Source organism: Scyliorhinus canicula, chromosome 2, assembly GCF_902713615.1.
Source record: "Scyliorhinus canicula chromosome 2, sScyCan1.1, whole genome shotgun sequence".
Classification (NCBI taxonomy): domain Eukaryota; kingdom Metazoa; phylum Chordata; class Chondrichthyes; order Carcharhiniformes; family Scyliorhinidae; genus Scyliorhinus; species Scyliorhinus canicula.
Genome location: NC_052147.1, coordinates 152,209,491 through 152,339,219, shown reverse-complemented (window position 1 = coordinate 152,339,219; position 129,729 = coordinate 152,209,491). Strand labels below are relative to the sequence as shown.

Genomic DNA, 129,729 nt, shown 5'->3' with positions numbered 1-129,729 from the left:
CCTCCAAGGGCGCCGAAGTTCAGCTTGCCCGGGGTGCCAGCAACCCTAGGGCCGGCGCTGGACTAGGGTCCCCATTGGCACTCGTTTCCTTTGGTGGCCCGGCCTTGATGGGCCAGGCTAAACCTCGGGCGGGCCGGCTGGCGTGGTGCCGCCCTGTACTGCCCCTTCCCACCATATGCACCAGGGACAGTTTGGGGGGGTATCCGAGGTGCTGCGGTATTCGCGGACCTCCCCTACAGGGGTCACCGGCATGGGCCCCAGCACCTCCTCCTCCCTCGGAGTACCCGATGGCCCCTGAGCTTCTCCATGGGAAGGGGGTGTGAGCGGAGCCATCACCCGAGACTCCCCCGACACCTGCTGCTGCCAGTCCTGGAGGCTCGTTCTGGGATCGGCCAGCGTCTGCACGTTAGCGGCCCTGGAGCTCAGGGAGTTGGCCATCCCTGTCTGGGTCTGTGCGACGCCGGCCAGCACCTGGGCAATGGTGCCGATGACCTCAGCGATGGGTTGCTGGGGCTGGCCCATGGCCTGCTGGGACTGGGCCATGGCCTGCTGGGACTGGCCCATGGCCTGCTGGGACTGGGCCATGGCCTGCTGGGACTGCGCCATGGCCTACTGGGACTGGGCCATGGCCTGCTGGGACAGGACCATGGCCTGCTGGGACTAGGCCATGGCCTGCTGGGACTGGGCCATGGCCTGCTGGGACTGGATCATGGCCTGCTGGGACTGGGCCATGACCTGCTGAGACTGGGCCATGGCCTGCTGGGACTGCGCCATGGCCTGCTGGGACTGAGCCATGGCCTGCTGGGACTGGGCATGGCCTGCTGGGACTGCGCCATGGCCTGCTGGGACTGGGCCATGGCCTGCTGGGACTGGGCCATGGCCTGCTGGGACTGGGCCATGGCCTGCTGGGACTGGGCCATGGCCTGCTGGGACTGGGCATGGCCTGCTGGGACTGGGCATGGCCTGCTGGGACTGGGCCATGGCCTGCTGGGACTGGGCCATGGCCTGCTGGGACTGGGCCATGGCCTGCTGGGACTGCGCCATGGCCTGCTGGGACTGGGCCATGGCCTGCTGGGACTGGGCCATGGCCTGCTGAGACTGGGCCACAATGAGGAGTGTCGTTGCAATCTGTAGCTGGCACTGGCTCATGGCTGCTTGTACTTGGGCAGCCCTGTCCTGGGCCACGGAAACCGTATGAACAGAAAGCCCCAGGCCCTGCATAACCTGACCCATGCCCGACACCATCACCCCCATTGCCTCGACCGCAGATGCTACCTGTGCGCTTTTGGCCGGGTTTTGCACGCATGACTGGCACCATTCCCTGCTCCTGCTCGCGGATGCACTCCTCCACCTGCATCTGCAGGTGCTGCAAACCGGCCGTCATCCCCTTCTCTCATCCCTGGGTCCCTGACTGCATCGGGCCTATGGGTGGGTGTGGAATTCCCAGGACCCAGGACCCATCTGGGTGGCAGCTGGTTGCTGAGGCCGGGCTGCCCTCTGACCGACGGCTGCTCCTTCCTCTACCTGCTGTGCCCAAGTAAATAGCATTGTGGCTTCACAGCGCCAGGGTCCCAGGTTCGATTCCCCGCTGGGTCACTGTGCGGAGTCTGCACATTCTCCCTGTATCTGCGTGAGTTTCCTCCGGGTGCTCCGGTTTCCTCCCACAGTCCAAAGATGTGCAGGTTAGGTGGATTGGCCATGCTAAATTGCCCTTCGTGTCCAAACAAAAGGTTAGGAGGTGTTATTGGGTTACGGGGATAGGGTAGAAGTGAGAGCTTAAGTGGGTCGGTGCAGACTCGATGGGCTGAATGGCCTCCTTCTGCACTGTATGTTCTATGTTCTATGAGTGTCCCAGGAGCGTCTCCACTAAATTGCCCAACCGAGTTGATAGTCTCTGCGATAGTGGAGGGTGAAGGAGAGAGCTGTGATGGTAAGCGTAAGTCTGTGTCGTCATCAGAGGCAAAGTCCGGGGTCTCCTGTGTCGTCTCAGGTGGCGTTCCTCATCCCTGTGTGTCCGTCCCCTCTGTGTCCGTCCCCTGTGCGTCCGTCCCCTGTGCGTCCGTCCTCTGTGCGTCCGTCCTCTGTGCGTCCGTCGTCTGTCTGTCCGCCCTCTGTCTGTCCGCCCTCTGTCTGTCCGCCCTCTGTCTGTCCGCCCTCTGTCTGTCCGCCCTCTGTCTGTCCGCCCTCTGTCTGTCCGCCCTCTGTCTGTCCGCCCTCTGTCTGTCCGTACCTGTGTGTCCGTCCTCTGTGTGTCCGTCCCGTGTGTCCGTCCCGTGTGTCCGTCCCCTGTGTGTCCGTCCCCTGTGTGTCCGTCCCCTGTGTGTCCGACCTCTGTGTGTCCGACCTCTGTGTGCCCGTCCTCTGTGTGTCAGTCCCCTGTGTGTCCGTCCCCTGTGTGTCCGTCCCCTGTGTGTCCGTCCCCTGTGTGTCCGTCCCCTGTGTGTCCGCCCTCTGGGTCCTGGGTCTCCGGGTCCTGGGTCTCCGTGTCCTGGGTCTCCGTGTCCTGGGTCTCCGTGTCCTGGCTCTCCGTGTCCTGGCTCTCCGTGTCCTGTCTCTCCGTGTCCTGGCTCTCCGTGTCCTGGCTCTCCGTGTCCTGGGTCTCCGTGTCCTGGGTCTCCGTGTCCTGGGTCTCCGTGTCCTGGGTCTCCGTGTCCTGGGTCTCCGTGTCCTGGGTCTCCGTGTCCTGGGTCTCCGTGTCCTGGGTCTCCGTGTCCTGGGTCTCCGTGTCCTGGGTCTCCGTGTCCTGAGTCTCCGTGTCCTGGGTCTCCGTGTCCTGGGTCTCCGTGTCCTGGGTCTCCGTGTCCTGGGTCTCCGGGTCCTGGGTCTCTGGGTCCTGGGTCTCTGGGTCTCTGGGTCTCCGTGTCCTGGGTCTCTGTGTCCTGGTGAGCTGGTGTCAGCGGCAGGTCGCCCCTGTACTTCTAACCTTATCTGGCTTGGACCTATATCCTCTGACTTGATTACTTGCTAAAATGTTTTTTACTTCAAAACTGTGTAAAATATAGTATAAAGGCACCACCTCATGTGTTTCTTCACCTGGAAAGCAGTTGTCTCATATTGAATTGGAAACAGCAGGATTTCACGCCTAAACATCTGTCACCCAATTCAAACCTAAGATCCTGGCAATTCGTTTTAAATGCTCAATAAAATAATTCACTTCTGATAAAATGCGAAATCCCTTCATGTAACTAAAATTGAAATCACTCGAATGTCATTTAACTTGAAAAGCAGGCATCAGCTTTACAGCATGAATTGCCACCAGCTATTTGCTTAACGCCATGAAGGCTATTTGCTTTTCAAAACCACCTTTAGCTGCTGCTGCTGCTGTTAACCCTTCGTGGGACTTACCCGTTACTCTTAAAATCTCACGTTTTTCAGACTTCCATGGTTCAAATGACATATTTTCCCATTTTAATTTGCAGTACGCATTCGGAAACTGTATCGCTGAAATGTCTCATTCTTTTTAGGAGAACAATGTTTATCAAAGTGCCTCACCACTTCATTATATTTCTTGCGATCCTCATTATCGAACGCACACGAGTTATACAGTTCAATCGCTTATGGACCTGCCACAGTTAGCAGCCAAGCGATTTGCCTTTCAACAGGCATCGTCCGATAGGCCGAGGGCTAGAAACATAGAATTTAGAATTAGAATTAGAACAGTACAGCACAGAACAGGCCCTTCGGCCCTCAATGTTGTGCCGAGCAATGATCACCCTACTCAAGCCCACCTATCCACCCTATACCAGTAACCCAATAACCCCCATTAACATTATTTTTTAGGACACTAAGGGCAATTTAGCCTGGTCAATCCACCTAACCCGCACATCTTTGGACTGTGGGAGGAAACCGGAGCACCCGGAGGTAAACCCATGCACACACGGGGAGGACGTGCAGACTCTGCACAGACAGTGCCCCAGCCGGGAATCGAACCTGGGACCCTGGAGCTGTGAAGCATTGATGCTAACCACCATGCTACCGTGCTGCCCAGTTTGAGAGTTTGAACCATTGCTTGAACAGCTGTCAGTTTTCATCTTCATTACCAGACATCTGAAGCTGGGCGGGGGGCCCTCAGTTTCTCCATCTCGAGCTTCAGCATCTTCCAGTGCGTTGAGTCACCTCAGGCTGCAGTCCACCAGATCGGGCTTCCAGCTAAATGGCTACCATTGTCATTGCCATCGCTATCTTTAAATCTTTACCACTCATGGTACCATGTTGTATTTGGTCTTCTCCCTTGCAAAGGAATCCACCAAACACCTTGACTTGTCCAAACCAGAATCTTCATTGAGTCTTGCATGGTAAGATTGTAATCTGTTTCAGAGCACGTTATCATGGAGTCTCCTTATACTCCTCTGGAACTACACCTTGCACCGGCCATTCACCTGTATGTCTAACCACCATCTCCAACAACCATCTTGTGATGGCTGGATGTGCCTGCCCTTATATGGGAGTTGCTGGTCACATGACCACAGTCTCGGGACTGTATGGTGTGTCTGCACCACCACCTGCTGGTTGGAGGTCGCACACCATCCATCTATGATATCACCCACAGGTACATCACCACAATTCCCAGCCTCTTTAATCATAAGTAACCCTTCTCTGTCTGTCATTTTTGATCCCACAAGGTCATTGCTGAGGAGCAGGTCAATCCCATCCATGGGAAAACTGGGGACAAATCCCATGGTCACCATTCCTGAGGAAAGGTTACATTCCAGCTTCAGAATCCTTGAAGCCCTCTTAAACTCCCCCAGCACTTATCAACTGGGATGTGGTAGCACCGTCAGAACTATAGCCTGATCTGCTGTGGTCTCTGACTGACTCCCACTTTCTGAACAGGGTTTACTTGGCCCAAGGAATGGATTTTCCCATAAACTCCAGCATCAGCTACCTTTCGGCACAGGCCTCCCGGTCTGGCCGTTCTCCTCAGGACCATCCTTTCAGGCCCGAGGAGGGCCCCTGCAGTTCCACACGTCCTTTCTCTCCCCGTGGGTGCTCGGTTTCCTATCACTCCTCCACTTTCTATCCCTTTCAGGGGAGCGATGGCACAGTGGTTAGCACTGCTGCCTCACAGCATCAGGGACCGGGGTTCAATTCCAGCCTCGGGAGTCTGTGTGGAGTTTCCTCCCACAGTCCAAAGATGTGCAGGTTAGGTGGATTGGCCAGGCTAAATTGCCCCTTGGTTTCCAAAAGGTTAGGTGGGGTTACTGAGTTACGGGGATAGGGTAAAGGCCTGGGCTTAAGTTGGGTGCTCTTTGGGTGCAGACCTGATGGGCCGAATGGCCTCCTTCTGCACTGTAAATTCTATGATTCTATGATTCAGGTGGTTGGGGAAGAGGAGGGAAGGGTTTCCTTTGGGATGAATGGATCAGCTCATAATCATCAGCCAGGATTGCTGCCTGCCCCGTTACTCTCTGTGCTTTATTATTGGGAAAGGTTAACGCCTTGAGGAGAATGATTTCATAAGGGGTTTCATGGATTGCCTTTGCTTTAAGTTCCCTTACCCCACTAAGTTCCCTTACCCCACTAAGGTCCCTTACCCCACTAAGTTCCCTAAGTTCCCTTACCCCACTAAGGTCCCTTACCCCACTAAGTTCCCTTACCCCACTGGTTGAAAAAGCGCTGCTCAAGCCTTTCAAATCTGATGTCTGCTCAGGACATTTCCTGAGGGGATAGAATTTCTGACTGTCCATCTCTGGCCTACACTGGTCTGCACTCCAAAGAGCCCTTTCCTCCTCTCCGTTCCCTCTGGCACCCCATGATTCTCAGGTTCTGCCGACTCGGCCTGTTCCCCTGGCCGTCGACTTTTGGCCGGATTCTCCGAGACATCGCGCCGAAGTCACAAACGCGATCGGCCGGAGAATCGGCTCCGACGCCAAAATCGGGTTTGATGCTGGTTTCGTGCTGAATCCGGATTCTCCGGACTCCTGAACCTGAAGAAATGGTGGCGCCCACCGCGCGGCCTGCAGAATCGCAATATCCACCCCGACGACCAATTCTCTGGGGCCCCAGCGATTCTGCGGCCCGGATGTGCCGATTTCCTGATGGCGTGGCTCTAACCACCGATACGAAATCGTGATCCCAGCGTGTTGGCTGAGGCAGCCTCAAGAGAAGTTCGGAGTTGGCGTGGGAGGGGGCTTTGCCGTAACGGACACACCGGCTGTGCTTTCTGTGGGGGGGGTCTGCCAGGGTCGGGGGAAGGGACGGGAAGGGGGTGCGTCAGTGGAGCCGTCGGGAAGCCCCCGATATGACAATGTGATGCCAACGCACCGAGCGCCATTACGACAGCCATTTTGTTGGCCACCCACCCCTAGGCGTTGGGTGCACAAAGGGTTAACGGCCGTGTGGGTGGGTGCTGCCCCCCTCCCCGGCCACCCCACTCAACTGGGGACACCCATCGGGGGACCACACAGGGCCACACCGACGGAAGCCCCCAACAAGGGCAGAGCCATGAAACAGTGGCCCGAGCAGCAGGGATGGCCACCAGGAGCGGGGGCACCTATGGGGCGGGGGTGAGAGGCATGTGTGGCTGGGTCGCACGGTACCAACCGGGGCCACCATGTAGCCCATGGTACCTGGTTGTGCACGGGTATGTGCACCATGATAACATGTTCTCCCCTCACCCCCTGCAGAGTATCATGTTTGGTCACCACCCAGCGATATTGGTCACCATAGCGAGGCCGCTGCCCTGCAGCCCTGTGGCAGCGTCAGCGAAGGCGGTCACCATGGCGAGGCCGCTGCCCTGCAGCAATGTGGCAGCATCAGCGAAGGCGGTCACCATGGCGAGGCCGCTGCCCTGCAGCCCTGTGGCAGCATCAGCGAAGGCGGTCACCATGGCGAGGCCGCTGCCCTGCAGCAATGTGGCAGCGTCAGCGAAGGCGGTCGCCATGGCGAGGCCGCTGCCCTGCAGCCCTGTGGCAGCATCAGCGAAGGCGGTCACCATGGCGAGGCCGCTGCCCTGCAGCAATGTGGCAGCGTCAGCGAAGGCGGTCACCATGGCGAGGCCGCTGCCCTGCAGCAATGTGGCAGCGTCAGCGAAGGCGGTCACCATGGCGAGGCCGCTGCCCTGCAGCAATGTGGCAGCGTCAGCGAAGGCGGTCACCATGGCGAGGCCGCTGCCCTGCAGCAATGTGGCAGCGTCAGCGAAGGCGGTCACCATGGCGAGGCCGCTGCCCTGCAGCAATGTGGCAGCGTCAGCGAAGGCGGTCACCATGGCGAGGCCGCTGCCCTGCAGCCCTGTGGCAGCATCAGCGAAGGCGGTCACCATGGCGAGGCCGCTGCCCTGCAGCCCTGTGGCAGCATCAGCGAAGGCGGTCGCCATGGCGAGGCCGCTGCCCTGCAGCCCTGTGGCAGCGTCAGCGAAGGCGGTCACCATGGCGAGGCCGCTGCCCTGCAGCAATGTGGCAGCATCAGCGAAGGCGGTCACCATGGCGAGGCCGCTGCCCTGCAGCCCTGTGGCAGCGTCAGCGAAGGCGGTCGCCATGGCGAGGCCGCTGCCCTGCAGCCCTGTGGCAGCATCAGCGAAGGCGGCACAGAGAGGAGGCAGAGGCTGCAGTAGAGGAGCCGGCTGCAGAGGGGCAGGTGGCAGCCGCTCAGGTTGGAGGGCCACCCGCCCGAAAGGCCGAGGGGGAGGAGGAGGAATGGGACGTTGAAGAGGAGGAGGAGGAGGAACAAGACAGGAAGGAGGAGGAGGAGGTGGTGCTAAGGAGGGGCCGGATGAGGCCCTGCGTGGACCGGCGCCGCATGTCCTTTGAGGAACCCCCTGACCGGGCATTCAGGGGGAGACTGTGGATGAGCCGGGACACTGTCAGACACATCTGCCACATGATGGCACAGCTGGCACCGCAGGGGAGTGGGGGAGGACACCCACACCCGGTGGCCGTCAAGGTGACGGTCGGCCTGAACTTTTATACCACGGGGTCTTTCCAGTCGCCAAGTGGGGACCTGTCCGGCATCTCACCGGCATCGGCGCACAGGTACATCCCCTCACCTCCTACACCACCTGACACCCTCACCTCCCTCACCACCTGACCCCCTCACCTCCCTCACCACCTGACACCCTCACCTCCTACACCACCTGACACCCTCACCTCCCTCACCACCTGACCCCCTCACCTCCCTCACCACCTGACACCCTGACCTCCCACACCACCTGACCCCCTCACCTCCTACACCACCTGACACCCTCACCTCCCACACCACCTGACCCCCTCACCTCCCTCACCACCTGACCCCCTCACCTCCTACACCACCTGACACCCTGACCTCCCACACCACCTGACCCCCTCACCTCCTACACCACCTGACCCCCTCACCTCCCTCACCACCTGACCCCCTCACCTCCCACACCACCTGACACCTTCCCCTCCTACACCCACCTGACACCCTCCCCTCCCACACCACCTGACCCCCTCACCTCCCACACCACCTGACACCCTCACCTCCCACACCACCTGACACCTTCCCCTCCCTCACCACCTGACCCCCTCACCTCCCTCACCACCTGACACCCTCTCCTCCCTCACCACCTGACCCCCTCACCTCCCACACCACCTAACACCCTCCCCTCCCACACCACCTAACACCCTCCCCTCCCACACCACCTGACCCCATCCCCTCCCATTCCACCTGACACCCTCACCTCCCACACCACCGAGCCACCGGCATGCACAGCCCCTCCATTATATATCCCTGCGGCACAATGAGCTGGGGGCACTTGGTTGGCAGTGACAGTGGGTCTGGTCCATGGGATAGAGGATGATGACAACCCGCTCTGCGATGAGCTCTGTGTTCCACATCGTTAGACAATGTCTGCCTCATGCCCACAGTAACACCTCCTACCAGGTGAGCACTGCATGCAGGCTGGACAGTCCATCACACGGTCCTGTCGAATAGCTGGGGACGGAGTGATGGGGACGGTTGGGGGAGGGGGGCTGAACGCTCCACCCACTGGGCCTCACTCCTCCACCATCCCCCCCTCCCCCCTCACCCCCAGTGACCATCACTGATCGCCCCACCCCCACACCAATCAGACAGAGCACAGAGGCAGGTGTGAACGGTGATAACAGGTGTTTAATGTGAAGAGGTATATACAGTCTGTGCCCTCGCCCATCTAACTAAACTGTGCCCAGCACTGTGCCAACTTAACTTGTGCCTCACTTTTTGGCCTTTTGGGCCCTAACACTATGTCCAGGTGGTTCCCCAGACAGTACAGCAGGATTGGAGGCGGATTGCTGAGCATCCTGCCCTGTGACTAGGGTCCCCATTGGCGCTTGTCTCCTGGGCCAGCCAGGTCTGGCTGGGCCCGGCTTCTCCTCGGATGTCCCGGATGGCGTGGTGCGCCCTGTTCTGCCCGCTGCCCACCAGATTCTCCAGGGACAGGGGGGAAATGGATGTTCCAGGAACCCCGGGACCTGTCTGGGCAGCAGCTGGTTGCTGGGGCCGAGCTGCCCTCCGACCAACCGGACCCTCGGCTGCTCCTACCTCCACCTGCTGTCCTGGACTGACTGTGTGGTGCCCACCAGTGATTGTCCCAGAAGCATCCTCGTTAATTTGCCCAACCGAGGTGATGGTTTCTGAGATAGTGGAGGGTGTAGGAGATAGCAGTGTCCCAACATCAATGTCCTCATCTGACCCGAAGTCCGGGGTCTCCCGGGTCATGGTCCCCAGTGTGTCCGTCCCCTGTCTGTCCGTCCCCCTATGTGTCCGTCCCCTGTGTGTCCGTCCCCTGTGTGTCCGTCCCGTGTGTCTGTCCCCTGTGTGTCCGTCCCCTGTGTGTCCGTCCTGTGTATCTGTCCCCTGTGTGTCCGTCCCCCTGTGTGTCCGTCCCCTGTGTGTCAGTCCCTCTGTGTGTCCGTCCCCTGTGTGTCCGTCCCGTGTGTTCGTCCCCTGTGTGTCAGTCCCTCTGTGTGTCCGTCCCCTGTGTGTCTGTCCCCTGTGTGTCCGTCCCCTGTGTGTCCATTCCCTGTGTGTCAGTCCCTCTGTGTGTCCGTCCCCTGTGTGTCCGTCCCCTGTGTGTTCGTCCCCTGTGTGTCTGTCCCGTTTGTCTGTCCCCTGTGTGTCTGTGCCCTGTGTGTCTGTCCCCTGTGTGTCCGTCCCCTGTGTGTCCGTCCCCTGTGTGTCCATCCCCTGTGTGTTCGTCCCGTGTGTCCGTCCCCTGTGTGTTCGTCCCGTGTGTCTGTCCCGTGTGTCCGTCCCCTGTGTGTCCGTCCCCTGTGTGTCCGTCCCCTGTGTGTCCGTCCCCCTGTGTGTCCGTCCCCTGTGTGTCCGTCCCCTGTGTCCGTCCCCTGTGTGTCCGTCCCCTGTGTGTCCGTCCCCCTGTGTGTCCGTCCCCTGTGTGTCCGTCCCCTGTGTGTTCGTTCCCTGTGTGTCTGTCCCGTGTGTCCGTCCCCTGTGTGTCCATCCCCTGTGTGTCCGTCCCCTGTGTGTCCGTCCCCTGTGTGTCCATCCCCTGTGTGTCTGTCCCCTGTGTGTCCGTCCCCTGTGTGTCTGTCCCCGTGTGTCTGTCCCCTGTGTGTCCGCCCTCTGTGTGTCCGTCCCCTGTGTGTCCGTCCCCTGTGTGTCTATCCCCTGTGTGTCTGTCCCCTGTGTGTCTGTCCCCTGTGTGTCCGCCCTCTGTGTGTCCGTCCCCTGTGTGTCCGTCCCCTGTGTGTCTGTCCCCCTGTGTGTCTGTCCCCTGTGTGTCTATCCCCTGTGTGTCTGTCCCCCTGTGTGTCTGTCCCCCTGTGTGTCCATCCCCTGTGTGTCCGTCCCCTGTGTGTCTGTCCCCCTGTGTGTCCATCCCCTGTGTGTCCGTCCCCTGTGTGTCTGTCCCCCTGTGTGTCAGTCCCCTGTGTGTCCATCCCCTGTGTGTCCGTCCCCTGTGTGTCCGTCCCCTGTGTGTCCATCCCCTGTGTGTCTGTCCCCCTGTGTGTCCGTCCCCTGTGTGTCCGTCCCCTGCGTCGCTGTGTCCTGGTTCGTCTCGGGCAGAGGGCTGGTGTTTCGGCTGCCCTCCCTGTCAGTGCTAGGGGTCCTGGGGGTACCGGCCGTGGCCCTGGCACTGGCTGGGGGCAGGGTGCGGGGGTCCCAGGATGAGCCAGGCCCATCGCCGACTGGTCTGTAAGACACAAGGCAGCCTGTATTGTTAGACAGGAGGACGGGGGTGAGGAATGAGGGCTGTCGGTGTGTGGGGTGAGGGGTATGGAGTGTGCGGTGAGGGGGTGATGGGTGGAGGGGTCAGGGGTGAGGGGTCAGGGGGTGTAGGGTGAGGGGTGTGCACGCATGTATCATCAGGAGCAGAAACAAGGCAGGGGGTCTCACTTGGTGGCGCGCCTTTGACGTCCGTGTCGGCGACTTCCCTCTCCTCCTGGGGGAGAATAATTAGCTCCAGCCGCGGCGTCACGTCAATAACAGAACCGGCGAATTGGCGGCCGGTCTGTCTCCTGTTAGATGATGCACCCATGCTAGCCCCTTGTGGGCTGTTGTGGGCTGTTGTATGGCTCCAGCTGGGGTCCCGATGACTCCGTTGTGAAACTCCACGGTTTTCATGACGGCGTCAACACTTAGTCTCATTTTGGGAGAATCCAGCCCTTTGTCTTTCAGCCACTCCTGGGTTCTGACCAGGCTCGCTGCCTCGAACGCTGTGATCCAGTCCTCTTGGTCCGTGGCGGCCTTCTCGAGATCCCTTGTTGTCTTCTGCTGGGCCTCCAGCCTCCGCTCCATATTGCCCATCGCACCCTCTTGGGGGCCATCGCCGCTTCCACTGCCCTTCCGAAAGCTGCCAGAAGGTCTCTTCTCATCTCCTCCCTGTGTCTCTGGATCTCAGAGCTAATGAAGCCCGTCTTGACCATCAGTGCCTGGGTCTGTGCTGGGAGCTCTGCGGGGTCTGCCTCCCCAGTTCCGTGTCTCCACGTGTGCCCGTCAGCTCTGAGGCTGAGGCTTCCCTCCCCTCGTCTCTGCTGGCTTTTCAGCTCAGTGGCTGACTTTTTCCCATATTGCTTGGCAGTGTGTTCGATGGGGGGTTAGGCTGTGGGTTTGGAGGTACTTTTGGTGCCTATTTGCTGGGGTTAAAAGGCCGTAGTCGAAGATCTTACACGAGAGCCACCTTTCCTGCGACCTCTCAGGTCAGGGCCGCCACCGGAAGTCCAAAAGAGCCCTTTTCACTTCCTCATCACTGGTGGGACTTTCCTCAGTCAACAGGGAGTAAACCTTGTGATCTTTCCCTGTCAGCTTACTTTGCAACAGCAGGGACCAGTGGAGAGTTGGTCACTCTGACTGTTTGGAAGAGAGAAAGAAGGTGTCCACCTCCTGCCTCATCAAACATTGGGGTTAAATGGGAAAACGGGAAAATGTTCCAGCCCTTGCATCTCAGCGAGGGGTGTCTTTAACTGTTGGCAGTTTAACCAACAATTAAAAATCATCCAGTTGGGTAATGAAGAGTTTGTTTGCTTTCTGATTGGCCACAGACCTGTTGACAGAACCAATGGTGGGAATGTGAGGGCGGAGCAGTTGAAGGAAGGATGTCATGTGACACAACCTCCAGGAAAATGTCCGACCAGAGTTGGCAACCTGAGTGTACGCCCTCCCCCCACAGCTGCTTCGGGGCAAAAATTATTTTGAATGTGAGGTTGTTCAGTTGTAATAATTGGATCTGGAATTACTGAACACAGATATTTCTGTGGGGAGAGGGGAAGAGGGGATGTGTGTTTGACTCAAGTTGTGATTCTATTCTCAGAAGGGGAAGCCGTTCACCCTCGCAGTGGATATTGGATGTGGCTCAGGTCAGAGCACCAGGGGATTGGCTTCTTACTTTGACAAAGTGGTCGGAATTGATGTGAGTGAAGCTCAGATTGAAGAAGCCAAGAAGGTGGATTGGCCTGATAACATCTCTTACAGGTAACCATAGCGATCTCAGGGCTTTGCAGCAACTACAAAAACTAAAGGGACAGCCTTGTTGAGAATGATCCAATTTAGTTCAGGAAGATTGATCACATTCAGACTGATCCAGACCAATAAAGTTGATGCTCATAGGAATTCTCGATGGGATTTAATAAAACTACCTGAGTGACAACAGGAAATGTGGATCTGGGATGCAGATACAAGGAGGTTTCAGTAGGAATGTTGAAAAAGGATTTGGATGTGATTATGGGTCATTGACTGAAGATATCCAGTCAAAGTGATGCCATTATCAACAATCACGCCCTGTGCTTTATATTGAGGTGATCTGATTATAAGTTCAATGTTAATCCTGTAGAATTTAGTGGTCTGGCCACAATTTGAATATGAACACTGATGCTCAGGAAACACTGGGTCCATCTATCTGTTGTGCACAACAATGATGCCTTTTCCATCGCAATATATACACCCCTTCCCCTGGTGATCCCCTGGGAGAGGTGAGAATCCAGATCAATCCAGGGCAGTCAACATGGAAATTGAGAAATTTCTCTCTGGCCCACGTAGACAATGAAAACAACTTTAGTAGATCACTCTGAACTTGATTAATGTTACCCGGCATCTCCATCCAGACTGATCCAGGACTAGCTCCTGCCTGAAGGATTTCAGTGAATCAATGTACTCCCACTAAGATGACAGTCTGTTCCTGGGGTTCATTGTTCTCTAGGGGGTGAACCACCTCCTGATATCACACTGAGATATCTGTCTTTATGAACATTAAATTGTGATTCTCCCGCTGTCCCTGCTCCTCCCCAATCTATTCAATTTGAACACGCTTCCCCCTCACACACAATCTATTCACGTCATCATTTTATAAACCTTCAGTCGATTCACCGCAAGCTCTGAACATCTCTAAAGTATAGAATCCTTTCTCCTGCTGTTTCCAACCCCAATCCTGGGGAACGAAGATGCTTCAAGCTGAGAACGATCCTTGTGACCTCTACACCCTCACACCCTCTCTATTCAGAAAGCATTCTGATCTGTTCTAGCGAGATCCAAACTGATTGGCCTGCTCACAATCCATTTGCCACACTTTCTGTTCTTTCATTCATGGGATATGGGTGTCACTGGCCAGGCCAGTGTTTATAGCCCATCCCTAATTACCCTTGATAAGGTGATGGTGAGCCGCCTTATTGAACCACTGCTGTCCATGTGGTGTAGGTACGCCCACAGTGCGGTTAGGAATTTTAGGATTCCACCTACCACTGCTTCTCAAAGGGCAGCTGCTGGAGCGAAGAAAGATTCTGGGAAGTAGAATTCTGATTCCGAAACAGATTATTGGTTAAACCAAACCCGTGTGGTCAGTGTAATGTCCTTGTCGGATGGCCTGATTTATATTACAAGAACACTTGTAGCTCAAGCTATTAATGATTTATTAACATGATCTGTGGGTAAACTATATACAAAACAACAGATGAATAACTGTTATTTCTTTCCACCTGGAACAAAACTTGCCAAATGCTGGGTTGATGCACGATCAATTGAACAAAGACTAGAGTTGGATACAACTGAGGCTTTATTGCTTGAAGATGTGTGGCCTCCCACAGCAGCTGGCGAAATGGCTGCTGCATGGAAGGGCACACTTATTTATACTCCGCCTACTGGGCGGAGCCAGCAGGCAGGGACTACCAGCGAACCTGTAGTACAGGTCCTACCGTACATCACCTACTAAAGGTGTAACAGTGGTTTACCACATTCACCCCCTGTTAAAATTAAGTCCGGCGGGGGTGGTGGGGGACTATATACAGCAATCAATTTATATTTACAATATTCGAGAGCAAAAAAAATGTCTTTTGAAGTCCAGTGGACCGGTTAGAGGTTTAACCGGTCCGGGGCCTTGATGTTCCGCTGGGAGCGACGCAGTGGTGGTGGCGATATCGATGCTGGCCTGATGTTCGGTGACTCCGGAGCGTGCCAAAATCCTCTTCATCCTCGGTGGGCAGGGGGAAGACAGATGGTCCCTGGGGGGTTGCTGCTGGGAGCTCCGGGGGAGGGGAGGGTGGCACCGGGCCGGAGGGGTGTGGGTGTGTGGAACCTGCTGGTGCCAGGTCCCTGAGAGAGACAGTATCCTGGCAGCCGTCGGGGTACGCCATGTATGCATACTCGGGGTTTGCATGGAGCAATTGCACCCTCTCCACCAACGGATCCGCCTGGCGGAGTCGGATGTGCCTACGGAGCAGGACGGGCCCTGGAGCTGCGAGCCAAGTCGTGAGCGACACCCTGGATGTGGACTTCCTGGGGAAGTCAAAAAGACATTCATGGGGTGTGTTGTTAGTGGCGGTGCACAGTAGTGACCGAATGGAGTGTAGTGTATCAGGGAGGACCTCCTGCCAGTGAGAGGCTGGGAGGTTCCTGCACCGTAGGGCCAGTTAGACGGCCCTCCATACCGTCCCGTTCTCCCTCTCTACCTGTCCGTTTCCCCGGGGGTTATAGCTTGTCGTCCTGCTGAAGGTGATACCCCTGCTGAGCAGGAACTGGCGTAGATCATCGCTCATGAATGAGGATCCCCTGTCACTGTGGATGTAGGCGGGGAAGCCGAACAGAGCGAAGATAGTGTTTAGGGCTTTGATGACGGTGGCAGACGTCATATCCGGGCATGGGATGGCGAAGGGGAATCTGGAGTATTCATTGACCACACTGAGAAAATACGTGTTACGGTCGGTGGAGGGGAGGGGCCCTTTGAAATCCACACTGAGGCGTTCAAAGGGGCAGGAGGCCTTCAACAGGCGCGCGCGGTCCGGCCGGTAGAAGTGCGGCTTGCACTCTACACAGACCTGGCAGTTCCTGGTGATTGTCCGGACTTCCTCGTCGGAGTAGGGCAGGTTGCGGGCCTTGATAAAATGGTACAACCGTGTGACTCCCGGGTGACAAAGGCTGTCGTGAAGGGTCCGGAGTCGGTCTACTTGTGCGCTCGCACATGTACCTTGGGATAGGGCGTCTGGGGGCTCGTTGAGCTTACCAGGGCGATACAAAATCTCGTAATTGTAGGTGGAGAACTCAATCCTCCACCTCAAGATCTTCTTGATCTTGCCCCGCTGTGTGTTATTAAACATGAAGGCTACCGACCGTTGATCAGTGAGGAGAGTGAATCTCCTGCCGGCAGGTAATGCCTCCAATGCCGCACAGCTTCAACAATAGCTTGGGCCTCTTTTTCGACGGATGAGTGCCGGGTTTCTGAGGCATGAAGGGTGTGGGAGAAGAATGCCACGTGTCTGCCTGCCTGATTGAAGGTGGCGGCTAGGGCGACGTCTGATGCGTTGCTCTCTACTTGAAAGGGCATTGTCTCGTCTACTGCGTGCATCCTGGCCTTGGTGATATCGGCTCTGATACGGGCGAAGGCCTGTTGTGCCTCGGCTGTCAGGGGAAATGGGTGGACTGTATGAGTGGGCGGGCCTTGTCCGCATAGTTTGGGACCCACTGGGCGTAGTATGAAAAGAACCCCAGGCAGCGTTTGAGGGCCTTGGGGCAGTGGGGAAGGGGGAGCTCCATGAGGGGCCGCATGTGGTCGGGGTCGGGCACCAGAACTCCGTTCTGGACCACATATTCGAGGATGGCTAAGCGGGTCGTGCGAAACACGCACTTCCCCTTGTTGTAGGTGAGGTTTAGGAGAGTGGCGGTGTGAAGAAATTTGGCACGGTTGGCGTCATGGTCCTGCTGGTCATGGCCGCAGATGGTAACATCGTCTAGGTACGGGAAGGTGGCCCACAAACCGTACCAGTCGACCATTCGGTCCATCTACCTTTGGAAGACCGAGACCCCGTTAGTGACGCCGAAAGGAACCGTGAGGAAGTGATAGAGGCGACCCCGTCCGCCTGGAAGGCAGTGTATGGACGGTCCGATTTACGAATGGGGAGTTGGTGGTAGACGGATTTGAGGTCTACCATTGAGAAGACCCGGTACTGTGCAATCTGATTGATCATATCAGATGTGCATGGGAGGGTGTACACGTCGAGCTGCGTGTACCGATTGATGGTCTGGCTGTAGTCCACGACCATTCTGTTTTTCTCCCCAGTTTTAACGACCACCACTTGGGCTCTCCAGGAGCTGTTGCTGGCCTCGATGATGCCTTCCCGAAGCAGCCGCTGGACCTCGGACCTGATGAAGGTCCTGTCCTGGGTGCTGTACCGTCTGCTCCTGGTAGCGTTGGGTTTGCAATCCGGGTTTAGATTTGCGAAGAGGGAAGGTGGATCGACCTTTAATGCCGCGAGGCCGCACACAGTGAGGGGTGGTAGGGCCCGGCCGAATTTTAGGGTTGGGCTCTGGAGGTTACATTGGAAGTCCAGGCCTAGTAGTAGGGCAGCGCAGAGGTTAGGGAGGACGTAGAGGCGGAAGCCGCTGAATCCTACGCCCTGCACTGTGAGAGTGACCGTGCAGAACCTCCGGATCGCGACGGAATGAGATCCGGAGGCCAGGAAGATTCTTTGCTTGGCGGGGTGTACTGTGCAGCGCCTTACCGTATCCGGGTGGATGAAGCTTTCGGTGCTCTCAGAGTCCAGCAGGCAAGAGGTCACGTGGCCGTTGATTTTCACGCCGGTCGATGCGGTGGCCAGATTGTGCAGACGAGACTGGTCGATTGTCACTGAGGCGAGTCGTGGTCGGTTGTCGCTGACATCGGATGATGGGGAGCCTGGGGGGGCCCAGGTCCTGAAATGCTGTCGGTGTCCATGTGGCGTGGGGAAGACAAGATGGCGGCGCCTGAAGATCTTGACGGGGACACAATAGCGGCGCCCATGGACCGCACGTTGCAGCAGTTGTAACAAGATGGCGGCGCCCATGGGCCACATGTGGTCTGAGGGGGGGAAGATGGCGGCGCCCACTGGCCACGTGTGGTCTGGGGAGGTGAAGATGGCGGCGACCACTGGCCGCGCGTGGTCCGGGGGGCTGAAGATGGCAGCGCCCATTGTGCGCACACTAGGGGGGTGGGGGTGACATCGGCGACCGCACGGGCCTGGCACACCTCGGCGAAGTGCCCCTTTTTACCGAAAGCTTTACCGAGGGCAGCGCGGGCCGGGCAGCGTTGGCGAGGGTGTTTCTGCTGGCCGCAAAAATAGCATCGGGGGCCACCGGGGTACGATGGCTGGTGCACAGCGCAGGCATATTGGCTGGGTAAGGCCCCCGCTGGGGCGGCCGTCTGTGGGGTCTAAGATATGTAGGAGGGGTGGGCTGCGCGGCTGGGGGTGTAGGCCTGAACGTTGCGCGAGGCGACCGTCACAGAGAGCGCTAGCTTCTTTGTCTCAGCTAGATCGTGCGTGGCCCCCTCTAACAGTCTTTGGCGTATGAGGCCCGCCAGAAGTCTTCGATGGACTCACCAGGGAGTTGAGAGCGAGTGGCGAGTGCGTGCCTGGCGAAGAGCGTGTTCGTCTTCTGCGTGTAATTTTCTTTGAGAAGCATCAAGGCTCCACGTAGTTCGGTGTGTCCTGGATCAGCGGAAAAACGTTGGAGCTCAACCTTGAGTACAGGATCTGTATCTTCTGAGCCTCCGAGATAGCACTGGGCGCCGACTTAATATGCACCTCGAAACAAGCTAGCCAGTGATTAAAGTCCTTTTGGAGACTTACGGTTGCGGCATAGCTCCGCATAGCCGCATGTTCGGCAGCTCCCGCTTTAATAGGACTTGTGGGCTCTTTTAAGTGCCCCAAACGGCGCTGATTCGACGATTCCCGGTGGATGAAGGGGTCTGGAACAAAACCCCCCGGGATTTATGGTGCGGACCCGGAGTGGGGAGAGGAGAAAAACGGCAGAGCAGCTCCCCTGGAAAAGCGGGGGAAGGTGACAAAATGGCGGCCGGTGGAGCCCCTGAGGAGTGGAGGCAGTGGGCTGAGGAGCAGCAGGCGGCCCTTCTGCGCTATTTTACGGAGCTGAAAGGGGAGTTGTTGGAATCCCTGAAGGTGACGACTAGTAAGCTGCTGGAGACCCAGACAACCCAGGGTGCAGCGATACTTGAGTTGCAGCAGCAGGCCTCTGAGCGCGAGGAGGAGGTTTCGGCCCTCGTGGGGAAGGTGGAGATACATGAGGCGCTTCATAAAAAGTGGCAAAATCGGTTTGAGGAGATGGAGCTTCGGAGCTGCGGATCCTGGGCCTCGAGGAGGGGCTGGAGGGGTCGGACCTGCCGGCCTATGTGGCCGTGATGCTGAACTCGCTGGTGGGGGCAGGATCCTTCCATCTGCCCCTGGAGCTGGAGGGGGCCCACAGAGTACTGGCCAGGCGGCCTAAGGCGAATGAACCCCCGCGGGCGGTGCTGGTGCGGTTCCATCGATTCAGTGACCGGGAGTGTGTTCTCCGATGGGCCAAGAAGGTGAGGAGCAGTAAGTGGGAGAATTCGGTAGTGCGTATCTATCAGGACTGGAGTGCAGAGGTGGCCAAGCGGAGAGCCGGGTTTAACCGGACGAAGGCGGTGATCCATGGAAAGCAGGTGAAGTTCGGCATGTTGCCACCTGCGCGCCTGTGGGTCACCTACAAGGACCGGCATTACTACTTTGAGTCCCCGGAGGAAGCGTGGGCCTTTGTGCAGGCTGAAAAGTTGGACTCGAACTAGAGATTGGGGGCTGTGGGAGTTTTTCTATTTCTGTATCGCTGTTTATGCTGTTGATGATTATTCTGTTTGTTTCTGTTTTTTCTCTCGCTTTCGGAGGATGTGGGTTATGGTTTTGTGTTTTAAGGGGCGTATTGGGGTCTGTGGTTGATCTGTGTCTTTGTTTGTATGGAGTTGGTGGTTGGGTTGGGACTGCGGTTTGGGAGCTGCGTTGGTGGGGTGGGGCAGTGTGAAAGCACGGGATTTTCTCTGGTTTCCCGCGCTGCGGAACGAGGGGGGTGGAGCTGGTGGCGAGGGGCGTGGTTATCAGATCCGTTTTCCCGCGCTGAAGCGGTGCCCAGGAGCTGATGCGGGGGGGGAGGGGGGACCTCATATCGGGAGGGGTCGGAGTTAGGGCGGGAGCTGCCGGGGTCAGCAGAAGTCAGCTGGCTCACGGGAGTACTGTGGAGGGAGCGTCGCGGCTAGGAGGGGTCCTAGCCTGGGGGGAGGGGGGGATACCGGGTTGCTGCTGGATTGGACAGGGAGGAGTTGGTGCGGGTCGGAGGGGTCGGGGTGAGGTTCTATCGCCGTGGGAAACGGGCCGAATGGGTGCTGGCCAGGGGCGAGCAGTCGATGGGTTATGGCTAGTCGACGGGGGAGGGGGGCGGGGTGGCCCCTGATCCGGCTGATTACGTGGAACGTGAGGGGGTTGAATGGGCCGGTTTAGCGGGCCCGGGTGTTTTCGCATCTGAAGGGGCTGAAGGCGGACGTGGCCATGCTCCAGGAGACCCACCTGAAGGTGGCGGACCAGGTCCGTCTGAGGAAGGGGTGGGTAGGGCAGGTTTTCTATTCAGGGCTTGACTCGAAGAACCGGGGGGTGGCGATCCTGGTGGGGAAGAGGGTGGCGGTTGAGGCGACTGAGGTTGTGGCTGATAGTGGCGGCAGATATGTGATGGTGAGCGGTAAGCTGCAGGGGGAGAGTGTGGTGTTGGTTAATGTGTACGCCCCAAATTGGGATGATGCTGGTTTCATGAGGCGTATGTTGGGCCGCATTCCTGGCCTGGAGGTGGGGGGCTTGATCATGGGGGGGACTTCAATACGCTGCTGGATCCTCTACTGGGTCGTTCTAGTTCAAGGACAGGCAGGAGGCCGGCGGCGGCCAAGGTGTTGAGGGGGTTTATGGACCAGATGGGAGGAGTGGATCCCTGGATGTTCGGGAGGCCGAGGGCTCGGGAGTACTCTTTTTTCTGCCATGTGCAGAGGGTTTATTCCCGCATTGATTTCTTTGTTTTGAGTAGGGGACTGGCCCCGAGGGTGTAGGAGGCCGAGTATTCGGCAATTGCGATTTCGGACCATGCTCCGCATTGGGTGGATCTGGAGATGGGGTAGGTGCGGGACCAGCACTCACTTTGGCGTCTGGACGTGGGGTTGTTGGCTGATGAGGAGGTGTGTAGGAGGGTTCGGGGATGTATCGAGAGGTACCTCGAGGTCAATGATACTGGGGAGGTCCAGGTGGGGATGGTGTGGGAGGCTGTGAAGGCAGTGATTAGGGGGGAGCTGATCTCCATCCGAGCCCATAGGGAGAGGGGGGAGAGGAGGGAGAGGGAGAGACTGGTGGAGGAGCTGTTGAGTGTGGATAGGAGGTATGCGGAGGCCCCGGAGGAGGGATTGCTGGGGGAGCGGCGTAGCTTGCAGGCCACGTTTGATTTATTGACCACCAGAAAGGCGGAGACACAGTGGAGGAAGGCGCAGGGAGCGGTCTATGAGTATGGAGAGAAGGCGAGCAGGATGCTGGTGCACCAGCTGCGTAAGCGGGACACGGCTAGGGAGATTGGTGGAGTGAAGGATAGGGGTGGGAATGTGGTGCGGCAGGGGGCAGAGGTCAATGGGGTCTTTAGGGACTTTTACAGGGAACTGTACCGGTCGGAGCTGCCATTGGTGGGAGGGGGAATGGAGAGTTTTTTGGACAGGCTGCGATTTCCAAGGCTGCAGGAGGAGCAGGTGGAGGGACTGGGGGCGCCGATCGAGTTGGAGGAGCTGGTCAGTGGGATTGGCCACATGCAGTCGGGGAAGGCGCCAGGACCGGATGGGTTCCCGGTTGAATTTTATAAGAAATACGCAGACCTGCTGTTGGTTAGGACCTTCAACGAGGCATGGGAGGGGGGTGTTCTGCCCCCAACGATGTCACGGGCACTAATTTCCCTGATCCTGAAGCGCGATAAGGACCCCTTGCAGCGTGGATCATATAGGCCAATTTCACTGCTGAATGTGGACGGCAAGTTGCTGGCGAAGATCTTGGCCACTAGAATAGAGGACTGTGTGCCGGAGGTGATACATGAAGATCAGACTGGTTTTGTGAAGGGGAGGCAGCTGAACACTAACGTGCGAAGGCTGCTAAATGTGATAATGATGCCGGTGGCAGAAGGAGAGGCGGAGATTGTGGTGGCATTGGATGCGGAGAAGGCCTTTGATAGGGATGAGTGGGGGTACTTGTGGAAGGTGTTGGGGAGGTTCGGGTTTGGGGTGGGGTTTATTAAATGGGTGAGGTTGCTGTACGAGGCCCCGATGGCGAGTGTGGCGACAAATGGGAGGAGGTCCGAGTACTTTAGGCTCCACCGTGGGACGAGGCAGGGGTGCCCCCTGTCCCCCTTGCTTTTTGCGTTGGCAATTGAGCCTCTTGCCATGGCTTTCAGGGAGTCGGGGAGGTGGAGAGGTTTGGTGCGAGGTGGGGAGGAGCACTGAGTGTCGCTGTATGCGGACGACTTGCTGCTGTATGTAGCAGACCCGGTGGGGGGAATGTCGGAGGTGATGGAGATTCTTGCTGAGTTCGGGAGTTTCTCGGGATATAAATTGAACCTGGGCAAGAGTGAGCTGTTTGTCGTACACCCGGGAGATCAGGAGGAGGGGATTGGTAGGCTCCCGCTAAAGAGGGCAGTGAGGAGTTTTAGGTACCTGGGGGTTCAGGTGGCTAGGAGCTGGGGGACTCTGCACAAGCTCAATTTTACTAGGTTGGTGGAGCAGATGGAGGAGGAATTTAAAAGGTGGGACATGCTGCCGTTGTCCGTTAAAATGACGGTGCTCTCGAGATTCTTGTTTTTGTTTCAGTGCTGTGTTGTTCCTCGTGACTTAATAAAGCTCGTAGTCTCAAATGTGGAGAAGATGCTTTATTGTGAATTCGTTCTGTCTTCAGAGCTGTTACCTACGGCTACCTCAAGTGCTCCTAGCTGGCGTGTGTGTGTCCTGCTCCAAGTTCTGCCCTCTGTGAAGTGTGTCCTCACTTCCTGTCCCGGTCTATTTATATGGCTCTCCCGTGCTCCCTCTAGTGTTTGCTCAGTTGTATTGCATCTAGTTAACTTGTGATCACCACATCCCCCTTTTTCTCTTTACATATTTTCTGTACATCGTTAAAGAAAATTGTACATCCTGTCCCGGTGTATTTATAGCTCTCCCTCTAGTGTTTGCTCAATTGTATTGTATATAGTCAATCTACGATCACCACATCCCCCTTTTTCTCTTTACATATTTTCTGTACATCGTTAAAGAAAATTATACAAAACAGTTACTTACGATATGCATATCTATACAAGTGATGGTGCTATTGCATATTTTTCTTTACAAAGCCAATGTATTTATGAGTCCAATCTTAATAAAACATTTATGAGTCCAAACTTGATGAATTTGTTCAGTTTTTTTTTCTTTTTGTTGTTGATGACGTGGTGATATTGATATTGCAGCTCCGTTGTGAATGTTGTTGGTGTTCCTTGTTATTTTAAGTACCCAGTGCGTCATCCCGAGGTGTTTGCATGGTCACATCACTGATGTTGACTGGCATGGACTTTTTTCTGTGCTTGTGGTATTGATTTATTATCTCATCCGCCTTGGATGCTGGCGTGCTTGCTTGTTCTGGAGCAGATGTGAGTTTGTGCGATTCGTTGTCATCCCATGACATGTTTGTAGTCTTGTCATCGTTTTGCCATGCGCTGTGGCATTGTCCGTCATGTGCCGAGTAGTACCATTGTGTACAAGTCGTTGTTTCATTGCTGTTGTTTCTGTCGTTCCTGTCTTTGTTGTGTTCGTTGCCGTACTTGTTGCTGTTTTTGTCGTTTCTGTCTTTGGTGTTGTCGCCGTCGTTGTTCTTGACTTTGTTGTTTTCGTTGCCGTTCTTGTTGCTGTTCTTGTCGTTTCTGTCTTTGGTGTTGTCGCTATCTTTGTTCCTAACTTTGTTGTTTTCGTTGCCGTTCTTGTTGTTTCTGTCTCTGTCGTTGTCGCTATCTTTGTGCCTGACTTTGTTGTTTGTCTTGTCGCGCTTCATGTTGCTTTTGTTCTTGCTGTTGTTGTTCTCGTTTCTGCTGTGCTTCTTGCTATTGTTGTTGGTCTTGTCACGCTTCATGTTGCTTTTGTTCTTGCTGTTGTTCTCATTTCTGCTGTGCTTCTTTTGACTTTTGTTTTCCTTGTTATACTCTATGAGTGTCCCGTGTGGATAATTTGAGTCATTGAGCATTTCGTCTCGAGAGTGGTGCGAATGATCTGATGTTGCATCGGTGCTGGTGACATCAATCATTTGTGGAGGATTTGATTCCTCATCTTTGCTTTCTTGGTGTTCCTCTTCTGGAGTCAAATTCTTCTCGATTTCATTTGACGCGGTGTCTCTGGATTCTTGGCGCTCCTCTTCTGGAGTCAAAAACTTCATGATGACAATTGACGTGGTGTCTGTGGACTCTTGGCGCTCCTCTTCTGGAGTCAAAATCTGCATGATTTCAGTTGACGTGGTGTCTCTGGACTCTTGGTGCTCCGCTTCTGGAGTTAAAATCTTCATGATTTCTGTTGATGTTGTCTCACTGGACTCCAGGTGCTCCTCTTCTGGAGTCAAAATCTGCATGGTTTCTTTTGGCGTGGTCTCTCTGGACTCCAGGTGCTCCTCTTCTGGAGTCAAAATCTGCATGGTTTCTGTTGGCGTGGTCTCTCTGGACTCCAGGTGCTCCTCTTCTGGAGTCAAAATCCGCATGTTTTCTTTCGGCGTTGTCTCTCTGGACTGTTGGGTGGCCCGACTCTGTGCTTCTGTACAGACAAGCTGAGAACTGTCAGTCTCGCTGTGATCCTGTACGTCGAGTGTGATCACCTTGTCACTGTTTTCGCATGCAGTAGGTAGAGGTACATTGTCTTCTTCTTGTTCATGTGAGCTTGTTAGACTTTCATAGTCTGCTTGTGGTTGCTCAGATACGGCGGGTTGACCTTCATGGTCTTGTTCATGCATGGTGTCAGTGGTTAGATGTACGTTGTCTTCTTCTTGTTCATGTGAGCTTGGTAGACTTTCATAGTCTGCTTGCGGTTGCTCAGATACAGCGGGTTTACCTTCATGGTCTTGTTCATGCATGGTGTTCGCCAGGGAGTGTTTGCTTGCATCCCTGTTGGAGTCTTTCATCACTCGCACTGTGGAGCCTGTCATCGCTCGCTCTGTGGAGTCTTTCTGTGCTCCCTGTGTGGCGTCGTCTTCGTCTTGGGTATTGCTGTCATCCAATGTATCGACGAGCTGCCATGGCATCATGGTGTTGGATTCATCTACCACGAGTAGATTCGTGTTGAGCTTTGCAACGGTGTCGCTGATGCTGTGATCAGCATATCCAAATAACTCAGCCATCTCTGAGTAGTATTCTTTGAAACCCAAATCATCTTAGTTGGCTTCTTCTACCACGAGTTGATTCGTGTTGAACTTTGCGACCGTGTCGCTGATGCTGTGATAAGCATATCCGACTGACTCAGCTATGTCTGAGTAGTATTCTTCGAAAACCAAATCATCTTGATTGGATTCTTCTACCACGAGTTGATTCGTGTTGAACTTTGCGACCGTGTCGCTGATGCTGTGATAAGCATATCCGACTGACTCAGCCATGTCTGAGTAGTATTCTTTGAAAACCAAATCATCTTGGTTGGATTCATCTACCACGAGTTGGTTCGTGTTGTACTTTGCGACCGTGTCGCTGATGCTGTGATAAGCATATCCGACTGACTCAGCCATGTCTGAGAGGTAATCTTCGAAAAACAAATCATCTTTTGTTGTTTCGGAATTCTTTTTGTTCTCTTCACTTTGGGTGGTGCAGACTGCTTTTTTCAGGGTGTTGTGCAAGTTGTTTTTAACTGTTGGTTTAAGTTCAGGCGTTTTTCTGTGTTCTGAGGCAAGAAAATTTGCTTTTACCACTTTAAGTGTCTTTTTTTCAATTTTCGGGCATTTCCCTTTTAAGTGGGCGTGGTCGGGATGCTCAGACGTCATGACGTCACGCGCAGGAATGCATTGCGCATGCGCAAATCGGCCTTCCTCCTTCACTGTGCGGTTTTGTTTCCATTGCGCATGCGCGGCTTGCGCATGCGCATTACGATCCGCGCCCAAAACCTTTTTAGACTGCGCATGCGCGGCGTGCGCATGCGCATTACGATCGGCAACGCGACCTTTTTTTAACTGCGCATGCGCGGCTTTCGGTTCCGGCGCATGCGCAGACGCAATTTGTAGTTTTTTTGCTTGCCCGAGACTGCAAAATGTGCTCCGACGCCATTTTTCCGCGGATTTCAGCGTTTTTTTTTTCTAAAAGTTGTAAGTTACCTTTTCTTTCCGATCTGGACTGGATTTCAGCGTTTTGGCTTTGTGAAAAATTCATGTTATTTCTTCTTTTTGATCTGTACTTTTCATTCGCGATTTCTTGTTCTTTTCGTGATTTTTAAAGTTTTGCATCACTCAGCCTCTCTGCAGTTTGGCCTCTGAGCATGCCTTGCTGTGCAAATTCCTTACAGTACTCTTCAAATTTGTTTAGTATCGTTTGTAAGCTGTTTCTGTCTTCACCTTTTGAGTATTTAAATCCATTATAAACTTTCGTAGCTTCATGTCCTTCGATGAGAATTGCTATTTTAATTTCGTCTGAGGCTGCTTCTGCATCATATGCTATGATACCGTAACCGAACCATTGTTTAAACGTTTCCCAGACACTTTTTACATTTCCAGTCGTGTCCAGCTGAAGTGGGAATCCAAGGCACGTCCTCCCATCAGCGATGTCTTCCCAAGTCGAATGTCCAGTAGGAGATTTCCATGCCATTTTGTTCTTTCTGTGTCTGCCACTGAGTTGTCCTGTAGTAAGCGTCTGAAGCCACTCCTTGGTACCATGTGTTGTTCCTCGTGACTTAATAAAGCTCGTAGTCTCAAATGTGGAGAAGATGCTTTATTGTGAATTTGTTCTGTCTTCAGAGCTGTTACCTACGGCTACCTCAAGTGCTCCTAGCTGGCGTGTGTGTGTCCTGCTCCAAGTTCTGCCCTCTGTGAAGTGTGTCCTCACTTCCTGTCCCGGTCTATTTATATGGCTCTCCCGTGCTCCCTCTAGTGTTTGCTCAGTTGTATTGCATCTAGTTAACTTGTGATCACAAGTGCCTCCCCATTTTCATTCCGAGGGCCTTTTTCAGGAGGGTGAACAGCAGCATTATGGGATTTGTTTGAGCGCACGGGACTCCGAGGGTAAGGAGGGTCTTTTTGGAGCGGGGCAGGGATAGAGGGGGCTGGCGCTGCCCAACCTCTCTGGGTACTATTGGGAGGCTAACGTCTCGATGGTACGTAAGTGGGTAATGGATGGGGAGGGGGCAGCATGGAAACGGATGGAGGTGGCGTCCTGTGGAGGCACGAGCCTGAAGGCACTGGTAACGGCGCCGTTGCCGCTCCCTCCGAGGTACACTACGAGCCCGGTGGTGGCGGCTACCCTCAAAATGTGGGGGCAGTGGAGGCGACACAGGGGGGAAGTGGGGGGCTCGGTGGAGGCCCCGCTGCGGGGGAACCACCGGTTTGTCCCAGGGAACATGGGTGGCGGGTTCCTGGGGTGGCACAGGGCGGGCATTAGGAAGTTGGGAGAACTGTTCATTGACGGGAGGTTTGCGAGCCTTGGTGAATTGGAGGAGAAGTTTGAGCTCCCCCCGGGGAATATGTTCAGGTACCTTCAGGTCAAGGCATTTGCTAGGCGGCAGGTGGAGGGGTTCCCTTCGCTGGGGGTAAGGGATAGGGTACATTCGGGGGTGTGGGTCGGGGATGGGAAGGTGTCTGACATCTACCAGGTGTTGCAAGAGGTGGAGGAGGCGTCGGTAGAGGAGCTGAAGGCTAAGTGGGAGGTGGAGGTGGGGGAGCAGATTGAGGAGGGGACATGGGCAGACGCCCTGGAGAGGGTGAACTCCTCTTCATGTGCGAGGCTTAGCCTCATCCAGTTTAAGGTGCTGCACCGGGCCCACATGTCCGGGTCTAGGATGAGTAGGTTCTTTGGGGGCGAAGACAGGTGTGTCAGGTGTTCGGGGAGTCCAGCGAACCATGCCCATATGTTCTGGGCATGCCCGGCACTAGAGGAGTTCTGGAAGGGGGTGGCGAGGACGGTGTCGAGGGTGGTAGGATCCAGGGTCAAGCCAGGCTGGGGACTCGCGATATTTGGGGTTGGGGTGGAGCCGGGAGTGCAGGAGGTGAAAGAGGCCGATGTTTTGGCCTTTGCGTCCCTAGTAGCCCGGCAGAGGATCTTGCTACAGTGGAAAGATGGATGCGAGACCTCCGAGCGTGGAGACCTGGATCAATGACATGGCGGGATTCATTAAACTGGAGAGGGTCAAGTTCGCCCTGAGGGGGTCGGTATAAGGGTTCTTTAGGAGGTGGCAGCCTTTCCTCGACTTTCTGGCTCAACGATAAGGAACTAGGTCAGCAGCAGCAGCAACCCGGGGGGGGGGGGGGGGGGGGGGTTTAGGGGGATAGTGTTTAAGTTAATTTGCTTATTGTTAATTTATTTTGTTGTCTATTGGGCTTGGGGGCGGGGGGGGGGGGGGGGGGGGGTTTGTTATATGCGTTGGTACGGGTGCCGGGGGGTGTTTATTATTGTTATTGCTATTATTGTTCTGTTGATATTTGTTTTTTTTTAATTCCAATAAAAATTATTTGCAAAAAAAAAGTCCTTTTTGGTGTCGCTTGATTGCGGATCCAGCTGCAGGTGATCTGGCTTGATACAGAAGTCCAGTTTTAGAAAATCTTAGAGCAATAAATTGATGCATGATCAATTGAACAAAGGCTAGAGTTGGATCCAACTGAGGCTTTATTGCTCGAAGATGTGTGGCCTCCCACAGCAGCTGGCGAAATGGCTGCTGCATGGAAGGACACACATATTTATACTCCGCCTACTGGGCGGAGCCAGCAGGCAGCGACTACCGGCGAACTTGTAGTACAGGTCCTACCATACCTCACCTAATAAAGGTGTGACAGTGGTTTACCACATTGGACATAGCCTTAATTTGTGCCTTTGACCACACCTTTTGCACAGAAATACTTTGTCTTGATCTTTAACCTCTTTGTTGGTGTGCGAGGAGTTGCGGGAACTATCCCGCCTTTTTTGGAAGTTTCCCGCCTTTTTGGAACAAGGGCAGCAACCGGAATACTTTCCTCCAGGAACTCGCCGCCATTACTGAGAAACATTTTAGAATGCTGTGCTGCTAGATCGTGAGTCTGACAAATCCGGACTGTTTGTTCCAAAGATATCTCCGATTCCCTTAGCAACCGTTCCCTCAGCTTATTTTCATTCACACCAAACACAATCTGGTCCCGAATCATGGAAAATTCTGCAGAAACATTACAGATTTAGCTTTTAACTTTAAATCAGTGATGAAATTATCTCCTGTAAACGTGATCTGAACACAAGGCGTTCATCAATTTCATTCTTTCTGGGGGTGCAATGTGCTTCAAATCTTCAAATTACTTTGTTAAAATTTTTACTATCTTCATCGTTAGCAAATTTAAACAAATTAAACACAGCAATTGCTTCAGGCCCTCCCGCTGTTTGGAACATTGGTACCTTACAGAAATCTGAATGATCTGAAGATCTGATTGATCTTCTAAATTTACTGCAGTATGAAACAGATTAAATTGTTGTTTAAACACATGGCAGTTGCCAGTAACTGGGATATAGAGCAGTTGAACACGGAGCTAAAGAAGTGGTGCAGGAGGGAGGGCTTCAGTTTTGTGGATCATGGATTAGGGTTAGGGTTAGGGAAGCTGGGGCCTGCACAACAAGGACGGGTTACACCTGAACTGGAGGGACACCGATATCTTGGCTGGGAGGTTTGCTAGTATGGTTCAGGTGTGTTTAAACTAATGTGGCGGGGGGTGGGATTCAGAACAGTAGGTGTAGAGATCGGGGATGAGCATGGTACCAGGTGGGTCAGAGGAAGGGCAGACTGGGGGAGGTCGAACTCAGTGGGCCTAGAGGTTTGGAGTGTATCTGCTTCAATACATGGAGTATAATCCATGGAGGAATCACCTGAGGCCTGTTTAGGGAATCACCTGAGGCCTGTTTAGGAATCACCTGAGGCCTGTTTAGGGAATCACCTGAGGCCTGTTTAGGGGCACATTGTATTCTTCTCTTTGAAGTTAAGGTATTTTTTGAGTCATCAGTTAGCTGAGGTCTGTATAAAAGACAGACAGACAGCGCACAAAGTAAGCGAGCACTTTCCAGGAGACTCATCCGGAGTGAGACTCATACAGAGTGGGAGATTGAAACTTGGTAATTTGGTGCAGTGAGGTAAATCAGCAAAGGTAAGTGGAAAATCTAATTCTGCTGTTTTTCAGTTAAAAGTGCAGTGTGGAGCTTAGTGTCTGATTGGTTGAAGCTGCCCCCACCCTAATTGCTGAGAGGCAGTTATCTGGCAATCACCTGAGGCCTGTTTAGGGGCACATTGTGGGCGAAATTCTCCCCCCCCCCACGACGGGTGGGAGAATAGCGGGAGGGCCTTCCCGACTTTTTTGACGCCCTCCCGCTATTCCCCCCCCCCCCCCCGCCGAAATCCCGACAAGAATCGCTGCCGCCGTTTTTTTACGGCCGGCAGCGATTCACAGCTGTTAGAAGGGCCGAAGTCCCAGCCCTTTACGACCTTTTTACGAACGGCAAACACACCTGGTCCTGCCGTTCGTAAAAACGTCGTGACAAACTCGCAAAAAATAACCATGGCACCGATTGGCACGGCAGTACCACGGCCGTGCCAAGGGTGCCATGGGCCCGCGATCGGTGGGCACCGATCGCGGGCAGCGGGCCCGATGCCCGCGCACTATTTGTCCTTCCGCCGCCCCGCAGTATCAATACGCGGGGCAGCTGAGGGGCAACCCGGCCCGCGCATGCGCGGGTTTCGCGCAAAAACGCGATGACGTCACCCGCGCATGCGCGGGTGGAGTCTTCCAAACTGCGCATGCGCGGCTGACGTCATATGACGCGTCAGCCGGCGCTAACTCCGGCAAGCGGGCTTAACGAAAATCGTTAAGCCCGACTTGTCGGAGCCTCCGACGTCGGGCTGCTAGCCCCGACGGGGGACCAGAATCGGTCCCCCGTCGGGAAGGGGCGCGCTGCCGTAAAACCCGCCCGGGTTTTACAGCAGTTTTACGATTTCTCCCGTTTTGGGAGAATTTCGCCCTGTATTCTTCTCTTTGAAGTTAAGGTATTTTTTGAGTCATCAGTTAGCTGAGGTCTGTATAAAAGACAGACAGACAGCGCACAAAGTAAGCTAGCACTTTCCAGGAGACTCATCCGGAGTGAGACTCATACAGAGTGGGAGATTGAAACTTGGTAATTTGGTGCAGTGAGGTAAATCAGCAAAGGTAAGTGGAAAATCTAATTCTGCTGTTTTTCAGTTAAAAGTGCAGTGTGGAGCTTAGTGTCTGATTGGTTGAAGCTGCCCCCACCCTAATTGCTGAGAGGCAGTTATCTGGCAATCACCTGAGGCCTGTTTAGGGGCACATTGTATTCTTCTCTTTGAAGTTAAGGTATTTTTTGAGTCATCAGTTAGCTGAGGTCTGTATAAAAGACAGACAGACAGCGCACAAAGTAAGCGAGCACTTTCCAGGAGACTCATCCGGAGTGAGACTCCTACAGAGTGGGAGATTGAAACTTGGTAATTTGGTGCAGTGAGGTAAATCAGCAAAGGTAAGTGGAAAATCTAATTCTGCTGTTTTTCAGTTAAAAGTGCAGTGTGGAGCTTAGTGTCTGATTGGTTGAAGCTGCCCCCACCCTAATTGCTGAGAGGCAGTTATCTGGCAATCACCTGAGGCCTGTTTAGGGGCACATTGTATTCTTCTCTTTGAAGTTAAGGTATTTTTTGAGTCATCAGTTAGCTGAGGTCTGTATAAAAGACAGACAGACAGCGCACAAAGTAAGCGAGCACTTTCCAGGAGACTCATCCGGAGTGAGACTCCTACAGAGTGGGAGATTGAAACTTGGTAATTTGGTGCAGTGAGGTAAATCAGCAAAGGTAAGTGGAAAATCTAATTCTGCTGTTTTTCAGTTAAAAGTGCAGTGTGGAGCTTAGTGTCTGATTGGTTGAAGCTGCCCCCACCCTAATTGCTGAGAGGCAGTTATCTGGCAATCACCTGAGGCCTGTTTAGGGGCACATTGTATTCTTCTCTTTGAAGTTAAGGTATTTTTTGAGTCATCAGTTAGCTGAGGTCTGTATAAAAGACAGACAGACAGCACACAAAGTAAGCGAGCACTTTCCAGGAGACTCATCCGGAGTGAGACTCATACAGAGTGGGAGATTGAAACTTGGTAATTTGGTGCAGTGAGGTAAATCAGCAAAGGTAAGTGGAAAATCTAATTCTGCTGTTTTTCAGTTAAAAGTGCAGTGTGGAGCTTAGTGTCTGACTGGTTGAAGCTGCTCCCACCCTAATTGCTGAGAGGCAGTTATCTGGCATCACCTGAGGCCTGTTTAGGGGCACATTGTATTCTTCTCTTTGAAGTTAAGGTATTTTTTGAGTCATCAGTTAGCTGAGGTCTGTATAAAAGACAGACAGACAGCGCACAAAGTAAGCGAGCACTTTCCAGGAGACTCATCCGGAGTGAGACTCATACAGAGTGGGAGATTGAAACTTGGTAATTTGGTGCAGTGAGGTAAATCAGCAAAGGTAAGTGGAAAATCTAATTCTGCTGTTTTTCAGTTAAAAGTGCAGTGTGGAGCTTAGTGTCTGACTGGTTGAAGCTGCCCCCACCCTAATTGCTGAGAGGCAGTTATCTGGCAATCACCTGAGGCCTGTTTAGGGGCACATTGTATTCTTCTCTTTGAAGTTAAGGTATTTTTTGAGTCATCAGTTAGCTGAGGTCTGTATAAAAGACAGACAGACAGCACACAAAGTAACCGATCACTTTCCAGGAGACTCATCCGGAGTGGGACTCATACAGAGTGGGAGATTGAAACTTGGTAATTTGGTGCAGTGAGGTAATTCGGTGCAGAGTGTGAGGAGGTGCTCTTTAACCCTGGTAAGTGACTGGTAAGTAGTCTCTCTTTTTCTTTTCATTGTCTAATTTATTTATTTTTATTTTGAAATTCTAGTTGTTTAAGTTTACCAAGGGTTTAAGACATGGCAGGAGATCCCAGACCCGTGTCATGCTCCTCGTGTGCGATGTGGGAGTTCAAGGACACGTCTACTGTCCCTGGCTCCTTCACGTGCAAGAAGTGTGTTCAGTTGCAGCCCTTGTTAGACCGCTTGACGGCTCTGGAGCTGCGGTTGGACTCACTTTGGAGCATCCACGATGCTGAGGAGGTCGTGGATAGCACATTTAGCGAGTTGGTCACACCGCAGGTGAAGGTTACTGAGGGAGATAGAAAATGGGTGACCAAAAGAAAGAGCAAGAGTAGGAAGGCAGTGCAGGTGTCCCCTGCGGTCATCTCCCTGCAAAACAGATATACCGCTTTGGATACTGTTGAGGGAGATGGCTCACCAGGGGAAGGCAGCAGCAGCCAGGTTCATGGCACCGTGGCTGGCTCTGCTGCACAGCAGGGCAGGAAGAAAAATGGCAGGGCTATAGTGATAGGGGACTCGATCGTAAGGGGAATAGACAGGCGGTTCTGTGGACGCAATCGAGACTCCAGGATGGTATGTTGCCTCCCTGGTGCAAGGGTCAAGGATGTCTCGGAGCGGCTGCAGGACATTCTGGGGGGGGAGGGTGAACAGCCAGCTGTCGTGGTGCACATAGGCACCAATGATATAGGTAAAAAACGGGATGAGGTCCTACAAGCGGAATTCAGGGAGTTAGGAGTTAAACTAAAAAGTAGGACCTCAAAGGTAGTAATCTCAGGATTGCTACCAGTGCCACGAGCTAGTCAGAGTAGGAATGTCAGGATAGATAGGATGAATGCGTGGCTCGAGAGATGGTGCAAGAGGGAGGGATTCAAATTCCTGGGGCATTGGGACCGGTTCTGGGGGAGGTGGGACCAGTACAAACCGGACGGTCTGCACTTGGGCAGGACTGGAACCGATGTCCTAGGGGGGGTGTTTTCTAGAGCTGTTGGGGAGGGTTTAAACTAATGTGGCAGGGGGATGGGAACCAATGCTGGAAGTTGGAAGGTAGTAAAACAGGGACAGAAACAAAAGGAAGTAAGGGGAAAAGTGCAAGGCAGAGAAGACATAGTCAGAAATCCATAAGGGCGACAGTACAAGGTACAGTGACTGAGGGGAGCACAGTGAATAGGCCCAGTAATAACAAAAGGAATAAAACTGGAGATGTTAAGATTCAAAACAGAGGTTAAAAAAACCAACATAAATGTACTTTACCTGAATGCTCGTAGTATTCGGAATAAAGTAAATGAGTTGGTGGCACAAATCATCATAAATGACTATGTTTTAGTGGCCATTACTGAAACATGGTTAAAGGATGGTCACGACTGGGAGTTAAATATCCGAGGGTATCAAACTATTCGGAAGGACAGAGTGGATGGTAAGGGAGGTGGTGTTGCTCTGTTATTTAAGGATGACATCCGGGCAATAGTAAGGGATGACATCGGTGCTATGGAGGATAAGGTTGAATCCATTTGGGTGGAAATCAGGAATAGTAAGGCGAAAAAGTCACTGATAGGAGTAGTCTATCGGCCACCAAATAGTAACGATATGGTGGGGCAGGCAATAAACAAAGAAATAACTGATGCATGTAGAAATGGTACAGCAGTTATCATGGGGGATTTTAATCTACATGTCGATTGGTTTAACCAGGTCGGTCAAGGCAACCTTGAGGAGGAGTTTATAGAATGTATCCGCGATAGTTTCCTAGAACAGTATGTAATGGAACCTACGAGGGAACAAGCAGTCCTAGATCTTGTCCTGTGTAATGAGACAGGATTGATTCATGATCTCATAGTTAGGGATCCTCTCGGAAGGAGCGATCACAATATGGTGGAATTTAAAATACAGATGGAGGGTGAGAAAGTAAAATCAAATACTAGTGTTTTGTGTTTAAACAAAGGAGATTACAAGGGGATGAGAGAAGAACTAGCTAAGGTAGACTGGGAGCTAAGACTTTATGGTGGAACAGTTGAGGAACAGTGGAGAACCTTCCAAGCGATTTTTCACAGTGCTCAGCAAAGGTTTATACCAACAAAAAGGAAGGACGGAAGAAAGAGGGAAAATCAACCGTGGATATCTAAGGAAATAAGGGAGAGTATCAAATTGAAGGAAAAAGCATATAAAGTGGCAAAGATTGCTGGGAGATTAGAGGACTGGGAAATCTTTAGGGGGCAACAGAAAGCTACTAAAAAAGCTATAAAGAAGAGTAAGATAGAGTATGAGAGTAAACTTGCTCAGAATATAAAAACAGACAGTAAAAGTTTTTACAAATATATAAGACAAAAAAGAGTGGCTAAGGTAAATATTGGTCCTTTAGAGGATGAGAAGGGAGTTTTAATAATGGGAAATGAGGAAATGGCTGAGGAACTGAACAGGTTTTTTGGGTCGGTCTTCACAGTGGAAGACACAAATAACATGCCAGCGACTGATAGAAATGAGGCTATGACAGGTGAGGACTTTGAGAGGATTGTTATCACTAAGGAGGTAGTGATGGGCAAGCTAATGGAGCTAAAGGTAGACAAGTCTCCTGGCCCTGATGGAATGCATCCCAGAGTGCTAAAAGAGATGGCTAGGGAAATTGCAGATGCACTAGTGATAATTTACCGAAATTCACTAGACTCTGGGGTGGTCCCGGTGGATTGGAAATTAGCAAACGTGACGCCACTGTTTAAAAAAGGAGGTAGGCAGAAAGCAGGAAATTATAGGCCAGTGAGCTTAACTTCGGTAATAGGGAAGATGCTGGAATCTATCATCAAGGAAGAAATTGCGAGGCATCTGGATAGAAATTGTCCCATTGGGCAGACGCAGCATGGGTTCGTTAAAGGCAGGTCATGCCTAACTAATTTAGTGGAATTTTTTGAGGACATTACCAGTGCAGTAGATAACGGGGAGCCGATGGATGTGGTATATCTGGATTTCCAGAAAGCCTTTGACAAGGTGCCACACAAAAGGTTGCTGCATAAGATAAAGATGCATGGCATTAAGGGTAAAGTAGTAGCATGGATAGAGGATTGGTTAATTAATAGAAAGCAAAGAGTTGGGATAAATGGGTGTTTCTCTGGTTGGCAATCAGTAGCTAGTGGTGTCCCTCAGGGATCCGTGTTGGGCCCACAATTGTTCACAATTTACATAGATGATTTGGAGTTGGGGACCAAGGGCAATGTGTCCAAGTTTGCAGATGACACTAAGATGAGTGGTAAAGCGAAAAGTGCAGAGGATACTGGAAGTCTGCAGAGGGATTTGGATAGGTTAAGTGAATGGGCTCGGGTCTGGCAGATGGAATACAATGTTGACAAATGTGAGGTTATCCATTTTGGTAGGAATAACAGCAAACGGGATTATTATTTAAACGATAAAATATTAAAGCATGCCGCTGTTCAGAGAGACTTGGGTGTGCTAGTGCATGAGTCACAGAAGGTTGGTTTACAAGTGCAACAGGTGATTAAGAAGGCAAATGGAATTTTGTCCTTCATTGCTAGAGGGATGGAGTTTAAGACTAGGGAGGTTATGTTGCAATTGTATACGGTGTTAGTGCGGCCACACCTGGAGTATTGTGTTCAGTTTTGGTCTCCTTACTTGAGAAAGGACGTACTGGCGCTGGAGGGTGTGCAGAGGAGATTCACTAGGTTAATCCCAGAGCTGAAGGGATTGGATTATGAGGAGAGGTTGAGTAGACTGGGACTGTACTCGTTGGAATTTAGAAGGATGAGGGGGGATCTTATAGAAACATTTAAAATTATGAAGGGAATAGATAGGATAGATGCGGGCAGGTTGTTTCCACTGGCGGGTGACAGCAGAACTAGGGGACATAGCCTCAAAATAAGGGGAAGTAGATTTAGGACTGAGTTTAGGAGGAACTTCTTCACCCAAAGGGTTGTGAATCTATGGAATTCCTTGCCCAGTGAAGCAGTTGAGGCTCCTTCATGGTTTTTAAGGTAAAGATAGATAGTTTTTTGAAGAATAAAGGGATTAAGGGTTATGGTGTTCGGGCCGGAAAGTGGAGCTGAGTCCACAAAAGATCAGCCATGATCTAATTGAGTGGCGGAGCAGGCTCGAGGGGCCAGATGGCCTACTCCTGCTCCTAGTTCTTATGTTCTTATAACAGGTAAGATAGATGAGTTTGCAACACTGGTTAGAGAACATATTACAACTGTTCAGAAGGAGGACACCTTGGAAGAATCAAGTAATGAGTCACTGTGGGTAGAACTCAGAAACAGAAAGGGGCAGTCACTATGATGTGGGTGTACGATAGGCCTCCCAACAGCCCACAGGAAGTTGAAGAACAGATATGGAAGCAGATTCCGGATAGATATAGATGTTGTAGTGGCAGGCTTTAATTTTCCTCATATTGACTGGAAATCCCTAGGGGCTTGGGGTCTGGGTGGTGAGGAATTTGTTAAGTGTGTCCAGGAAGGTGTTTTGGAAAAACGTGTGGATAATCCGACTGGAGAGGGGTCTATACTGGACTTAGTACGAGGGAATGAGCCCAGCCAGGTCATCAAAGTTGCTGTGGGGGAACATGTGGCGAACAGTGACCGCAATTCCGTTAGCTTTCGGATACTCACGGGAAAGGACCTCTAACAAAGTTTCTGTGTCCTCGTTGGCCACAAGTGAGATCCCAGAGGATTGAAGGATAGCCAATGTGGTCCCGTTATTTAAAAAGGGTTGCAAGGATATCTCCGGTAAATACAGGCCAGTGAGCTTGACGTTAGTGACAGTGAAATTGTTGGAAAATATTCTCAGAGATAGGGGGCGGGATTCCCACTACGAGTGGCTAAGTGCCGACGCCGGAGTAAAAACGTGAGTGTTTTACTCCAGCATCGGCGCCCGTTCCGGGACCCCATTCTGCGGCACACAGGGGCCTAGGACAGCGCTGGAGCAGCCAACTGCGCATGCGCACTTGGGCCGGCACTAACTAGCGCATGCGCAGTGGCCTTCTTCCCCGCAGCAGCCCCGACGCCAAATGGCGCAGGGCTACCGAAGCCGGCACGGAGGAATGGAGGCTGGGGGGCAGAGAGGCCGGCCTACCGATTGGTGGGCCCCAATCGTGGGCCCCAATCGTGGGCCAAGCCACTACGGAGGCCCCCCCCCCCCCCGTCTCAACCAGTGCTTCACTCCGGCGTCGGAGGCCGCTCCTCGCCCCCTATTCCCCCCCCCCCCCCCCCCCCCCCCCCGGGGGGGGCTAGGAGTGGCGGCGCGTGAACCCCGAGCGCCCGGCCTTGACGCTTGCGTCAAAGTGACACGCCGTGAATGACGCGGCCGGCGGCGCCTAAGTGATGTCAGCCACACATGCGCAGGATGGCCGGCGCCAACCCGCACGTGCGCCGTTGCCGTCTTCCCCTCCGCTGCCCCGCAAGACATGGCGGCTTGATCTTGCTGGGTGGCGGAGGGAAAAGAGTGCGTCCTTTAGAGATGCCGGCCCGACGATCGGTGGGCACCGATCGCGGGCCAGACATCTCATGAGCACGCCCGTGGTGCTCGATCCTCCCTCCGCCCCCCCCCACAGGCCCCACACACAGCGGTCGCGCCATGTTCACGCCGCCAGCGACCAGGTGTGGTTGACGCCGGTGTGAACCAGTCGGGTTCGTCAGGCCGGGCTCGGTCCATCCGGCCGGAGAATCGGCAGTCGCCGTGGGAAACGGGGGGGGGAGAATCGCGGGGGTGCCATGGCGGGGTGTCGTGATTCGCCCGGCCCTCCCGCGATTCTCCCACCCGCCGTGAATCGCGCCCATTTTGTACGAGGGAGGTCACGTCTCACTAATTTAACTGAGCATTTTGATGAGGTGACAAAAATGATTGATGAGGGAAGGGCTGTGGATATTGTCTCCATAGACTTTAGTAAAACATTTGATAAGGTCCCTCATGGCAGGCTGGTACAAAACATTAAATCACAAGGGGTCAGGGGTGAGCTAGCTGGATGGATTCAGAACTGCCTTGGCCATAGAAGACAGAGGGTAGCAGTGGAGGTCTGTAACTAGTGGTGTTCCGCAGGGATCAGTACTATTGACCTCTGCTCTTTGTAATATATACAAAGACTTGGAAGAAAACATAGTGGGTCTGATTAGTGAGTCTCATTTGCAGATGATACGAAAATTGCAGGAGTTGCGGATTGTGATGAAGATTGTCAGAGAATACAGCAGAATATAGATAGGTTGCTAAATTGGGCAGAGAAATGGCAGATGGAATTTAACCTGGACAAATGCGAGGTGATGCATTTTGGTAGATCCAATTCAGGTAGGAGCTATAAAATAAATGGCAGAACCATCAGTAGCATAGAGACACAGAGAGATCTGGGTGTGCAGGTCCACAGATCCATAAAAGTGGCAGCACAGGTGGAAATGGTGGTAAAGAGAGCATATGGCATGCTTGCCTTCATCGGACAGGGTATAGAGTATAAAAGCTCAAAAATTATGTTACAGTTATATAGAACATTGGTTAGGCCATATTTGGAATATGTCATAATATACACCAGGATATCATGGTGCAGACACATACTGATGGACATGAAAATGAAATGAAATGAAAATCGCTTATTGTCACAAGTAGGCTTCAAATGAAGTTACTGTCGCCACATTCCGGCGCCTGTTCGGGGAGGCTGTTACATACACTGAGACCAATCAACAAGCACAAACACCGCAGCCAATCACCAGTTAGAACACACACACTATACAGACATAGGGCATCACGGTTCCCACTCATTCTGATGCTGCCTCTCAGAAGCACAAGAGCTCATCAAGTTTAGTACAGACTCACACCACGTGCTGAGAGATTCAACTGGTTCGGACAGGCACAGGTCTCTAGTTAAACTAGCATTGTTTCAACCCCCAGTTATAGTATGTCTTTTATTTTATAAGCAGTTAATAAAATAGAGTTGAACCTTCTTCAGTGTAGGTGGCATATGTTAGCTTCGCAAGTCTACATTGTCCAACACTTCAGAATACTGTGTCCAATTCTGGTCACCACACTACCAGAAGGACGCGGAGGCTATGGAGCAAGTACAGAAAAGATTTATCAGGATGCTGCCTGGCATGGAGGGTATTAGCTGTGAGGGGAGATTGAATAAACTGGGATTGTTCTCCCTAGAGAGACGGAGGCTGAGGGACGACCTGATAGAAGTTTATAAAATTATGAGGTGTATAGATAGGGTGAACAGTTGGAGGCTTTTTCCCAGAGTGGAATTGAAAATTACAAGGGGGCACAAGTTCAAGGTGAGGGGGGAATGGTTCAGTGGAGATGTGCGGGGGAAGCTTTTTACAAAGAGTGGTGGTGGCTTGGAATGCACTGCCAAGTGAGGTGTTTGAGCCAGATACGTTAGCAACCTTTGAGACTTATCTAGATAGGGACATGAACTGAAGGGGTATAGAAGGTTACAGGCGGTTGGTCTGGACAGGACACGTGATCAGCCTCCCAACAATGGTGCATCTCCGGGTCAGCTTGCGGAACAGGGTGGCACGGCAAGGCATGTGCCATTGCCAAGTCGGCAGGGGCCCTCCGGCCCCAGGCCCTCCAGAGGACGCCTGCCAGGGGCATCAAATTCGAGGGGATGAGGTCAACAACAGGCTGCCCCCACCTCCTGTGAACCCCCTGGGGTAACACCATGACGTAACGATAGAGCCTGGAGGGGAAGGGGCGGCACCATCGGTAACTAGGGACAGTTTGGTTCACGATTGTACACCATTGAACACACTGTACACCCGGCACATGTGAAGCCTCAATGCCGCTCTGCGGGCTAGCCTGTAAAATCCCTCCCCCTCCCATTGCCCACTGGCCCCCGGGCTCCCTGCTACGAGACATGTCCCCCCCTCCCCCCAGGCAAGGCTTTCCACATACAGGTGAGGGGTGTGATCGCCCCCTCAGCAGACAGACAGTCAGACATAGATTGGGGAGCACCAGAGCTCAGCTCACAGTGGGTTATCATCACCCTCCTGCCTTGTATATTGACCCACTGACTGTGCTGACACAGGGCCATCACACTGGAGTGATGTAACGCAGACACTGGGAGGGTGGAACAGGGCGATTGGGGGGGAGGGGTGGCGGTGGGGGTGGGTAATGGGTGTCTGGCTGGAGGAATTGCCGGGGTGGGTGGGAAGGGGCGGTAGTGTGAGGCAGACTGATTTTTGGGGGGCATGGGCGGAGCACAGCTGTGGGTGATGGTGGGTGGGAAGGGGAGTGGGGAGAGATAACGGACAAAGCCACATCTTATGAGAAGTGGGAGAGGATGAGGGTCTCCCTGGTCCTCCGGGCATGACGGACCCCCGTTGCCACCGTCCGCCCTCCACCTTCCGGTTTGTCCGACGGGTCCTCCCCGGGCTCATCCTCCAGCCCCTCCCGGTCCAGTGCCTACTCATCTTCCACCTCCAACATGGCTGCATGTTCCTCCTCCTCCAGCATGTCGCCCCACTGCTGTGCCAGGTTGTGGAGGGTACAGCAGCCCACCATAAAGTGGGCAACCCTCAGGGGGGTGCACTCCAGCACATCACCAGAGTGTCGAGGTATCCGATGGACTGCTCAGTGACAGCCTAGATGGCTGCATTGACCTCGGTGTACCGGGTCCTCGCCTCGGCCTCCGGCCTCTGGATATTATCATAAATGTAAGAACTGCAAATGTGAATGAAATGTTTAGATTAACCACTAGGGGATCTAGAGTTACAGGTATAAAAGGCATTGATGCTAAGCCTTGTGAGGGACAGCAGTAACGGAGTTAGCGACAGTACAGACTGACGGAACAATAGTGTGAGTAAGAGCAGATCATAGTTTATTATAGTGTAGAGATTAGTTGTCAGTGAGTGTAGTTTATCCACTGTGTATTATTTAGGAGTACGTGTTAAATCCAAATTAGTAGTGTTAATAAATTTATAGCTTTGTTCAAGTTAAAGCTATTTTATGGTCTTTATGAGCACTACTCCAATCATCCTGAAATAAATAACACAAAGAACACCACAGCCTCCATACTGGCATCATTAGCCAGGTCCTCAGCGGGTACCCCCTCTCCCCCAAGGGCTATCCGGTCAACCTGGGGTTTCCTGAGAAGATGCTGATGATCTCCGACTGCCCCAGGATGTAGCTGTTGTGCAAACTCCCTGGGAAGCATGCACACACATACATGATCGTCAGGTGGTGGTCGCATGTATGTTGAAAGTTCAGAGAATGGAACCCCTTCCTGTTAATGAAGGGCACTCCCGGAATTCCCGGTGAGCGCAAGGTGATAGACGAGCCATCTATTATCCCCTGGATTTGGGGCATCCTGGCAATGGCGGAGAATCCTGCTGCCCAGGCATCTTGCTGGGCTTGGTCCGGGTCAAGGTTCATATAGTCAGCTGCCTGGACAAACATGGCTGCAGTGACTTCACGGATCCACTTGTGGGCTGTCGGCTGGGAAATGCCACACAAGTCCCTGCTCGAATGATCCTGAGGCGTAAAGGTTCAGGGCTGCGGTGACCTTGACGGCCACCGGGTACCTCCACGTGTTGCCAACTACGCAAGGACATGGCACAGATGCTGCACTGTTCCCTTGTTCAGGTGGAGCCTCCTGTAGCACACGCTGTCCGTCATCTGTTCAAAGGACTCGCGACACCTGTACACCTTGGGCTGTCACCGGCCAACCCCTCTGGGTCCCTCCCTGGCCTGATGGGCTGCCGGATCCTCAGGGTATGGACGCAATCTCGAGCTTCTGTCGCCCCTGCTGCCACCTGGCCTGCCAACGCCACCATGAGGGCAGTTTTTGCAGGGTCCAAGGTATCATCCATAATGTAATATCTGTCAGGAATTGAAGAGGATGTGAGACTGACGATGGCTTCCACCCCGGTACATTCGATCTGAAGCATCCCCACCCTCCCGTCCCCTGCCATCCCTCAGGATGCCATCCAACATGCCGTGCACAAACACCCAGCTGCAGACCTGGGCACCAGACCACAGACACCCACTGAGAATGAGATTTGGACCAGGTGCTGGTTCCCTCCCCGGTCCACATACATACCCTCTAGTCGTGGGAATGTCCGCAGTGCTGAAGCCCAGCCCCTGTATGTGTGAATTTTGGCTGCTGCCTCTGTGGTATTGACATGTCCAGAGTTCAGGCACAGTGTCCAGACCCTCACAGCCTGATTGGGATGCCAGGCAGTAACAGTGGGCTGCGACATAGCACGCTTACCCACGGGAATCCACTTGGGAATATTTTGTTTATTAAACAGTCAGCAGCATGCCAAAGGATAAAAAAAGGAGAAAACCAAATCACTTACATCCATTAGTCGGCATTCACCATCGGTATAAACACAAAGCTCCAACTGTGCAGTTGTACAAAGAAACCCAAATGCACAGTAGACAGTAAACAGTCAGCGGTACTAAATTCCTCAATAGTCTGCTAGAACATACCTGCAGCAAATTGCTCGTGTTCTCCCCCTACGCAGTTGCCAGCAGAACCTCAGAGGTATCGTTCCAGTGCCTCCATCAAGGTGCTCAGTCAAGTCCGCCTCCAGCGCCAGCAGCAGGTCAGGCCATATTTTCCAGAACCGCACTCCAGGCCACAGAGGCAGAAGAGGTTGCAGCAAACAAGCATACGGCATCCAGGGGGTGGCAGCTACCTGGGTGTGAAGGCACACCCGCGCCTGGCCACCCTCCATAAGCAGGAGACTCAGAGCCTCAGCAATGACCCAGCGACCCAGTGACCCAGTGAATCAGCAACCCAGCGACCCAGTGACCCAGCGACACTGCGACCCAGTGACCCAGCGACACAGCGACCCAGCGACCCAGCGACCCAGTGATCCAGTGACCCAGTGACCCAGCGACCCGGCGACCCGGCGACCCAGTGACCCAGTGAATCAGTGACCCAGCGACCCGGCGACCCAGTGACCCAGTGACCCAGCGACCCAGCGACCCAGTGACCCAGTGACCCACTGACCCAGCGACCCACTGACCCGGCGACCCGGCGACCCAGTGACCCAGTGACCCAGTGACCCAGCGACCCGGCGACCCAGCGACCCAGTGACCCAGTGACCCAGTGACCCAGCGACCCAGTGACCCAGTGACACAGTCCCAGTGACCCAGCGACCCAGCGACCCAGTGACCCAGTGACCCAGCGACCCAGGGACCCAGCGTCCCAGCGACCCAGTGACCCAGCGACCCAGTGACCCAGCGACCCTGCGACCCAGCGACCCAGGGTTCCAGTGACCTAGTGACCCAGTGACCGAGCGACCCAGTGACACAGTCCCAGTGACCCAGCGGCCCAGTGACCCAGCGACCCAGTGACCGAGCGACCCAGTGACGCAGTGACCCAGAGACCCTGCGACCCAGCGACCCAGTGACCCAGCGTCCCAGTGACCCAGTGACCCAGCGACCCAGCGACACAGTGACGCAGTGACCCAGAGACCCTGCGACCCAGCGACCCAGTGACCCAGCGTCCCAGTGACCCTGCGACCCAGCGACCCAGCGACCCAGCGACACTGCGACCCAGCGACACTGTGACCCAGCGACCCAGCGACCCAGCGACCCAGCGACCCAGCGACCCAGTGACACTGCTACCCAGCGACCCAGCGACCCAGCGACCCAGCGACCCAGTGACACTGCTACCCAGCGACCCAGCGACACTGTGACCCAGCGACCCAGCGACCCAGCGACCCAGCGACACTGTGACCCAGCGACCCAGCGACCCAGCGACCCAGCGTCCCAGTGACCCAGCGACACAGCGACCCAGCGACCCAGCGACCCAGCGACACTGCGACCCAGCGACACTGTGACCCAGCGACCCAGCGACCCAGCGACACAGCGACCCAGCGACCCAGTGACACTGCGACCCAGCGACCCAGCGACCAGCGACCCAGCGACCCAGTGACCCTGCGACCCATCGACCCAGTGACCCTGCGACCCAGCGACCCTGCGACCCAGCGACCCAGCGTCCCAGCGACCCAGCGACCCAGCGACCCTGCGACCCAGTGACCCATCGACCCAGTGACCCAGCGACCCAGCGACACTGTGACCCATCGACCCAGTGACACAGCGATCCAGTGACACAGCGACCCAGCGACACTGTGACCCAGCGACACTGTGACCCAGTGACCCAGTGACCCAGCGACACTGCGACCCAGCGACACTGGGACCCAGTGACCCAGTGACCCAGCGATCCAGTGACCCAGCGACACAGCGACCCAGTGACCCAGCGACCCAGTGACCCTGCGACCCAGCGACCCAGCGACCAGCGACCCAGTGACCCTGCGACCCTGCGACCCAGTGACCCTGCGACCCAGCGTCCCAGCGACCCAGCGACCGAGTGACCCAGCGACCCAGCGACCCTGCGACCCAGTGACCCATCGACCCAGTGACCCAGCGACCCAGCGACCCAGTGACCCAGCGACCCAGTGACCCAGAAACCCAGCGTCCCAGCGACATTGCGACCCAGTGACCCAGCGACCCAGCGACCCAGCGTCCCAGCGACCCAGTGACCCAACGACCCTGCGACCCAGCGACCCAGCGACCCTGCGACCCAGTGACCCAGCGACCCAGCGTCCCAGCGACATTGCGACCCAGTGACCCAGCGACATTGCGACACAGAGACCCAGCGACCCAGTGACCCAGCGACCCAGCGACCCTGCGACCCTGCGACCCAGCGACCCAGCGACCCAGCGACACTGCGACCCAGCGACAGAGACCCAGCGACCCAGCGTCCCTGCGACCCAGCGACCCAGCGACCCAGCGACCCAGCGACAGAGACCCAGCGACCCAGCGTCCCTGCGACCCAGCGACCCAGCCACCCAGCGACCCAGCGACCCAGCCACCCAGTGACCCAGCGACCCAGCGACCCAGTGACACTGCGACCCAGTGACCCAGCGACCCAGTGACCCAGCCACCCAGTGACCCAGCGACCCAGTGACCCAGCCACCCAGTGACCCAGCGACCCAGCGACCCAGTGACACTGCGACCCAGTGACCCAGCGACCCAGTGACCCAGCGACCCAGTGACCCAGCGACCCAGTGACCCAGCCACCCAGTGACCCAGCCACCCAGCGACCCAGCGACCCAGCGTCCCAGCGACACTGCGACCCAGTGACCCAGCGACCCAGCGACCCAGCGACCCACCGACCCAGTGACCCAGCGACCCAGCGACCCTGTGACCCAGCGACCCAGCGACCCAGTGACCCAGCGACCCAGCGACCCAGTGACCCAGCGACCCAGCGACCCAGCGACCCAGCGACCCAGTGACCCAGCGACCCAGCGACCCAGTGACCCAGTGACCCAGTGACCCAGTGACCCAGTGACCCAGCGACCCAGCGACCCAGCGACCCAGCGACCCAGTGACCCAGCGACCCAGCGACCCAGCGACGCAGCGACCCAGCGTCCCAGCGTCCCAGCGACCCAGCGACCCAGCGACCCAGCGACCCAGCGACCCAGCGACCCAGCGTCCCAGCGACCCAGCGACCCAGCGACCCAGCGACCCAGCGACCCAGCGACCCAGTGACCCTGCGACCCTGCGACCCAGTGACCCTGCGACCCAGCGACCCAGCGTCCCAGCGACACTGCGACCCAGCGACCCAGCGACCCAGCGACCCTGCGACCCAGCGACCCTGCGACATTGCGACACAGAGACCCAGCGACCCAGTGACCCAGCGACCCAGCGACCCAGCGACCCAGCGACCCAGTGACCCAGCGACATTGCGACACAGAGACCCAGCGACCCAGTGACCCTGCGACCCAGCGACCCAGCGTCCCAGCGACCCAGCGACACTGCGACCCAGGGACCCAGCGACCCAGCGACACTGCGACCCAGTGACCCAGCGACACTGCGACCCAGTGACCCAGCGACCCAGCGACACTGCGACCCAGCGACCCTGCGACCCTGCGACCCAGCGACCCAGCGACCCAGCGACCCAGTGACCCAGCGACACTGCGACCCTGCGACCCAGTGACCCAGCGACACTGCGACCCAGCGACCCACTGACCCAGCGACCCTGCGACCCAGCGACCCAGCGACCCAGCGACCCAGCGACCCAGCGACCCAGCGACCCAGCGACCCAGCGTCCCAGCGACCCAGCGACCCAGCAACCCTGCGACCCAGTGACCCGGTGACCCAGTGACCCGGTGACCCAGTGACCCAGTGACCCAGTGACCCAGTGACCCAGTGACCCTGCGACCCAGTGACCCGGTGACCCAGTGACCCGGTGACCCAGTGACCCGGCGACCCAGTGACCCTGTGACCCGGTGACCCGGTGACCCTGTTACCCAGCGCAGTCTCTTGTCCCAGAAGAAGTGAATGAACATTCTCAGGAGTTTGTGACAAAGTCAGGGGGAGGGGTCAAAGTGACCAGCCGGTACCACAACATGGAGGCTATCAGCTGGTTTATGGCGAGAACTCAGAGAAGTCCTATCCAGCATCCCAAGCGAGCGGTGACCTTGGTCATCCAGATCCTGCCAGTTAGCCGGCCAGGATTCCTCAGCCGGGCAAAGGTGGGCTCCCAAGTAGAGGAGGCTGGTCCTGCTCCAGGTGAAAGGCCTGAGCTCCTCTGGGAGGGGGTCCATCCACCACGCACCAACCAGGAGTCCGGAACATTTGGCCCAGTTGATCCTGGCAGAGGATGCGGCGGAGTGCACAGCCTGGCACTCACACATCCTCCGCAGGTCAGCAGGGCAGTGAACATGAGGAGCACATCATCAGCGTTAACTGAGAGGATCACCCCAATGCCCAGCCGGCACAGAACCAATCCCAACAACCTCCTCCACAGGCTGCGCAGGAAAGGCTCTGTGCAAATTGAATAGAGTTGGCCACACAAGAGGCAGCCCTGACCCACTCCTCTCCCAAAGCTAAGAGGCACCATCAGGGACTGGTTAACCTGAATGAAACACACTGTGGCAGTGAACAGAAGTCGGATCCTGGCAACAAAATGTTCCTGAACCCGAATGCTTGCAGAGTCCTGAGTAAATATTCATGATCCACTCTGTCGAACGCCTTGTCCTGATCTAAGGACAGTGAGACGCTTGACAGACCAGCTCCCTGGGAGCGGTGAATCAGGTCCCTGACCAGATGAATATTGTCATGAATGGTCCGGCCCGTGACTGTGTCGGACTGGTCAGGGTGGATTATCTGGTCCAACACGATGCCAAGGCAGGAAGACAGAGCCTTGGTGAAGAGTTTATAGTCTGTACTGCGGAGGGAGGCTGGTCACCAGTACTTAAGCACGCGGAGACCCCCGTTTTTGGGCAGCAGGGTGATAGTGGCCCCGCGCCACGAAAGGGGCATCTCCCCAGTCACGAGACTTTCCCCCAGGGTCCCTACGTAGTCCCTCCACAGGACTTCCCAGAATGCCCTAAAGAACTCCACGGTCAGCCCGTCCAGCCCTGGGGCCTTGTTGCTGGAGAGGCTGTCGAGAGCCTGTCAGCTCCTCCAGGCTGAAAGGGGCATCAAGCCTCCCGGCCTGACCTGCGGAAGGTCCCCCAACAAAGCTCTACAAGCATCCTCGCTAGACAGATCCGGGGAGGAGAGGGCGCTGTAAAAGTTTTGGATTTGGGCCGTAATGCCCTCTGGATCCGAGACGAGGGACCCGTCATCGGCCAGCAGCGTCTGGAGCTGCTGGCGGACACCCCACCTTTTTTCCAGCGAGTAGAAGGGGGAGCCGCGGTCCATGTCCATAAGGAGCTGGATCCACGACCTCACGATGAGTTGTAGGTCCTGCAGCGCGCCCTTCTTCACACCAGCCGCAGGGGCAGGGCCTCATTGGGCTGAGCGAGACGTGACTTCAGGTCGAGGGTGCAGTTAAAATACACCCCCCCACCCCCTGGCCCAGCCCCACCCCTGAGGATGATGCAATTGTCATAATATACAGCTATGTATATAATGGAGTGCAGACAGGCAGTAATTGACACACAGGATGACCAGTAAGCACACGGAACACAGCAGCCAATCACCAGACAGGACACTACCACTATAAAGGCAGAGGGCACGAGGTTTCCCGCTCTCTCGGGACCCAGCCACTGAGACAGTCAGAGTCCACGAGCTAGCCAGTGCAAATACCATGTGTAGCTAGTAAGTCTGGTCAGGCTAATACAAGGTCTCCAGTCAATTCAGTATAGTGTCAACCCACAGCTGAACATGTAGATTAGTTAATACGTTAAATAAAATTGTGTTGGATCTTCTCCAGTGTTCGAGGTCTGTCTCTCGCTACACTGCATCAAGCGCAGTCCACGTTGACCCAACCTGCCTAACACATCATGGCACCACGGAGTGATACTGAAATTTCACGGACCTACCTCGAGTGAACCTGTCTAATACGTCAGCACTCACCCGCGTCGATGGTGCAGAGAAGAGTGGACACTTGCTCGAAGAAAGTCGTTTACTTGGGCCCCGAAGGAGAACGTAGACATTCACAAAATAAAGCAGCACGCCCCATCGCGGACCTTCAGGTGCAGCAATCGACCAAGCACTGAATCCCCCAGATCTCCAGCTGATAATGTGAGCCAACACCATCGGCACCCTGCCTGAACATGAGGCCAGGTGGCTCATGTAGACCCTTCCTCGCCATTCCAGGAGTCACCTAGCTTCATCTCCCGGAGTAGTGTGGGTTTCTTGCAGGAAGCACACTGAATACTTCCCGTCCCGAAGAACCGACTAGTTCCGGAGCCTGCGGAATGCCTCTCCCTTGATGTTGACTCTGGTTATGGTCACCTCCATGTCAGAAGTAAGGTGCTACCATCACCATCCTAGGTTTGGAGGGGACAGAGGAGCATGTGCCCCTCCACTCACTCATGGCTCTGGCGAGGAAGCATCAATCCGTCGCTGCTCATTCCATTCCCCGCGCCTCTATGGCGTAGGCACGTGCAGGTCGGACGAGCAGCACTGAGTCCGCCCAGAGGTTGTGGGCTAGAACACTGGGTTTCAGTAACTGTGGTTTGTTAAAAGGCAGTCCTGGAGTTACGCATGGTGCATGAGGGGCAACTTGATGGGGAAGGGGGCATGAGGGTATCCATTGCCTCACTGCAGATGGACTCCAACTCGTCCCCCACGCGTTCCACTCAGCAGCAGTCCTTCTCCAGGCAGTCACCATCTGACTCCGAGTCCCCCACCATATTGAGTATGGTGGATAGTATGGGCCCACCAACTAGCTCCAAGTGTGTCTAGACCCCACCACCTGGGACATAGCTAGAGTCATAGATGATTACAGCATGGAAACAGGCCCTTCGGCCCAGCTTGTCCATGCCGCCCAGTTTCTATCACTAAGCTAGTCCCGCTTGCTCGCATTTGACCCATATCCCTCTGTACCCACCCTGCCCATGTAACTGTCTAACTGATTTTCAAAGGAACAAATTGTACCCGCCTCTACCACTGCCTCGGGCAGCCCGTTCCAGATACTCACCACCCTCTGTGTGAAGAAAGTTACCCTCTGGTCTCTTTTGTATCTCCCCCCTCTCACCTTAAACCTATGCCCTCTAGTTCTGAACTCCTCTACCTTTGGGAATAGATGTCGACTATCTACCTTATCTATGCCCCTCATTATTTTACAGACTGATGGGAACCTCTCAGGCTCCTCTCGACACATGGGGCCAGAGGGAGGCAGTGGCTCAGACACCCGGAGGGCTGGAGAATAGCCAATGTTGTTCCTTTGTTCAAGAAGGGCAGCAAGGATAATCCAAGGAAAACCACATGGGCAGCAGGGTAGCATGGTGGTTAGCATAAATGCTTCACAGCTCCAGGGTCCCAGGTTCGATTCCCGGCTGGGTCACTGTCTGTGTGGAGTCTGCACGTCCTCCCCCTGTGTGCGTGGGTTTTCTCCGGGTGCTCCGGTTTCCTCCCACAGTCCAAAGATGTGCGGGTTAGGTGGATTGGCCATGCTAAATTGCCCGTAGTGTCCTAATAACAAAAGTAAGGTTAAGGGGGGGGGTTGTTGGGTTACGGGTATGGGGTGGATACGTGGGTTTGAGTGGGGTGATCATGGCTCGGCACAACATTGAGGGCCGAAGGGCCTGTTCTGTGCTGTACTGTTCTATGAACTACAGGCTGGTGAGCCTTACGTCAGTGGTAGGGAAACTACCAGAGAGAATTCTTCAAGACAGCATCTACTCCCATTTGGAAGCAAGTGGACCTTTTAGCGAGAGGTAGCATGGTTTTGTGAAGGGGAGGTCATGTCTCACTAACTTGATAGAGTTTTTTGAGGAGGTCACAAACATGATTTAATGCAGTTGGGGGAGTGGATTTTATCTATTTGGACTTCAGTAAGGCCTTTGACAAGGTCCCTCATGGCAGACTGATAGAAAAGGTGAAGTCACACGGGATCAGAGGTGATCTGGCAAGGTGGATACAGAACTGGCTAGGTCATAGAAGGCAGAGAGTAGCAAGGAAGGGTGCTTTTCTGATTGGAGGGCTGTGACTAGTGGTGTTCCGCAGGGATCAGTGCTGGGACCTTTGTTGTTTGTAGTATATATAAATGATTTGGAGGAAAATGTAACGGTCTGATTAGTAAGTTTGCGGACGACACAAAGGTTGGTGGAATTGCGGCTAGTGATAAGGACTGTCAGAGGATACAGCAGGACTTAGATTGTTTGGAGACTTGGGCGGAGAGATGGCAGACGGAGTTTAATCCAGACAAATGTGAGGTAATGCATTTTGGAAGGTCTAATACAGGTAGGGAATATACAGTGAACGATAGAATCCCCAAGAGTATTGACAATCATAGAGATCTAGGTGTACAGGTCGACAGGTCACTGAAAGTAGCAACACAGGTGGAGAAGGTAGTCAAGAAGGCATACGGCATGCTTGCCTTCATTGGCTGGGGCATTGAGTATTAAGAATTGGCAAGTCATATTGCAGCTGTATAGAACCTTAGTTAGGCTACACTTGGAGTATAGTGTTCAATTCTGGTCGCCACACTACCAGAAGGATGTGGAGGCTTTGGAGAGGATGCAGAAGAGATTTACCAGGATGTTGCCTGGTATGGAGGGCATTAGTTATGAGGAGAGGTTGAATAAACTCGGTTTGTTCTCATTGAAACGTCGGAGGTTGAGGGGCGACTTGATAGAGGTCTACACAATTATGAGGGGCATAGACAGAGTGGATAGTCACAGGCTTTTTCCCAGGGTAGAGGGGTCAATTACTAGCGGGCATAGGTTTAAGGTGCGAGGGGCAAAGTTTAGAGGAGATATACGAGGCAAGTTTTTACACAGAGGGTAGTGGGTGCCTGGAACTCGCTGCCAGACGGGGTGGTGGGAGCAGGGACGATAGTGACATTGAAGGGGTGTCTTGACAAATACATGAATAGGATTGGAATAGAGGGATACGGACCCAGGAAGAGTAGAACATTGTAGTTTCGATGGGCAGCATGGTCGGCACAGGCTTGGAGGGCCGAAGGGCCTGTTCCTGTGCTGTACTTTTCTTTGTTCTTTGTGGTGCCTTTGTGGTGCAAAGTTGCACCGGGCAGAGCGAGGCCTCGGGGATTCCTCCGGCACTCGGCCCCGACGCATCCTGTTCGGCGGCTGCGACAGCTCAGAGGCTTCTACAAGTTTTCTTGTCTTGTGTGTCTTCTTCCGGGGACAGGGCATAAGGCCGAGGGATAGGAACAAGGATGTCATGTGTATGGCACTGGGGCGATGATGTTCCTCTCTCTCCCCTCCAAGGAGTGGGGCCTCTTCCTGGGGGTGGCCTGCTGTGGCCAGCTGGTTCTGCAGAGGGCCAGCGGCTGTATGGGTGCCCCCCCACCCCACCCCCCACCCCCCAGCCTCGACTCTCCACCCCTCTGTCCCTGCAACCCAGCCCCACACCCCACACCCACCCTCTGCCATACCACCCCCTCTCCCCCCAACCAGCTGCCACCCACCGGCGGGGCATCAAGCAGCCCACCCAAGGGCAACGGCCACAGTAGCCCTCACAGGGGGGTGCCAGATGGGGGTCGCGGAGCATACTGCTGGCAAGGCAGTGCCAGCCACCATACCCCTGTCAGCATCGGCGGGCGCCAAGGTCAGAGGTCCCCATGGTGCCGGGCAACAATGGAGCCAGGGGTGCTGGGATGGGGGGGGGGGGGGGGCGGTGTGACATGCGGGGGCAGAGTCAACATTGCCAATTGGGGCCACCATATTGCTCGTTGGACCTGGTTGGGCACAGGGATACACACCATGCTAACATATCTGTCTTCCTCCCTATGGAGACAATCGATATCGGAATACAACCAGCAGCGGTGGCCTTCCTGCTAGTTCCCACAGCCGCTGGGATGCACTGCGACTGTATGAGCTGGAGCTGCTCGAGGAGGAGGACTATGCAGCAGTGGAGCCCGTCCCCAGGAAAAGGGGGCAGCCATTGAGGATGGAAAGCTAGCCACCCAACAGGCCGAGGAGGAGGTGCAAGGGAGGTGCTGCATGAGGCCCTGTGTGTCCCGGCAGCGCTTGTCATTCGAGTACCTGACGGACTGGGCCTGCTGCCGGAGACTCCCGCTGAGCAGGGGGACAGTGCAACATATCTGCCTGATCATACCGCACCTGGCACCCTGGGGGAATGGGGGGTAGACACCCGCTCCCAGTGGCCATCAAGGTGATGGTAGCCCTGACCTTCTGCTCAAGGGGTCCTTCCAGGTGCCGAGTGGGGACCTGTCCGGGATCTCAGACAGCTCGGTGCACAGGTGCGTGGGATATCCATGGCTGCTTTTTTAAAAGAAATGTTTCACACTTAATTAAAAAGCTGTTTTTTCCTCAATGTCAATGGGGTTGATCCTGTGTCAATAATAAAGTTTGTTTCAATATAAAATATCAGTAGAATTACTCCTGCAGCAAAGTATCCTTTCTTTACAGTTTACAAAGTGAAAAATTAGAACATAGAACAGTACAGCACAGAACAGGCCCTTCAGCCCTCGATGTTGTGCCGAGCAATGATCACCCTACTCAAACCCACGTATCCACCCTATACCCGCAACCTTACAACTCCCCCCCTTAACCTTACTATTAGGACACTACGGGCAATTTATCATGGCCAATCCACCTAACCCGCACATCTTTGGACTGTGGGAGGAAACCGGAGCACCCGGAGGAAACCCACGCACACACGGGGAGGACGTGCAGACTCCGCACAGACAGTGACATAGCCGGGAATCGAACCTGGGACCCTGGAGCTGTGAAGCATTTATGCTAACCACCATGCTACCCTGCTGCCCCAAGCAAATGTGATTTGAGAAAAAGCTTTTCCACACAGCAAGTGGTTGGGGTCTGGAATTCACTGCCTGGAAGTGTGGTGGAGACAGTTTCAATCGAGGCATTCAAGAGGCCATTAGATGATTATTTGAACAGAAGCAATGTGCAGGGGTTCGGGGAGAAGACTGGGGAATGGCACTAAGTCATGATGCTCATTTGGAGAGTCAGTGCAGTCAGCATGGTCCAAATGGCCTCCTTCTACATGGAACAATTCTGTGATGTCCCGGTGTTTCCATTGATAATCTGTATTTTTGTTTTTTTGATTCATTTGTCAGGCTGGGCCTTGCAGAGGAGCTGGAGTTTGAGGATGGTTCCGTTGACCTGGTAACATCAGGAACAGCAGCTCATTGGTTTGACATGGAGAAGTTTATGAAGGAGGCTGAGAGAGTTCTAAAACCTAAAGGCTGTGTGGCTCTGTATTGCCACAAAATTCCCTCTTTGTTGGGTTACGACAATTGTCCCGAGGACCCAGCCCAGATTGTCGAAGAGGTAAGTAAGCAGGAAGAAAGACTTGCATTTATATAGCAACTTCCACAGCCTCAGTACATTCCAATGTGCTTTAGAGCCAGTGACGTGTCGCCACAAAAATGTAGAAACCACATTGTGCACAGGAAGATCCCACATACCACGAGGTGGTTAATGAGCAGATCTCCACTTTAATGGTGACCTTGCTCAAAAGATCACAATTGAAGAGGAGATCCAGCTCAGGATCAGCTGTACCAGTCCAGTTTTCCAAACATTATACAACCTGATCTTTGTAAAACTGAGATCTCCACAACAGGACTCAGGCTTTAGTCTGTAACACTGTTGCTGCCACTACCTTCTATAAGGCAGTGAGACTGGGGTCACCTACCAAAGGCACTAGTGGCAATGGGAGAATTTCCAATGCTGGTGTCTCTACAGGATATTCAAAGTGGAGGAGAGGTGAACATTCTCCAGCTTCCTCACTGAAGCCAATTCCTCCAATATCCCATCCATGATCATGTGACATGAACTCGACTGGACACTGCATCCATATGGTGAGTAATCCCCTTCCCAAAACACATCTTCTCGTCACAATGTAAAGATGGCTCCTCAAGGAGGATGGAGTAAATGTTTTAAAGAGACTCTGAAAGCCTCATTGAAAAGGGGACTAATTGACATGGGAGCCTGGGAGGGACTTGCCATTAGTCGATGAAAGTGCTTCATCCAACAAGCCACAATGCCATCAAAGCAGGAACTGACCATATAAACCTGGCTGGGAGGCAGTAGGACCCTTGTGTGGTCGGCTATTTTAGGGGTGTTGCAGTACCTAGGTGGGATGTACCTTATACTGTAGTATGATTGGCAGAACCTGCCTGCTGATTCTGCGATTCTCCCACGCAGCGTGGGGAGCGGAGAATCGCGCCCTTCATGTTTGACAATGCACAGCGGGGCAAAATTAAGATCTTACGGTGGAGGATCGAGCTCTCCACCTATAATTACTAGATCTTGTATCGTCCAGGAAAGCTCAACGAGCCTCCTGATGCCCTGTCCCGCGGCACTTGTGCCAGTATACAAGTAGACCGACTCTGGACCCTCCAGGACAACTTCTGCCACCTGGGGGTCACCCGGTTCTTCCACTCTGTTAAAACCCGCAATCTGCCCTACTCCATCGAGGAGGTCAGGGCCGTAACCAGAAACTGCGCGGAGTACAAGCCACACTTCTACAGGCCAGAGAAAGCGCACCTGGTGAAGGCTTCCCGCCCCTTTGAACACCTCAGCGTGGATTTCAAAGGGCCCCTTCCCTCCTCCAACCGCAACACGTATTTCTTAAACGTGATTGATGAGTACTCCCGGTTCCCTTTTGTCATCCCCTGACCCGACATGACGGCTGGCACCGTCATTAAAGCCCTCCACAGCATCGCTACCTTTTCAGTTTCCTCGCCTACATACATAGCGAGAGGGGGGTCCTCCTTCATGAGTGACGAGCTGTGTCAATTCCTGCTCTGCAAGGGCATTGCCTCCAGGCAGGACGACCCGTTACAACCCCCCGGGGAAAACGGGCAGGTAAAAGGGAGAACGGGATGGTCTGGAAGGCCATCCTACTGGCCCTACGGTCCAAGAATCTCCCAGTGTCCCGATGGAAGGAGGTCCTCCCCGTTGCACTTCACTCCATCCGATCACTACTGTGCACTACTACCAACGAAACACCTCACGAACGTCTCCTTGCCTTCCTCAGGAAGTCCTCCTCGGGGATCTCACTCCCAACATGGCTGGCAGCCCCAGGACCCGTCCTACTCTGCAAACATGGACGGGCCCACAGGTCGGACCCACTGGTCGAGAGAGTACATCTCCTCCATGCTAACCCCCAGTATGCCTATGTGGCGCAGCCCGACGGCCGACAAGACATGGTCTCCCTCCGGGATCTGGCACCTGCTGGATCCCCCCCCCTCCCCCCTCTCCCTCCCCCCTCCCCCTCCCTCCCCCCCCCCTCCCCCTCTCCCCCCCCTCTCCCTCCCTCCTCCCCCCCCCCCTCCCTCCCCCCCCCCCCCCCCAGCAATCCTAACCATTTTTTCACCGGCACACACCACCGCAGCCCCCTTCCGAGTAAGATCCATCCTCCCATTGGCCCCATCCGGATGCGATGAAGCTGAAGACAACACGCTTAGAACATAGAACAGTACAGCACAGAACAGGCCCTTCGGCCCTCAATGTTGTGCCGAGCAATGATCACCCTACTCAAGCCAACGTATCCACCCTATACCAGTAACCCATTAACCTTATTTTTTAGGACACTAAGGGCAGTTTAGCATGGCCAATCCACCTAACCCGCACATCTTTGGACTGTGGGAGGAAACCGGAGCACCCGGAGGAAATCCACGCACATACGGGGAGGACTTGCAGACTCCGCACAGACAGTGACCCAGCCGGGAATCGAACCTGGGACCCTGGAGCCGTGAAGCATTTATGCTAACCACCATGCTACCGTGCTGCCTCATCTTCCTGAGCCATGGATGCTGAGCCGACGCCAGCATCACCGCCGGGCTGTGACGATCGCAGAGGACGACCAGGGCCCCCCACTGACTGATAGTTTCATTGTAAAATGAACTTGTCAATAATTGTCTGTAAATATGTGTATTGCATGTAAAGGCACCGAAGGGTATCACTATAACCTCTACCACTGTAAAAGCAAGGCCACCACTCCTGCCGGACTCTTTTTTAAACAGGGGGTGAATGTGGTAGGCTATATTAGGGGTATCGCGGTACCGAGGTGGGATGTACCTTATACTGTAGTATGAGTGGTAGAATCTGCCTGCTGGTTCCGCCCAGCAGGTGGAGAATAAGAGTCTGTGTTTCACCCACAGAGGTCATTCTGTACCGGAGCTGCTGGGGTAACTACTTGTTCATTAAAGCCTTCAATTGGGACGACAGTCTCGCTTTAGTAGTGATTGATCGTGCATCACCTTGCTCAAGAACCCCCATTTCTCGGGTCAACTTGTGACCTCTCTGCCCAAAGGACTGTGGCTCCAGGATTGGCCTCTCAGTCACCCGAGGACACACAAACCCTGAAGCCCGACAGTGTCCTTCCTCATTTTGAGGAATTGGTGATGATGAATGAACAGATAATCTATGTTAGTGATTGATGCTTGACTGATAAATATTGGGTCAGACATCAAGGAGAACTCACTGGCCTTTCTTCAAAGTAGCACCATGGGAAATGTCCCATTCAAAAAGGTGGGCCTCCGTTTAACATCTCTTGTGAAAGACTCAGCCTCCAATGGTGCAGCACTCCCTCAATTCTGAACTGAAATGTCTATGCTGGACCTTTGCATCCAAGTGGCTGGAGCCGGGCCTGAATCCACAACCATCTGACTCACAGACAAGATGGCTGCCGACTGGGCCTTCAGCTGACATAGGAGGCTCAGGGTACAAACTAATTTCCAATCAAACAAAAATTGTTATCAGTACCTCAGTGATGTAAAAGTGGAAGAGCATATTGTATAAATTATTGAACAATTAAGAACTGGGTTTAAGAAACCCTCGCTGACACAGAGAATGTGCTGACACCACACAGACGGCGACCCAAGCCGAGAATTGAACCTGGGCCTCTGGCACTGTGAAGCAACAGTGCTAACCACTGTGCAACCGTGCCGCTCTTTGACAGTTGGGCACAGGATAAATGCCCACCAAAACTACAAGAAGTAGTCCTCAACCAGACTCATTTCCCAGGGATGCAGAATTTGAGGGCCACTTTAATACTTATTATAAAGTTCTACAATTCTTTTCACAATTTCACGATAAGTACAAAGGGACAAGGGGTAGGAGGGATGGAGATTTGAGGTTATATCAGATCAGCCATGATCATATTAAATGGAGCAGGCTCGAGGGGCTGAATGGCCTCCTCCTGATCCTTGTCTGTATGATGATATTCCCATGAAGAGTTTGGGATGTTTTACTGCATTGAAGGTGCTGTATAAATGCAAGTTGTTGCTATTGTTGTTGCATGACTCCATTCTGAGACAGCACCTCCTGCAGGTGATGGGGAGCTCCCATCAAGAATATAACTGAGTGGCTCCCTTGGCTATTTCAGAGTCAAAACATTTCAACACAGCACCTGTTTCCAATGGCAACACAGTTTTGAATATTCGATGTGTCCCAGTGCAAATATGCATGTCCTGCCAAATATTCATTTTACGGCGTTAAAAAACATGTTTAAAAGAAGAAAAAATGATTTGCCTTGCAAAGTCTCCAAGGGAGTCGCAGCTATCAGTTTATTTACACACAGGCCCAGGGTAACTTTACTCTGTCAGTCATTTTGAAACTATGTACCCTCTTCCTGATAACCTCTTCCTGATTTGTTTCCAAGTTCCCTAAATCTGTGAGACTCCATTCACTTTCTCTGTATTTAAAAAAAAATGCATTTTATTACCAACATGTCTCAAAACAGGTTCCAACACCTAAACACTTCGGGAAACATACTTCCCAGCAATCAACTATACAGTCTGTATAGATTTTCTTCCCTTTTTCTGAAACCCCAAATATCATCATCAAAGGGTCCGTCTGGGTCCACCTTCCCCTTCACTATCCTGGCTAAGACCGCGAACACTCCCGCCCAGAATCTTCCCACTTTTTCACAACCCCAAAACATGTGCGTGGATTCGCTGGCCCCCACCCACACCTCTCACACTCATCTGCTACCCCTGAAAGAACCCACTCATTCTCTCCCGAGTCATATGCACCCTGTGCTCCACCTTAAACTGTATCAGGCTCATCCTTGCGCAAGAGGAGGTCCTGTTTACCCTACGCAATGCCTCACTCCATACTCCCCAATTGATCTCCCCTCTCAACTCCGCTTCCCATTCTCCTCTAATGAAATTTAGAAAGATTAAATTTAACAAGCAAGTTCAAAAAGTTGGCGAACCAGGAATAAATTATAACAGATCTGAACTTCTCGCAACCTCCTGCAATTTTTTAATGCTGCGTGATTCTAAGATTCGTGATCAGATAGTTTGTGGAATAAGAGATGAAAGCTTAAGGCAAGAACTTGTAAGGCAAAACGATTTAACACTAAAAATAACAATGGAAAATTATTTCTATCATGACCAATCAAAGAATCAGTATAATGAATATTTAGAATATAAAATTTGAGAAAATGACGCAAAAACTTGCCACGAGGTAGAGGCAGTATCGTACTTGATACAGAAGCATATTTGGAATGGCATCCATCTTGATCAGACCAGTACGCACAGTGCGCACATCCAGAAAAGGACGCAAACTGGCAAAAATCCATTCTGTGCATGCGCGAGAAACTGCGCATGCGCAGGTTGCAAAAAGAGTGTATTCTGGAAGAAAAATCGATTTGAACGTGCACAATCAATGCTTACACATTATGTCACAAGCATCATGACTTCAGAAGACTCAGACCATGCCACTTAAAGGAACTGCCCAAAAATTGTAAAAAGTTTTAAATGTACAAAACCCACAATTTTTTACCTCAAAAGGCACAACAATGCCTGAACTTCAACAACAGTTGAAAATAACTTTTGCAACAACATGGAACAAGCAGTTTGCAGCATAAAAAGTGAATAACACAATAACAACTCCAAAATCAAAGAATGTGATTACTTTTTGGACATAGCTAAGTTATTTGGATATGATGATCATACCATCAGCAACAAGGTTGAAAATGAGTTCAGACAGAGAGTACTGACCAACTCCATTGAGAGAGCGCTGATCGTCTCCACAGAGAGGACACTGCACGACTCCACACAGAGAGCAATGAAAGAATCCACAGAGAAAACGATGGGAGACCTCACAGAGAGATCGTTGACAGACTCCAGAATGGAAGCAAGTAAAGACTCCACAGCGACAACCATGTATGAAGAACCATGATGTGGAGATGCCGGCGTTGGACTGGGGTGAGCACAGTAAGAAGTCTTACAACACCAGGTTAAAGTCCAACATGTTTGTTTCAAGCACTAGCTTTCGGAGCACTGCTCCTTCCTCAGGAAGAATTCACCTGAGGAAGGAGCAGTGCTCCGAAAGCTAGTGTTGAAACAAACATGTTGGACTTTAACCTGGTGTTGTAGACCTTCTTACCATGTATGAAGAAGACTATGAAGACCTATCCACCTTATTTGAGCAACCAGAAGAAGACTATGAAAGACTCACCAGCTCATTTAATCAACAGCAAGAACAGTGACACAGAGATCACATTCACACACAAGATGTGCAAGATCACAGCGAGACTAACAGATCTCAGCTCGACTATACAGAAACATACAATAATCAAAGTAAAACTGCTCATGAGTCCAGTGGACTGCATCAATTAAAACCTCATCTACTCTTGACAACCTACAAGAGATCAAAGCTGAAGAAAATCAACCAGAAATGACTGACATCACCAAAATCAATGGAACATCAGATACCACAAAGGACTCTAATATTAATAGCTTTGAGAACGACTCAAATTTTCCACAAGGAACAGTTATTGAGCACAACAACGACAAAAACGAAAACGACAACAGAAGCAACAACAACAATGAAACAACAACCTGTACAACATGGTACAACTCTGCACATAAAAATAATATAACATGGCATAAAGGACAATGTAACAGCATAGTCCCAAACAATGGCAAGAGTACAAACATTTTGTTCAGACCAACCAAATGTCATGCCAATAAATTTCAAGAATTCCTATTTGCTCCAAGACAAAGAAGGAACACAGTTTTCAAGGCAAATGACACACAGTATCATTATCACAAGCACAAGAAAAAAAATCAAAGGCTGACATTGCTCATATCATCAGGCAATTCTCTCCCAGATCTTATCTGACTAAAACTTCAGATGGCAACATCTATAGAAGAAATCGTTGTGATCTACTTGTAGTCAAAGATCAAACAGATCAATATATGTAATGCTAGTACAGGCAATTGAACACTTGGGGCGAATTCTCCGCTGGTGGCCAAAATCGTGTAGGCCGTCGTGAACTCGGCCGAGGTTCACAACGGCTCGGGTCCCGCTCCCCGCACCTAATTCACCCCCACCCGGGGGGCTAGGAGCGGGCCCCCGTCATTCCCGGCCGCGATCGCAGGCCTGTCCTTCTGGAGCACAGTCGTGGTGCTCCAGTCCCAATCGGGCCCCTGGATGCCCCAAACGGGCATCCGCCGCCCGTTTCACGAATGCAGCGACCAGGTGTGGTTGCTGCCATGGTGAAACGGGTCGTGAAGGGCCGGCCGCTCGGCCCATTGGGCTCGGAGAATCGCCATTCACCGTGAAAAACGGCGAGCGGCGATTTTTACGAGATGGGGGGGGGGGAGAATCGCAGGGGTGCCGGGGGGGGGGGTCGTAAAAACTGTCGGGAGGCCCTCCCACGATTCTCCCACGCCACGTGGGGGAGCGGAGATTCCGCACTAGATGTCTCACTATCAGAACCTACATTAATAGTTTTCCCGCTCTTTCTGTTGAGAGTGTGTATCAGGAGGAAGAGAGAACAGACAGAGTAAAGCTAGAGAGAGAAGTTATTTGTTATCAAAACATTGTCCTGTATAATTTAATTAGTTATCTCGACAATTGTTTCTTTATTTTACTCGTTGAGTTTAAGTAAAATAACTCAATATTTATTTATATTACTCAATAAATTAGTTTATATTTACAAGAAGAAAATTGCTCATTTCAACAACTCGGCTGCTTCAAGAGTAATATATGTATTACGTAAGGTAACATAACACCTTGTACCACCACTGCCTCGCATCCACCTCCCAATGTCCCCCTGTCCCTACATTACATTTATCAGCAGTTGTTATAGTTGCCAACCCTCCAGGGTTGGCCTGGAATCTCCAGGGATTGAAGAACAATCTCCAGGACACTGCTGTGTTCGACCCTGGAATTGTGACATTAAAAAAAGATTGCTTTTGTTTGTAATTTCTCTTTACCCAATATAAACTGTTGAAAGGAGGGGAGAAAGAAAGGCTGTTTAGCTGATAGTCAAGCATTATCCAATTGGGTAACAAGTTGCTTTGCTTCCAGTCGGTGCAGGAAGGCCGATATTCACCGGGGTGGATGTATTGGCCAATAAATGGCTGGAGCGTGGGGGCAAGTCATGTGATGAAACCTACAGGAAATCATTTCCCTCACATCTGGCAACCAGAGCAAAAGTGAGAGGAATTTTTAAAGGTAACGGCGCTCATGCTTAACAACAATTGCAGGTGCCGCGTTCTGCTGTTCAGCAAATCTGGCCAGGTTGCTCGTGTATTTAAATCACTTATTATTGTTGGGAGGGAGTGGTAACATCTGGAATCCAGCAAGCTGTGAACACCTCTTGACCACCAAGAGGCTGCCCAGGCCATGGAGAGGTGGCCCTGCTGTTTGCAGTGTTGACAGGGCTGCCCAGGCCATGGAGAGGTGGCCCTGCTGTTGCAGTGTTTGACAGGGCTGCCCAGGCCATGGGGAGGTGGCCCTGCTGTTGCAGTGTTTGACAGGGCTGCCCAGGCCATGGGGAGGTGGCCCTGCTGTTGCAGTGTTGACAGGGCTGCCCAGGCCATGGAGAGGTGGCCCTGCTGTTGCAGTGTTGACAGGCCTGCCAGGCCATGGAGAGGTGGCCCTGCTGTTGCAGTGTTGACAGGGCTGCCCAGGCCATGGGAGGTGGCCCTGCTGTTGCAGTGTTGACAGGGCAGTGGTTCCAGTGGGAGTTGCTTTCACAGGAGCTGTATCCGGGGGTTTCCAATTAAGGAATATTTTTGATAAGAGTTTACCTATGAACGTGTTTGAACACACAGTTGATGTAATATCCATAGGCCTGTGATCCACATGTGGTCATTCTTTCTCTTGTATTTTTCATTTACAGATAGTCGCACTGTTAGAGCCCTATGAAACTAAAGGGCATAAATGTTTGGACTGAATACAAGGAAATATTTGATGCAATCACTTTCCCTGCAAAGAGAGGTAATATATATGTACACAGACAATGTTCACAAAAAACCCATCAAAATGAAACCACAGTGTTTATTCTCTCACCTGGATCCTGAGTGGGAAATATTATTATGTTGAACATTAACTCTGCAATGATGGTATTCCGGTGGCGCGAACAAGTGGAGGGTCCGCTCTGGAGAGGGGCTCCCGGCTGGCCATTTCGCCGTTTTCCGGGAGTTTCCCCGTGGTTTCACCGGTCGCGATTTTTCAAGCCGTTGGGGCCTGAGGGACGGGGGCCGGGTCGGAGTCGGGTGGGACCCCGTGACCGGAGGAACAGGGGCATTGAGCCTGAAGCAAGCTGCGGGGGAGGAGCGTGGGCCTGAGGTAAGGCCTGAATCCAGCACGAATGTAGAGGGAGAGCAGCGCACACTGGGTGGCCTTCCCGCTGAAAATGCATGTTTGGGATGTTTGAAGCACAGTCCCAGAAAGAGAGTTTTGAACTTTGATTTTTGAAATTTAAATATATATAATATATATATTTTCTTTTATTATAACTTATTTATTTATTTTTTATTTTTAAAAATTGATTTTAACATTTATTTATCTCGAGATTGAAAGAAAGAAGGAGAAAATGCTAAGTGGTTGAGGGATGCCAAAAAACTGGCTAGATCCTGTGTAAGACATACAAGTGACACTAACTGCTCACTTGAATATGCAAAAACTGGATCACATACCGTGAGGATGAGATCGAGATTGTGAGATCTCGTTAGATCTTGCAAGGCGTGATGAGCCAAGCTTGAATTGACCACACACACGCCAAGAGTGTCATGACAGTGCAACATTAGTGTTTTGTTCCTACATTAACAACATCTTCTTTAACACAGAGCTGAAGACATACATCAAGTTCAAAAACCTGTCTCATGGCTCATGGGATTTCTGAAATGCTTGGGTATATCAAATCTACCTGAAGAATGATCCGGAAAATGCTGACGCCGCAATGGACCAAATTGAACAACGGTATAAACTCTATGAAAACCACACCCTTCCTGCCAATCTGTCCCCTAATGTTTAATTGTATTTGGACTCCAGAAGAGGAGCGCCAGAAGTCCACAGACATCACGTCAATTGTAATCATGGAGGTTTTGACTCCAGAAGAGGAGCGCCAAGATCCAGAGACACCGCGTCAAATGAAATCGAGAAGAATTTGACTCCGGAAGAGGAGCACCAAGAAAGCAAAGATGAGGAATCCAATTCTCCACAAATGATTGAGGTCACCTGCACCGATGCAACATCAGATCATTCGCACCACTCTCGAGACGAAATGCTCAATGACTCAAATTATCCACTCGGGACACGAATAGAGTATAACAAGAAAAACAAAAGTCAAAAGAAGCACAGCAGAAACGAGAACGACAACAGAAAGAACAAAAGCAACATGAAGCGCGACAAGACAACAACAAAGTCAGGCACAAAGATAGCGACAACGACAGAGACAGAGACAACAAGAACGGCAACGAAAACAACAAAGTCAGGAACAAGGATAGCGACAACACCAAAGACAGAAACGACAAAAAACAGCAACACGAACGGCAACGAAAAACAACCAAGTCAGGAACAACGACAGTGCCAACACCAAAGACAGAAACGACAAAAACAGCAACAAGTACGCAACGAAAACAACAAAAACAGGAACGACAGAAACAACAGCAATGAAACAACGACTTGTACACAATGGTACTACTCGCACATGAAGGACAATGCCACAGCACACTGCAAAACGATGACAAGACTACAAACATGTCATGGATGACAACGAATCGCACAAACTCACATCTGCTCCAGAACGAGCAAGCACACCAGCATCCAAGGCAGATGAGACAATAAATCACCACCACAAGCACAAGAAAAAAAAGTCCATGCCAGTCAACGTCAGTGAGGTGACCATGCAAACACCTCGGGATGATGCATTGGGTACTTAAAATAACAAGGAACACCAACAACATTCACAGCGGACTTGCAATATCAATATCACCACGTCATCAACAACAAAAAGAAAAAAAGCTCTGAACAAATTCATCAAGTTTGGACTCATAAATGTTTTTATTAAGATTGGACATATAACTACATTGGCTTTGTACAATATGCAATAGCACCATCACCTGTATAGATACGCATATCATAAGTAACTGTTTTCTATAATTTTCTTTAACGATGTACAGCAAATATGTAAGAGAAAAAAGGGGGATGTGGTGATCGTAGATTTACTAGATACAAAACAACTGAGCAAACACCAGAGGGAGAGCTATAAATACACCGGGACAGGATGTACAATTTTCTTAACGATGTACAGAAAATATGTAAAGAGAAAAAAGGGGGATGTGGTGATCACAAGTTAACTAGATGCAATACAACTGAGCAAACACTAGAGGGGGCACGGGAGAGCCATATAATAGACGGGGACAGGATGTGAGGACACACTTCACAGAGGGCAGAACTTGGAGCAGGACACATACACCCACACCAGCTAGGAGCACTGAAGGTAACCTTAGGAAGCAGCTCTGAAGAGTGAACAAACTCACAATAAGCATCTTCTCCACATTTGAGACTACGAGCTTTATTAAGACACGAGTAACAACACAAGTATGAGGTTAGCTAAGGGCTACCAGTGACTCCCAGAGCCTGGCCCAGAGGGTCAATGTTTGGAGACCCCCTCAGGCCCCTAATTCATGTGAATGACTCAGATTTGGAAAGGCTGAAGGAACTGGTCAGATGAGCAGACAGTTAAATTCTGGGGACTGACAGATGAGTTTGATCAAATAGGTAATCTGGCAAATTATAGACAGATAACTGATAATGAAGACACAAGATAGTGAATTTCAGAGGCACTTATTGAATTTTAGGGACATCAGACATAAAATGAGAACGATAATAATTACACTTACAGGCCAACCCATGTTAAATTCTAGTATTTGTTGAACACCTGCTTTTAAAGTTTCCTTCCTGTTACCAAGTATGTTCCACATCAAAAACTCTTTTGATTAGCTGTAATGTCTTCAGTTTTAACAGATTTCATTCCCCAAACTTTCACCTTGACCGAACCATCAATTGACAAACCCATGTCCATCTATAAGGACAAGGGCAGCAGAAACCTGGGAACACCACCACCTGGAGGTTCCCCTCCAAGTCACTCACCATCCTGACCTGGAAATATATCGGCTGTTCCTTCACTGCCGCTGAGTCAGAATCCTGGAACACCCTCCCTAACAGCACTGTGGATGTACCTACACCATAGAGACTGCAGCGGTTCAAGACGGCGGCTCACCACCACCTTCTAAAGGGCAATTAGGAATGGCAATAAACTCTGGCCTTGCGAGTATTGTCCACACCCTGCGATGAATATAAAAATGTCCAGCTAATCTACTCTCAAATGTCACCTTGGATGCTGTAACCAGATAGAATTTCCTTCACTAAATCACAAATGTATTAAGAGTTATAGTGAGAGTTTGTACAATTTACAATGTAACTGAACAGGCTTTTTAAAGATTATTCATTCACAGGATGTGTGTTTCACTGGTCAGACTAACATTTACTGCCCCTCCCTAATTGCACTTGAGAAAGTGGTGGTGAGCTGCCTTTTTGAACTACTGACCCTCCGCCACTGGAAACATTTCCTTCCTATTTATTCATTCAAATGTTGATGGGTTGAATGGTCCCCTTCATGCTGCATGATGCTGTGATCCAGTCAATTTATTGTCTATTCGATGGGCTGCACTTCAGGACAGAGTCACACTGAGCCACCGTGCTACCATGCTGCCCCAAAGCCCCTAGTCAGAATATGGTGATGAGGGACTTAGGGGTGGCACGGTAGCACAGTGGTCAGCACAGTTGCTTCACAGATCCAGGGTCCCGGGGACCCAGGTTCGATTCCCGGCTTGGGTCACTGTCAGGTGTCTGCACATTCTCCCCGTGTCTGGATGGGTTTCAAAGAACAAAGAACAAAGAAAAGTACACCACAGGAACAGCCTCCTCGGCCCTCCAAGCCTGTGCCAACCATGCTGACCATCTAAACTAAAATCTTCTACACTTCCTGGGTCCGTATCCCTCTATTTCCATCTATTCATGTATTTGTCAAGATGCCCCTCAAATGTCACTATCGTCCCTACTTCCACCATCTCCTCCGGCAGCGAGGTCCAGGCACCCACTACCCTCTGTGTAAAAAACCTGCCTACTACATCTCCTCAAACCCTTGCCCCTCGCACCTTAAACCTATGCCCCCTAGTTATTGACCCTCTACCCTGGGAAAAAGCTTCTGACGATCCACTCTGTCTATGCCCCTCATAATTTTGTAGACCTCTTATCAGGTCGCCCCTCAACCTCCGTCGTTCCAGTGAGAACAAACCGAGTTTATTCAACCGCTCCTCATAGCTAATGCCCTCCATACCAGGCAACATCCTGATAAATCTCTTCTGCACCCTCTCTAAAGCCTCCACATCCTTCTGGTAGTGTGGCGACCAGAATTGAACACGATATTCCAAGTGTGGCCTAACTAAGGTTCTATACAGCTGCAACGTGACTTGCCAATTTGTATACTCCATGCCCCGGCCAATGAAAGCAAGCATGCCGTATGCATTCTTGACTACCTTCTCAACCTGTGTTGCCCCGTTCAGTGACCTGTGGAACTGTACACCAAGATCTCTCTGACTGTCAATACTCTTAAGGGTTCTACCATTCACTGTTTATTCCCTACCTGCATTAGACCTTCCAAAATGCATTACCTCACATTTGTCCGGATTAAACTCCATCTGCCATCTCTCCGCCCAAGTCTCCAAACAATCCAAATTGTGGGCAGCACGGTAGCATGGTGGTTAGCATCAATGCTTCACAGCTCCAGGGTCCCAGGTTCGATTCCCGGCTGGGTCACTGTCTGTGTGGAGTCTGCATGTCCTCCCCGTGTGTGCGTGGGTTTCCTCCGGGTGCTCCGGTTTCCTCCCACAGTCCAAAGATGTGCGGGTTAGGTGGATTGGCCAGGCTAAATTGCCCTTAGCGTCCTAAAAAATAAGGTTAATGGGGGTTGTTGGGTTACTGGTATAGGGTGGATACGTGGGCTTGAGTAGGGTGATCATTGCTCGGCAAATCGAGGGCCGAGGGCCTGTTCTGTGCTGTACTGTTCTAAAAAAAAAAATCCTCATCGCTATCCGCAATTCCACCAACCTTTGTGTCGTCTGCAAACTTACTAATCAGGCCAGTTACATTTTCCTTCAAATCATTGATGTAGACTACGAACAACAAAGGTCCCAGCACTGATCCCTGCGGAACATCATTAGTCACAGCCCTCCAATCAGAAAAGCACCCTTCCATTGCTACTCTCTGCCTTCTATGAACTAGCCAGTTCTGCATCCGTCTTGCCAGCTCACCCTTGATCCCGTGTGACTTCACCTTTTGTACCAGTCTGCTTTGAGGGACCTTGTCAAAGGCCTTACTGAAGTCCATATAGACAACATCCACTGCCCTATCTGCATCAATCATCTTCGTAACCTCTTCGAAAAACTCTAGCAAGTTAGTGAGACACGATCTCCCCTTCACAAAACCGTGCTGCCTCTCGCTAATACATCCATCCATTTGCTTCCAAATGGGAGTAGATCCTGTCTTGAAGAATTCTCTCCAGTTATTTCCCTACCACTGACGTAAGCCTGTAGTTCCCTGGATTGGCCTTGCTGCCCTTCTTAAACAAAGGAACAACATTGGCTATTCTTTAGTCCTCCGGGACATCACCTGAAGACAGTGAGGGTCCAAAGATTTCTGTCAAGGCCTCAGCTATTTCTTCTCTTGCCTCCTTCAGTATTCTGGGGTGGATCCCATCAGGCCCTGGGGACTTATCTGCCTTAATATTTTTCAAGACGCCCACACACCTCGTCTTTTTGGATCTCAATGCGACCCAGGCTATCTACACACCTTCTCCAGACTCAACATCCACCAATTCCTTCTCTTTGGTGAATACTGATGCAATGTATTCATTTAGTACCTCGCCCATTTCCTCTGGCTCCACACATATCCTTGCCTATCCTTCAGTGGGCCAACCCTTTCCCTGGTTGCCCTCTTGCTTTTTATGTACGTAAAAAGACTTGGGATTTTCCTTAACCCTGTTTGCCAATGACTTTTTGTGACCCCTTTTACTCTCCTGACTCCTTGCTTAAGTTCCTTCCTACTTTCCTTATATTCCACACAGGCTTCGTCTGTTCCCAGCCTTCTAGCCTGACAAATACCTCTTTTTTTGACAGCGACATATCTCTCGTTATCCAAGGTTCCCGAAATTTGAAAGTCTCCCACATGTCAGATGTTGATTTGTGCTCAAACATGCGCCCCCAATCTAGGTTCTTCAGTTCCCGCCTAATATTGTTATAATTAGCCTTCCACCAATTTAGATTTAGCACTTTCACCCGAGGGCCACTCTTATCCTTGTCCACCAGCACTTTAAAACTTACTGAATTGTGGTCACTGTTCCCGAAATGCTCCCCTACTGAAACTTCTACCACCTGGCCGGGTTCATTCCCCAATACCAGGTCCAGTACAGCCCCTTCCCTAGTTGGACTATCTACATATTGTTTTCAGAAGCCCTCCTGGATGCTCCTTACAAACTCTGTCCCGTCCAAGCCATCACAACAACTCTGTTGCTTTTAATCCTTTCCAAAATCTGTCCACCTATCTGCTCCTCTATCTCCCGCTGGCTGTTGGGAGGCTTGTAGTAAACCCCCAACATCGTGACTGCACCCTTCTTATTCCTGACCTCTACCCATATAGCCTCGCTGCCCTCTGAGGTGTCCTCCCGTAGTACAGCTGTGATATTCTCCCTAACCAGTAGCGTAACTCCGCCACCCCTTTTACTTCCCTCTCTAGCCCGCCTGAAAAATCTAAATCCTGGAACGTTTAGCTGCCAATTCTGTCCTTCCCTCAACCAGGTCTCTGTAATGGCAACAACATCATAGTTCTAAGTACTAATCCAAGCTCTAACCACATCTGCCTTTCCTATTATACTTCTTGCATTAAAACATATGCACTTCAGGCCACCAGACCCGCTGTTTTCAGCAACATCTCCCTGTCTGCTCTTCCTCAGAGCCATACTGGCCCTATTTCCTAGTTGTCCCTCAATGTTTTCACCTTCTGACCTATTGCGCCGGTGCCCACCCCCCTGCCAAACTAGTTTAAACCCTCCTGTGTGACACTAGCAAACCTCGCGGCCAGGATATTTATGCCTCTCCAGTTTAGATGCAACCCGTCCTTATTATACAGGTCACACCTGTCCCGGAAGAGCTCCCAGTGATTCAGATAACGGAAACCCTCCCTCCTACACCAGCTGTTTAGCCACGTGTTTAACTGCTCTATCTTCCTATTTCTAGCTTCACTGGCACGTGGCACAGGGCGTAATCCCGAGATTACAACCCTAGAGGTCCTGTGTTTTAACTTTCTGCCAAGCTCCCTGAACTCCTGCTGCAGGACCTCATGCCCCTTCCTGCCTATGTCGTTCGTACCAATGTGTACAACAACCTCTGCCTGTTTGCCCTCCCCCTTCAGGATGCCCACTACCCGTTCTGAGACATCCTGGACCCTGGCACCAGGGAGGCAATATACCATCCTGGACTATCTTTCACATCCACAAAAGTGCCTATTTGTGCCTCTGACTATTGAGACCATATGACTATTGCCCTTCTGCGCTTTGACCCTCTCTGCTGAACATCAGAGCCAGCCGTGGTGCCACTACTCTGGCTGCTCTGTTTTCTCCTGATAGGCTATTCCCCCCAACAGTATCCAAAGGGGTAAACCTGTTCAAGAGGGGGACAACCACAGGGGATTCCTGCACTGACTGCCTTCCCCTTCCTGTGGTCACCCATCTCTCTGCCTACACCTTGGGTGTGACCACATCTCTTATAACTCCTATCTATGATGCTTTCCGCCACCTGCATGCTCCTAAGTGCATCCAATTGCTGCTCCAACCAAACCACGCCGTCTGTGAGGAGCTGCCATTGGTTACACTTGCTGCAGAAGTAGTCGATCAGAACGCGTCACAGATCTGCCACATCTCACAGTTGGAGCACTGCACCCCGCTGAGTGACATTTAAGCACTAATTAATTAATTTAAAATAAATACTTGAATTATTGTTAGATTGAGTTACAGTTAACTGTATGGCCATGACGCTGGATGATTTTTACTGTAAAATTAAATGTAAAATATTCATCACTGCCCTTAGGTTTAGTTACTCCACTATCTAGTTAATCAATTAGATTTGTTTTGCAATATTATTTTTTTGGAATTTAACAGATTCCCAACCAGCCAATCATGTCAGTTTTACTGTGATGTCACTTCATTTTTTCCCCCCACGCAAGTTGAAAAGGTAACAAAAATAAAAATAAAAATCACTTAACTTCCCAGGATGCTCTCTGGTTCTCTCCCTCCAGATTAACAGTTTCAGGCCAGAAGAAAGACAACAGAATGGCAGGGAAAAAGCACCTTCTCCCACTCTGCACCGCATTACCTCACTGCACCAAATTACCAAATTCCAATTCCCCCTCTGGATGTGTCTCACTCACTCAGGATGTGATTCCTTCATCTGTGCAAAGCTCCAGATTATCCAGTTTCCTTTCACAGTCCAAAGATGTTCAGGTTAGGTGGATTGGCCATGCTAAATTGTCCTTAGTGTCCAAAAAGGTGAGGTGGGGTTACTGGGTTACAAGGATATGGTGGATGTGTGGGCTTAAGTGGGGTGCTCTTTCCAATGGCTGGTGCAAACTCGATGGGCTGAATGGCCTTCTTCTGCACTGTAAATTCTATGATTCTATACTGTTTTCTATATGTTTGATTCTGTAGATTAAACATTGATTAATTTTCTCTCCCTCTAGGTTTATAAACGCACTTGGAGGGTCGAGTGAGATGATTGTGGAATTCAGTCTCAAATATTTTGTCTCTTGGCCAGTAAGCCTGAGTGATGTTCGCAAGCCGTCTCCCAGAGTCTTTCACAGCCGCCCTTCACAGACTAACCTTCATTGAAAGACCCTCTGAATCTCCCAGCACAGGATTTCAATCAGAAACGGGTTCCAATTTTTAAACACAATAAAAACAGATTGATTGCGTAACAATCTATTCAGTTTTGTTGCCAAATAACGTGGCTCTATTTATGATATGATGTTATGTCCCAAGTGTCGCCAATACTGTGGGTATTTCTATTTATCTCGGTGAACCACAAGTCTTTCCCTTATATCGGTCAAATGACCACACAACTAGTTAGTTAGTTCAAAAGATGGTTTATTTACATACACAAGGATTACTTCGACATGCAAACAATATCTACTATGAGTTAACTGCACCTATGAGCTACAATAACCTATACTTAACGTCAGGGCAACCGGCACTGTGCAGATTGATAAGGCCTTTATCTTGATCTCACATGGCTGGTTGGAAGAAGTGGCTCTGTCTCTGCTGGGCTCATCTGTCAGGTAGCAATTGTTGGTCTTCAACTTGGCTGACTGGTCGTTATGCTGCGATTGGTGTGGGCACAGGCTGATCCCAAAAGAGACAGAACACATGGCTGTGTCCCTTTTCATCCCTCTGGGATTTTGCGATCTTTGGGGCGGTTCTTGATCTTGGACCCAATAGTTCAACAGGGCTCTGATCACTGCTTTCGATTTCGGCCAATAAAGGGGCGGGTGCCTTGGTGGGTGGGCGGGTCCTTAGTGGCCATTGTCCTTGGCAGTTGGGCTTTCTGAGGAAGGGGAGTGGCACCGATCAGTCTGAGGCTGTACCGGTTTCTTGATTGGAGTCCTATTGTTCTGGGGAACGGGACATTAAAATGCAAACGAGCGGGGGTTTCGATCAGGTCCAGCTACCTGCGTTTCAAACACACAGAATCTCTGTATTTGTCTGAGTCCTGGCTTGGCCATAATTCCCATGGTCCTTTGCAGGTGGCCATCTTGGATGGCTACATCCCGTCCTCTTGATTCTGAACGTGAAGTGTGGTGGATCAGACTATTGATCCCTATCCATCCTTGGTGTACCGGTCACCCTTGGTCAAGGCCAGGTTCTACTCTACTCCATCCTATGTTTTGGGGCATTTACCTAATATTTATCAATACATCATAAATTAATCAATCTCTAACGGGTTACTATAAAACATTTCACTATGAAACATCATAACTTATCCGTACAGTTGATCACTGGCTAACACTATCTAAGCTACTCTCATGCTGCTGGTGAATATCAAAAATAACTTATGAAGAATACAAAAATTAAAGACAGCAGCATTACATTCCTACTTAATCCTGGTAATGTTTACAGAGGTACATGGCTGATTCTTAGCAGTAATTAATACATTTGTTTAGTTTTGTTGAATTCCAAAGAAGGGGGATGGGATTGTATATATCGGGGAGAGGGAGGCTTCAGCCTGCCATTTACGGAGTCAGAGTGTCTGAATGACACTGCAGATTATTGCAATTACTAGGAGGGCCTCTACTGTATACGAAAGGGGGTTCCAGTTGGTTCTGGGGGTTTCGCTGTCTATCTCTATATGGCAGTGTAGTGTCCGGGATAGGGGTGACCTGTTGTGTGGTAGTGTTTGGGCCTGGTGTAGAGTGCGTTACAGAAGTCCGTTGCAGCGCAGTTGCAGAAGTCCAGCGATGATCCAAACGCCTGTCAGCAGTCCTTGCTTCATCCTGTGTCTTCTGTTTTCTGTGTAATCCTGGGGGTGCAAGCATAGTATCTGTTATTATCTTCGGTTAATATCTCATTTTATTTGTCTTTCTCGCCTTGCTCCCAGTTACCCATTATGATTGTCACCAAGTGTGACTCCCTCATTTGTTTTTTTCAAATACCATTTTGAGAGATAAGAAATGCAAATTTTCAAAGTACCAGAGACTCTCGCAGCTGGTGGGTCGATGCGGGGAGTGGCCGGACAATTTCTCCGGCCAGTCTTTTCTTTACTCACAACCAGAGGTGGTTGAGGCTCATCTTAACCAACCGAATTTTAGGGCGGCCAGTTTTAGAGTTTCTTCATCCAGGGTTCAGAGGTAGTTCGCGTGTAGCAGCGTGTGGTCGCAACCAAGTGTGTCATATATGTAAATAACAGATGGGGAGCGACCAAGGGGATCGGAAGGGAAAGGAAAGAGGGGGGTGAGTGTACAGAGCGTGGCAAAGGGCATTCTTGAAACCCACGACCAAAAGAGCAGTGAAGGTGAAACTTAAGACCTGCCAAGATAGTGCAGAGAACCATTCCAGAGCGTTTGACCATAAGACATAGGAGTGGAAGTAAGGCCATTCGGCCCATCAAGTCCACTCCGCCATTCAATCATGGCTGATGGGCATTTCAACTCCACCTACCAGCATTCTCCCCGTAGCCCTTAATTCCTCGCGAAATCAAGAATTTATCTATCTCTGCCTTGAAGCCATTTAGCGTCCCGGCCTCCACTGCACTCCGCGGCAATGAATTCCACAGGCCCACCACTCTCTGGCTGAAGAAATGTCTCCGCATTTCTGTTCTGAATTTACCCCCTCTAATTCTAAGGCTGTGCCCACGGGTCCTCATCTCCTCGCCTAACGAAAACAGTTCCTTTGCGTCCACCCTTTCTAAGCCATGTATTATCTTGTAAGTTTCTATTAGATCTCCCCTTAACCTTCTAAACTCCAATGAATACAATCCCAGGATCCTCAGCCGTTCCTCATATGTTAGACCCGCCATTCCAGAGATCATCTGTGTGAATCTCCGCTGGACACGCTCCAGTGCCAGTATGTCCTTCCTGAGATGTGGGGCCCAAAACTGGACACAGTACTCCAAATGGGGCCTAACCAGAGCCTTATAAAGGCTCAGTAGCACATCGCTGCTTTTATATTCCAACCCTCTTGAGATAAATGACAACATTGCAGTCGCTTTCTTAATCACGGAGTCAACCTGCATGTTTGCCTTTAGGGAATCCCGACTAGCACTCCCAGATCCCTTGGTACTTTTGGCATTGTGAATTTTCTCACGCGTTTGAAAGTAGTCTATGCTGGATTCTTTTTTCCAAAGTGCGAGACCTCACATTTTCTCCGTTGAATTGCAATCAGCCATTTCCTGCACCACTCTCCCAAACTGTCCTAGATCCCTTCTGCAGCCTCCCCACTTCCTCAGCACTACCGCCTCGACCACCTAACTCGTATCATCCGGCAAACTTCGCTAGAATGCCCCAGCTCCCTTCATCCAGATCATTAATATATCTGGTGAACAGCTGCGGCCCCAGCACTGACCCCTGTGGGACCCCGCTGGTCACCGGCTGCCATTCCGAAAAAGAACCTTTTATCCAACTCTCTGCCTTCTGTCAGACAAGCCAATCCTCAACCCATGCCAGTAGCTCACCTCGAACACCATGGGCCCTCACCTTACTCAGCAGCCTCCTGTGTGGCACCTTATCAAAGGCCTTTTGGAAATCCAGATAGACCACATCCACTGGGTTTCCCTCGTCTAACCTACTTGTCACCTCCTCAAAGAATTCTAACAGGTTCGTCAGCACGACCTCCGCCTTACTAAATCCATGTTGGACTTGTTCTAATCCGACCCTGCTCTTCCAAGAATTTAGAAATCTCATCCTTAACGATCAATTCTAGAATTTTACCAACAACCGAGGTTAGGCTAATTGGCCTATAATTTTCCATCTTTTGTCTTGATCCTTTCTTGAACAAGGGGGTTACAACAGCGATCTTCCAATCGTCCGGGACTTCCCTGACTCCAGTGATTTTTGAAAGGTCTCAACCAACGCTTCCGCTATTTCTTCAGCCACCTCCCTCAGAACTCTAGGGTGTAGCCCATCGGGGCCAGGAGATTTGTCAATTTTAAGACCTTTTAGCTTTTTTAGCACCATCTCTTTTGTAATGGCAACCATACTCAACTCAGCCCCCGGACCCTTTATAATTTTTGGGATATTACTCATGTCTTCCACTGTGAAGACAGACGCAAAGTACTTATTAAGTTCTCCAGCCATTTCCCTCGTCTCCCATCACTAGCCTTCCAGAATCAGTTTGAATTGGCCCAATGTCTACTTTGGCCTGTCGTTTGTTTCTTATGTATTGAAAGAAACTTTTACTATCATTTCTTATATTACGGGCTAGCCTGCCTTCATATTGATCCTCTCCTTCTTTATTTGTCTCTTTGTTAACCTCTGTTTGTTTTTGTAGCCTTCCCAATCTTCTGATTTCCCAGTGCTTTTGGCCACTTTATAGGATCTCTCTTTTTCTTTGAAACATTTCCTGACCTTCTTTGTCAGCCATGGCTGTCTAATCCCTCCCCGGATAATCTTTCTTTTCTTGGGGATGAACCTCTGTACAGTGTCCTCAATTATGCATACAAACGCCTGCCATTTTGCTCTACTGTCTTCCCCACTAGGGTCTGCTTCCAGTCGATTTTCGCCAGCTTTCCTCTCTCATGCCCTCGTAATTACCTTTATGTAACTGTAACACCATTACATCCGATTTGCCTTCTCTCTTTCAAACTGCAGACTGAACTCAACCATATTATGATCGCTGCTTCCTAAGTGGTTCCCTTACTTTAAGATCTTTTATAAAGTCTGGCTCATTACATAACACTAGGTCCAGAATAGCCTGCTCCCTTGTGGGCTCCATGACAAGCTGTTCCAAAAAGCCATCTTGTAAGCATTCCATGAATTCCTTTTCTTTGGATCCACTGGCTACGTTATTTACCCAATCCACCTGCATATTGAAGTCCCCCATGATCACCGTGACCTTGCCTTTCTGACATGCCTTTTCTATTTCCCGGTACATGTTGCGCCCCTGGTCCTGACCACTGTTAGGAGGTCTGTACATAACTCCCATTATGGTTTTTTTGCCTATGTGTTCCTCAATTCTACCCACACAGACTCCACATCATCTGAACCCTATGTCGTTTAGTGCCATAGATTTAATTTTGTTCTTAACTAACAGGCAAACCCCACCCCCTTGGCCCACCTCCCTGTCTTTTCGATAGGTTGTATATCCTTGGATGTTTAACTGCCAGTCCTGAACCCCCTGCAGCCATGTCTCTGTGATGCCTACCACATCATAATCATTCACGATGATCTGTGCCATTAGTTTGTCTACTTTGTTACAAATGCTACGAGCATTCAGGTAAAGTGCCTTAATGCTAACTTTCTTATCATTACAGATATTGGAAGTCCTAAGATGTCCAAAGTTATCCTTCCTTTTTGTTGCATTCCTAGTCTGCCTCAAGCTTAAATCCACCTGCCTACATGTTATCCTCCTGCGTATCTTGCCATTTAACTCCATGCTGCCTGTCGCTTTCACTTTCCCTTCCCCCCAACTCAGAAGTTTAAAGTCCTACTGACCACCCTATTTATCCTCTTCGCTAGAACACTGGTTCCAGATCGGTTCAGGTGGAGACCGTCCCAACGGTACAGATCCCCCCGGTTCCAAAACTGATGCCAATGTCCCATGAAGTGGAATCCCTCTTTCCCACACCAATCCCTTAGCCACGTGTTTACTTCCACGTGTTTGAAGTAACAAGAACATGCAGTGCGTGTGGGGCCGCTGCAGGGTCAAGAATGGAATCCCTGGGTAGGGCGGTGTTCAGTGCCGTTGCTCCACTACCCACGCTTAGCTGACCGGATGCATTTGTCCAGGTTAGGGAGGGCGGGAATTAGTGCCGTCACTCCCTACTTGGGTGACCGAAAACGAGCGGAATAGTAATGTGAGATCCAACAAGTGTGCCTCTAATGACCATTGGTCAGTAAATGTGCATCTGTGTTTCTGTAAGAAGGGTAACTATGACTGTAGTTCAAAAAAACTGGGTTGTCAGGCAACATCAATTAAAACATGTATTGAGAAGGAAGATAAGATATAAAGAAGAAGACAGGCAGGCCCCCATCAGAAATTAGGACACCTTAATTCTGATGCGGTGTCTCTTTCTCATCTATAACACCTCAGGGTTCTGTACCAAACAGCGTTTGTAAAAGCATTACTGAAATGATAGTAGTATCTGAATCCATCACCATCTTCCCGTTGCCAAGACTCGTATCTGCCGTTTCGGTCCCATGGCCGCGTAGGTCGTCGGATAATCTGAATAGTCGCGCCGTACCAGTCTACAAGAGTTGTCATGGTACCAAAGAGGAGCTTATTTATTGTGAGGCGTAGGGGCGTTGGGAGTGGAGGTCATGTTACTGTCGTCGGGCAGTGGCTGTAGCGGTGGCTGGGGAAGGGCATGTAGGGGGTCAAAGATATCTAAGTTGTGATTCCGGGGGCAGGAGGGACTGGGGGCAGAGAGATTGTACCAGGTCGTCAGGGATAGTAATCAATTCCAGGAGGCTGTCGCTGTCGTCGGAGTCAAGTTCAAGGTGAAAGGCTGTACCTGTGGGCGGAGACAGGTTCGGGTCTGTGGGCGTGTATATTCTGGCATGGCTGGGGGAGAGTGGGCGTAGAGGTCGAAACTAGGTTGTCGATGGGCAGGGTGGAATCTCTCCTATTGCCAGAGAGATGTGGTGGGAGTGGCTACATTGGGATTCATAGACTTTGAGTTGGGTGATGTGAACCAACCAGTTTTTGCCATTGGAGTACGTTATCTTGTACATGGAGGGGCTCACTTAGTCTGAAATGGAGTTGGGTCCTGCAAATTTGGGGGAGTGGAAGGAACTGGGGTTGTAAAGGGAAACCATTAATTACTGACCAACTGTGTTACTCGACAGGGTACTTGTCAAAGCAGGCTTTACTCTGCTTCTTTCACGCGCCTAATCAGACAGCTGCAGCGAGCTGTGCTGCTTTAATATTATCTGTGACCTGTTGGACTGCTTTTTTGTGGGTGAGGGTGGTGACTGTAGGGCTTGCCAAATCGAGACCAATACATATTCAATTCCCTTCATGGCTGTCCGGTCATGAGAGTGTTGGGGGGGTGAAACCTGTGGAACTGGAAACGGTGTTCCAAATAAACATGAGAACAAATGGGAGGACTGTGTCCCATGTGGTATTATTCTGTTGCACCATCTTCCTAATGGTCGCTTTCAAAATGCGATTCATTCTCTCAACAATGTCACTGGATTGGGGGTGATAAGCTATGTGGGATTTTTGCCTGATCCCAAAAATTGTTTAAAATTTTGCATGACTCTGCCGGTGAAGTGGGAACCTTGGTCTGACTTGATGCTGCGGGGGGGGGGGGGGGACCCCAGTGTGAATACCTGTTGGGTCAAAATCTTAGCGGTGGCCTTTGCTGTGTTTGTCCGTGAGGGAAATGCTTCTACCCATTTAGTAAAGGTGTCGATTACAACCAGCACATATTTGAAACCATTTCTGCACGGGGGAGGGGGACAATGAGGTTGAGGTGCAAATTTGTCCAAAGGGCCATTAACAGGTCAGGTGTGACGTAATTGTCCTTTCCTGAGTAACGTTCAGGATTGTTCTGAGCACAGACAGGCAATTCTCTACATAATGGGTTACATCGCTTTTTTAAATCGGGCCACCAACACAATGGTCTTAAATGGCCAATGGTATTGTCTATCCCCTGATGTCCGTGTCTGTCAAGAAACCGGTGAATGGGGACCACATAAATCCCCTTTTTTAAAAACTATGCCATTCTGTACAGTCAGTGCGTCCTTCCATTTATCATAGGGGGCTGGGAAGTTGCCGTCTAAAACCTGTTTGAGGGTGTCGTCTGCTTTTTGGCCCTGGGATAGAGTCTCAATATTGGCCTGGGAAACCTGGACTGAGTGTATCTGTTTGCTTTCGGGTGGCTGCCAGAAGTGACCATGGCGTGATCTTGCTTTGGCTAAGGCTTCTGCCTTTACATTACTGGGTGGGGAGAAGCGATGATGGCTCCTTACTTTAACAATGCCATATGTGCGATCTGAGGCTGTCCTGAGAATGTGCTTTAGCAACGAGGCAGAGGGGAGGGGTTTTCCATCGGCTGAAACAAAACCTCGAGATTCCCACAGGGCAAGAATTCTGTTAAACTGTTGTACACATACAGGCTGTCAGAAGTGACCATGGCATGATCCTGCTTTGGCTGAGGCATCTGCCTTTACATTACCAGGTGGGGAGGAGCGATGATGGGTTTGTTACTGGGTCGAGGCCTGTGATGTACGCAAAGTACTGTACTGCCCAAAAGACTGCAAGCAACTGCCGCTCGCAGGTTGAGAATCCTTGCTCTACGGGGTCCAAAACTCTTGAGGCATAGGCTACGGGTCCTGCGATCATGTCATTCTTGCAGGAGTACTGCTGAGTACTACTGGTGGTTGCTACTTCGATGGCATAGGATGAGTCTGGGTCTCTAAATTGTAAAGCGGGGGCTGTGCCTAGGGCGCGTTTTAAATCATCTATGGCATCTGTGTACTGCGGAAGCCATTCCCATGGGGCATTCTTTTTAAGGAGCTCTGAGAGTGGGGCTGATTTTGTGGCAAAACCATCTATATGATTGCGGCAATATCCTACTAAACCTAGAAATGACCGGAGTGCAGTGACATTTTGGGGCAGGGGCAATTTAACGATGGCCTCGATCCGTTTTTGTTCAATTTCTCTCTTCCTGTGGGTGATGATGGTGCCTAAATAGAGAACCTTTTCTTTTAAAATCTGGGCCTTTTTGGGGGTTGACTTTGCATTCGATGGATTGCAGGAGGCCAAGTAATTCTGATAAGAACTGTACATGCTCCTCTTTTGTGTCCGTTTGCAGGAGCAGATCGCCCGCATACTGTATAAGGCATTTGGTTCGGGAAAATTTAAAAAGTCTGTTGGCCAATTGTTGGTGGAAAATGGAGGGTGAGTTGTGGATTCGTTGCGGGGGGCATGTCCACATGTACTGCTGCCCTTGAGAGTGAGATTTCAAAAGTTATTCATAGTTGGTTAGACCAAGGCGTTATTCGACCTGTAGCGGCCACAAATAATGCCCCAATTTGGCCCGTAAAAAAACCCGATGGTTCATGGCGATTCATGATCGACTACCGAGAACTTAACAAGGTAACCACTTGAGCAGCCCCCACCGTTGCCACGAGTCCCAACACCATGCTCAAGCAGGGAGTACATGCAAAGTACTTCACAGTGCTGGACATCAGCAATGGCTTTTGGTCCATTCCGTTTGACATGGACTGTCAGTATAAGTTTTCGTTTACGTTTCAAGGGCAGCAGTACACGTGGACATGCCTCCTGCAACGAATCCACAACTCACTCTCCATTTTCCACCAACAATTGGCCAACAGACTTTCTAAATTTTCCCGACCCAAATGCCTTATACAGTATGTGGGCGATCTGCTCCTGCAAACGGACACAAAAGAGGAGCATGTGCAGCTCTTATTGGAATTACTTGGCCTACTGCAATCCATCGGATGCAAAGTCAACCCCAAAAAGGCCCAGATTTTAAAAGAAAAGGTTCTCTATTCTCACCCATGGGACAGAGAAATTGAACAAAAACGGATCAAGTCCATCGTTAAATTGCCCCTTTCCCAAAATGTCACTGCACTCTGGTCATTCCTAGGTTTGGTGGGATATTGCAGAAATTATATAGATGGTTTTGCCACAAAAGCAGCCCCACTCTCAGAGCTCCTTAAAAAGAATGCCCCATGGGAATGGCTTCCGCAGCACACAGATGCCATTGACGATCTAAAATGCGCCCTAGGCACAGCCCCCGCTTTACAAGGTCCAGACCCAGACTCACCCTATGCCATCGAACTAGCAACCACTGACCGAACCCTATCAGCAGTATTCCTGCAAGAACGACATGATCACAGGACCTGTAGACTATGCCTCAAGAGTTTTGGACCCTGTAGAGCAAGGATTCTCAGCCTGCGAATGGCACTTGCTTGCAGTCTTTTGGGCAGTACTGTACTTTGCGTACATCACAGGCCTCAACCCAGTCACAATCTAGACCGAGCACATTCCCACTCAACTATTACTAGACGGTAGATTAAAGGACGGTTCAGTCAGCCAAATCAGAGCAGCTCGCTGGACAATATTGTTACAAGGCAGGGACATTATAGTGAAATGCACCAAGACCCACACATTTCTAGCCGATAATCTCCAGTATGGAGGGACCCCACATGAGTCCCAGATCATAGCAGCCCAACACCACACAGGACCCTTTATCCCGCAGTCACGACACCCACGAGCAGGCAGTAAAACACAGAACTCCCAAATCACAGGCAATGCTTTAAATATTTCTGTAGACGGATCCTCCACCATCGAAAATGGAAAGAGAATAACTGGTTGTGGAATTTGTGTAGAAGACACGCAGGGACACCAACTGGAAAAGATCTCTTTAAAATTGCCCGGCCACCTAGGTTTGCAAACAGCAGAACTCGCAGCCATAGCCTATGTAGTTCAGCACTCCAATCTTTTCCAACCCCCGCAGACATACACTCAGGCAGCCTGTATGTGTACAATAGTTTAACAGAATTCCTGCCCTGTGGGAATCTCGAGGTTTTGTTTCAGCTGATGGAAAACCCCTACCCTCTGCCCCGTTGCTAAAGCACATTCTCAGGGCAGCCTCAGATTGCACAAATGGCATTGTTAAACAGCGCCGGCCCTAGGGTTGCTGGCGCCCCGGGCAAGCTGAACTTCGGCGCCCTTTGGGGGGGGCGGGGCCGGGGGGTTGGGGGGGCGGGGCCGGGGCCGGGGGGGGGGGGGGGCGGGGCCGGGGGGCCAAGGCCGATGGGGGGGGCCGAGGGGGGGCGGGGCCGAGGCGGGGCGGGGGCGGGGGGCTGAGGGGGGGTGGGGCCGGGGCCGGGGGGGGCGGGGCCGAGGGGGGGCGGGGCCGAGGGGGGCCGAACCCGAGGCGGGGGGGGCGGCGGGGGGGGGGACGAGGCGGAGTGGGCGGGCCCGAGGCGGGGTGTGGGCGGGCCCGGGGCGAGCCCGAGGCGGGCCCGCCTCGAGGGGGGCGGGCCCGAGGCGCAGGGGCGGGGCGGAGGGGGGGGGCGGAGGGGGCCGCCCTGGGGGAGGGCGGCCACCGCGCATGCGCATTTGGCACCGGCCCAACTGCGCATGCGCGGGACCCGAGTCTGGCGCCCCCTAGCACATGGCGCCCCGGGCGACTGCCCGAGTTGCCGGTGCCTTGGGCCGGCCCTGTTGTTAAAGTAAGGAGCTATCATCGCTCCTCCCCACCCGGTAATGTAAAGGCAGATGCCTTAGCCAAAGCAGGATCACGCCATGGTCACTTCTGGCAGCCACCCGAAAGCAAACAGATACACTCAGTCCAGGTTTCCCAGGCCAATATTGAGACTCTATCCCAGGGCCAAAAAGCAGATGACATCCTCAAACAGGTTTTAGACGGCAACATCCCAGCCCCCTATGATAAATGGAAAGATGCACTGATTACAGTTTTAAAAAATGGATTTTATGTGGTCCCCACCCAGGACAGAAACCAGCTCATTTACCAGATTTGTGACAGACACGGACATCAGGGGATAGACAATACCATTGGCCGTTTAAGACCATTGTGTTGGTGGCCTGATTTAAAAACCGATGTAACCCATTATGTCGAGAATTACCTGATCTGTGCTCAGAACAATCCCGAACGGTACGCAAAGAATGGACAATTGAGACACACCCGACCTGTTAATGGCCCTTTGGACAAATTTGCACGTCGACTTCATTGCCCCCTCCCGCCTTGTAGAAATGGTTTCATGTACGTGCTGGTTGTAATCGACACCTTTACTAAATGGGTAGAAGCATTTCCCTCACGGAAAAACACAGCAAAGGCCACCGCTAAGGTTTTGACCCAACAGGTATTCACACTGGGGTCCCCCCCGCACCCCCCCCCCCCCCCCCCCCCCCCCCCCCCCCCTCCGCAGCATCAAGTCAGACCAAAGTTCCCACAACACCGGCAGAGTCATGCAAAATGGTTGAACAATTTTTGGGATCAGGCAAAAATCCCACATAGCTTATCACCCCCAATCCAGTGACATTGTTGAGAGAATGAATCGCATTTTGAAAGCGACCATTAGGAAGATGGTGCAACAGAATAATACCACATGGGACACAGTCCTCCCATTTGTTCTCATGTTTATTCGGAACATCATTTCCAGTTCCACAGGTTTCACCCCCCAACACTCTCATGACCGGACAGCCCATGAAGGGAATTGAATATGTATTGGTCTCGATTTGGCAAGCCCTACAGTAACCACCCTCACCCACGAAATAGCAGTCCAATAGTCACAGATAATATTAAAGCAGCACAGCTCATTGCAGCTGTCCGACTAGGCACTAGAAGGAAGCAGAGTAAAGCCTACTTTGACAAAACCATCCACCCCGTAGAGTACACAGTCGGTCAGCAAGTAATGGTTTCCCTTTACAACCCCAGTTCCTTCCACTCCCCCAAATTTGCAGGACCCAACTCCATTTCAGACTAAGTGAGCCCTTCCGTGTACAAGATAACATACTCCAACGGTAGAACTGGTTGGTTCCACATCAACCAACTCAAAGTCTACGAATCCCAATGTAGCCACTCCCACCACATCTCTCTGGCAATAGGAGATGATTCCGCCCTGCCCACCGACAACCTAGTTCGACCTCTACGCCCACTCTCCCCCAGCCATGCCAGAATATACACGCCCACAGACCCGAACCTGTCTCCGCCCACAGGTACAGCCTTTCACCTTGAACTTGACTCCGACGACAGTGACAGCCTCCTGGAATTGATTACTATCCCTGACGACTGGTACAATCTCTCTGTCACCTGCTCCTCCTCCACCCTCGGGAATCGCAGCTTATCCAAGAAGCGCCCCATTCCACCCCCCTCCACCGGGGGTTCCGACCGGTACAGTTCCCCATAGAAGTCTCTGAAGACCCCATTAACATCGACTCCCCTCCGCACCACCTTCCCAGCCTTATCCATCACTCCCCCAATCTCCCTGGCCTCGTCCCGCTTTCGGAGCTGGTGTGCCAGCATCCTGCTCGCCTTCTCCCCGTATTCATACACCGCCCCCTGTGCTTTCCTCCACTGGGCTTCCGCCTTTCTGGTAGTCAGTAGGTTGAATCTGGCCTGAAGGCTACGCCTCTCCCCCAGTCATCCCTCCTCTGGAGCCTCCGCATATCTCCTCTCCACCCTCACCATCTCCCCTATCAGTCTCTCCCTCTGCTCCCCCCTCTCCCTATGGGTTCGGATGGAGATCAATTCCCCCCTCATCACAGCCTTCGATGCCTCCCAGACCGTCCCCACTCGGACCTCCCCGTTATCATTGGCCTCAAGGTACCTCTCGATACACCCCCGAACCCTCTCGGCCACCTCCTCATCTGCCAGCAGCCCCACCTCCAAGCGCCAGAGCAGACGTTGGTCCCTCTCTTCCCCCAGCCCGAGGTCCACCCAGTGCGGGGCATGGTCCGAAATGGCAATGGCGGAGTATTCCACTTCCTCCACCCTCGACACCAGCCCCCTGCTCAGGACAAAAAAAATCAATCCTCGAGTAGGCCTTATGTACGTGGGAGAAAAACGAGTATTCCCTGGCCCTTGGCCTCGCAAACCTCCAGGGGTCCACCCCCCCCCCCCAATCTGGTCCATAAATCCCCTCAGCACCTTAGCCGCCGCCGGCCTCCCACCCGTCCGGAACTTGGATCGATCCAATGGGGGAACAGTACCGTGTTGAAGTCCCCCCCCCCCCCCCCCCCCCCCCACCCCCCCATGATCAGGCCCCCCACCTCCAGGTCCGGAATGCGGCCCAACATACGCCGCATAAACCCCGCATCGTCCAAATTTGGGGCGTAAACATTCACCAACACCACCCGCTCCCCCTGCAGCTTACCACTTACCATCACATACCTCCCGCCACTGTCAGCCACCACCTTCAACGCCTCAAACGACACCTTCTTCCCCACCAGGATCGCCACCCCCCTACTCTTCTCGTCCAGCCCTGAGTGAAATACTTGGCCCACCAATCCCTTCCTCAGCCGAACCTGGTCCACCACTCTCAGGTGTGTCTCCTGGAGCATGGCCACATCCGCCTTCAGCCCCTTCAGGTGCGCAAATACCCGGGCCCGTTTGACCGGCCCATTCAGCCCCCTCACATTCCAGGTTATCGGCCGGATCAGAGGGCTCCCTGCCCCCCTCCCCTGCCGATTAGCCATACCCCATCCCTTGCCCAGCACCGGCCTGCGTCCCCCGCTCTGCCAGTTTCCCACGGCGGCAACTCCCCCCCCTCCAGCACCCCCTGCATCCTCCAGCTCCTTCCTGACCGTTTCAGCAGCAACCCGGTACCCCCTTCCCCCTCGCCCCAGGCTAGGACCCCTCCTTGCCGCGCCCCTCCCTCCATAGCACTCCTGTGAGCCAGCTAACTTCTGCTGACCCCGGCGACTCCCGCCCTACCTCCGACTCCTCCCCACGTACGACTACCCCTGCTCCATCGTGCCCGTCAACGGGTCCTCACCCCGCCCCCCCCCCCGCCGCTCTTGCGCAGGAAAAGAAAACAGCCAGCAACGACCCGCGCTTCTCAGCCCCGCCCCCGCCCCCACCATCTCCCAGCACGGGAAACCCGCAGAAAGCCCGCACTTTCGCCCTGACCGGCCCCGCCTCCTCCAGGGCCACTCCCATTGTCAGTCCCCCCCACCAGCTCCCCGAACTCCCCGTTTACTCCTCTGCCCGAACCTGTCCACCTGACCCCTGCAGAAAAACCCATATAGAAAAGACAAATAAACATCACCCCACCCACCCTAAGGCCAGCCCACATCTTACAATAAACCAAGCAAATACAAATACAGTATTATACAGCATCCCCCATCTTAGACCCTCAGTTTGAGTCCAATTTCTCGGCCCCCACAAAGGCCCACGCCTCCTCCAGGGACTCAAAATAATGGTGCCGATCCTTATAGGTGACCCACAGACGCGCCGGCTGCAACATGCCGAACTTCACACTCCGTCTATGGAGCACCGCCTTCGTCCGGTTAAACCCGGCCCTCCGCCTCGCCACCTCCGCACTCCAGTCCTGGAAGATCCGCACCTCCGTGTTCTCCCACTTGCTGCTCCGCTCCCTCTTGGCCCACCGGAGCACACACTCACGATCCACGAACCGATGAAACCTCACCAACACCGCCCGCGGCGGCTCGTTCGGCTTGGGCCTCCTAGCCAGAATTCTGTGGGCCCCCTCTAACTCCAGAGGCCCCTGGAAGGAGCCAGCCCCCATCAGCGAGTTTAACATAATCACCACATAGGCCGCTAGGTCTGGCCCCTCCAGCACCTCCGTGAGGCCGAGGATCCGCAAATTCTTCCTCCTCGACCGGTTGTCCAGCTCCTCGAACCGCTCCTGCCATCTTTTATGGAGCGCCTCGTGCATCTCCACCTTCCCTGCCACGGCCACAACCTCGTCCTCCCTTTCGGAGGCCTGCTGCTGCAGCTCCCGGATCGCAGCCCCCTGGGCTGTCTGGGTCTCCATCAGCTCCCTGTTGGTTACCTTCAGCGACTCCAGCAGCTCCAACTTAAGCTCCTGGAAGCAGCGCAGCAGAGTTGCCTGCTGCTCCTGGACCCACCTCCTCAGCTCCTCGAGGTCTCCGCCGGCCGCCATTTTATCTTCCTGCCCCCGCTTTTTCAGGGGTGCTTTCTCCGGTTTTTTCCTTACCCCACTCCTGGTCCGGACCATAGAACCGTTGGGGTCGACTCCTGTCGTCTTCCCACGTCGGGATTTGCGGCAGAGCTCCGTTGGGGGCCCTGAAAAGAGCCCCAAAGTCCGTTCTCAGCGGGAGCTGCCGAATGTGCAGCTTAGCTCCTCATTGCCGCCACCGGAAGTCCTTATCTTCCTTCTCAATACAAGGTTTTAATTGATGTCGGCCTGACACCCGATTTTTTGAACTACAGTCATAGTTACCCTTCTCACAGAAACACAGATGCAATTTACTGACCAATGGCCATTAAAGGCACACTTATTGGATCTCACATGACTACAAATTCTTTCCACTCGTTTCGGTCACCCAGGTAGGGAGTAACGGCACTAATTCCCGCCCTACCTGCGGACTCCATATGCATCCAGTCAGTTGAGCGCGGGTAGAGGAGCAATAGCACTGACCACAGCCCTACTCGGGGATTCCACCCATTCTTGCCCTGCAGCGGCCCACACATTCCCATCACTTCAAACGCTCTGGAATGGTTCTCTGCACTATCTTTGGCAGGTCTTAATTTTCACCTTCTCTGCTCTTTTGGTCGTGGTTTAAAGAATGCCCTTTGCCACGCTCTGTACACTCACCCCCTCTTTTCTTTACCTTCCGCGACCCCTTGGTCGCTCCCCATCTGTTATTTACACATATGACACACTTGGTCGCGACACACGCTGCTACATGCGAACTACCTCTGAACCCTGGGACAAAACTCTATAAAACTGGCCGCCCTAAAATTCGGTTGGTTAAGATGAGCCTCAACCACCGCTGGTTGTGAGTAAAGAAAAGACTGGCCGGAGAAATTGTCCGCCCACTCCCCGCATCGACCACCAGCTGCGAGAGTCTCTGTACTTTGAAAATTAGCATTTCTTGTCTCTCAAAATGGTATTTGAAAAAAACAAATGAGGGAGTCACACATGGTGACAATCATAATGGGTAACTGGAGCAAGGCGAGAAAGACAAATGAAACGAGATATTAACCGAAGATAATAACAGATACTATGCTTGCACCCCCAGGATTACACAGAAAACAGAAGACACAGGATGAAGCAAGGATTGCTGACAGGCGTTTGGATCATTGCTGGACTTCTGCAACTGCGCTGCAACGGATACCTGTAATGTACTCTATACCAGGCCCGAACACTACCACACAACAGGTCACCCCTATCCCGGACACTACACTGCATATAGAGATAGACAGCGAAACCCCCAGAACCAACTGGAACCCCCTTTCATACACAGTAGAGGCCCTCCTAGTAATTGCAATAATCTGCAGTGTTATTCAGACACTCTGACTCCGTAAATGGCAGGCTGAAGCCTCCCTCTCCCCGATATATACAATCCCATCCCCCTTCTTTGGAATTCAACAAAACTAAACAAATGTATTAATTACTGCTAAGAATCAACCATGTACACCAAGGATGGATAGGGATCAATAGTGTGATCCACCACACTTCACATTCAGGATCAAGAGGACGGGATGTAGCCATCCGAGATGGCCACCTGCAAAGGTCCATGGGAATTATGGCCAAGCCAGGACTCAGACAAATACAGAGATTCTGTGTGTTTGAAACGCAGGTAGCTGGACCTGATCGAAACCCCCGCTCGTTTGCATTTTAATGTCCCGTTCCCCAGAACAATAGGACTCCAATCAAGAAACCAGTACAGCCACAGACTGATTGGTGCCATTCCCCTTCCTCAGAAAGCCCAACTGCCCAGGTCAATGGCCACTAAGGACCCGCCCACCCACCAAGGCACCCGCCCCTTTATGGACCGAAATCGAAAGCAGTGATCAGAGTCCTGTTGAACTATTGGGTCCAAGATCAAGGACCGCCCCAAAGTTTGCGAAATCCCAGAGGGATGAAAAGGGACACAGCCATGTGTTCTGTCTCTTTTGGGATCAGCCTGTGCCCACGCCAATCGCAGCATAACGACCAGACAGCCAAGTTCAAGACCAACGATCGCTACCTGACAGATGAGCCCAGCAGAGACAGAACCACTTCTTCTAACCAGCCATGTGAGATCAAGATAAAGGCCTTATCCATCTGCACAGTGCTGGCCGCCCTGAAATTAAGTATAGGTTATTGTAGCCGACAGGTGTAGCTTAACTCATAGTAGATACTGGGTTTGCATGTCGAAGTAATCCTTGTTTATGTAAATAAACCATCTTTTGAACTAACTAACTGGCTGTGTGGTCATTTGACCGATATAAGGGAAAGACTTGTGGTTCACCGAGATAAATAGAAATACCCACAGTATTGGCGACACTGTTGGGACATAACATCACATCATAAATAGAGCCACGTTATTTGTCAACAACACTGAATAGAATTTTACGCAATCAATCTGTTTTTATTGTGTTTATAAATGGATCCCATTTCTGATTGAAATCCTGTGCTGGGAGATTCAGAGGGTCTTTCAATGAAGGTTAGTCTGTGAAGGGCGGCTGTGAAAGACGCTGGGAGACGGCTTGCGAACATCACTCAGGCTTACTGGCCAAGAGACAAAAATATTTGAGACTGAATTCCACAATCGTCTCACTCGACCCTCCAAGTGCGTTTATAAACCTAGAGGGAGAAAAAATTAATCAATGTTTAATCTACACAATCAAACGTATAGAAAGCAATATAGAATCATAGAATTTACAGTGCAGAAGGAGGCCATTCAGCCCATCAAGTCTGCTCCGGCCCTTGGAAAGAGCATCCCACTTAAGCCCACACATCCACGCTACCCCTGTAACCAGTGACCCCCACCTCACCTTTTTGGACACTAAGGACAATTTAGCATGGCCAATCCACCTAACCTGCACGTCTTTGGACTGTGAGAGGAAACCGGAGTCCCTGGAGGAAACCCATCCCGACACGGGGAGAATGTGCAGACACCTCACAGAGAGTGACCCAAGCCGGGGATCGAACCTGGGAATCTGGAGCTGTGAAGCAAATGTGCTAACCACTATGCTACCGTGCCACCGCTAAGCCCCTAGTCGCCATAATCTGACTAGGGGCTTAGGGGCAGCACAGTAGAACAGTGGCTCAATGTGACTCTGTATTGAAGTGCAGCCCATCGAATAGACAATAAATTGACTGGATCACAGCATCATACAGCATGAAGGGGACCATTCAACCCATCAAACATTTGAATGAATAAATAGGAAGGGAAATGTTTCCAGTGGCGGAAGGGTCAGTAGTTCAAAAAGGCAGCTCACCACCACTTTCTCAAGGGCAATTAGGGAGGGGCAGTAAATGTTGGTCTGACCAGTGAAACACACATCCTGTGAATGAATAATCTTTAAAAAAGCCTGTTCAGTTACATTGTAAATTGTACAACTCTCACTATAAACTCTTAATACATTTGTGATTTAGTGAAGGAAATTCTATCTGGTTACAGCATCCAAGGTGACATTTGAGAGTAGATTAGCTGGACATTTTTTATATTCATCACAGGGTGTGGACAGCACTCGCAAGGCCAGAGTTTATTGCCCATTCCTAATTGCCCTTTAGAAGGTGGTGGTGAGCCGCCGTCTTGAACCGCTGCAGTCTCTATGGTGTAGGTACATCCACAGTGCTGTTAGGGAGGGAGTTCCAGGATTCTGACTCAGCGGCAGTGAAGGAACAGCCGATATATTTCCAGGTCAGGATGGTGAGTGACTTGGAGGGGAACCTCCAGGTGGTGGTGTTCCCAGGTTTCTGCTGCCCTTGTCCTTATAGATGGACATGGGTTTGTCAATTGACGGTTCAGTCAAGGTGAAGGTTTGGGGAATGAAATCTGTTGAAATGAAGATATTACAGCTGATCAAAAGAGGTTTTGATGTGGAACATACTTGGTAACAGGAAAGGAAACTTTAAAAAGCAGATGTTCAACGAATACTTCAGAATTTAACACGGGTTGGCCTGTAAGTGTAATTATTATCGTTCTCATTTTATGTCTAATGTTCCTAAAATTCAATAAGTGCCTCTGAAATTCACTATCTTGTGTCTTCATTATCAGTTATCTGTTCATAATTTGCCAGATTACCTATTTGATCAAACTCATCTGTCAGTCCCCAGAATTTAACTGTCTGCCCATCTGACCAGTTCCTTCAGCCTTTCCGAATCTGAGTCATTCACATGAATTAGGGGCCTGAGGGGGTCTCCAAACATTGACCCTCTGGGCCAGGCTCTGGGAGTCACTGGTAGCCCTTAGCTAACCTCATACTATGGTACAATTAAACATTAGGGGGCAGATTGGCAGGAAGGGTGTGGTTTTCATAGAGTTTTATACCTTTGTTCAATTTGGTCCAGTGAGGCTTTAGCATTTTCCGGATCATTCTTCAGGTAGATTTGATACATACCCAAGGATTTCACAAATCCCATGAGCCATGAGACAGGTTTTTTGAACTTGATGTAGATGTCTTCAGCTCTGTGTTAAAGAAGATGTTGTTAATGTCGGAACAAAACACTAATGTTGCACTGTCATGACACTCTTGGCGTGTGTGTGGTCAATTCAAGCTTGGCTCATCACGCCTTGCAAGATCTAACGAGATCTCACAATCTAGATCTCATCATCACTGGACGTGATCCAGTTTTGCATATTCAAGTGAGCAGTTAGTGTCACTTGTTTGACTCTACGAGGATCTACCCAGTGCCCGGGACCTAATGGCCTTGCCTCGGAGACCCTGAGCAGGTGGTGTTTGGCATTGGTTTCCACAAACATGGACCAAGTGTATCAATACTTGGGGAGGTAGTACAGGCTATCGAGGGCCTCTGGATAATCGCTCTCTGGGTAGGGTGGCACCCTGGCATCTCCGATTCCACCCTGGTACTGCCGATCTGGCACCTTGGCAGTGACACACGAACATTCTGGCTGTGTCACCTGGGTGCCACCCTAGCAATGCCATAGTGCCCAGGTGACACTGCCAAGCTGTCAGGGGCACTGTCAGGGTGCCAGTACCAAGGTGCCCAGGTGGCATTTTTCCCATGCTGGGAATCGTGCCTGTGGGTGCCCTGCCTGTATGACGTGGGATGTGGAGGGCTCAATGAGCCCCTAATTGGTGATAGAGGCTTTGGGGGGGTCTCGGATCCGTGGTGAGGGAGTCGCGAGATAGGGGCACCATGTAAAAATGCCCCCCCCCCCCGATCACTTCCTGCATGGAGCAGAGATTGTTAGTTCAGGAAATGGGACTAAGTGCAGCCTCGGTGGGGCTCCCAGCGCCGGGAAATACCCGGCTAAACACACCCGACATGGGACTCTCTCATTTCCGTTAAATCACACCCTTTCATTAATAATACACAAAGTCCTTGGTTGAGTCCAATAAACTGCAGCCACCAGGTTTGTAACTTTAACACAAATGATCTTCTGTTATGTACAGTATTATAATTAAACGGACAGAACATGTAAATGGCTATCTGCTGTCCCTTAGCCAATCCCCTCCCCTTCCTAACTTCCCCCACATACAAAGAAACAACCCAGAGGGGAAAGGGTGATGGAAAGGGAAAGAAAGTAATAACAAAGATAAAAGGACATTTTTAAAAAAAATTTAGAGTACCCAATTATTTTTTCCAATTAAGGGACAATTTAGCGTGGCCAATTCACCTACCCTGCACATCTTTGGGTTGTGGGGGCGAAACCCACGCAGACACGGGGAGAATGTGCAAACTCCACACAGACAGTGACAAAAGGACCTTTTTTAAAAATATTTTTTATTGTCCTTTATCACATTTTCTCTCAAATTTACACCCAACAATAAACAATAATCAGTAACGAATGTAATGTCAATCCCCATATCAATAACAACGATCCCATCCTCCCACCAAACCCCCAAACATTAGCCCGCATGTTAACATAAACAAATAACAAAAAAGAATCAGGAATCACCCATTGTCACCATTAACACATACAGCCCCCTCCCCCCCCCCCCAACCCCCCTCCTAATGTTCGATGTGATCCAATTCTCAAAAGTGCATCATGAATAACGCCCATGAATTGTAGAACCCCTCCATCCTTCCCCTCAGTTCAAATTTGACCTATTCAGGTGTTAAGAGTTCAAGCAGGACCCCGCCACGCCAGGGCACAGGGTGGAGAGGTTGATCTCCTCCCTAACAGGATCCGCCTTCGGCGATCAACGAGGTAAAGGCTACAACATCTGCCTCCGCATCTGTTTCCAACCCCAGCTGATCCGACACCCTGAATATGGCCTCCCGAGGGCCCGGGTCCAGTTACACGTGCACCACTTTAGAGATTACCCTAAACGCCTCCTTCCAGTAATCCTCCAGCTTTGGACAGGACCAAAACATATGAGCATGGTTTGCAAACCACCCCCGCCCCCCAACGTTCACACACATCTTCTACCCCCTCAAAGAGCCAGCTCATCCTCGCCCTTGTAAGGTGCGCTCTATACACCGTCTTCAGCTGTATCAGCCCCAACCTCACACACAAGGTGGAGGCGTTCACACTCCAGAGCACCTCACACCAGAACCCCTCCTCCATACCCTCTCCCAACTCTTCCTCCCACTTTGCCTTGATCCCTTCTAGCAGCACCTTCTCCTCCAAAATAGCCCCGTAAACTGCCGATACTACCCCCTTCGCCAGTCACCCTGTTGTCAGCACCTCCTCCAGCAATGTGGAAGCCGGCTCTACTGGGAAGCTCTGTATCTCCTTTATGGCAAAGTCTCAAACCTGCCTGTAGCTAAATATTTCCCCCTGCTCCAGCCCATACTTCGCTTCCAGCTCCTTCAATCCCGCAAAACGACCCGAAGAAACAAATCTTTTAGTGGCATCATTCCTTTCTCCTCCCAGCTCCGAAAATTGCCATCCCAGTTCCCTGACTCAAATCTATGGCTCCCCCAAATCAGCATTTCCCTTGACCCTGCCCTCAATCCGAAGTGTTGGTGAAACTGCCTTCAAATTCTCAACAAAGCGATTATTATTGGACTCCCTGAGTATCTCCCCGGGGCCATCGGGAGCGGCACTGCCATGAGCAACTTCAATCCCGACCCCCTACCCAAACTCTCCTCCATTCTGACCCATTGGGATTCAACCCCTCTGACCCAGCTCCGTACCTTCTCCACATTCGCCGCCCAGTAATAATACATCAGGTTTGGAAGACCCAAACCCCCTACCTGCCTTCCTCTCTGTAGTAGCACCTTTCTAACTCTGGCCACCTTCCCTCTCCACATGAATGAGGTAATCATCCCGTCAATCTCTCTAAAAAACGCCTTTGGCAGGAAAATCAGCAGCCATTGAAAAATAAACAGGAATTGCGGCAGCGCATTCATTTTAACCGCCTTGTACCTGACCCGCCAGTGACAGAGGGAGACCATCCCGCCTTTCCAAATCAGCTTTCACTCTCCCCACCAAACTAGAAATGTTGTACCTACGGACCCCTCCCAATCTCGAGGAACCTGCACCCCCAGCTATCTAAAGTGAGTCCCTGCATTACGGAATGGCAGCCCCCCCACCCCTGCCCCAACACCTTGCCGAGACACCACAAAATATTCACTCTTGTCTAGATTTAATTTGTACCCCGAGAAAGACACAAACACCCAAAGCAGCTCCAGTATTCCCCCTATTGACTGTCATGGGAATGTCACTTTAAGAAATGTTTGTCTGCTGAAGTGGCTGCAGTGATGTCAGAGTGTGGGTCAAGCTGAGATCTGGCTCTGCTTTTTAGTTTTGCATTGAGGAAAAGCTTGGGTGTGTCTGTGCTTTTTAGTTTCGTTTTAGTGTTGGAGCTGCAGCCAGCCAAAGAAGGTGTAATTTTGATCTCTCTGCCATCTAAAGACTATCTCCAGGTAATTTGGTGAATTCAGAGTGAAAACTGCTCTCAGTAGAGAATTTAAACCTGATGTGTTTCTGTAAAGAGGGTTCTTTTTGTCTTATGGATGTTGCAAGGAAAGACTAAGAGTTACTTAGAGAGTACTGTATTCTTTGGGGGATTTATTGGTTTGATAGTTGTTAAGATGTTTACTGTGGGTTTATAAAGTGTTAACTGGTTCCATAAATAAACATTGTTTTAATTTAAAAGTACTGTAGATTTCTGGTGCATCACACCTGCAGAGTAGGCCCGTGTGCTCCCCATAACCATGATCTATTCAAAGTTGTGGGTCAGGTGAACTCCATGATACACTTTGGGGCTATCTAAACCCTGGCCCATAACATGACACACTTGGTTCCGACACGTATAATAACAAGTTATCGGTATATAAGGACACCCTATGCTCTATCCCACCCCCCCCCCCCACACCCCCCCCCCACCCACACCCCCGCACTATCCCTTTCCATACCCCGAACTTCTTAACACGATGGCCAATGCCTCAATCATGAGTGCAAACAGCAGGGGGAACATAGGACTTCCCTGCCTAGTCCCACAGTGGAGAGGAAAGTATTCTGAGCTGATGTTATTTGTTTGGACACTGGCCCTCGGCTCCTTATATAATAGTTTTACCCAGTCCACAAATCTGGGTCCAATCCCAAACCGCTCTACAACTGCCATCAAGTACCCCCATTCTACCCGGTCAAACACTTTCTTGGCGTCCAATGCCACAACCACCTCTGTTTCCTTCCCCTCTGCCAGCACCATAACCACATTCAACACCCTCCTAATGCTTGAAAAGAGCTGCCTCCCTCCCACAAATCCCGTCTGATCTTCACCTATCACCTTAGGGAGGCACTCCTCTCACCTACCTGCCAGTACCTTCGCCAATATCTTTGCGTCCAAGTTTAAAAGTGATATGGGCCTACAAGACCCACACTCCGTCGGATCCTTATCTTTCTTAAGTAACAGGGAAATCGATGCCTGCCCCAAAGTTTGTGGTAACACTCCCTTCCCTATCGCCTCCTCAAACATTCCCGCCATCAGCGGTATCAGCTTATTATTGAATTTTTTATAATATTCCACCGGAAACCCATCCGGCCTTGCCACCTTCCCCGACTTCATCCTTCCAATCGCATCTTTTATCTCCTGCTCCACTATCGCTCCTTCTAATGTAGTCCTGTCCCCCTCCCCTAACCTCAGATACTCCAGCCCATCTAGAAATTCCTGCGGACTCCCCCAGGTGGCTCTGACCTGTACACCATCTCATAGAATTCCTTAAAGACCTTGTTGATCTGATCTGGAGCTACCACCAACTTCCCTGACCTGTCCCGCACCTGGACAATTTCCCTTGTTGCACCCTCCCTGTGGAGCTGACCCGCCAACTGCCCCCCTTGCTCACGTCAATTGGCATACCGCCTTCCTGGTAGATAGACGGTCAAAGCTCGCCTGGAGTTCCTTCCTCTTTTCCAACTGCGCTGGGTCACTATCTTCTGCATACCTCTTGTCCACCTCCAGCAACGCATCTATTACCCTCTGATGTTCCAATCTCTCCTCTTTATTTAGCCTCGCCTTGAACATGATCACCTCACCCCTCACCACCACCTTTAAAGTCTCCCAGACAACCGCCTTCGACAGCTCACCCACGCAGTTAAAACCTAAATATGCCTCGACTACTTTTTCAATTTTGTCACAGAACTCTCGGTCCCCCAACAGTCCCACATCTAACTTCCGCCCTGGTCTCTGTACCAGCCCTTTCTCCACTACCATATCCACCCACTGTGGAGCATGATCTGTTATTGAATTGCTGAGTACTCTGACCCTTTAACCCCAGCCAGCAGTGCCTTCCCCACCATGAAAAAGTCAATCCGCGAGTATACTTTATGGACCGCTGAGAAAAACGCGGACTCCTGCTCCCTCCAAGGGTCCACCCCTCCCATTTCCACCATTAGTCCAGCCAGCGCCTTCGCAGCCGTCCTCTCACCTCACCTCCGTTCACTAGCCGACTTTAGTTAGCTAGTGCGGGTGATCCCCCTCTCCCCCAAAGGGCATACTGTCCCTTCCCACCCAGGCCCAGAAGAAAAAGAAAAACAATCTAACCCATGCAATTCAATGAAATAACATATAACCATCGCAACAAAAAAAAGAGGAGCAAAAATGGCAATTAAACCAAACAAAAACGTAAACTCGATAACAATGTGAAGTCAAGTAAGTTACAACATTTATAACATTTATATATTTTCCAGCTCCCCAATCACAGTCCACGATCCCTCTTCCAGCTCCACTCCTCACTTCTGTCCCAAGCCTTCTGCCTTCATGAATGCCTCAGCCGTCTCCACCGTTTCAAAATAGAAATCTTCAGCGTTGTACGTCACCCTCAGCTTTGCCGGGTACACCATATCAAATCGCAGTCCCTTGTTGAAGAGTTCCGCCTTCACTCGGCTGAACTCCGCTTGTCTCTTTGCCAACTCCACCGTCAAGTCCTGGTAAATCCGAATTCAACCACCATCCCACTGCACCTCCTGCTTCTGCTTCACCCAGTTTAACATCTTGTCAGAGCTTTTACTGCCCCTCTCCTTTGGCGGTGAACCCGCGTTCCCTCCCTTCTTCACAGTTGTTTTTGGCATCCCTTAACCACTTAGTATTTTACTCCCCCTTTCTTCAATCTCGAGATAAATAAATAATAAAATAAATTAAAGAAAATAAATAAATAAATAAGTAAAAAGTTATAATAAAAATAAAATTTAAATTTTTTTTTTAAATTTCAAAAGTTAAAGTTCAAAACTCTCTTTTCCTGGGACTGTGCTTCAACCATCCCAAACATGCATTTTCAGCGGGAAGGCCACCCAGTGTGCGCTGCTCTCCCTCTACATTCGTGCTGGATTCAGGCCTTACCTCAGGCCACGCTCCTCCCCCGCAGCTTGCTTCAGGCTCAATGCCCCTGCTCCTCCGGTCATGGGGTCCCCACCGACTCCGACCCGGCCCCCGTCCCTCAGGCCCCAACGGCTGAAAAATCGCGACCAGCGAAACCAGGGGAAACTCCCGGAAAACGGCGAAATGCCGCCGGGAGCCCTCCTCCAGCGCGACCCTCCACTTGTTCGCGCCACCGGAATCCCATCATTGCAGAGTTAATGTTCAACATAATAATATTTCCCACTCAGGATCCAGGTGAGAGAATAAACCTGTGGTTTCATTTCGATGGGTTTTGGTGAACATTGCTGTGTACATTATATATTTACCTCTCTTTGTCAGGGAAAGTGATTGCATCAAATATTTCCTTGTATTCAGTCCAAACCATTTTATGTCCTTTAGTTTCATAGGGCTCTAATATCTGTACGAATATCTGTAAATGAAAAATACAAGAGAAAGAATGACCACATTGGACCACAGGCCTAATGGATATTACATCAACTGTGTGTTCAAACACGTTCAAGGTAAACTCTTATCAAAAATAATTCCTTCATTGGAAACCCAGGATACAGCTCCTGTGAAAGCAACTCCCACTGGACCACTGCCCTGTCAACACTGCAACAGCAGGGCCACCTCTCCATGGCCTGGGCAGCCTCTTGGTGGTCAAGAGCTTTGCTGGATTCCAGATGTTACCTCTCCTCCCAACAATAATAAGTGATTTTTAAATACACGAGAAACCTGGCCAGATTTGCTGAACAGCAGAAAGCCAAATGGAGCAGCGGCCGCTGCAATTGTTGTTAAGCATGAGCGCCGTTACTTTAAAAATTCCTCTCACTTTTGCTCTGGTTGCCAAATATGAGGAAATGATTTCCTGGAGGTTTCATCACATGACTTGCCTCTACGCTCCAGCCATTTATTGGCCAATACATCCACCCCGGTGAAATACGGCCTTCCTGCACCGACTGGAAAGCAAAGCAACTTGTTACCCAATTGGATAATGCTTGACTATCAGCTAAACAGCCTTTCTTTCTCCCCTCCTTTTCAACAGTTGTATATTGGGTAAAGAGAAAATTACAAACAAAAGCAATTTTTTTTTAATGTCACAATTCCAGGGTCGAACACAGCAGTGTCCTGGAGATTGTTCTTCAATCCCTGGAGATTCCAGGCCAACCCTGGAGGGTTGGCAACTATAACAACTGCTGATAAATGTAATGTAGGGACAGGGGGATATTGGGAGGTGGATGCGAGGCAGTGGTGGTACAAAGTGTTATGTTACGTAATACATATATTACTCTTTTGAACCAGCTGAGTTGTTGAAATGAGCAGTCGTCTTCTTGGAAATATAAACTAATTTATTGAGTAATATAAATAAATATTGAGTTCTTTTACTTGAACTCAACGAGTAAACTAAAGAAACAATTGTAGAGATTTTTTAAATTTTTTTTTATTATAAATTTAGAATACCCAATTATTTTTCCAATTAAGTGGCAATTTAGCGTGACCAATCCACCTAACCTACACATCTTTGGGTTGTGGGGGTGTAACCCACGCAAACACGGGGAGAATGTGCAAACTCCACACGGACAGTGACCCAGGGCCGGGATTCGAACCCAGGTCCTCAGCGCCGTAGGCAGCAGTGCTAACCACTGTGCCACCGTGCTGCCCAATTGTAGAGATAACTAATTAAATTATACAGTACAATGCTTTGATAACAAATAATTTCTTCGCTCTCTAGCTTTACTATGTCTGTTCTCTCTTCACTCCTGATACACACTCTCAACAGAAAGAGCAGGAAAACTATTAATATAGTTTCTGATAGTGAGACATCTAGTGTTTGATTGCCTGTACTAGCATTACATATATTGATCATGTATATTGATATACAGAGATCACTACATCCCCCTTCTTTTAACAGTTTTTTGCCAATATTAAAATAAAATTTTACATGTGAAATGCAGTGGTTACATAGTAAAGCAATTTCTAGAATTATGTAAAAGTTCACAAATTCAGTCAATTTGGTCTTCATCTTCTCCTTGTCGATCTTCTTAATTTCCTAGGTGATGAAGAAGTTTTAATGTTTTTGTTGCACCTGGGGTGGCCACGTCCCAATTCCAAAATGGACATTCGTAAAGAGTACAGGGAAAATTGGACAGTACTCGAAAAACATGCAGGTTCAATGTTTGCCTGTGGATTGGAACTTGCAGACCCCAGACAGAACTGAAACTACAAGCCATTAGCATAGTAATGAGCTATCTCCGAAGGATGTGGAAGCATTGGAAAGGGTACAGAGGAGATTTACAAGAATGTTGCCTGGTATGGAGGGAAGATCTTATGAGGAAAGGCTGAAGGACTTGAGGCTATTTTCGTTAGAGAGAAGAAGGTTAAGAGGTGACTTAATTGAGGCATACAAGATGATCAGAGGATTAGATAGGGTGGACAGTGAGAGCCTTTTTCCTCGGATGGTGATGTCCAGCACGAGGGGACATAGCTTTAAATTGAGGGGATATAGATATAGGACAGATGTCAGAGGTAGGTTCTTGACTCAGAGTAGTAAGGGCGTGGAATGCCCTGCCTGCAACAGTAGTGGACTCGCCAACACTAAACGCATTCAAATGGTCATTGGATAGGCATATGGACGATAAGGGAATAGTGTAGAGGGACTTTAGAGGGGTTTCACAGGATGGCGCAACATCATGGGCCGAAGGGCCTGTACTGCGCTGTAATGTTCTATGTTCTATTTAAGCAATCGGTACCAGGCCAGACTCCCCCGGCGCCAGTGGAGACTAAACAAAGGCAGGCCAACGGTTACCTAGGGCCCACCCAGTGATCGAGGAACGGCCCCTTTATTGGAGAGAATCAATACAAATGATTAGGACATGGTCCAATTAATTGGGACCAAGTTCAGGAACCGCCCAGAAAGGTGCGAAACCCTTTGGGGTATAAAACAGAGTCCCCAAGGTCAGAGCGCTCTCTTAAGAACTCTTGAACTCTTCATCTTCACCTTGGTCTTTGGCTCTCAGCGACGAGAGGCCCGCCAAGCACCAGCCAAGTAAGTCTAAGGTCAACGCACGCTACTAAATAGGCGCTTCTAGCTACTATTCTATACAAGTTCAAAGCCAGCAGTATCAGAACCAGACAACGGCCATTGTTCCTCTGACTGAGTGGGCGCCCGAAGCTAAGTATAGGCTTTTAGTAGTAGTTGTAGTTTTGTGAGTAGAGTTTATGCATGAGTAATAATTGACTGTGTGTGTAAATAAATGTGCATTGATTTCAAACTTACTAACTGGTGTATTGAGTCATTGATCAGTATTCGGTTTTGAACCTTGCGGTGGTATCAGAAAGATACCTGGCGACACTTGAGCAAAGGTAATTAAAACAGAGCAAATTAAGGAAAGCATAAAGAGCAACATTTACCAGCGACTTCTGATGGGATTCGACTTAGAAGTGGCCCCACCACTCCGAGAGAACCCAAAATTTAAATTAGAAATCCAATTGGAAACAGAAAAAACCACAAGTGTTTAAGCAATACTGATCAAGCCTCCAGAATTCGGAAGTGTGTTAATGCATGCGTACTAAAAGGGATATAAGGTAAACCTGAGAGATTTTGTTGCATAAAACTGTCGGGAGTTTTGTAGGCCGGAAATTAGCGTAAGCCGTACCCGAGTTTACATCACCACTTTATCACCCCGTTTCAAATTTAGTAACGGACCCAGAGATAGGAAAAATGGCAATGAAGGCAATGGAACGCCTTATGAACCCCCAGGAATTTGAGGTCGCAGCGACCAGCAGAGTAGGACAGTGTCCCGTTTGGGAAGAGGAAATTAGGACGTACCTCAAAGGGAAAGGATGGCCCCTTTGGAGCGAATTCTGCGCTAATGAGGAAACAGGTCCCAGGAGTATAGGACATACTTGGTGGGAGAACCTGACAGAGATCCACAAGAAGAGCTTGGGAAAAGCTTGCAAGCCGATGGCAATCGTGTCCTGTCTGGCACAATTGTGAGGCACAGAGGAGGTCGTTAGGACGCTCCGGAGAGAGCTAGAGGAGAGAGATAGAACCAGTAAGGTAGACGTGGGCGAGATAGAGAGAGAAAACAGCGAGTTAAGAGAGAAGCTAGCAGCAAAAGACAGAGAGGTGGATGATGCCAAGAGGGCACACCAGTCTTGTCTGGCGCACTTAAGCAGCTTCCAGACCCAGTATGACAAGGCCTACCAGGACACACAACGTGCGGTCTTGGTAAGACAGGAAACAGAGCAGCAGGTAGAAACATTGCAGAAACAGTGCAATGACTTAAAAGCAGCCCTACGAGCACTCCATGCTTCCACAATGGAACAAAAGCAGAGCTCGGTAGACCATGCAAAGTGCCGGAAGCAAATTGCAGAATTGCAATCCCTGCTTTCTGTTCAAAATGGCTTTCAGAGTACATTCGGACCTCAACTAGATCAGGAAAATGGCCCCGATTGGCAGGAATTAAACGTAACAGCCCATAGATACGTACATGGAGCATGTGCGCAGGAGAAACCCCAGAAAAGGAGAGCACCCCAACCCCCCACTGAACAGGGGGAACATACCCCCATGAACCCGGTAACCACACACCGTAGGGCCGCAGCAGCAGGAGACACAAATTTTCTGTACACAACCCCCTTAACCGTGACCCAATTACGGGATGCTTGTGAGAAAATCACACCGTTCCTCCCCACTTCAGACCCCCACCAATTCTTCGCTCGGATAAAACAGCAGGCCACCATGTACGGCCTGGACGAGAGATAGCAGGTAAAGCTCACAGTTTTGAGCCTCGACCCTTCAGTCGTGGCAGCCCTTCCCGACCCACAGAATGTAGCAGGAGGCACACTCCAAGAGATGAACACAGCGATCCTAGATGCGATTGGCTACAACAGAGGAGACCCGGTAGAAGGCCTAAATATATGTAGGCAAAAGAAGACAGAGCACCCCACAGCATTTGCTGGACACTTGTGGATTCATTTCACTACAGTTTTTGGAGAATTAGCCCGCGCCCATTTGTCCCCAGATAACATGACAAAATGGACTTGAATCCTGGTCTCCCAATGCAACAGAGGCAGGACAGAGAGCTTGTGCAAATTACAACCCCTCAGATGAGGCCCACAATGAGAAATGGGTTTTGAAAAGGTTATCCCGCGCTTGGGAGCAATCCGTTCAGAACAAGACCACATTTAAGAAAGCAGAGGAAGAGCAGGCAGATGCAGATATGCATATAGTTAAAGCGCACCAGAACCCCGCATGGGTAAATGAGGGCAGGAACAGCCCACCCCAGCCCAAATCACTGGAGTGTTATAACTGTGGTCAGTTAGGACACTTTGCACGAGAGTGCAATGCGCCACAGAAACAACAGCGAGGGCAACAGACAAGCACCCTAAATAGAAATAGGGCAAAGCCTATCCACAGTGTTAGCGCCCGTTCAGACCATGGAGACATGAACGGCACAGACTGACGGTGTTCGGGCTCCCCAACTTGGATCTGCAACACCCTTTGGGATAAGTCCGGTTGACCGGTCGTAGCAGGCAGAGTCCGGGGTCAGCCCGTTGAGTTTCTTTGGGACACAGGAGGGTCCCGCACCACACTCAATTCCTCCACGGTCAATTCCTCCACGATGTTCCAGAGGGACACGTGGCCCACAACAGACACCATCACCCTCAGCGGCTTTACAGGCCACTTACAGCAGGGACACATCACAGCTCAGAGCTCAGAGATCACACATCACATCACAGAGTTCAGTCTGCAGTTTGAAAGAGAGAAGGCAAAATCGGATGTAATGGTGTTACAGTTAAATAAAGGTAATTACGAGGGCATGAGAGAGGAACTGGCGAAAATCGACTGGAAGCAGACCCTAGTGGGGAAGACAGTAGAGCAAAAATGGCAGGAGTTTGTATGCATAATTGAGGACACTGTACAGAGGTTCATCCCCAAGAAAAGAAAGATTATCCGGGGAGGGATTAGACAGCCATGGCTGACAAAGGAGGTCAGGAAATGTATCAAAGAAAAAGAGAGATCCTATAAAGTGGCCAAAAGCACTGGGAAATCAGAAGATTGGGAAGGCTATAAAAACAAACAGAGGTTAACAAAGAGACAAATAAGGAAGGAGAGGATCAAATATGAAGGCAGGCTAGCCAGTAATATAAGAAATGATAGTAAAAGTTTCTTTCAATACATAAGAAACAAACGACAGGCCAAAGTAGACATTGGGCCAATTCAAACTGATTCCGGAAGGCTAGTGATGGGAGACGAGGAAATGGCTGGAGAACTTAATAAGTACTTTGCGTCTGTCTTCACAGTGGAAGACATGAGTAATATCCCAAAAATTATAGAGGGTCAGGGGGCTGAGTTGAGTATGGTTGCCATTACAAAAGAGATGGTGCTAAAAAAGCTAAAAGGTCTTAAAATTGACAAATCTCCTGGCCCCGATGGGCTACACCCTAGAGTTCTGAGGGAGGTGGCTGAAGAAATAGTGGAAGCGTTGGTTGAGATCTTTCAAAAATCACTGGAGTCAGGGAAAGTCCCGGATGATTGGAAGATCGCTGTTGTAACCCCCTTGTTCAAGAAAGGATCAAGACAAAAGATGGAAAATTATAGGCCAATTAGCCTAACCTCGGTTGTTGGTAAAATTCTAGAATCGATCGTTAAGGATGAGATTTCTAAATTCTTGGAAGAGCAGGGTCGGATTAGAACAAGTCAACATGGATTTAGTAAGGGGAGGTCGTGCCTGACGAACCTGTTAGAATTCTTTGAGGAGGTGACAAGTAGGTTAGACCAGGGAAACCCAGTGGATGTGGTCTATCTGGATTTCCAAAAGGCCTTTGATAAGGTGCCACGCAGGAGGCTGCTGAGTAAGGTGAGGGCCCATGGTGTTCGAGGTGAGCTACTGGCATGGGTTGAGGATTGGCTGTCTGACAGAAGGCAGAGAGTTGGGATAAAAGGTTCTTTTTCGGAATGGCAGCCGGTGACCAGCGGTGTCCCACAGGGTTCAGTGTTGGGGCCGCAGCGGTTCACCATATATATTAATGATCTGGATGAAAGGACTGGGGGCATTCTAGTGAAGTTTGCCGATGATACGAAGTTAGGTGGTCAGGCAGGTAGTGCTGAGGAAGTGGGGAGGCTGCAGAAGGATCTAGACAGTTTGGGAGAGTGGTGCAGGAAATGGCTGATGCAATTCAACGTGAGAAAATGTGAGGTCTTGCACTTTGGAAAAAAGAATCCAGGCATAGACTACTTTCTAAACGGTGAGAAAATTCATAATGCCAAAGTACAAAGGGATCTGGGAGTGCTAGTCGAGGATTCCCTAAAGGTAAACATGCAGGTTGAATCTGTGATTAAGAAAGCGAATGCAATGTTGTCATTTATCTCAAGAGGGTTGGAATATAAAAGCAGCGATGTGCTACTGAGCCTTTATAAGGCTCTGGTTAGGCCCCATTTGGAGTACTGTGTCCAGTTTTGGGCCCCACATCTCAGGAAGGACATACTGGCACTGGAGCGTGTCCAGCGGAGATTCACACGGATGATCCCTGGAATGGCGGGTCTAACATATGATGAACGGCTGAGGATCCTGGGATTGTATTCATTGGAGTTTAGAAGGTTAAGGGGAGATCTAATAGAAACTTACAAGATAATACATGGCTTAGAAAGGGTGGACGCAAAGAAACTGTTTCCGTTAGGCGAGGAGACGAGGACCCGTGGGCATAGCCTTAGAATTAGAGGGGGTAAATTCAGATCAGAAATGCGGAGACATTTCTTCAGCCAGAGAGTGGTGGGCCTGTGGAATTCATTGCCGCGGAGTGCAGTGGAGGCCGGGACGCTAAATGGCTTCAAGGCAGAGATAGATAAATTCTTGATGTCGCGAGGAATTAAGGGCTACGGGGAGAATGCTGGTAGGTGGAGTTGAAATGCCCATCAGCCATGATTGAATGGTGGAGTGGACTCGATGGGCCGAATGGCCTTACTTCCACTCCTATGTCTTCTGGTCTTATAGCTCCTGTATCCATACAAATCGGCAATATAACAACCAAGCACCCCATAGTGTTAGTTGATCTGCCCCACACAGCAGAACATATTTTAGGGATCGACTTTATGAGCTCCCACAACCTTTCATTCGATCCAGTCAATAAATGTGTTTGGAAAATGGCAAAGGCATCACGGGCCCCCGCCACGCTCACAGTAGGAGAGTATGTCAATAGAATAAGCTCAGTTGGAGACTGCTGGTTCGACCCGCAAACTATTAGTGCAGACAGACAGGTTCGGGCAGTCCTGCAAGAACACAAAGCAGCATTTGCACAGCACAAGTACGAGTGTGGCAGAATGGCTGGCTCTGTGCAGATTACAGGTCCTGACCCCAGACCCCAGAAGCAGTACGTATTTCCCTAGGAAGCCGAGGGAGAAATCTCAAAAGTTATAGACAGCTTGTTAGACCAGGGCGTACTGAGATCAGTAGCCTCCACTAACAATGCCCCGATTTGGCCCGTCAGGAAACCTGATGGATCATGGCGACTGACCATTGATTACCGGGAACTGAACAAAGTAACCCCAGCAGCAGCCCCCACCGTAGCCCCAAGTCCTGAGACCATGCTCAAACAAGGACTCCAGTCACGATTCTTTACGGTTTTGGACATCAGTAACGGCTTCTGGTCCATTCCATTTTCTAAAGCGTGCCAGTACAAATTTGCCTTCACCTTTAAAGGACAGCAGTATACGTGGATGTGCCTTCCACAAGGCTTCCACAACTCCCCCTCCATTTTCCATTGACAGCTGGCAAATGGATTAGCTAAATTTCCCCGCCCCGATTGTCTGGTCCAGTATGTAGACGACCTGCTACTACAGGCAGACACAAAGGCAGAGCACATTTCGCTCCTCGCAGAACTCCTAGGAGTCCTAAAAGAAATTGGCTGTAAGGTAAATCCCAAAAAGGCCCAGATTTTGGAAGAAAAAGTGATATACTTGGGAACAGTTATCACACATGGTAAACGCGAGATCGAGCAGAAAAGGATTGACTCGATTGTCAAATTGCCCCTTCCCCACAATGTCTCAGCCCTCCGGTCATATTGCCCCTTCCCCACAATGTCTCAGCCCTCCGGTCATTTCTAGGGCTGGTTGGCTACTGCCGAAACCATATTGGTGGTTTCGCCACGAAAGCAGCGCCCCTATCGGAATGTCTCAAGAAGCAGGCACCTTGGGAATGGCTCCCACAGCATACGGAATCCGTGGATGCTTTACAAAGAGCACTCAGCACAGCCCCCGCACTATAGCTTCCAGACCCACTTTCCCCGTTCGCTATCGAAGTAGCAAGCACCGACCGAACCCTTTTGGCCGTGCTCCTCCAGGAACGCCATGACCAGTTACAACCCGTGGCATACGCATCCCGAGTATTAGACCCTGCCGAGCAAGGATTTTCTGCCTCTGAAAGGCACCTGCTCCCAGTTTTTTGGGCAGCACAGTACTTCTCATACATCACAGGACTCAACCCCATCACCATCGTCACAGAACACACCCCAACACAGTTATTGTAGACGGCCGACTTAAAGATGGCACAGTCAGCCAAATCCGCGCAGCCCGTTGGACCCTTCTTTTACAGGGACGGGAAATCATAGTAAAATGCACAAAGACACACACTTTCCTTGCAGTTAATTTACAGTACCCAGGCACCCCTCATGAATGTGAGATTATCTCCACACAGCACAACACAGGCCCATTCATTCCAAAGACACCTCCCAGGAAGATAGGTAGTTCACCCCAGAGACCCCAGCCCACAGACACGTGTGCACCCCTGAAGATTCATGTGGATGGCTCATCCAGTGTTAGATGGCAAACGAATAACAGGTTGCGGTATTTATGTAGAGGACGCGCAGGGAAGCGCCCTAGAAGCGATTTCCCTAAAGTTGCCAGGACACTTAGGCTCGCAGGCAGCAGAACTGGCAGCAATAGCGTATATAGTAGACCACCCCGACTCGTTCCCCACCCCAGCAGACATCTATTCGGACAGCTTGTATGTCTGTAATAGTCTCATGGAATTCCTACCCCTGTGGGAAACAAGAGGATTTGTTTCCGCAGATGGAAAACCCCTACCCTCAGCTCTATTACTCCGCCATATTTTAAAGCAGGCAAAGGACAGGAAATATGGCATTGTTAAAGTCCACAGTCACCACCGTTCTTCCCCTCCTGGTAACGTTAAAGCAGACGCCCTAGCGAAGGCAGGTTCCAGGCAGGGTTATTTTTGGAACCCCCCAAAAGCGCCCCAGTACACGCAGTTCAGGTCTCACAGACCAACATACAAGATTTAGCTCAGGCACAGAAACAGGACGAGAAACTCAGGGAAGTTTTAAAGGGAACCTTCCCAGCCCCTTATGACAAATTTAGGAATTCCATGACCACACATGACGGTGTGATTCTGAAAGACAGCCTGTATGTGGTTCCAAAGTAGGATAGGAGCAGTGGCGTGCAGAGGTCTGGTGATGCCCGGGGCAAATCTTGAGTGTATGCCCCAAAGACTCAAGTATAAGGCCTAATATACTGAGAAATAGTATGAGAAAGGAAAACATTTTGAATATAACTTCCCGTACCAGCCTCCTGAACAGGCGCCGGAATGTGGCGACTAGGGGCTTTTCACAGTAACTTCAGTGAAGCCTACTTGTGACAATAAGTGATTTTCATTTCAATGTAGATGATGTTCTAAACCGCTGTGTGCAGAGAGCAGTGAATGGTCTCTCCCCAGTGTGAACTCGCTGGTGTCTCAGCAGTTGGGATGAATGACTGAATCCCTTACCACACAGAGGGCAGGTCAATGGCTTCTCACCTGTATGAACTCACTGGTGTCTCAGCAGGATGGATGGCTGAGTGAATCCCCTCCCACACACACTGCAGGAGAACGGCCTCTTCCCGGAGTGAACTCTCTGGTGTGTCAGCAGGTTGGTTAATTGAGAGAATCTCTTCCCACACACAGAGCAGGTGAACAGCCTCTCCCCAGAGTGAACTCGCTGGTGTGTCAGCAGTTGGGGTGAATTACTGAATCCCTAATCACACTCAGAACTGAGGGAGTGCTGCACTGTCAGAACAGCCTTCTTTCAAATAAGTTGTTAAACTGAGGCTCTGTCTGTCCCTATTAGGTGGATGTTGAAGATCCCACAGCCATTATTTTGAAGAAGAGCAGGGGAGTTACCCCCGTGTCCTGGTCAATACTAGGGGCTTTTCACAGTAACTTCATTTGAAGCTTACTTATGAAATGAAAATCGCTTATTGTCACATTCCGCATTCGCCACATTCCAGCGCCTGTTTGGGGAGGCTGTTACAGGAATCGAATCGTGCTGCTGGCTTGCCTTGGTCTGCTTTCAAAGCCAGCAATGTAGCCCTGTGCTAAACAGCCCCTGACAATAAGCGATGTTCATTTCATTTCATGTGTCAAACTGAGGGAGCAAAGGATGTCAATATTTTTAGGAGAGAGACCTGGGCCAAGCTTTCCAGAGTCTGAACCCTCCCTGGATTCACTTCCTTTCCCTTCAGTTGCTGCAAGTGACCAATTGATGGTCAGAATGAAAAAAGAAATGGAAAGGGGGAGAAAAGAAAGTGTTTTACTCACAGATGTTGGAGACAGGAGGAAGATTCCGTCAGTGTGAAAGCTCAATTATCACTCACACAAAGCCCGCGCTCTGATTGGCTGGAGAACCACAGTCCCTCCGGTCCTCAATCTTTTTTCATTGGTCAACATCTCAGCACGCAGATCAGGGGGCAAGGCCTTTCCCTGCATGTGAGGAGCTCTGATTGGCTGGAGAACCACAGTCCCTCCGGTCCTCAATCTTTTTTCATTGGTCAACATCTCAGCACGCAGATCAGGGGGCGGGGCCTTTCCCTGCATGTGAGGAGCTCCCCCTCCCTTGGACATGCGCAGTCCCGGGCCGCCCGCCCGCGCGGCAGATAGAGCGGTTTCCCCACCGCGGGGGAGTCTGGGAGCGCAGTCACCTCACCCAGACACAAGGTACATGTCGGTAGACACTGGATTTGATTGTGACGCCCCCCTCCCCTTAGCAAAACAATTTGTTAAATTCAGGTGGAAAAATTTAGGCATCTGGGTGACATTGGGGAGAGCAATAGCCTCTGATTGATGCCCCCATCCAATGGATGCCCGGGGCCAACGCACCGTCGGCCCCCCCCCCCCTCTGCACGCCACTGGATAGGAACCAGCTCATTTGTCAGTTCCATGACAATCATGGACACCAGGGAATTGAACCCACTTTAGCCCACCTCAGACCACTCTGCTGGTGGCCAAATTTAAAAGCCGACGTAACACACTACGTTGAGAATTGCTTACTCTGTGCCCAGAACAATCCGGACAGGTATGCAAAGAAGGCTCAATTTAGCCACGCCTGCCCCATTAATGGCCCCTGGACTAATCTCCAGATAGACTTCATAGGACCCCTTCCCCCTTGCAGTAACGGATATAAGTATATGTTGGTGGTCATCAACACCTTCACAAAATGGGTGGAAGCTTTTGCATCGCGCACTAATACGGCAAAGACCACAGCCAAAATACTAACCCACCACATCTTTACAAGATGGGGACTCCCCCGTAGCATAGAGTCTGATCAAGGCTCCCATTTTACAGGACGAGTTATGGAAAACGTCCTCACAATTTTTGGAATTACTCAAAAGTTTCATATCGCGTACCACGTGGTATTGTCGAACACATGAATAGGACACTGAAAGCCACTCTTAGGAAAATGGTTCAGCAGAACAATAGCACCTGGGACTCAGTTCTCCCATTTGCCTTAAAGTTTTACGAAACACGGTATCCACGTCCACAGGATACACCCCCCACACTCTCATGACCAGGCACCCCATGAAAGGAACAGAATATTTATTAGGTTTAGATCTAACCAGCTCCGCAGTGACAGCCCTTACACACGAAAACGCTGTACAACAGTTAATAGAAAATGTTAAATCGGCCCAACTAGCAGCCGCTGTGAGAATGGGCACAAGGAAGTACCAAGCAAGGCTTGTTTCGATAAGACAGTGCATGCCACTGAGTTTGAAGTAGGGCAGCAAGTAATGCTTTCCCTTTATAACCCCAGCACATTCCTGTCACCAAAATACTCAGGTCCGTACTCCATTTCGGACAAAGTAAGCCCCTCTGTGTACAAAATCAAATATCCTCATGGAAATTCTGCGTGGTTTCACTTAAACCGGCTCAAGGCTTATGGCTCGCAGAACAACCACACACACCACATCCTGCTCGCAGCAGCAGACGACCACGCCCCTCCCACAGAAGACGCATTCCTACCCTCCCCCAGCCAGTCCAGCCCGTCCTCAGACTCAACTTCGAGTCCGCCCCCAGAGACACGACTCTGCCTCTCCCTGCCCCCAGACAGCAGCGACAGCGACAGTGACTGTGAGAGCACTGACGACAGCATCAGCACACCACATTACTATACCCCTGCACCAGGCCCCACTCCCAGCGACTCTGAGTACAATTCAAGTGATCCCTTCGAGATCACATACATCAAAGCCCCTGACCCAGACCCACTGCCCGACGATTACGGACTGAACCCCAGCAGTTCAAAACTTGACACACGATTCTGGCGCCGCAACAATTCAATCAGGCTCATCAGGAACAATGAGATGGACCCCAAGTCACCCCACGCAGCTTTGGCATGACTTCTACAGTCAAGAGTATGGCAGCCGGGAGAAGATGATGACATTGAGTCTGACTCACTACGCGAATCCCTTTGCCACCCTGTTCGCAACTGGAAACTGAGGTGTCCACATGATGGTTTAAAAGGAACCGCTACAGAGATACGGTGTCCTTTCTGATGGAACCTGCACCATGTTTGTTGCATGTTTGTTTGTACATTTTGTTAAGTGTTCAATGTTTAGAATTTACACAGTTTCACAGCCCCACGCCACCACTCCTTTAATGCTCACTGGCAGTTAATGGAGCACGTTTGTCCACGGACAACCGCCTAGTTTGTCCGCAGAAACCTCTGAGAATTTGCCCAGACACCGATTCATAACTGCTCTTCTGATTCGAAGGTAGAAGAGGCATTACTGCAACCCACCACGACGACTACATTCATGCCCATTCTTATCGGTTACTCAGGCAGTGGAGAAACGGCACTTATCGCCAACCTGCCAGAGGACCCCCCTCTGGTCAGCTAAGCTCGAGTAGAGCACATACCATCCTACCCGGGGATTCCATCCATTTCTTACCCACCATGGTCCAATCGCACCTCATTTTGGCTCTTTTATTTCAAAAGTTTTTGGGCGGAATTCTCCGCTCCCGGGAAAAATCGGGAGGGCCGTCGTAAAACTCGGCCCCGGAGCTAGGAGCGGCGCTCCATAAATCTCGGCCGCGGGGGCGCCGCGCCGAGAATGACGTGGCCGGCGCGCCTAATGACGTCAGCCGCGCATGCGCAGGTTGGCCGGCTCCAACCCGTGCATGCGCGGCTGACATCATGACGCTGACGGCACGAACCCGCGCATGCACATTGGCCGTCTTTCCCCTCAGCTGCCCCGCAAGATGTGGCGGCTTGATCTAGCCGGGCGGCGGAGGGGAAATAGTGCGTCCGATTTGGACACCGGCCCGATGATCGGTGGGCACCGATCACGGGCATGTCCCCTCCCGAGCACAGTCGTGGTGCTCTTTCCTTTCTAGGCCTCCTACAAGCCCCAAACGGGCTTCTCACTCCCGTTTCACGACGGTAGTGACCAGGTGTGTTTGCCACCGTCGTGAAACCGGCGCAAACGGCAGGCCGCTCGGCCCATCCGGGTCGGAGAATTGCCGGTCGCCGTGAAAAACGGCGAGCGGCGATTCTTCCGAGCGGGGTGGGGGGGGGGGGGGGGGGGGGGGGGGGGGGGGGAGAATCGAGGGGGGTGTGAATTTTGTCGGGGGGCCCTCCTGCGATTCTCCCACGCCGCGTGGAGAGCGGAGAATCGCGCCCTTTGTTTCGTTTGATGGCGACCCTTCGGTTGCTTTCCTCATGCTATTTACATCCTCAAACATTGGGATTGAAAATCGCACAGGCTGCGAGACGGCACGCACTGTGTCAGTATTTTTCTAGAATGTCTTGTCCAGAAATTTGGTTTAAAAAAAAAATGACGGAGTCACAGATGGTGACCAATTATAAAGGGAAATTGGCAATAAAGGACAGACAGACAAACACACGAGATATTAAGCAAGATAATTACAGGTATTATGCTTGTGTTCACAGGATTCCAGAAGCTCAAAGAAGACGAGAAGAGAAGAAAAGAAGAGAAGAGAAGGAAAAATGAAGACGACCTCCATCTTTGTTATATGGACACTAGCGGGATCCCTTCGGTTGCGGGCGAACGCTAACCCCCTCACCTCCACCCAACAGGCCGTCAATGATTCCCTCCCCTGCAGTACACAGAGCCCAGTAACAGTCAACAGTACCCCGACCTGGTATGATACGTTTATCACTTGGTATTCCCTCTCGTATGTCGAAGAAGCACTTTTAGCACTGGCGATACTTTGCAGTGTCGTGCAGACCATTAGAATGAGGAAATGGCGAAGGAGAGTCTACCGCTCTCGCACCCCGGGATACAGAATTAGATTCCCTATTTTCGGTTTTCACCAAACCCCCGAACCCCTTGACATGGATTAAAGTGCATCCGTTTTTGTTTTGTGTGTGTTCGTTTGTTCAACAAAGAAATGTGATCTCTGTGTTTGGCTGCCAAAGCAGAGAAATTTGAATGCTGCTATTTGTACAGTTCAAAATGTTAGAATATTTTTGGATTGTTTGAGTGAGGATAGTTTATTAAGAATAGTTAGAGGTTCCAATTTTTTTATTTGTAATACATGCCTTAATGCCATAGCGCCCCGCAGAGTTTTGATGATGTGTGTATGTAAAATTGTTTAGGTAAAAATATGTTGCATAGTTTAGGTCAGTGTCGAGCCTAGTCATGGGTGCCCAGCTTGGTCAGAGAATGAAGACATCGCAGTAGTGTGATCCTTCACGCTTCACGTTGAGGATCACAAGGAGGGAGTGTAGCCACCTGGGGTGGCCAAGTCCCAATTCCAAAATGGATATTCGCGAAGAGTACAGGGAAAATTGGACAGTACAAGAAAAACAAGCAGGTGCAAGGTTTGCCTGTGGATTGGAACTTGCAGATCCCAGACAGAACTGATACTACAATCCATTAGCATAGTAATGAGCTATCTCCGGGGACAAAAGAGAAACATTTAAGCAATCGGTACCAGGGCAGACTCCCCGGCGCCAGTGGAGACTAAAACAAAGGCAGGCTAATGGTTACCTAGGGCCCACCCATTGATCAAGGAATGGCCCCTTTATTGGAGAGAATCGATACAAATGATTAGGACATGGTCCAATTAATTGGGACCAAGTTCAGGAACCGCCCAGAAAGGCGCAAAACCCTTTGGGGTATAAAACAGAGTCCCCAAGGTCAGAGCGCTCTCTTAAGAACTCTTGAACACTTCATCTTCACCTTGGTCTTTGGCTCTCAGCGACGAGAGGCCCGCCAAGCACCAGCCAAGTAAGTCTAAGGTCAACGCACGCAACGAGATAGGCGCTCCTAGCTACTATTCTATACCAGTTCAAAGCCAGCAGCATCAGAACCGGACAACGCCCATTGTTCCTCTGACTGAGTGGGCCCCCAAAGCTAAGTATAGGCTTTTAGTAGTAGTAGTAGGATGCCATTCCAAATGTGCTTCTGTATCAAGTACGATACTGCCTCTACCTTGTGGCAAGTTTTTGCACCATTTTCTCAAATTTTATATTCTAAATATTCATTATACTGATTCTTTGATTGTTCATGATAGAAACAATTTTCCATCGTTATTTTTAATGTTAAATCGTTTAGCCTTAAAAGTTCTTGCCTTAAGCTTTCATCTCTTATTCCACAAACTATCTGATCACGAATCTTAGAATCACGCAGCATTAAAAAATTGCAGCAGGTTGAGAGAAGTTCAGATCTGTTATAAAGTTATTCACTGGTTCGCCAACTTTTTGAACTTGCTTGTTAAATCTTAATCTTTCTAAAATTTCATTAGTTTGCATCTTGTAATGGTCATCGAATTTCACGATAATTTGTTCAAACTTCGAGTTATCTTCAGTGGCAGCAAAATTAAATGAATTATACATTTCAATTGTTTGCTGTCCTGCTCGGGACAGAAGCAAAGCGATTTGTCTTGCATCAGACACAGCGTTTAAATCACTAGCTTCCAGATAGAGTTGAAATTGTTCTTTCAACAACTTCCAGTTTAAATTCAGATTACCAGTGGTCTTTAGATGTCTTGGAGCTTGCACTTGGTCCGTCTATATTCTGTTTTGTCGAGGATTCCGAAGTTGCGATGACTTCAGCAGTCAAATAGTTGAATCCAGTTTTTCTTTTTTCTGTTCAAATTTCTTTACTAGTTTTTCTTAAAAGCCTAATTAACCTGGTACCATGTTGTATAGTGTTCAATTGCCTGTACTAGCATTACATATATTGATCATGTATATTGATATACAGAGATCACTACTCAGGGGAACCTCTGGCCCTCCTTGAGAGTCTGCTTAGAGGTGCAAGAAAAGAATTCGGCCCAGTTTGGGAGGACATCAGAGGTTAAAGGTTGTAGCTTACTGAGAAAGTGTGAGTTCAGGAATCTGCAGGTTAGGGACTTTGCACGAAAGGTCTGGTGGGTGTTCCCTAGGTGGCCGGGATTTCCTGCTGGAGCAACTGCTGCTTATAGATGTGGAAGGGGAGGGAAGAATTGGGGATATATACAAGTGGCTGGGGAGCAGGGAGGTGAGCGAGTGATGAAGATCAAGGAAAAATGGGAAGCGGAGTTGGGAGGGGAGATCAATTGGGGAGTATGGAGTGAGGCACTGCGTAGGGTAAACGGGACATCCTCTTGTGCAAGGATGAGCCTGATACAGTTTAAGGTGGTGCACAGGGTGCATATGACTCGGGCGAGAATGAGTGGGTTCTTTCAGGTGGTAGCAGATGAGTATGAGAGGTGTGGGTGGGGGCCAGCGAATCACACGCACATGTTTTGGGGTTGTGAAAAAGTGGGAAGATTCTGGGCGGGAGTGTTCGCAGTCTTAGCCAGGATAGTGAAGGGGAAGGTGGACCCGGACGGACCCTTTGATGATGATATTTGGGGTTTCAGAAAAAGGGAAGAAAATCTATACAGACTGTATAGTTGATTGCTGGGAAGTATGTTTCCCGAAGTGTTTAGGTGTTGGAACCTGTTTTGATACATGTTGGTAATAAAATGCATTTTTTAAATACAGAGAAAGTGAATGGAGTCTCACAGATTTAGGGAACTTGGAAACAAATCAGGAAGAGGTTATCAGGAAGGGGGTACATAGCTTCAAAATGAGTGACAGAGTAAAGTTACCCTGGGCCTGTGTGTAAATAAACTGATAGCTGCGACTCCCATGGAGACTTTGCAAGGCAAATCATTTTTTCTTATTTTAAACATGTTTTTAATGCCGTAAAATGAATATTTGGCAGGACATGCATATTTGCACTGGGGACACATCGAATATTCAAAACTCTGTTGCCATTGGAAACAGGTGCTGTGTTGAAATGTTTTGACTCTGAAATAGCCAAGGGAGCCACTCAGTTATATTCTTGATGGGAGCTCCCCATCACCAGCAGGAGGTGCTGTCTCAGAATGGAGTCATGCAACAACAATAGCAACAACTTGCATTTATACAGCACCTTCAATGCAGTAAAACATCCCAAACTCTTCATGGGAATATCATCATACAGACAAGGATCAGGAGGAGGCCATTCAGCCCCTCAAACCTGCCCATTTAATATGATCATGGCTGATCTGATATAACCTCAAATCTGCATCCCTCCTACCCCTTGTCCCTTTGTACTTATCGTGAAATTGTGAAAAGAATTGTAGAACTTTATAATAAGTATTAAAGTGGCCCTCAAATTCTGCATCCCTGGGAAATGAGTCTGATTGAGGAATACTTATTGCAGTTTTGGTGGGCATTTATCCTGTGCCCAACTGTCAAAGAGCGGCACGGTTGCACAGTGGTTAGCACTGTTGCTTCACAGCACCAGGGGCCCAGGTTCAATTCTCGGCTTGGATCGCTGTCTGTGTGGAGTCTGCACGTTCTCTGTATCTCCCGGCACTCTGGCTTCCTCCCACAAATCCCAAAAGACATGCTGGTTAGGTGAACTGGTGAATTAGACATTTTGAATTCTCCCTCAGTGTAGCCATCTTGTCTGTGAGTCAGATGGTTGTGGATTCAGGCCCGGCTCCAGCCACTTGGATGCAAAGGTCCAGCATTGACATTTCAGTTCAGAATTGAGGGAGTGCTGCACCATTGGAGGCAGAGTCTTTCAGAAGAGATGTTAAACGGAGGCCCACCTTTTTGAATGGGACATTTCCCATGGTGCTACTTTGAAGAAAGGCCAGTGAGTTCTCCTTGATGTCTGACCCAATATTTATCAGTCAAGCATCAATCACTAACATAGATTATCTGTTCAATCATCATCACCAGTTCCTCAATGAGGAAGGACACTGTCGGGCTTCAGGGTTTGTGTGTCCTCGGGTGACTGAGAGGCCAATCCTGGAGCCACCGTCCTTTGGGCAGAGAGGTCACAAGTTGACCCGAGAAAAGGGGGTTCTTGAGCAAGGGTCCTGCTGCCTCCCAGCCGGGTTTATATGGTCAGTTCCTGCTTTGATGGCATTGTGGCTTGTTGGATGAAGCACTTTCATCGACTAATGGCAAGTCCCTCCCATGCTCCCATGTCAATTAGTCCCCTTTTCAATCAGGCCTTCAGAGTGTCTTTAAAACATTTACTCCATCCTCCTTGAGGAGCCATCTTTATGTTGTGAAGAGAGGGTGTGTTTTGGGAAGGGGATTACTCACCATATGGATGCAGTGTCCAGTCGAGTTCATGTCACATGATCATGGATGGAATATTGGAGGAATTGGCTTCAGTGAGGAAGCTGGAGAATGTTCACCTCTCCTCCACTTTGAATATCCTGTAGAGACACCAGCATTGGAAATTCTCCCATTGCCACTAGTGCCTTTGGTAGGTGACCCCAGTCTCACTGCCTTATAGAAGGTAGTGGCAGCAACAGTGTTACAGACTAAAGCCTGAGTCCTGTTGTGGAGATCTCAGTTAGACAAAGATCAGGTTGTATAATGTTTGGAAAACTGGACTGGTACAGCTGATCCTGAGCTGGATCTCCTCTTCAATTGTGATCTTTTGAGAAAGGTCACCATTAAAGTGGAGGTCTGCTCATTAACCACCTCGTGGTATGTGGGATCTTCCTGTGCACAATGTGGTTTCTACATTTTTTGTGGCTGCACTTCATTGGTCCTAAAGCACATTGGAATGTACTGAGGTTGTGGAAGTTGCTATATAAATGCAAGTCTTTATTCCTGCTTACTTACCTCTTTGACAATCTGGGCTGGGTCCTCAGGACAATTGTCGTAACCCAACAAACATGGAGGTTTGTGGCAATACAGAGCCACACAGCCTTTAGGTTTAAGAACCCTCTCAGCCTCCTTCATAAACTTCTCCATGTCAAACCAATGAGCTGCTATTCCTGCTGTTACCAGGTCAACGGAACCATCCTCAAACTCCAGCTCCTCTGCAAGGCCCAGCCTGACAAATGAATCAAAAAAACAAAAATACAGATTATCAATGGAAATACCGGGATATCACAGAATTGTTCGGTGTAGAAGGAGGCCATTTGGACCATGCTGACTGCACTGACTCTCCAAATGAGCATCATGGCTTAGTGCCATTCCCCAGTCTTCTCCCCGAACCCCTGCACATTGTTTCTGTTCAAATAATCATCTAATGGCCTCTTGAATGCCTCGATTGAACCTGCCTCCACCACACTTCCAGGCAGTGAATTCCAGACCCCAACCACTTGCTGTGTGGAAAAGCTTTTTCTCAAATCACATTTGCTTCTTTTATAAATCACTTTAACTCTGTGTCCTCTCTTTCTTGATCCTTTTCCGAACGGGAACAGTTTGTCCCTGTCTACTCTCTCGCCCCTTCATGATTTTGAACATCTCTATCAAACCTCCTCTTGGCCTTCTTCTCTCCAAGGAGAACAGTCCCAACCTCTCCAATCTTTCCTCATAACTGGAATGCTTATCCCTGGGACCATTCTTGTAAACCTCTTCTGCATCCTCTCCAATGTGTTCACATTCTTCCTATAGTGTGGCGCCCAGAACTGCACACAATATTCTAGCTGAGGTGTAATTGGTGTTACGGTACCCGGGACAGACGCTGATTTTGTTCCGAAACAGGACAAGACCCCAACAATTTTTCACTTTGTAAACTGTAAGGAAAGGATACTTTACTGCAGGAGTAATTCTACTGACAACTCGGGATATTTTGTATTAAAACAAATGTTATTATGAATGAAATGAAAATCCCTTATTGTCACAAGTAGGTTTCAAATGAAGTTACTGTGAAAAGCCCTAGTCGCCACATTCCGACACCTGTTCAGGGAGGCTGGTACGAGAACTGAACCGTGCTGCTGGCCTGCCTTGCTCTGCTTTCAAAGCCAGTGATTTAGCCCAGTGCTAAAGAGGCCCTCATTGACACAGGATTAACCCCATTGACATTGAGGAAAAAACAGCTTTTTAATTAAGTGTGAAACATTTCTTTTAAAAAAGCAGCCATGGATATCCCACGCACCTGTGCACCGAGCTGTCTGAGATCCCGGACAGGTCCCCACTCGGCACCTGGAAGGACCCCGTGCACAGAAGGTCAGGGCTACCATCACCTTGATGGCCACCGGGAGCGGGTCTCTACCCCCCATTCCCCCAGGGTGCCAGGTGCGGTATGATCAGGCAGATATGTTGCACTGTCCCCCTGCTCAGCCGGAGTCTCCGGCAGCAGGCCCAGTCCGTCAGGTACTCGAATGACAAGAGCTGCCGGGACACACAGGGCCTCATGCAGCACCTCCCTTGCACCTCCTCCTCGGCCTGTTGGGTGGCTAGCTTTCCATCCTCAATGGCTGCCCCCTTTTCCTGGGGGCGGGCTTCACTGCTGCATAGTCCTCCTCCTCGAGCAGCTCCAGCTCATACAGTCGCAGTGCATCCCAGCGGCTGTGGCAACTAGCAGGAAGGCCACTGCTGCTGGTTGTATTCCGATATCGATTGTCTCCATAGGGAGGAAGACAGATATGTTAGCATGGTGTGTATCCCTGTGCCCAACCAGGTCCAACGAGCAATATGGTGGCCCCAATTGGCAATGTTGACTCTGCCCCCACATGTCACACCCCCCCATTCCAGCACCCCTGGCCCCATCGTTGCCCGGCACCATGGGGACCTCTGACCTTGGCGCCCGCCGATGCTGACAGGGGTACGGTGGCTGGCACTACCGTGCCAGCAGTATGCTCCGCGACCCCCATCCGGCGCCCCCCTGTGAGGGCTACTGTGGCCGTTGCCCTTGGGTGGGCTGCTTGATGCCCCGCCGGTGGGTGGCAGCCGGTTGGGGGGAGAGGGGGTGGTATGGCAGAGGGTGGGTGTGGGGTGTGGGGCTGGGTTGCAGGGACAGAGGGGTGGAGAGTCGAGGCTGGGGGGTGGGGGGTGGGGTGGGGGGGCACCCACTCATACAGCCGCTGGCCCTCTGCAGAACCAGCTGGCCACAGCAGGCCACCCCCAGGAAGAGGCCCCACTCCTTGGAGGGGAGAGAGAGGAACATCACTGCCCCAGTGCCATACACATGACATCCTTGTTCCTATCCCTCGGCCTTATGCCCTGTCCCCGGAAGAAGACACACAAGACAAGAAAACTTGTAGAAGCCTCTGAGCTGTCGCAGCCGCCGAACAGGATGCGTCGGGGCCGAGTGCCGGAGGAATCCCCGAGGCCTCGCTCTGCCCGGTGCAACTTTGCACCACAAAGGCACCACAAAGAACAAAGAAAAGTACAGCACAGGAACAGGCCCTTCGGCCCTCCAAGCCTGTGCCGACCATGCTGCCCATCGAAACTACAATGTTCTACTCTTCCTGGGTCCGTATCCCTCTATTCCCATCCTATTCATGTATTTGTCAAGACACCCCTTCAATGTCACTATCGTTCCTGCTCCCACCACCTCCTCCGCAGTGAGTTCCAGGCACCCACTACCCTCTGTGTAAAAACTTGCCTCGTACATCTCCTCTAAACTTTGCCCCTCGCACCTTAAACCTATGCCCCCTAGTAATTGACCCCTCTACCCTGGGAAAAAGCCTCTGACTATCCACTCTGTCTATGCCCCTCATAATTTTGTAGACCTCTATCAAGTCGCCCCTCAACCTCCGACGTTTCAATGAGAACAAACTGAATTTATTCAACCGCTCCTCATAACTAATGCCCTCCATACCAGGCAACATCCTGGTAAATCTCTTCTGCATCCTCTCCAAAGCCTCCACATCCTTCTGGTAGTGTGGCGATCAGAATTGAACATTATACTCCAAGTGTGGCCTAACTAAGGTTCTATACAGCTGCAATATGACTTGCCAATTCTTAATACTCAATTCCCCAGCCAATGAAGGCAAGCATGCCGTATGCCTTCTTGACTACCTTCTCCACCTGTGTTGCCCCTTTCAGTGACCTGTCGACCTGTACACCTAGATCTCTCTGATTGTCAATACTCTTGAGGGTTCTACCATTCACTGTATATTCCCTACCTGTATTAGACCTTCCAAAATGCATTACCTCACATTTGTCTGGATTAAACTCCATCTGCCATCTCTCTGCCCAAGTCTCCAAACAATCTAAATCCTGCTGTATCCTCTGACAGTCCTCATCGCTATCCGCAATTCCACCAACCTTTGTGTCGTCCGCAAACTTTCTAATCAGACCGTTACATTTTCCTCCAAATCATTTATATAGACTATGAACAGCAAAGGTCCCAGCACTGATCCCTGCGGAACACCACTAGTCACAGCTCTCCAATCAGAAAAGCACTTTCCATTGCTACTCTCTGCCTTCTATGACCTAGCCAGTTCTGTATCCACCTTGCCAGCTCACCCCGGATCCCGTGTGACTCACCTTTTCTATCAGTCTGCCATGAGGGACCTTGTCAAAGGCCTTACTGAAGTCCATATAGACAACATCTACTGCCCTACCTGCATCAATCATCTTCGTAACCTCTTCGAAAAACTCTATCAAGTTAGTGAGACACGACCTCCCCTTCACAAAAACGTGCTACCTCTCGCTAATAGGTCCACTTGCTTCCAAATGGGAGTAGATGCTGTCTTGAAGAATTCTCTCTGGTAGTTTCCCTACCACTGACATGAGGCTCACTGGCCTGTAGTTCCCAGGATTATCCTTGCTGCCCTTCTTAAACAAAGGAACAACATTGGCTATTCTCCAGCCCTCCGGGTGTCTGAGCCACTGCCTCCCTCTGGCCCCATGTGTCGAGAGGAGCCTGAGAGGTTCCCATCAGTCTGTAAAATAATGAGGGGCATAGATAAGGTAGATAGTCGACATCTATTCCCCAAGGTAGAGGAGTTCAGAACTAGAGGGCATAGGTTTAAGGTGAGAGGGGAGAGATACAAAAGAGACCAGGGGGGAACTTTCTTCACACAGAGGGTGGTGAGCATCTGGAACGGGCTGCCAGAGGCAGTGGTAGAGGCGGGTACAATTTGTTCCTTTGAAAATCAGTTAGACAGTTACATGGGCAGGGTGGGTACAGAGGGATATGGGTCAAATGCGAGCAAGCGGGACTAGCTTAGTGATAGAAACTGGGCGGCATGGACAAGCTGGGCCGAAGGGCCTGTTTCCATGCTGTAATCATCTATCACTCTAGCTATGACACGGGTGGTGGGGTCGAGACACACTTGGAGCTAGTTGGTGGGCCCATACTCTCCACCATACTCAATATGGTGGGGAACTCAGAGTCAGATGGTGACTGCCTGGAGAAGGACTGCTGCTGAGTGGAACGCGTGGGGGACGAGTTGGAGTCCATCTGCAGTGAGGCAGTGGATGCCCTCATGCCCCCTTCCCCACCAAGTCGCCAAGGCAGCACGGTAGCATAGTGGTTAACACAATTGCTGCACAGCTCCAGGGTCCCAGGTTCGATTCTCGGCTTGGGTCACTGTCTGTGCGGAATCTGCACGTTCTCCCCGTGTGTGCGTGGGTTTCCTCCGGGCGCTCCGGTTTCCTCCAACAGTCCAAAGATGTGCAGTTTAGGTGGATTGGCCATGTTAAATTGCCCTTAGTGTCCACAATTGCCGTGAGTGTTGGGTGGGGTTACTGGATTATGGGGATAGGGTGTGGGCTTGGGTAGGGTGCTCTTTCCAAGAGCTGGTGCAGACTCGATGGGCCGAATAGCCTCCTTCTACACTGTAAATTCTATGATCTCATGCACCCTGGATAACTCCAGGACTGCCTTTTAACAGACCACAGTCACTGGAACCCGGTGAAACCCGACCTCTGGGCGGACTCAGTGCTGCTCGTCCGATCTTGGGGATTCAGTGCTTGGTCAATTGCTGCACCTGAAGGTCCGCGATGGGGCGTGCTGCTTTATTTTGTGAATGTCTACGTTCCCCTTCGGGGCCCCAGTAAATGACACTCTGCACCATCGACGCGGGTGAGTGCATCATCCTCAGGGGTGGGGGGTGGTGGGGGGTGGGGTGGGGGGTGTATTTTAACTGCACCCTCGACCTGAAGTCACGTCTCGCTCAGCCCAATGAGGCCCTGCCCCTGCGGCTGGTGTGAAGAAGGGCGCGCTGCAGGACCTACAACTCATCGTGAGGTCGTGGATCCAGCTCCTTATGGACATGGACCGCAGCTCCCCCTTCTACTCGCTATAAAAAAGGTGGGGTGTCCGCCAGCAGCTCCAGACGCTGCTGGCCGATGACGGGTCCCTCGTCTCGGATCCAGAGGGCATTACGGCCCAAACCCAAAACTTTTACAGCGCCCTCTCCTCCCCGGATCTGTCTAGTGAGGATGCTTGTAGAGCTTTGTTGGGGGACCTTCCGCAGGTCAGGCCGGGAGGCTTGATGCCCCTTTCAGCCTGGAGGAGCTGACAGGCTCTCGACAGCCTCTCCAGCAACAAGACCCCAGGGCTGGACGGGCTGACCGTGGAGTTCTTTAGGGCGTTCTGGGAAGTCCTGTGGAGGGACTACGTAGGGACCCTGGGGGAAAGTCTCGTGACTGGGGAGATGCCCCTTTCGTGGCGCGGGGCCACTATCACCCTGCTGCCCAAAAACGGGGGTCTCCGCGTGCTTAAGTACTGGTGACCAGCCTCCCTCCGCAGTACAGACTATAAACTCTTCACCAAGGCTCTGTCTTCCTGCCTTGGCATCGTGTTGGACCAGATAATCCACCCTGACCAGTCCGACACAGTCACGGGCCGGACCATTCATGACAATATTCATCTGGTCAGGGACCTGATTCACCGCTCCCAGGGAGCTGGTCTGTCAAGCGTCTCACTGTCCTTAGATCAGGACAAGGCGTTCGACAGAGTGGATCATGAATATTTACTCAGGACTCTGCAAGCATTCGGGTTCAGGAACATTTTGTTGCCAGGATCCGACTTCTGTTCACTGCCACAGTGTGTTTCATTCAGGTTAACCAGTCCCTGATGGTGCCTCTTAGCTTTGGGAGAGGAGTGGGTCAGGGCTGCCTCTTGTGTGGCCAACTCTATTCAATTTGCACAGAGCCTTCCCTGCGCCTCCTGTGGAGGAGGTTGTTGGGATTGGTTCTGTGCCGGCTGGGCATTGGGGTGATCCTCTCAGTTAACGCTGATGATGTGCTCATAAAGTTCACAGGCCCTGCTGACCTGCGGAGGCTGTGTACTCCGCCGTGTCCTCTGCCAGGATCAACTGGGCCAAATGTTCCGGACTCCTGGTTGGTCCGTGGTGGATGGACCCCCTCCCAGAGGAGCTCAGGCCTTTCACCTGGAGCAGGACCAGCCTCCTCTACTTGGGAGCCCACCTTTGCCCGGCTGAGGAATCCTGGCCGGCTAACTGGCAGGATCTGGAGACCAAGGTCACCGCTCGCTTGGGATGCTGGATAGGACTTCTCTGAGTTCTCGTCATAAACCAGCTGATAGCCTCCATGTTGTGGTACCGGCTGGTCACTTTGACCCCTCCCCCTGACTTTGTCACAAACTCCTGAGAATGTTCATTCACTTCTTCTGGGACAAGAGACTGCGCTGGGTCACAGGGTCACAGGGTCACTGGGTCACAGGGTCACTGGGTCGCCGGGTCACTGGGTCTCAGGGTCACTGGGTCACTGGGTCACTGGGTCACCGGGTCACTGGGTCACCGGGTCACTGGGTCGCAGGGTTGCTGGGTCGCTGGGTCACCGGGTCACCGGGTCACAGGGTCACTGGGTCGCCGGGTCACTGGGTCTCAGGGTCACTGGGTCACTGGGTCACTGGGTCACCGGGTCACCGGGTCACAGGGTCACTGGGTCGCCGGGTCACTGGGTCTCAGGGTCACTGGGTCACTGGGTCACTGGGTCACCGGGTCACTGGGTCACCGGGTCACTGGGTTGCAGGGTTGCTGGGTCGCTGGGTCGCTGGGACGCTGGGTCGCAGGGTCGCTGGGTCACAGGGTCGGTGGGTCACAGGGTCTCTGGGTCGCTGGGTCGCAATGTCGCTGGGTCACTGGGACGCTGGGTCGCAGGGTCGCTGGGTCGCAGGGTCGCTGGGTCACAGGGTCTCTGGGTCGCTGGGTCGCTGGGTCGCTGGGTCGCAGGGTCGCTGGGTCGCAGGGTCGCTGGGTCGCTGGGTCGCAGTGTCGCTGGGTCGCTGGGTCACAGGGTCTCTGGGTCGCTGGGTCGCTGGGTCGCTGGGTCGCTGGGTCGCTGGGTCGCTGGGTCGCTGGGTCGCAGTGTCGCTGGGTCGCTGGGTCGCTGGGTCGCAGGGTCGCTGGGACGCAGGGTCGCTGGGTCGCTGGGTCGCTGGGTCGCTGGGACGCAGGGTCGCTGGGTCGCTGGGTCGCTGGGGTCGCTGGGTCACTGGGTCGCTGGGTCGCTGGGTCGCTGGGTCGCTGGGACGCAGGGTCGCTGGGTCGCTGGGTCGCTGGGTCGCTGGGTCGCTGGGTCGCTGGGTCGCTGGGTCGCTGGGTCGCTGGGTCGCTGGGTCGCTGGGACGCTGGGTCACAGGGTCGCTGGGTCCCTGGGTCGCTGTGTCGCTGGTTCGCTGGGTCGGTGGGTCGCAGGGTCGCTGGGTCGCTGGGTCGCTGGGTCGCTGGGTCGCTGGGTCGCAGTGTCGCTGGGTCTCAGGGTCGCTGGGTCGCAGGGTCGCTGGGTCTCAGGGTCGCTGGGTCGCAGGGTCGCTGGGTCGCTGGGTCGCTGGGTCGCTGGGTCACAGGGTCTCTGGGTCGCTGGGTCGCTGGGTCGCTGGGTCGCAGGGTCGCTGGGTCGCAGGGTCGCTGGGTCACTGGGCCGCTGGGTCACTGGGACTGTGTCACTGGGTCGCTCGGTCACTGGGTCACTAGGTCACTGGAACCCTGGGTCGCTGGGACGCTGGGTCGCTGGGTCACTGGGTCACTGGGACGCTGGGTCCCTGGGTCGCTGGGTCGCAGGGTCCCTGGGTCGCTGGGTCGCTGGGTCGCTGGGTCGCTGGGTCGCTGGGTCGCTGGGTCGCTGGGTCGCTGGGTCGCAGTGTCGCTGGGTCACTGTCGCTGGGTCACTGGGTCGCAGGGTCGCTGGGTCACTGGGTCCCTGGGTCGCAGGGTCGCTGGGTCGCAGTGTCGCTGGGTCGCAGGGTCGCTGGGTCGCTGGGTCGCAGGGTCCCTGGGTCGCTGGGTCGCTGGGTCGCTGGGTCGCTGGGTCGCTGGGTCGCTGGGTCGCTGGGTCGCAGGGTCGCTGGGTCGCTGGGTCGCTGGGTCGCTGGGTCGCTGGGTCGCTGGGTCGCAGGGTCGCTGGGTCGCTGGGTCGCTGGGACGCTGGGTCGCTGGGTCACTGGGTCGCTGGGTCGCTGGGTCGCTGGGTCGCAGGGTCGCTGGGTCGCTGGGTCGCTGGGTCGCTGGGTCGCTGGGTCGCAGGGTCGCTGGGTCGCTGGGTCGCTGGGTCGCTGGGACGCTGGGTCGCTGGGTCGCTGGGTCGCTGGGTCGCTGGGTCGCAGTGTCGCTGGGTCGCAGGGTCGCTGGGTCGCTGGGTCGCTGAATCGCTGGGTCGCTGGGTCGCTGGGTCGCTGGGTCGCAGGGTCGCAGGGTCACTGGGTCGCTGGGTCGCTGGGTCGCTGGGTCGCTGGGTCGCAGGGTCGCTGGGTCGCTGGGTCGCTGGGTCACTGGGTCGCTGGGTCACTGGGTCGCTGGGTCGCAGGGTCCCTGGGTCGCTGGGTCGCTGGGTCGCAGGGTCGCAGGGTCGCTGGGTCGCTGGGTCGCTGGGTCGCTGGGTCGCTGGGTCGCTGGGTCGCTGGGTCGCTGGGTCGCTGGGTCGCTGGGTCGCTGGGTCGCTGGGTCGCTGGGTCGCTGGGTCGCTGGGTCGCTGGGTCACTGGGTCGCTGGGTCACTGGGTCGCAGGGTCGCTGGGTCGCAGGGTCGCTGGGTCGCTGGGTCGCAGGGTCGCAGGGTCGCTGGGTCGCAGGGTCGCTGGGTCGCTGGGTCGCTGGGTCACAGTGTCGCTGGGTTGCAGTGTCGCTGGGTCGCTGGGTCGCTGGGTCGCTGGGTCGCTGGGTCAGTGGGTCGCTGGGTCGCTGGGTCGCTGGGTCGCTGGGTCACTGGGTCGCAGGGTCGCAGGGTCGCTGGGTCGCAGGGTCGCTGGGTCGCTGGGTCCCTGGGTCGCTGGGTCGCTGGGTCGCTGGGTCGCAGGGTCGCAGGGTCGCTGGGTCACAGTGTCGCTGGGTTGCAGTGTCGCTGGGTTGCAGGGTCGCTGGGTCACTGGGTCACAGTGTCGCTGGGTTGCAGTGTCGCTGGGTTGCAGGGTCGCTGGGTCACTGGGTCACAGTGTCGCTGGGTTGCAGTGTCGCTGGGTTGCAGGGTCGCTGGGTCACTGGGTCGCTGGGTCGCAGTGTCGCTGGGTCACTGGGTCGCTGGGTCACTGGGTCGCTGGGTCGCAGTGTCGCTGGGTCGCTGGGTCGCTGGGTCTGGGTCGCTGGGTCACTGGGTCGCTGGGTCGCTGGGTCGCTGGGTCGCAGTGTCGCTGGGTGGCTGGGTGGCTGGGTGGGTGGGTCGCAGGGTCGCTGGGTCGCTGGGTCACTGGGTCTCTGGGTCGCTGGGTCCCTGGGTCGCTGGGTCACTGGGTCGCTGGGTCACTGGGTCTCTGGGTCGCTGGGTCGCCGGGTCACCGGGTCGCTGGGTCGCTGGGTCACTGGGTCACTGGGTCACCGGGTCACTGGGTCACTGGGTCGCTGGGTCGCTGGGTCGCTGGGTCACTGGGTCGCTGGGTCGCTGGGTCGCTGGGTCACTGGGTCGCTGGGTCGCTGGGTCGCTGGGTCGCCGGGTCACCGGGTCGGTGGGTCACTGGGTCGCTGGGTCAGTGGGTCGCTGGGTCGCTGGGTCGCTGGGTCGCTGGGTCGCAGGGTCGCCGGGTCACCGGGTCGCTGGGTCGCTGGGTCGCAGGGTCACTGGGTCACTGGGTCGCAGGGTCACTGGGTCGCAGGGTCGCAGGGTCGCAGGGTCGCTGGGTCGGTGGGACGCCGGGTCGCCGGGTCGCCGTGCCGCTGGGTCGCTGGGTCGCAGGGTCGCAGGGTCGCTGGGTCGCTGGGTCGCTGGGTCGCTGGGTCGCTGGGTCGCAGGGTCGCTGGGTCGCTGGGTCGCTGGGTCGCAGGGTCGCTGGGTCGCTGGGTCATTGCTGAGGCTCTGAGTCTCCTGCTTAGGGAGGGTGGCCAGGCGCGGGTGTGCCTTCACACCCAGGTAGCTGCCACCCCCTGGATGCCGTATGCTTGTTTGCTGCAACCTCTCCTGCCTCTGTGGCCTGGAGTGCGGTTCTGGAAAATATGGCCTGACCTGCTGCTGGCGCTGGAGGCGGACTTGACTGAGCACCTTGATGGAGGCACTGGAACGATACCTCTGAGGTTCTGCTGGCAACTGCGTAGGGGTGGAACACGAGCAATTTGCTGCAGGGATGTTCTAGCAGACTATTGAGGAATTTAGTACTGCTGACTGTTTACTGTCTACTGTGCATTTGGGTTTCTTTGTACAACTGCACAGTTGGAGCTTTGTGTTTATACCGATGGTGAATGCCGACTAATGGATGTAAGTGATTTGGTTTTCTCCTTTTTTT

At 51.7% G+C, this 129,729-nt stretch overlaps 2 protein-coding genes and 1 long non-coding RNA gene across 4 annotated transcripts in view; 2 read left to right on the top strand and 1 right to left on the bottom strand.

Annotated features, from left to right (window-relative positions):
- Window positions 1–12,694: 12,694 nt before the first annotated feature.
- Window positions 12,695–63,355, top strand: LOC119959774 (putative methyltransferase DDB_G0268948; the record flags this gene model as incomplete). Its single annotated transcript, XM_038787861.1, has 3 exons — window positions 12,695–12,867; window positions 54,223–54,436; window positions 63,258–63,355. Coding segments are annotated over 3 exons (441 nt in total), but the record flags the coding sequence as incomplete, so codon positions are not given.
- A 575-nt stretch (window positions 63,356–63,930) lies between these two features.
- LOC119959784 lies at window positions 63,931–72,445 on the top strand. Its single transcript, XR_005459284.1, has 2 exons — window positions 63,931–64,339; window positions 72,215–72,445. It is a non-coding gene; the product is annotated as an uncharacterized LOC119959784 (long non-coding RNA).
- Window positions 72,446–90,221: 17,776 nt separating this feature from the next.
- LOC119959756 (putative methyltransferase DDB_G0268948) overlaps window positions 90,222–129,729 on the bottom strand; it is a 65,928-nt gene continuing 26,420 nt past the window's right edge. Inside the window, exons 3-6 of one of the 2 annotated variants that reach the window (XM_038787852.1) lie at window positions 118,993–119,206; window positions 98,922–99,025; window positions 92,154–92,291; window positions 90,222–90,460 (exon numbers count right to left, since the gene is read on the bottom strand). In XM_038787852.1, coding sequence (XP_038643780.1) covers window positions 90,373–90,460; window positions 92,154–92,291; window positions 98,922–99,025; window positions 118,993–119,206 — 544 coding nt within the window. In that variant the 3' untranslated portion in view covers window positions 90,222–90,372. The remainder of the gene's footprint in view (window positions 90,461–92,153; window positions 92,292–98,921; window positions 99,026–118,992; window positions 119,207–129,729) is intronic. The other variant, XM_038787857.1, reaches the window with a different exon arrangement.